Source organism: Microchirus variegatus (genome assembly GCF_963457635.1).
Source record: "Microchirus variegatus genome assembly, chromosome: 8".
NCBI classification, from domain to species: Eukaryota; Metazoa; Chordata; class Actinopteri; order Pleuronectiformes; family Soleidae; genus Microchirus; species Microchirus variegatus.
Genome location: NC_139809.1, coordinates 8624422 through 8768600, shown reverse-complemented (window position 1 = coordinate 8768600; position 144179 = coordinate 8624422). Strand labels below are relative to the sequence as shown.

General features: G+C 39.3%; 10 protein-coding genes across 15 annotated transcripts; 4 read left to right on the top strand and 6 right to left on the bottom strand.

The window, feature by feature from the left end:
• Positions 1 to 16075: 16075 nt before the first annotated feature.
• Positions 16076 to 20491, bottom strand: borcs5 (BLOC-1 related complex subunit 5). The gene is made up of 4 exons (XM_083894088.1): positions 20335 to 20491; positions 19066 to 19209; positions 18226 to 18383; positions 16076 to 17585 (listed from the first exon to the last, which is right to left on the bottom strand). Exons 1-4 carry the CDS (start codon positions 20390 to 20392, stop codon positions 17352 to 17354), a joined length of 594 nt encoding a protein of 197 aa, XP_083750214.1. The 5' UTR covers positions 20393 to 20491; the 3' UTR covers positions 16076 to 17351.
• Positions 20492 to 22299: 1808 nt separating this feature from the next.
• Positions 22300 to 26962, bottom strand: tube1 (tubulin, epsilon 1; the record flags this gene model as incomplete). Of its 2 annotated transcripts, XM_083893116.1 has the most annotated exons (12): positions 22300 to 22458; positions 22704 to 22878; positions 23134 to 23274; positions 23476 to 23616; positions 23895 to 24067; positions 24176 to 24363; positions 24490 to 24611; positions 25061 to 25176; positions 25547 to 25604; positions 25687 to 25739; positions 26711 to 26784; positions 26938 to 26962. In XM_083893116.1, the coding sequence occupies 12 exons, from the start codon at positions 26960 to 26962 to the stop codon at positions 22300 to 22302; spliced, it is 1425 nt and encodes a 474-aa protein (XP_083749242.1). The 2 variants fall into 2 exon arrangements, with proteins under 2 accessions (XP_083749242.1, XP_083749243.1); XM_083893117.1 differs by lacking the exon at positions 25547 to 25604 and having other exon boundaries at positions 25061 to 25225.
• A 1288-nt stretch (positions 26963 to 28250) lies between these two features.
• Positions 28251 to 31905, bottom strand: snx22 (sorting nexin 22; the record flags this gene model as incomplete). The annotated part of the gene is made up of 7 exons (XM_083893736.1): positions 28251 to 28381; positions 28559 to 28626; positions 29516 to 29548; positions 29919 to 30013; positions 30438 to 30542; positions 30866 to 30949; positions 31819 to 31905. The coding sequence occupies 7 exons, from the start codon at positions 31903 to 31905 to the stop codon at positions 28251 to 28253; spliced, it is 603 nt and encodes a 200-aa protein (XP_083749862.1).
• A 10625-nt stretch (positions 31906 to 42530) lies between these two features.
• On the top strand, positions 42531 to 72249 carry ap3b2 (adaptor related protein complex 3 subunit beta 2; the record flags this gene model as incomplete). Its single annotated transcript, XM_083893917.1, has 29 exons — positions 42531 to 42817; positions 48232 to 48307; positions 48748 to 48822; positions 49220 to 49315; positions 49956 to 50116; positions 50498 to 50564; positions 51524 to 51706; positions 52584 to 52778; positions 54320 to 54417; positions 56953 to 57007; positions 57721 to 57792; positions 58105 to 58167; positions 58259 to 58391; positions 58609 to 58718; positions 58848 to 59024; positions 59981 to 60167; positions 60581 to 60711; positions 63838 to 63876; positions 64562 to 64676; positions 65679 to 65868; positions 65975 to 66140; positions 66272 to 66359; positions 66486 to 66595; positions 67374 to 67602; positions 68711 to 68795; positions 68987 to 69084; positions 70021 to 70041; positions 71250 to 71388; positions 72057 to 72249. The coding sequence occupies 29 exons, from the start codon at positions 42531 to 42533 to the stop codon at positions 72247 to 72249; spliced, it is 3639 nt and encodes a 1212-aa protein (XP_083750043.1).
• A 4401-nt stretch (positions 72250 to 76650) lies between these two features.
• Positions 76651 to 84469, bottom strand: sv2 (synaptic vesicle glycoprotein 2; the record flags this gene model as incomplete). Its single annotated transcript, XM_083893735.1, has 12 exons — positions 76651 to 76834; positions 77767 to 77926; positions 78334 to 78429; positions 78530 to 78657; positions 78932 to 79020; positions 79873 to 79953; positions 80043 to 80206; positions 80891 to 81012; positions 81364 to 81526; positions 82090 to 82251; positions 82550 to 82648; positions 84373 to 84469. The coding sequence occupies 12 exons, from the start codon at positions 84467 to 84469 to the stop codon at positions 76651 to 76653; spliced, it is 1545 nt and encodes a 514-aa protein (XP_083749861.1).
• A 463-nt stretch (positions 84470 to 84932) lies between these two features.
• On the top strand, positions 84933 to 94450 carry snx1a (sorting nexin 1a). 2 transcript variants are annotated; one of them, XM_083894188.1, is made up of 15 exons: positions 84933 to 85066; positions 87359 to 88268; positions 90120 to 90259; positions 90453 to 90537; positions 90685 to 90728; positions 91093 to 91234; positions 91328 to 91406; positions 91481 to 91556; positions 91691 to 91804; positions 92317 to 92410; positions 92541 to 92746; positions 92850 to 92993; positions 93232 to 93312; positions 93396 to 93467; positions 93816 to 94450. In XM_083894188.1, exons 1-15 carry the CDS (start codon positions 84938 to 84940, stop codon positions 93864 to 93866), a joined length of 2367 nt encoding a protein of 788 aa, XP_083750314.1. In that variant the 5' UTR covers positions 84933 to 84937; the 3' UTR covers positions 93867 to 94450. The 2 variants fall into 2 exon arrangements, with proteins under 2 accessions (XP_083750314.1, XP_083750313.1); XM_083894187.1 differs by having other exon boundaries at positions 90117 to 90259.
• A 3308-nt stretch (positions 94451 to 97758) lies between these two features.
• On the bottom strand, positions 97759 to 109354 carry ireb2 (iron-responsive element binding protein 2). Of its 3 annotated transcripts, none has more exons than XM_083893135.1 (22): positions 109322 to 109354; positions 107062 to 107148; positions 106718 to 106883; positions 106439 to 106600; positions 106119 to 106361; positions 105674 to 105743; positions 105128 to 105311; positions 104516 to 104655; positions 104097 to 104268; positions 103849 to 103949; positions 103557 to 103673; positions 103292 to 103451; positions 103020 to 103155; positions 102739 to 102823; positions 102472 to 102628; positions 101347 to 101471; positions 101155 to 101259; positions 100874 to 101016; positions 100324 to 100471; positions 100016 to 100138; positions 99087 to 99272; positions 97759 to 98512 (listed from the first exon to the last, which is right to left on the bottom strand). In XM_083893135.1, exons 1-22 carry the CDS (start codon positions 109344 to 109346, stop codon positions 98402 to 98404), a joined length of 2946 nt encoding a protein of 981 aa, XP_083749261.1. In that variant the 5' UTR covers positions 109347 to 109354; the 3' UTR covers positions 97759 to 98401. The 3 variants fall into 3 exon arrangements, with proteins under 3 accessions (XP_083749261.1, XP_083749262.1, XP_083749263.1); XM_083893136.1 differs by having other exon boundaries at positions 102472 to 102625; XM_083893137.1 differs by having other exon boundaries at positions 106463 to 106600.
• Positions 109355 to 110246: 892 nt separating this feature from the next.
• slc25a44a (solute carrier family 25 member 44a) lies at positions 110247 to 114229 on the top strand. Its single transcript, XM_083893614.1, has 4 exons — positions 110247 to 110515; positions 111052 to 111760; positions 111886 to 112013; positions 112634 to 114229. Exons 2-4 carry the CDS (start codon positions 111127 to 111129, stop codon positions 112823 to 112825), a joined length of 954 nt encoding a protein of 317 aa, XP_083749740.1. The 5' UTR covers positions 110247 to 110515; positions 111052 to 111126; the 3' UTR covers positions 112826 to 114229.
• Positions 114230 to 115277: 1048 nt separating this feature from the next.
• On the bottom strand, positions 115278 to 120451 carry skic8 (SKI8 subunit of superkiller complex). Of its 2 annotated transcripts, XM_083893167.1 has the most exons (11): positions 120373 to 120451; positions 119989 to 120031; positions 119861 to 119888; positions 119437 to 119542; positions 118755 to 118927; positions 117609 to 117757; positions 117322 to 117415; positions 116889 to 116982; positions 116415 to 116507; positions 116147 to 116225; positions 115278 to 115414 (listed from the first exon to the last, which is right to left on the bottom strand). In XM_083893167.1, the coding sequence occupies exons 2-11, from the start codon at positions 119998 to 120000 to the stop codon at positions 115325 to 115327; spliced, it is 918 nt and encodes a 305-aa protein (XP_083749293.1). In that variant the 5' UTR covers positions 120001 to 120031; positions 120373 to 120451; the 3' UTR covers positions 115278 to 115324. The 2 variants fall into 2 exon arrangements, with proteins under 2 accessions (XP_083749293.1, XP_083749294.1); XM_083893168.1 differs by lacking the exon at positions 120373 to 120451 and having other exon boundaries at positions 119861 to 119883; positions 119989 to 120006.
• Positions 120452 to 124988: 4537 nt separating this feature from the next.
• crabp1a (cellular retinoic acid binding protein 1a) lies at positions 124989 to 137392 on the top strand (the record flags this gene model as incomplete). Its single annotated transcript, XM_083893622.1, has 4 exons — positions 124989 to 125058; positions 127672 to 127850; positions 133313 to 133426; positions 137119 to 137392. The coding sequence occupies 4 exons, from the start codon at positions 124989 to 124991 to the stop codon at positions 137167 to 137169; spliced, it is 414 nt and encodes a 137-aa protein (XP_083749748.1). The 3' UTR covers positions 137170 to 137392.
• Between the last annotated feature and the right edge of the window lie 6787 nt (positions 137393 to 144179).

Below are 144179 nucleotides of genomic sequence, written 5' to 3'. Positions count from 1 at the left end.
CTGTGGCACGTGTTTACATTATATAGGTATACATTCATAAACATAATATAGTCACAACATTGAAGCTAATAACTGGTTTCAGTGTTATTTTCATAAAAATCTTCCTCCAAAGCAGCTAAAATCTCCAGCTTCAATAGTCAGTAAACAAACAGTGAAAAAGCGTCATCAAACTCACAGTTAATGTGTTGACATATGCTTTTCATTGTCTCTGCTGTCACAGACCTAAGCGTAAATGTATAAAACTCAAAGAAGACGGCGAGATATTATGTCTTGTTGAAAAGCAGCTTTCAACATTCAACATTTTATAGATGTTCAGTGCGTGAACATGTGAGAGGCCGGCAGCATGACTCACAAGCAACGGAGAAAAAACTGAAATGCAATTCTGACAAGCTCGACTTCTTATATTCTTCACACCATTACATGTGAACGCTTGAATAAAACAGCGTGAAAGAGGCTGTCAGAAAGGCGTGTGCCCTTATCATTAGTCTGTACCCTCGAAATACTGGATGGCATTTCATTTCTTTTTTTATTTAATTTAACTGTGGCCAATGGAAAGAGTTAAAAAAAACTAAGCCTATACAAAGTATCTTTAAAGTGGCTATTTTTAGAAACACCAGTGACCTAAGATTGGTGTATTATAAAGCTTCCCCGCCGCAGAGCGAATGCTTAAATCTTGATATGCATTGATTTTGGGATGCCCCAAACAAAAGATCACCAATCATGTCAACGGCTTTGGTGGATTCCAATTAAATAACCTTTAACAAACAGGTTAAAAAGGTGGCCAATAACATTCAATTCAATCTGAACAACAACAGGGGCAACTAACCTCTTCGTGCACGCTATCTTTTCTCACATATACTATTTTACAAGATGGTCCCAAGCAAGCAAGACAACTCTAGATACCAATAGAAAGTATAAGCTAACCTTGTAGGTATTTTTTTCTCCACTGAGTGAGTTTGTGAACGAGAAAGACAGCAACAGAAGTAGGTCAACTCAGGCAGCAACAAGAGGAGACTGTGTTGCACAATACAGACGTACTAAGTTTGGGCAAACAGCCCTCTCAGTAAGATCCTCAAATTATTGTTGATATAAGAGAAAGAGCAAACTGTTCAGTTTTTAAAACTAAACTTAAAAGATGGATTAAAAAAGAACCAACCTACCATATCCTTGTGCTGCTTCTCAATAAGAACTAATCCTGATAGTACCATCATGAAATTAAGTGTTGATCACTACAGTCTACATTCTTGATGTTGTACTAGATGCATGTCACATAGTAGATTATTTTTCTACATATACATACAGTATATACACCGCTGTTCAAAAGTTTGGAATCACCTATACAATGTTTTTGTCACACTTTTATTCATAAAAGAGTTGCAAAACGGATAGGAAATATCATCATTGACAAGATTAGAAATAATTATTTTTATTAAAAATAATAATTTTGCCCTTTTGTCAAAGAACCAGTAAAACTGGAAATGGGCCTCTATACACCTATGTACATATTCCATTAAAAACCAGACGTTTGCAGCTAGAATAGTCGTTTACCATATTAACAATGTATAGAGTGTATTTCTGATTCATTTAATGTTATATTCATTGGGGAAAAAAACTGCTTTTCCTTCAAAAATAAGGACATTTCTAAGTGACCCCAAACTTTTGAACAGTAGTGTATATATACTGTAGCTGTTTCTTGCTTTATGATGTTGCAGCAGCCAACTCCAATCTCACACCTCAGATGCTTTGAACACGCTCACTGGGAGAGTTTTCGGGAGGTTTGAGATGCACACAAATTTTCCACACAATTACCATGCAACCGTGTCTTGATTGCATGGTCAATAAAGCTTAACAGAAGTTCACTGGGATGGAAAAATCTATCTACGGCACATTCAGGTTAGGCTGCGCGCTGATTTTCATACAGTTGTGAAATGAGCTGAAGTATTGGATGTTGTTGTGTTGACCTGCCAAGATGAACATCAGCTAACTATGGTACATTTACATGTTAGGGTTACATTGAAATGTTGATCAATGTACACTGTCCCTTTTAAATAAATAAACATAAAAAAATCACTCATACCAATACTCAAGCCATGACCAGGTCTCCACTATCCTCCTAAGACTGCCAGAGCATGATTCATCTTGTTTTGCTGTTTACCCGCAAGAGCATATTGATGAAATGTTTTCTTCTGCACTAACTTATATCACAGCCAATTCCATTCCAATTGCAAATTTACCATGGATGCCTGTCACACAGGGTGATTTGTGATTAACATGAACTTGAACTTCATAAACATCTCTCTCATATAAAATCAAATTAAATGTATATATATATATATATATATATATATATATTTGGAACTTTTCATGCTGGATTGCTGTCATGCAATCAAGATGTTAAATATGTTTTCCACAACCGCTCCTGTCACTATTATGCAAATGTTATATCAGACATATGCTGGCTGCACTACATAAGATGTGGAGATCAAAATAAAAACAGATCACCAAGCAGCCCTCGCCGAGAAGAATTCTGAGTGGACGTCACATTTAATGATGAATTTAAACTGGTTCTGTGCCTGAAAGAGGGCCAGGAGTCAAGTTGCAAATTTGCAATTATAATTAGCCTTCAAGCTGCTTTTAATGTAGATTACATATACTCTGCATGCCGCCATGTCCTTGTGTGATATTCACTTTAATTTGGCATGAAAAACAGATTAATGGCACAACCGGAGATGTTGGCGCTGAAGGAGCTGAGGGCGCCCAGTGTTGTCGTGTTTGGGTGTCTGAAACTGTGCTGCAGCTGCTTAAAATGTAAGAGCCTTAAATCATTCAGATCACACCGTGTAACACCATGAACCAACAGAGAGTCCCTGCTGTTACAATACTCCTGTAAGTATTAGCCTGATTCAAGTGCAGTGGCTTTGATGACGAGAGCACATTAGAGAGGAAAAGTGGAACATCTGTCCCGCTCTCACTGGAAACTGGAGTGTGTGTCATAACCGAGAGTCATGATGCTGTCCTTCGTGTTGGGTTTTTATTTGTGAGGTTTACTTTTTTTTTTACATTCTGTCTGCCGGTGTTTGTTTATTGGCCCCACGAGGACGCGATTAAAGTTGTTCAAAGTTGTTTTGGACAGAAATCTTTTGTGACGGAGCTGAGATTTGCACCATTTCGTCATCTGTACTGCTGCGTCCACAGATACGGACTGTTTGGGTGGTTTAACATGTAGAACGTCTTTTTCATGTTTGATTCTTTTTCTATTTCTATATATATATATATACATGAAATGCTGGGGAAACACAATGTACTATTTCTTGCTTTATGATGTTGCAGCAGCCAACTCTGACAACTCCAATCTCACACCTCAGATGGTTTGAACAGGTTTGAGCTCCACATCATACCACACAATTACCATGTCCTGATTGCATGGTCAATAAAGCTTAACAGAAGTTCACTGGGATGGGAAATCATTCTACGGAACATCTAGGTTGCTGCTAGCTGATTTTGATACTGCTGCGAAATGAGCTGAAGCAGTGTCTTGCTGTGAAATCAACGAGCAATGGTGTGATTTAGAGGAATTATCAGAATGTAAATGACTGTAATCTGTAGTTAATGATTGGAAACGTGCAAAACAATACTTTTATGACTCTGTGAAACAATATGAAGGTTTTTTTATATTAGCAAATTGCCTCAAAGAGATATTATTGCAGTGTTACTATGCTATAGGAATTCAAGAGTCACAGCTTCTCTTAACCCTTTAACACCTAAGCCTCAAAATGTCTGTTTTGCTTATTTTAATCATAAAAGAGCCAGAAAATAGCTTTTGCCCATTTTTCCAGAATATTCTTTGAATATATGGCATTTATTTAAAATCATACTGCATGTTAAAATGGTAAATTAACAATTTTATTATGAAAAAAACATGAACACCAGATTTTGCATGTTAAATTTGAAACGTGAACAGTATAAAACATATTTAAAATAACATTTGGTTGAGTTTTTGTCTCAATGTCCAAAAACAGGCCAAACTATGTAGAGGTGTTTTTGCAACTCTCTCCTCTCTGGTGACAAAGATTCACCGGTTTCCTGCAACAGCGCGAATGAAATTACCATAATAACCACATGTTGGCTTAGACTTTTCCGACAGCACAACCCGTAGCGTAATTTTGGTAATGCAAAGAGCGCTTGTGCAAAGCGTGTCTGCGATAGACTCTGTGTTAAAGGGTTAAACTTATTTAGCCGTCACGACCAGACGGCTCTATCGATGTCAGTTGATTCACCACTTTGGTTTGGAGTAAATATATCTCTTCAAATGTATTCCTGCAGATATTTATGATCTCCAGGAGTGGCCTCATAATAAATTTGGTGATTCATTGACGTTCTCTCTATTGTCACCATGATAACTTGATCATGATACCCAGTAATCACTTTCGATTTTTCATTTCTTTTGATTTCCCTAGTAGCAAAGCAACCTCCAGGTGAGCGCTGATAAAACTGACAAAACACGGGAATGCAATATTGCACATCAGATGTGTATTTCAGATATGCATGTGTGCTTTGGAGACAAGTAAAGCTAATTCATGAATCGTTGAATAAATCAATTAAAAATTGATTAGGTGGCTAATCTCCTGACAATGTGCTGGATGACCTTCTCTGAAATATGAATATGGACTGCCTGTAAAATTAGCTCGGCGAGCGTCAAACTGAGTCCTAATTAATTCCTTTAAAGATGCAGCTGCTCTGTGAGACTGTGAGATTGACAGATGACACTTTGCAATACTGCAAAAAGTAAGAGTTTAAGGGGAGGACGAAGAGATCGAACTTTTCTAAAGCAGTCTGAGACTCTGAGTCTCGACGCGTCTTGCTGAGTCCTCCATCTGGGACGCATTCGATAGATAGATGCTATTATATTTCGTTGCTAACAAAGTTAGAAGTAGGAGACACACACACTTAATCTAAAGCTGTTTGGTGGTGTCTCATGTCATTTTTTTTAACATGTCTTCCACAGATTGTGGTAGGATCTTGTAGGAACTAAAAACTGGAGGAAAAACATTTGAACTGGAAAATAAGTGCAACTAAAGGAACTGGAACAAAATTACCATTAAAAACTGGAAAAGTTTAAATTATTATGGCTTATTCTTGTTGAATGTATTGCTTTTTGGTGATTATTTACTTTATTAATACATTATTTAAACTGCATTTTGTGTTGTGTTGTGTTGTCTTGGTACTTTGCACATTGGGCTCCCATATGAATCGACACTGTCAAAGTCAGTCATTTGTTAACCTCATTAGTCATTCATGTTGAAATAAGACCAGTTTTCAAGTTTGCTTTTTACTTTCATTCATAAAAAAGTCAATGCATTTATTCAAGCATTATTTTTCTGAGTAACTTAATTATATGTGTTTAAAGGTCCCATATTATGCAAAATCAAAGTTTTAATCATTTAAATCCTTGTATTTGAGACTCTGAAGGCCCTACCAGTCACCAAAATGTGAAAAAAGAAGACTCACTCATGTTTTTGTGGTCCTTCTCAGTCTAAGTACAGGAAATAAAACACGTGATGTTGACTTCCGCGCTCACTGGGACGTCACAAGACGCTAAATTCCTGGAATTGTTGTCTCATGGAGCTCTGCTTTGTCTGTAAAACACGCGAGAGCGCTGGCGAGGGCAACACTATCCATAAACCGGAAGTCCGCGAGAAGTTCTATTCTTGGCTCCACAGTGCAGCACAGGTTTCTACACAAACTTCCAGCCTCAGAGGATTTATCTGTCCAGTGGATACATGTTATATATGACGGCAATGTGCCTGCTAGAGAAATGATCACTTTTCCAAATGCTGACTGCTGTTAGCTCCCAGCAGCCTCTGTGGCTGATGTCATTTCCTGTCCCTTAAGTTTTCGTTTATTTTTATTTATTTTTTTTAAGAGATATTACTAAATAGAGCGTTCTGAACAGGGCTGTTTTGGCAGGGTGATTGAACTGCTGTGGTGCTTTATCCTCGTGGTATTCTGACCAAAGCATGTCACAGACATGTTCATTAGGACACCAGGGAACTAGGTTAACTTGGAATAATAGGGTATAATATGGGACCTTTAATGTTACTTAGCACTTTTAGGAAGGAAAGGATCTTTTCTTGTCATTGTGCATTACCGAAAAATTACGATCAGATGGAGGGTTGATCAGAGCCTCCATGGACCAACCTGACTGAATGTGTCTAACATTGTTTTGATGGAAGGAGGAAAGCGAAGAGCAACAGCGCTAACCACTAAGCCACCACGCCTCCCACTCCACTACATTTCTCAGGGAAATATTATGCTCCACTATAACTGTACGTATCTGGCAGCTGGTGTTAGATTTACTTAGATTTGTACTTCTACACAATGTGGTGCTGTTAAGTGAAAGAGGCAACCTGACCCAACACTGAAAATCCAAATAATTAAACACCCAGAGCAATGACTGATTAATACTGGACCAGCAATGTTGATTGTAAAGGTAAGAAAAATAGAAAAAAGGTCAATACTTTACCTCATCTCCTCCATACATCATGAGATTTCCAATCTGAGAGAGAACATAGTGCATCATAGCAGCACTATTGAGATTTCCCTTCATCTCCTCAGGCTGGCAGCACTTTACATCACCACAACCCAACCTCAGCTCCATCCATTAGCTTGTCAGAAACGTTGCATTAGAATTGATTCTCCTTACAGTGATCATTCATATGTCTTGATTATTTATTGTCGTGACAATACTGTTTTTTCAATGCAGATTTTGAATTACCATCAGAGGTGAGCACAGTACCTGAAATACTGATGTGTCTACACAGAACAACAGCTATGGATTCTTGCATTTCCATAGTGAAGGACAATATAGAGACCTTAACATGGGTGACAGGTGTTGATTATGAAGAAAAGATCCAACCACAACAAGCAGCTTTATGATGGATTTAGTTTGATGTGGAAAATGTGAATACAACGGAGGATGGTGAGCACTTTTTGTTCTGCATGAATAGAGAAGTGAAAAACACTGTCTAAATGACTGGCGTGAAAGTAAACAAGGACACAGTGACATGAAGGTGAACCAGCCGACACAGTTCAGCAGCACTGCAGAGGAGGATGAGCGAATAATCAGGTGTCTGAGGACAAAGACACAGCAGGTATCCTGACTTATCTGTTCAAACAGACTGACTGACTGACTGACTGACTGACTGGATGGATGGGTGGATGGATGGATGAAAAAGAAAGTAAACAGTCTGTATTGACAGCTGAAGGCTGTTACAAAGGCTACACTTTCATATTCCCAGCAAAATTATACTGAAGTCCCAGGAGTGCATTGAGTACAAAAAACGTAATTAAAGATGATTACAGAAGTCTGGGCTAATTTTACAGAGGTAGTTCAGGAACAATATTTAGGCTGTTACCATCAAAGTAAACCAGTCTGGAAATGTCCTTCTTGCTTTCTTACTTTTAACATTTTTCACACTCGAAATATAACATATTTAACTGAAGTCATTGCTACAAGGCCAGATAGAGACTTACAATTTCAAACTCCCACAGTGTTTTTTTAATCACAGATAATCAGGAGTTGACTCTCCAAACTGACAATTAGGCATTTTCTAACTGCGCGCACCGTTATTACACGCTTGAAAGGCGTGAAGGGTAACCATTAATGTCAGCCTTGTCAGTGTAAGGTGAATGCATAATAAACCGTGAGCTAAAGGGGAAACTGTCCTCCAGTCAACTGTCAGCTGTCAGTTGCCGCACTACGACTCCCGTCCCCAATGACACGGAGCTTGAATATTTCCTAACCTATAATTTGAGTTTACACTGTGACCAAATATTCAGTGAAGTGCTACTCGCGTTTTAAACCCAGAGGAACAAGATGAAAGGCAGCGACAGACGCTCGCTCGTCTTCACCTACAGGAACGTCCAGAAGAGCCTCAGTCCTGAAACCTTGGGTCAGATTGTCTTGAAACTGCATACGTTATTCTGTGATGAATTTAATCCAAACCTAAACGTAAAGGTGGATTTATTCGTTTTCGGGCTGCAGTGATGAATCGATTGCTAAATGAATTGCCAACTTGATATTTTGATTGATATTGGTAATGAATTATTCATCGTTTGAGTATTTTTTTAATAATTAAAACGAGTAAAGATTTTTCAGCTTCTTAAATCTGGATATTTCTCAGTTTATTTGTGCCACATAACAAAGAAAAAGGGAAACACAGATCAGCATTTTTTTGACATTTCATGCTGCATCAATGCCAATATGGACTGATTATATACAGCAGGTGCCACCAGCATGGACATACATTAATTTGGTGGTAAATCATTAGCTTAATTTGAGGTTTAACGGTGAAAGGGAGTCATAGATAGATATAAAAATCATAAAGTGAATGATTAGAGCAACTTGAGTGTGTGATAAGTAATAATAATAATATGGTAAGAGTACAGCAATAACTTTGTTACAGGGAAGTTTGATGATGGTAATAGTATCTCATTTTTGTAGTACTCACAAAGTCATAGCTTGGCAATGGTAATGGAAAATGTGTGTGGGGGGGGGGGATAAAATTTCACTTAATAATATGGTCATTGTTGATTCTGAAGTAATTCTCATTACCAACCTGCTTTGGAAATAACATGATATTATTGTAATATTTCAACAGCATGACTTTTGTTATTACCAAGCTGGAAACTGCATTGTAAATAAGATGGTACGACCATAATATTACCACACTCTTAGAAATAAGGGTTCCAAAATGGTCCTTATACAAGGGCTGAGGTTCTACCTGGAACCATTTTCTTGGTAACACTAATGGTTCCAGTAAGAACCATTTTGATCCAGAGAAGCCTTAAAAGCTGTTTCCCCTGAAAGGGTTCTTGGTGGAACCCTCCAAAAGGGTTCTCCTATGAGAACAAGCTGAAGAACCTAATATGGTTCCTCTTAGCACTTTTATTTCTAAAAGTGCAATAATAAAAAGTAATAAAAAGTGTTACCAGGTGATAATTTTACCATTTATGCTAAATACATGCTAACCTCAGTCTACAATGTGAAAAGTTTGTCCCAAACAGCTGCTCAGTTCACCAACAGCAAACACAACATAGGCCTAATTTGTTGCCGAGGGACAAGTTGATAACAATTTTTCCTTTTAATCAATTTAGTATTTTGTTCAAGCTTGGAAAAGAGCCAAACTCAGAGGACATTTCACTTCATGCCAATGTGTTCTCAGAATTCTTCTGATCAAATGTTGAGGGTCATCCACCGGCTTTTCGCACGGACAGACAACAACTCATCTGCCCACAGAATTATTTCTGCAACAAAGCATTTGGGTCAGCCTCTTGTCTGCTAATCAATGTGAAGAGGCCACTCAACATCGCTAATAAAGGACGCGGCGATGCCCTTTCTTCCTCAGCTCCTCCACTCACAGATGCACAAAGCTGGAGCGCCCAGGTAAGTGGAGGGCATTGTTGGCGAGGATATGTTTGCATTTGCATATGAATAACAGAAAATACTAAATCCCCACTCCCACGTGTTATTGTTTGAAGTGAAGCAGGACACATGTCCCTCAGAAAGAAAATAACCAATATGAAGAGAGCAGTGCTCTCTGGCTTTGTTTGGAGCATCCAGGCATGCAGGTGCACATCTACAGTATTTATTGATAAGCACAAATGTTGATCATTTGGACCTATTGTATGATATCTGCCTCAAAGACACAAAAATATGCAGTGAGATTTCCACTTCACTGGCACTGACGGTGGTGAATATTTCATGCATGTTTAATTTAAGACACCGTTAAGCTGAGCGTAAGAGAAGAAATGTGTTGTTATGCACCGAGAGAGAGAAAGAGAAAATCTCCCAGTGGCTTATTTGACTGATCTGAATGAACGGAGTGGAACTGAGCAATGATCGACATGTCTCCTCTCTCTTCTATGAATAATGGATGACATATTTAGCCTTGACAAAATATGGATATTTGGAAAATACCACTAACACAGAATGCGCACAGGGAGGGAGAGAGGGACAGAAAGATAAAGAGGTTTGCACAGCTATTCTTCTTATTATATTGACTTCCATTCATCTTGACAGCCTAAACATAACCTAACTAATCCTAACCATTTAAAACCTAACCTTAACCTAACCACAATTCAAATCGTAGCCATAAATGAGGATCTACCTCATTAGGTCTTGGTCTCTGTGGGGACTACTGGTCCTGACTCCTGACAAGGTCATTTGAAGAATGACCTGTTGTGAATGCTGTATTATTTTGCTACAATAATGGAGGACAAAAGCAAGCTAAGCCAATGCTGAATCACAACACCACAGCATCTGGAAAGAGGCATGTGGAAGTCTTTTGGGATTCTAGATCATAGATGGCAAAGTAACGAACAAAACCTCTGACTAACCTGACTGAGGCAGTGAAGAAAGCATCACATACAATAGTAAGAGTAATAATAAATGTCACTGTCAATGTCAGTCAATGTGCAATATTACATGCAAAGTTTAAACGAGCAAAGGTCGTAGTCCAACTAAGACGACGAGTACGAGTAAACGCGGAGGAGAAAACCGATTTATTGGCCGTGTACGTCTGACTCCACCTCCGTAGATGGCGCTGTATCTCTCTGTAAGCTACTGCACATTGAATCCCAGTTTATACGTCCTCTCCTTCCACTTTAAGGTCAAAGACAGATACTAACTGTATACTGTACATGCAGGAGTGATCGGACTATGAATCGTATTATCCAGGTATGTTAGTCCGACTAAGACTAGTTCGATTTTAGTAGGACTAACGTGTTTACATGACAATAAGAAAAGCACATTATCGTCTTAGTCCAACTAAAATCAGAACATACATGTAAACGCACTGAATGTGTGTGTGCATGTGGGTGAGGGAGCATGTGGAAATCTTCAAAGGACAGCCTTAATGTGGATGTGAGTGCCATTTCAGAGATAATTATGAATGTGATCCATCATGCCTGACCTGTTTTGAACGGGAAGTGAATAGGAATGAAACAATATGGCTGGTAATGTGAAAGAACACCTCGGTGCTGTGAAGGTCTGACAGGTGGCTCAAATTTAAGGCTTGTGTAAAAGCCTTGTGATGTCTCCTGTTATTGTGGGCCATAACTAAACCTAATGCCTGAAAATGAGAGGAAATGCTCGAGGTTAAAAACAGTATTAAGTCAGAGGTGGAACAGTTGGCGTGATGTAATGGAAGCGTAAGGCTTAAAAGTTTTCTGAGGAGATGTAAAACTGAAAAAAGATTCAATCACTAGATGTGCGGGGAGCACATTTTTGTTTTGGTTTCACTGGCGTTCTTTAAATTGCATCACTTTGTTGTTGCACCTTTTACTGCTACAGTTTAACAGCACATAACTGGAGAATTAACACCAAGCTGTTTATCACAATGGTGCATTATTGAGATGTATTTTTGTTCAATACTTTTTAGAAACTTCACCTGAAATTACCTTAATCAGAACTCTGCTTGACAGTTTTTATGACTTCTTTAAAGGTGCATTATGTAATAAATCTAAAGCAACTGGCCATAAAATCCTCCTAATATGTCACAGAGACTCAGGAATAATGTTCATATAACAAACTGAACTGACCAACAAGAACAGTACAACCAAAATATTTGCATTAAAAATAATATTTTCATGTTTATGTTTTGAAATCATGTATTGGCATGTGGTGCCACCTACCGCCGTCTACCAATCATTGCAGTTAGCAGAGTCTCAGCTGCTGAGCAACCACGGGTTGCCAGTTACGTCAGAAAACGAAACCTAAAAGACCTCGGTATTTTGAATTTGAATGTAGTAACTGTTTTTGGCCACATTCTTACATATGGCACTTTTAAACAGAGAATAAGGTGAATGACGCTGACCCTTACACTTTGACCATACTGTGCGGATGTCATCATGTTAGATAGTGGAAAATAATAATTAAACATAATTTAATTCCACCCCTTGTGAAAATGTGAAGAAAAGAAAAAGTTCCCGAGATTGAATGAGAATACAACAATGAACGAATGGATGGACAACCTGCCAGCGGTCCTTGTGGTTAAAGGCATCCAGTGCATCTGGACCTTTTGTTTCTCTTCATTGTCATCGCTCAGACATTAAGTAACATTAAGCAATTTATGGCACCACATTGACCTCCTCCTCCCTCCAAACAATGAGACAATGTCACCTCTCCTGTGCAGCGCAGGCCATCCAAACTGCCGTTTGCGTGGCTACAGGCTGTCTCAGATGAGACATGATGCTGTCACCAGCATTTCATGGCAACAGCCCCAATGGCACTGAATCACCATCTGAGACACCATCCCACATTTAATCAAACGCAAGCTCTCCACCAATTTCAGTCTTTTATCTGGAGTAAAATGTCATTATATCATGGCTTTATTTGCTCTTTTTTTTATTACCGCTGTTACACTTTTATTTATCCAGACAAGTGGACAACATTTTCTTATTTACCACAACGACTTGAGAAAGTTAACTGCCGGGGAGAACGCGTTACCTTTTATTCCTTTGCCAATAGGCACAAGTGCAATGACTTTTGCACTTGTGGTTGCTATCCTGGAGTGCCATGTGCAAAGGTACATTAATAATAATAGACATCATCAGACACAGGCCTGCTGTGAGTATTCAACAAAGAAAAACTGCTTCCTGACTTAAGTGTTTGACTTGCAATTGTTCGTTCTGTATCATAATTCAATATTACTACAATTACATGCCAGTTAAACGCTTCATTTTATCGACAGCTTTTGATATAAACAAAAATAAAGTGATCTGATTAGTGTCAGACTTGTTAATTAAGCTACTGTTTCACACTATTTAGGTAGTTGATGCAGCTATCGCAGATCAGGTTTCATTGTTACAACTGTGGGACAAGGTGATAATGATTTATCACCTTGTCCCACAACTGTGGGCTGAGCTGGAGCTCCAGCTGTAAACCTGTAATCAATAGGTCACATGGTACATTCCCAATGCAAAGCCAAGCAGACAACTGACATATTGTTATCATGCTCCTGAACATGACTAGAGCAGTAGTATTTCAGTGAAGGTACATGTCACTCCTGCTCAGTGTCCTTGAAAACACAACTGTGCAATGAAGCAACAAAGTGTTTACTAAGAGATCTTAGGTCTAAGGTGGATCTCATGTCTCCAGGAAGAAGAATAATGTTTGGCTGCAGCTCAAGAGTGGGGGCCAACGGGATATCCATCACTGGAGACTGGGTGTCAAATAAAAAAAGCGATGATAGGTAATTTTACAAGATAAAAGTCAATACAGGCAATCATCTCAAACACGCCTCCCACTTTCCCCTGAGCTCCTCACGGGTTCAGCATTTACAGCCGTCCTGAGCCAACGGTTTTTAACCTTCTCAGAGGGGAAGAGGCTGAATGTGGCACGATGTAACAACACATAGTAATGTCTTTCTTTATGTTTTGAAAGGATGTGTGCCAAGAGTGATATTAATCAAGTGAAAACTACAAAAATGGATTTAGAACTAGGTACAAAGTGCTCACCTCACCCTTCCAAGTGAGTTAAAGAATGTATGTAAAAGATATTCAGTTTGTTCATTGTGGGCTATACTCCTCATTCTGGGAAAATGTAAAAACAACAATTAATAAAGTCAGGTATTTCTATAAGAAACGAAGTATGACTATTTTAGTATTTGAAATTTCTGCCAAAATGAAAATGCTGCATACCACTTTTTGTTTAGGTATTGTAATAAAAAAGAAGCTCGGAAAATATGGCTACATAACTTTAAAGAAACAAGCTTCAACGTTAATTATAATTACAAGCTGTAATATTTGTCCAGCTAACAGTACAAACTAAAGGCTTTCTGGCTGAAGGACAAAGAAAATTGGCAACGCTTCACTTTATATAAACCGCAAATCAATGATGACTTTTGTATTAACAGTTGAAATAGTGAATCGATACATCCATTAATCCATTCTTTATACCACTTATCCTCTGCAGAGGGAGCTGGAACCAATCCCAGCTGACACTGGGTGAGAGAGGCAGGGAACAAACGGACCAGTCAGCCAGTCCATCCAATGTGAGCCAACATACAGAGGTAACTCCAGGTAACCTAACTCTAAGTAATCTGTATGTGTGTGGACTTTGGGAGGAAGCCAGGAGAGAAACCACGCACAAAGAAATAACACACAAACACAGAAATGGTCTGTTTGAGCCAGGATAATAAATGATTGTTTCAGCTATCCAAGTAATTTCAGCCCATTTCTGACCAGGTACTAACGTCCGACTATTCAAATCTGGCCTTAAATATGCCCCGGATGAGTCTGCTGTGAATGAAAAAGCATGTGACTCATGGCATATTCAGATATACACTGACATCATGTCTGTTCACAAGAACAAAATGGTGGTTTTAGCAAATCTGATCGTACACGTCTGAGGTCTATGAGTTTGTGTGTCAGTGTTTGTAAGTATCTGTGTTTGCATGAGTGACTAAGAGAGTCAGAGAAAGTGAGAAAGTGTCAGGAGCAGCTTAATGAATCAAAGCTCTATTCATGCAGTGGTTATATGACATTAGATTTTAACGATTGAAAAATAAGACATCATGTGATTTAAACTGTTAATACTGAGGCAGTGGCTACAATGAAATCATTGTATAGGCCCTGATGAGTGTTGAAATTAGATTAAGACCACCTCTAAAGGTTTCAGTTTTCAGTTAAGTGTAAAGTCTAACTTCTTCAATGGTTGCAGGAAAACAACCCGGTTTCACCCTAAAAATGATGGGGTTAAGAAGTACGTACTTATTTTAAAAAATAGGAAGGAAAAATGGTGCAACACAGCCTTGATTTATATTCAGGTGAGAAGAAGTATAGAGGAGTAATTGGATTTCCTTTTTCATTTTAGAGAATAAATTACCCAGTGGCAGGTCCCATTGTATCATCTCATGACGTTAATATCCAGGTCTAAACATTAGGAGCTTTTCTTTATTACAAACAGTCCACGGAAGTCTTACACATCCTCATCACACAATGCAATGACAATTTCAATTTCTGCTGCAATGATCAAACAATAACCTTGAGGCAATTTCAGACATTTCTCACACATTTTAAAAGGCAATAACATATCAAAAGTGTTCTGCTTAATATTCAAAAGAAACTCGTCTCTGCTTAATGTCTCTTATGTCAACGTAGCAGGCTAATTCTGTACTTCAAAGAAAGTGAGTGGAGAGGACGCTCCTTTTGTAGGTGTAATTGAGTTCAGCGTGTTTATACACAAGTGGAAATTCTAACAAAGCACACAAAATCAGTCGGCAATGGCTTGTGCAATTCCATCCACAGCAAAAAAAAAAATGCTGTCCTTAAGGAGAACAAGCTCCTTCTTGGCAGAAATAAAAATTTATTTCTGATTTGGTCTTTTGGGGTTAGTTGTAGCCTAAAACCAAATTTCACAAGTGGAAACCTTTTAAAAAATTAAAGTAGGCACAGCACGAGGATGGAGCATTTTCCTTTTTCACTTTTGTACTTTGAAAGTGCTTTTTTTCCTCTATTTAAAGGTCCACTGTGTTACATCTAATGGAGAGACTACAGGTTTGAGGACTCATTCCTCCCTTTCCAAAGAACATCAGGGAACTACAGTGGACTTCAGAGAGACAGAGAGAATGTCGTTGTACATTTACGGTGTAAAATTAAAAACACAAAAAATGCCTGCTCTGGTTGGTTTGTCTGTTTGGAAGCTGTCAGAACGTTTTTAAACATATGCAAACCTCCTTGTGGGCACTGTATTTCATTTCTGCCAGAACACCCTCTTAAATGTTACACACTAGATGTGACCACTAGCTGCTAGGTTGTGTCTATTATTGTGCATTTTTAACAGCTTTTCACCAAATAAATAAATTATGAAAATATACATTTACTTCATTTATACCAAGTCACTTTTTTGCAGTCACACTGGAACTGGGTCTATTATTATTTTTGTTCTAATGAATGACAATGAATTTCTATAGACCAATATTTCAAGAACATGGAATATAAAATGAGAACTACGTCTCCTGACCACCAAGTGTAAGCAAGAGTTTGTTTTTAATTACTAGAGCTGCCACTGATGCTAAAAGAGCACAACTTATATGTAAACAAACAAACACACAAAGTACAAGAGTGAACGCTTTCGACAGAGAACCAAAATCGACAGTGAATCTTCGATATGAGTGTGATTGTTGTGAAAACCAAACAAAGTCCCTATTCAAAACTGATATTAACATCCATCATAAGAGATCTCACTTCACTTAAAATGTGTGCAAGATGCATGTTCTGTGATGAGTAATGATCACAGATCTCACTTCCCTGTTCTGTACGTTAATACATAGACTTGTCATTTCAGCTTACATATCCTAAATGATGTTGTTTTTAGTCAGTCTAACTTTCTCTAAATGTAGTTTGAGTTGAAATGTGTCCTCACTCTTAGCTGTGGTGGTGTGTTCACCTCTGTACGCTCCTACAAGTAAAATGGATGTAAATACCAAAAATACATAGTTAATTCTACAATGCGGTACCATGATCTAAAGGCGTGGTTGACATGGATATCGTGAAAAAGTAATGGTAACTTCATATAAAACGTTGTGCATCCATTTTTCGGTGCCATTCTACTGAGCATGCCACGGACATAACACAACCACTCGAGCAAAAATGTACAAATAAATTAAAGTTTCCCGCAAAAAAAGTTGAGCGCTCCCATTTTAATTCCAATGTACCGCACATCCATAGTCCAACCCAATGGCAGCAATCCTTTGTCCGAACTTTTGTTTTGTGAATTTGTTCCTCATCACATCGCAAAAATGATATGCCAATGGAGTTTTAAAAGCAGTCATATGTGAAGGGCATACATTTTTATCTACCGTCACTGGTCACAACATCAAAACTGAACATTTTCCGTGGACCTTCATAGTCTCCCGAAACATTTTGAGATACTTCCATGTTGCTAAGAAACCATACTGAGCTGTAAAAGCACATATGCAGGACATGTTTTTGGGCCATATGGAGTAAATCCCATCCCTTTTGCATGTGTTTGTTTTAGATTAACAAAGAAAGCCTGTGACTGGATGCAGCACTTATTATTTAACATCTGGTCCAGAAGAGCTGGTCTGCGGCTGGTAGCAGAAGGATGTGGTTGAATTCATGTGTAAACGTTTGATGGCGTTTTTGAATTGTTAAGTGCGGTGCTGCTTCTTGAGAGCATGTGTGTCGGGCAATAAGTGAAACAACAAGGAAAAAAGAGAGATAATGAGCTGGACAGCTGAGCATTCTCAGATAGAGCTGTACTTCCTACCACACAGAGGACTGCGTGGAGACTTGGGTGGGATGCTGCCGTGTCGGTTACCTGGAGGCTACTTAGTCGAAGAATCTCCATCAGGCCTCATGCTGAAGGGCTCCAGGCGTTCGCTCTCAGGCAACATGTTGTTAAGGCGCTCCATCAGAGGTACCGTCTGGTCGATTCCCATCTGGATGCGTCTCAGGATCATGGACATCTCGTTGACCTTCTGGATCTGTTCGGCGTACTTGGCGAAGCGTTTCTGGCGCTCTTGCATTATGCTGAACAAGGTTTCTACAGACAAGTCCATCTGGAAAGAAACAGATGAGAGAGTGAGACATCGACAACAACAACTGTTTCAGAGCAAAGCAGAAGAAATGAAAGTAGCTTATTTAAAAACCATCCCAATAACTCTGAGAGACAACAGTCTACAACCATGAAATTATTGAAACATGTAACCAAAAATAAGTCACCATATCGTACGAGGTCTTAAACCTTTGTCAGTTGTTGGAATATGACTTTTGAACATTCCTCACCCACTGAAACAATTTCTATTAATCATGTTCAGCTGGTTAATAGCTACACGAAACAGGCGAATCTGCAGATTTCAATCCAAAATACCTCCACATGCCACTTTTCAGATGCTTCGATGTTTAGCTTGCCTTGATTTTCACAGCATAACTTTAGGTTCAGAAGTTAATTCTAGTCTAATCACGGTCTCATTTTTCTGTATTCAAAGTGGGTGTAAGGCTAAGCTGCACTCACTACGCCCCCTGCTGGACCATATGGTTGTCAATTCAGAAGGTGTAATGGGCTTCAATGCTGTGTATTTATTTATAAGCTTCAAGTTTGGCATTAGTCCTGTTCTTTATATGGGGGAATACATTTTGGTATTGAATTAATCAAATACAATGCTTAATACTAACTCTGCATATCTGTGCTACTCTCACCTCTTTGATCCTCTTGACCAGGGCGTTCTGGTCAAAGGCCACGGCTTCAGCACACTGATGTAGATGGTCCTGGTAGCGGATGCAGAGCTGCAGAACTTGGGTGGCATCCAGTCTTTCCAGACACACAGTGCTGGGTGATGTCTGGCCACTCAGCACTCCTGCAGAGACAAGAGCCTGACATGGACATGTGGACTTGACAAAAACTTGGTGATTATTATAATTAGCTATGCACAGGATCTGACAGAACTACCGTCCTTGCTATTTCAGGAGCACACCTACACAGCAAACATGGCTCATTTTCTACTTTCTAACACAGTGTTAACGAGTTGCAGTGAGAATTAATTTCACAGTGTAGGATTTGAAAATGGCCCATTAGGGACTGGTGGAAGATGGGATGAAACTGCCAGCATGTTCATGTGAAAACAGAAATAGATTTTTGTCAGATACTGTCAAGTCTTACCAGAGAGAAACGCACATCAAAATGTTACATTTAAATCATTTGAAACTGTCAGTGCTTGTTTTTGTTTTCTGATTTCTTCCAGTTTGAGTTTCCTAAAAAGGCTTTTCAGGCATGTGCATTAATATGTGGGTCTGTCCAGTGGTACAGTCAATGTGGGTTTAATAGTAGGTTTAATACTTTACAAATTAACATTTCTAGGACTTCATATATATCTCATCTTTAAGAACAATATCTGCCAAATATTTTAACTTGAGATTTCTGTAGGTGGGTGTGAAACAGATTCACCATAAAGTAACGCAGATTCACAGCGTTACTTTACAACTCGTAAAGTAACGCTGTGAAAAATGGCAGTGAGCAAAGGGGTCATGCTTAAATAGTACCTTTCAAAAGGGGCTGGAAGGTTGGTATTTCCTGGAGCTTGATGACATCTGGGTCATTGTGGATGTTCCTCAGTGATTGAGTCCCCTGAGTCACAACCACAATATCATCCATCTTGGCCTTCTGTTTTGCTGGAGATGGCACCACTGCATAAAAAGTATTATCATTATTAAGAGACAGAGGAAATGTCAACACAAATCTGAGAATGTCTGATGTATGTCTGAAGAATTAAGAGCACAACGATTTACACAGATGTGTTTAGTGCATGGCAAGATAACGGAAAATAAAATCACAACCTTCACTATAGTAAAATCAAGAAGTCAGCTGAAACAAGTATAATCAATAAATAAAACAAATGAAATTATGGAAGTTTTGTTTTGTGTGTCTTTTATTTAATTGCCTCTGCCAAAGAGATTGTGTTTGAATTAGTTAAGTTTGTCTGTGTGTCACAGCACAGTAACAGCACAGTAAAGAATGTAAATGATGGTACAAGGAAGACACAAAAGATTTTGATGGTGATGCAGAAATGGCTTCTTTTTTTAAGATAAATGACTCTACAAGTGGAGTGGAGTGACAAATGGCCTTGGTGGAAGTTTTCTCAGAAAAGGTATCTCAAACATGAATATTTTCTGATTGCCAAGTTACTTTTCTTCATGGAAAGCTCAATACGTTACATGTATTTATTCGACATACCATAACATTTGAAGTCCACGTTACATCTGAGAAACCGTGGTGAAATTTAAACACAATATTTAACTTGGGCAGGAGTCAGCAGTCATTGAAATACAGCACTGCAGTCACTTCACTGAAATATTCACTGATAACTTTCTATGCAGTGGCTGCAAATGTGCAATGTCATTTAAAATGTATTCTACATTTCCAATACAACACTTGAAGAGATAAATTATGTACATCACTATTTGAACTCAAAACATTTAAAATTCTTACTATTAATACATGATATGAAGATAGAGTTATATTGAGTCTGGGGATAAATGTATTTTCTTGTTTTGATAAGGGTTTTTGTTTTATAAATCACATGCTGACATGTTACACAAGGCAGAATAAGCTTGAGCTTCAGCCTGCACCTTTTCGTTACATTTCTTTTGTGCAAAATGCTGCCATTTAATTTATATGAATGGGTGCTATGTGTCAACACAAATAAACCTTTATTTATCAGTGAATACCTGAGACCGGAATACAATTAAAACGAACATTTTAGACTATTTGTTTGTACCGGTCTGTAATTGCATTGCATTGGGTGGATTTACCTGAGGAGCTGTAATCGGAGTGTTTGTGTTCCGCTTCTCCGCTCTGTTCTGCTCCCATGTTTAACTCTGGCTAGCAAGCTAGCGGCAAGCTTTCGTAAGTAGTCCAGAAACAGCAGCGAAACACACGCGGATATTTGCCAACAGACTGCAAGCACTTCACATGACCCAGTACACACACACACTCAGGCGGACAACAAGCGAACCACGTTCGCAGTGGAGGAGCTGAAAGTCAAAGAAGTTAGCCGCTCTGCGATGTCAATGCTAGCAACGCTAGCTAATACCAGGGCATCATTCAACTAATTCGGCTACAGCTTATTAGCTAACAGTCGGAAATATGTGAAAATAAATAAGACATGGTCCCAGCGGTGAGCGATACCGTTGCAGTTCAATTATAAAACAACACAAATGTATTGTTATATTAATAGCGGCACGTAACAACCACAAAGGTTGGTTTCAGTTCACGACGCGGCAGCTGACAAGCTAGTATACTTCCGTAAATATTGGTCACGTGCTCTAAATATTGGTCACGCGCTATGTTCTGGAATCGGACCTCAGACAAAACCTCGAGCGCCCCCTGCTGCTGAAATCTCTCAGCTCTGAATTAGATAGACACCAAATCCTTCCCACTGTGGAACTGATATAAACTAGAATTGCCGTTTTAAAAGCACAAATGTGCTTGAATTTCACATTTCTTCCTCTTCTTTTGTGTTCCACAACAGTGTGAACCTTTCAACTTCCACTTTATAATGTTTTATCATGAGTTTTGTATGTCGAAGTAGTTGGAGCTGCCGGGCAGGAGGAAAAGAGGAAGGACCACAGAGAAAGATCATGGATGTTGTGAAGCAGGACACAAGGGCAAGATGGAGGCAGATGATCCGCTGTGGCGACCTCTAAAGGGAGAAGCCGAAAAAAGAAGTACTCAACGGTCTCACAACTGGAATTGAGGACTCCTTAATGCTGCTTGACACTAGTTTAGCCATTCACTTGTTTTTCTGTCACACATCTTATATATCCATTCACACACTGCCTGCACAGCCATTAGGAGTAATGTGGGTTTAAGTGTCTCTCCCTGGGACACATAGGCATGTAGACTAGGGGAGCCAGGAAACAAACCTTCAACCTTCCAGTCAAAAGACTACTCAGTCTACCACTGATCCACCGCCACCCAACAGACCACAAATATCAAAGTTCAAGTGGAGCACAATGGAATGAGTGTCTCACTTTATGACCAATTTCTGCCATCATAAAATAATATGACCTGACAGTTTGGGGAAATGAAAACAAATGGATTAATAAAATAAGAGAATAGCCTCCACTTTTACTTCCATCATTAACCACCATAAAGACCATTACAAAAGTTTTCAATGTGTTCGCAGCTTCGCACATGAGCGACCATTACTGATCTGTGCGCACCTCAGCCAACTCACGGTTGAGGCCTCAAACTCTCTACAATATTTCAAATATCAAGACCAAATGATAGTGTATGACTGTTGTTTCAGCTAAAAATGTATTAGATAAATAAACAGATAAATAAAATAATAAATAGATTATAAATGACAGGAAACCTAATACAAATCATATAGCACTCATGATATCCAAAATATTCCATGTCCTCTCTTAATTGTCATTAATTAATTGTGCCTCTAAAAAAAATTTGTTTTCCCAAGTTTAGCAATACCATGTGAAACAATGCTAAAGATGAAGATTACTGAGACATAAATTATTTTATTGTTCAAATAACGTGGAAAAAACCTGGAAAAAGAGATTCTCAATGGTCAGTGTATCACCAGTGTGCATAAAATGAGAAAATGGTTGTTTTTTCCACACAGAAAATATTTAATCAGGTTATAAATTAGACGATAAGAAATCATAACTATAAAAGATGCAATATATACAAAAGATGTTGTGTGTTTTGAAAAATAGACAGAAAAATAAAGTGCAATAGATTCACAACACAGAAAACCTTCATGTGGCGATGCTCAGCCTGGTTGCGTCGAGCACAAGTTTCCCCTTGGTGGCATCAAGATGCTCATACTCTTCGATGAGGGAGCTGAGAGAGGTGACCGCCTCTGAAAAGCAGCTCTGCTCCATCCCATCTACATGGAGATAGTGATGTAAATGAGCCTACAGAAAAGAAAAAAGACCACAGAGTTTGCTCACTAATAAATTTAGATTTACATTAATCCGCCACCTGGTTTGAATAAATTTGTAAATTCATATAGAAAACTATTAGCTTGAAGTTAACAGTGCAGAGTTTTAACTGTTAACACTTATACTCTGAAGGTAGCGTATGGTCTACTGGAGCCAAATGGCTGCACAATAACAAGGTCTGATTCTAACTGCGTCTGCCAATGACAATTGAAAGGCACCTTCTTCCTGTAGAGCTTGGTGAAACGCTCGCTCAGCTCCACAAATCTGGACTTGACACAGGTGTTGTTGGCCAAGGCTAACAGGGAGTGGGAGTGACCCACAGGAGGCACTGAACACAGGCCCGTCTTCCAGCCCTCCTGGTTCCACGAGACAAAGGGAAGCGATGGCCTGAGTCTAGAGCAGAAACATAAAAACAGGAGAGGGCATTGAGGCGATTTAATATTTCTGTGCTTTGCTTCTTCTCTTTTACACACGACATCACATTAAAATATGCGCTCTCACAGCAGAAGTTTACAGTTTCTCACGACAGTGTTCGGTGCAAATTGGGTCTGCAGAGAGAGCAAATGTGTGTACTTTATGAGTGAGTATGGAGGTTTTGGAGCTTTTTTTGGTGCAGAGGGTGTGTAAGGGGAAGGACGGTGCTCTGACCTCTCAATGTTCCTGCGGAGGTCAGACACCTGCACGTTTCCTCTGACCATGAGGGCACAAGCCAGGTAGAGGCTGTGCTTCGGGTCGGCTCGGATTAGCTGGTGGTCTTTACTGAAGGCATCGCTGAACATCTGATCCAGTCTAGAAGGCAGACAAATTTAACAAAACATGGAAATAAAAGTCCTGCTAGATGTTAATACTGCAGAAAATACTGGAGAAGTTCTAAAGGACTGTTTTAATATAATAGCTTTGTAAGGTAAGGTCACATGAGCAATAATAACATGAGGCACATGGTCGGCTCTGCTGCAGATCAAACAACTGTGAGTTCAAATCAAGGCTGACCTTCTGGTAGGGATATTCACATCTGCCAGCGTGTAGAGCGGAGTGAGGCTGGGCACCAGGTAGTGTAACCGAGGGAAAGGCACCAGGTTCATGGCGATCTCGTTCAGATCCATGTTGAGAGAACCCTCAAAACGGGCTGAGCTGAGACAGAGGATATAGGACACATTATAACGTAAATCTTGGTGTATGTTGTGGTTTTTGGAGATTTTGGACTCGCCATATAAAACTTTAACAATATATTATCTCCCATAACATGTGTTGGAAATGTGTTAGGCTTTATATATGTGTGGTTATGATATTTTGTGTTCAAGATAAAAAGTACACAAACTAGGAGACTGACAAAATCTATATAATACCAGGAGAGAAGCCTGTCTGGCAGCAAGAAAAGGAAAACAAAATAATAAAAGAAAAGGCCATACCTGGTAATATTGAGCAACAGGTTAGCAACAATGTTGTTCATAGCATCAAATGGCTTCTCTGCACCACTGAGCCCACCTCGGCCAGATATGATGGTGTTGTCTCTCTTGATCACCGGCCCTGGCTTCCCACCATCAGACATATATTTAATCTTATTCACAATGTCAACCAACGACTGGGGGAGGAAAAATTAAAGTAAGTGATCATACATACTGTACAGTACAGATATTAAAATTAAGAGAGGGGGGAATGAAACACACTCATACATCGCACGTGCCCATACCTGGTTTTCCACAGGAATGACACAGTCAGCATGCTCTGTGAGCTCCTTCATGGCAAGAACGCTGTTGTAAGGTGAGGTGATGACATCATCCTCCGCAGACGGATAGACTGAGGTGACGATTCGGCACACGTCAGGGAATTCCTCCTCCAGGAGGTTCAGCACTTTGGTCCCCAAGCCAGAACCAGTACCTGAGAATTATTGGGTACATTTTTAACAAATATTTGCACTTTAACCTCTGAATTATTCATTTACTGAAGCACAGTCTGTTTTTCAAGGATACATTTTGCATTTGGTCAAGCAGTTTATTCCCTTACCTCCTCCCATAGAGTGAATGAGAAAAAAGCACTGCAGACAGTCACAGTGCTCTGCTGCTTTCCGCAGCTTATCCACTATCTGCTCCCTGTAGGCTGAGCCGTACGTCATGTGTCCAACTGCCCTGGACAAGGAAACAGAGCATCACAGAATGTTGCCGGCTTATTTAAGCGATTTATTATCTGTTATGGGTTAGATCTATATAAATAAATAAATAAAGTAATAGATAAGAGAAGAACAACTACATCATTCCCAAAAAAACAAAAAAAACAATCTGTTCCCTTCACATTTTTATTAACTTCTGTATTAAAGGCTGAAGATGACCAGTGTTGAAGGACAAATCTGCAGCACAGCATTAATATAAGCCAGCCACAACAACACGTCTGCAATGAATTCATTTCAGTCAAGGAAAAATTATAATTTAGCACTCGTTTCTGGACAAACCAATGTCACTCCCTCAACACCATGTCATCACAACATTGAAGGAATGTGAAACACCTGTTGATAACTATGAATGTGAACGGTTGCTCCTGGTCATGTGACCCTGCAATCTTTGGTCAGTCCGTCTCTCACCAGTTGTTGCCTGAGCCCGACACGTCTGTGAGGAGCTGAGTGCTGTCGAACACTTCTCTTAACGGGCCCTGCAGGATCTCATTGACCACACCCTCCTCCATGTCGACCAGCACTGCCTGTGGATTCAGATACGTGAGTGTGGGGCCAACACACAGATTCCAATGTCTTTATATGGTCAACATCATTCTTTGAATTACTTATATAAACCACAACTACACATCCTTTACAACACTGAAACACAAAGCTGAAATCTCAGCATGAAATAATATGCTATTTTTGTCTTACTACTATTATTAATATTTAGATGAGAGCAATTTGTCTAGACGAGTCATAGCTCATTTTGGAATCGTGACAGTCAAGCCTCTCTTGTTAGTGCTCTTAGTTTAAAGACAGGGATTCAGAGATTCACTTTGCATCAATTACATTGTATCTGCACTCATTACATAAATGTATTTGTAGATGGATAAACTGGATGAATGAACTTACTCTGGCCTTGAGATGCTGAATTCTCCCACCGACACCACAGGCTCCACCATCAGATATCCTGGAAAAGCACACAGGGACTACATGTGAACCACAGTGGAAGAGACATCAAACAGTTAGTGTATGAAAGCAGTTGTGATTACCTTGAGTCCACATTCCTGAAAAAGCTACTGAGAGCCTCATCATAGACTCCTCTCTGAGTGGGAGACAAAGACACAATTTAAGAAAAACCCTTAGATATTGAGGTGAAGTGACTCCATGTCTGTATTTCAAGGATGAGATGAAGCTAAATAAGAATAGGCTTCTCACAAATCAGGTTTTCATGCCTCCACCAATGTTTTCAGACACATTTGTCTGTCTGTGAGCAGAATAACTCAAAAAGTAGGATAGATTTTGACTTAATATTCTGAGGATGTAGGTTATGGGCTAGGGAAGATAGAATTTGGTGATGCTCTGATGGTCCATTATTCATTATCCATCTTCTACCACTTTATCCTTCACATGAGGGCTGCAGAGGCTATTGGTGCCAATACCAGCTGACATAGGGTGAAAGGCTAGGCATCTAGCAGGACTTCAGGATATATCTCAATTAATTGTTAAAAAAATCTTGCATAAAAGGGGGTTTAAGGGGTAGTGTTCTGACTGATTTCTATAGTTTACTTACTTGTGATCCTACACATTGGTTAAATTTATTGGGAAGGTATGTTTTCAACTACTGTCAACACAAACATCTAATCAGCCAATCACATGACAGCAATTTAATATGTTTATACATGAAGACATGATCAAGATGATCTGCTGAAGGTGAAACCATCAGAATGAGGAAGAAAGGTGACTTAAGTGACTTTAAATTTTACATAGTTGTTGGTGCCAGATGGACAAAATGACCAGACTGGGTCAAAAACACAAAAGGGAACAGCACTGGCCAACAACATTAGGTCAAGTTACAACTCATTACAAACAGCAGTAAAGACCACACTGGGTACACTGCTGCCATTTCTCACATTTTTTCTCCGTTTTTCTGCTAGAATAGTTTGTGTAAAAGGTCTTTAGCTGTGACCTGAGAGTGAGAGCACTGTGTCCTGCTGTTCTGTTTAAATCAATGGACTAGTGTGAGTTGTTCATAGACACAATGCAGTTGCTGTTACTGTGTATATCTGCACTTACTTTGTTGACATGAGCGTGTTCACGCAAAGCAAGATCCCAAAACCTGCAGCCAACTTGGTTACCACACTGTCCCACTGAAGGAGAAGAAGAGCGTCAGCTTTAGTCAACCTTTATTTAGAGTTCGTAGAGCTGAGAGTTAATGTTATGAGCCCTGCGGACCGGGGGGTCAACAGAAGCTAACTAAGCTAAGCTAATTATTCATTTTCATTTCAACAGGTTTCACTCACCCTGGACAACAACAGACTGAGTCATGGCAGCAGCCGCACACACACTTCAGCTGCTGAGCCGATTCAAGTCAAAGTCAATGTTGACATTAGTCCTCACACACAACTGTTACTGCTAAACATGTTTGAAAGTTGTTAACTTTACTTGAGAAACGCGCCCCAGTTCTTCCTCGTTTTCTGGCCGTTAGCGTGAAGTACAGGTTGGTGCGTTGCTGTCTCCTACCGGCAGTATGGGGTCATTACAACGTCAAAAAAGAGTTTTTATTTATTAAAGTTATTAAATGATATTGATTTTTAAAAGTTGTTTTGCAAATTGTTACATACATGTGGGTGGATTGTTGTTGCAAACAATTTAAACTTTTACCTCAGTTAATATTATAACTTGTAATAGTAGAGAAAGTAAGGTCCCAACAATAACATGATTCTGTTGTATTCACTTGCCTCTGTAAGCCGTAATCGTTATTCATAATTGTAGAAATTAATTTTGTAAAGAATTTAAAGTGCATTGTGTACATCTCAATTAATGCTTCTTATATATATATAAATATATACATACACACACCTATACATATATATAAATATATATATACACATACATATACACACACACACATATACATATATATAAATATATATTTATATATATAATAGGAATACTCCAAATGGAAAAAGGCATAACATCCAGTACCACGGAGGGGAGACGTGTGCATTTACAACAACTTCCCTGTCTCACGTTTGTTCTTCATTCTATTTGTATCAAACAGGAGGCCAAGTATCAGTAACTATTTATTCCTGCCTTTTATTCAAGTTTAGGGGGCTCCATGTTTGAAAACTATTTCAAATAAAATATTTTTTTAAGACTGGTTTAGACTACTCCCGTCTTAAGTTTGTGTGTCCGTCCCAGGTTGTTGTAAAGAATTCACGCATGTTGAATTGTGTTTGAAGCTTTATTACAATTTAAATAATAAAAATGTTTGTTTTTTTTTAAATATACAGTAAATCCCAACTCCTAAAACATATTGTTTAAAGACTTAAAAAATGCTTTTCAGTAGTAAAAAGTAGTAGATTAGTAGAAAATATCACATTATGATAAAAACCAGTTTGTCGTCATTGCCATGACTGAACAACATTGATAATTGATAAACATACTGTACTGTGTGAGTACAGTATGTATGTCTTCAATTTCTTCGATTTTAAAACGGCGTTTGGTGGTTGGCTCGTGCTGCGTAAAAGCACATGGCTTATTCATTCCTCTTTGCTGCTCTTATTGTGTATTGTAGAATTTACCTCGACACTAACACACACACACACACACTTTACTGCAGTGTAACAGCAATCTCAGGAGAAGTGGGGTCAGGCTCAGGGAGAGCAGGGGCAGTGAAGGTGACACGGATATCCCGAGGATAAAAACCCTGCAGTACTCCATCGACCACAACATCTGGAAGATCTGCAAGACAGAGCTCTGTGTTTATACTGTGTCAACAAGGATGTCACGCTATTTTTTTTAACCAAACCACAAAATGGCCACACAGGTTTGCATTCAACAGCTGTCTGTGAGTGTCAACATGCCCGAGGAAGAATTCAGACACAAAATGGTTTCCAGAAGCGGTGGAGATGTAGCTACCTGAGATGTAGTCAGAGCGATAGGGATCCTGAAAATAACCCAAGACTCGCTGATGTGGTAATGAAAAACTGAGGACACAAAAACAGAATGTGTGTTGTTATTTTTTTACTACATTGCTCATGCATTAAAAACTGTGCTAAAAAAGTGCTTCGTGCAATATTTTGATTGATTGTGATTTATGTGGTTTAAGCATTACAAATGTTTATGTGATATAAACAGAAACAAGACATAGTAACGCCACAGGTGCTGTAATGTACTGAATGAAATATGATCAATCACATACAGTTATAATCCTTTTGAAGATTTTAAATTCAGGTTACTATGCATCATAATAGACGGCAGCTGAATTCGTTTGTCTAACCTTGTATGTTTTTTTATTCTGTATCATACAAGTATAATATGTGCATATCATTTTAACTAAACTGTAAATGGTGAGCTGATTTGGTCAGATCTCCCTCCTAAAAGACATATCATATTCTAATTTATATTTTCGTTTACGTTTCTTTATTTCGCAACTCTTGGAGATTTAAACCTGGAGAACTACAAATAAAGGGATCATTCTCAAAAGCTGAGATAATGCACATGTTCAATGAAGGTCTTGTTCAAGCCCAAGGAAACATTTATTTAAATGTACTTGTGACCCAGGACACAGCTAAATATCTTCTGATGCTGACCTCTCTTTACCAACAGCCACTAGATTTTAGAATGAACTATAAAGTTGTTGTTATAACGTGCTAAAACCACGGTTGTGTCCTTATGATGAACCAATGAAGACAAATAGGCATTTGCTGTATTTGTTTCCAAACTCTGGATAAAATCACCTCACTCTATGAGATCATCCAGCTCAGTCAGCAAAACTGTGGTGCATTTTCATGACCATTAACTGGGTTGTGCTGTGTTGTACTAAATGTTTTTGTTGAAGTTGTATGTGATGGTGAACATCAGTAAATATCTTACCTGCAATCCTGACTGTCCAGATCGTCAAGTGATCTAGACAAAAAAGAAAGAAAGAAAAAAAATCAGAGCATATTGACATTATCTGGAAAATGTAAACATTTAAAAATAGACTGGAGTATAACTGCACACTACTCTTCATAATTAGCTGTGCTAAGCTGTACATATTTAGTTCAGGACAGTGGAAACTCAGTCATTTTATACTGTGCTCTGCAATTTACCAAATTACCTTCTGTGTCCAACATGCAAACAATTGCTTATTTATATTTAGAGCCAGAGTAGCTGCTCCAACTGACTGTGAGAAACAGTTGCTACATCAATCCAAAAAGAAATGAGAGGATGTAAATATAGCAACATGTTTTAGCATCTCAGGGAGACGACAACAAGAGTCTGGACTGACACTTACTCCATGCTGCTTATCCTGTTCCCTGTGTGAAAGTGTCTGACATGGAGGAAGTCCAGCAGCAACTGTGGCACGTCTTCATTTTGATAGATGATATCCTTGAGGACAAAGACACACATTTTGAGCTACAGTAAGTAAAAGGCTCCAGACAAGTTCTGGGTTATAAGTGATTGGACTATTCTGCTGGTTTGGTTTCAGGTTCCAGTGTCAACATCGTTCATTCATTCCTCTTCTACCGCTTTATCCTCCACATGAGGGTCACGGAGGGCGCTGGTGCCAATACCAGCTGACATAGGGTGAAAGGCGGGGTACATTCTTGACAGTTTGCCAGTCTCACACTCACTCCTATGGTCAAATTAGTGTGTCCAATTTCTCAGTATTATCATCCCTTATAATAGTTTTTTGATTCCTATCGAAATTTCAATGCACCAAAAGTTACAAAATAAAGTTCATAAAGTACTTGCTCAGTAATTGTAACTGCTCTCATAAATGAGGTCATGGTCCTGTAGGAAGATGTTTTACCTGGATGTAATCTTCCAGCTCCTGCCTCCTCTGCCCCTCTGGTTTGGTCCTCAGATGAGGATTCCTTTTACTCGGTAAATCAGGAATGTGAATGATCTTCCTGAGCTGCACATGCCAAAACCAAAACATAGAAACAGGAGCAGTTCAAACTCAGATGGACAACACACCAGAGTACAACACACGTGACAGTTAAACTTCAAGTCAGTAATCGAGAAACAAAACGATGATTTGCCGATGATGTCCACAGATAACATAAAGAGTGACTTCAATGGACATTTGCTTTCATCAAAATCAAACTTTAATTATTTTATCCATGGCATCCATGCAAACGGTTGTCTTTTATGTGACAAAAATAATCATGCAGCCGACAGTATATGTTATGATAACTGTACAGAGTCATCAGTTGTGACTATTGTGAGTGTACATACTGTTTTGTGCAGAGTCTGGAATTCGCTGCTTCTTCTGAGCACATAATGTTTTCTCTCATTAAAGAAGACCTCGACTCGGAAGAGCTGCAAAAAAGAGAGAGAAACACAGGATTTAACGGTTTCGTACGTAAGGCTTAAATGTTTTAATGTCTGATGTGTTTTTGATTCTTGTAACCGTTACATTTGTAATTTATTCTCTCTTCTTTGTGTTGTGTCACAGTCGGATTCAGTAAAAATGTGAAAATAAAACAAAAACTGAATATGTTTATTAATCAGACACATCGGCTGTGTTATTCCCACCATTTCATACAAACAACTAATCAATAGACAAATAACTGAAGCGATGATCGAGTTGATAATCTAGCAGTTTCACTGTTTTTCATCATCTTAAATGTGGATTCTTTGCTCAGTTTACCAGAGAAGTAAGAAAAAAATAATGGGAAACATCGATTGTCAACCATTTACTGACATTTCATACCTAATATGTTAACCTAAGAAACATAATCCACAGGTTAATCAATTATGAAAACAATCAGTTACAGCAGTATTTGCAGGACTGGACCATGGAACATGAACGTGCACAGACAGAACCCAGGTGGTCCTTAAACACCTGCTAATTTGCACAGATAAAAAGATAAAAAACACCAGCATACAGCTCTCGTGCCCTTTTTTTCACTAGCCCCCCCTGCGCCTTGACATGTCTGTGCACGCCACTGCCCCGGCACAGAAATCAGTGTCGGGTTCGCCTGACTTTCACTCTTCCTGCAGGTAACAAGGATCACCTGGTGTCGCGGCTCACCTTTTTCCAACACATAACTAGGCCTGAACGTTTGAAACACAACAAGCGAAACCACACACGAGTCACTAAATCAAGAAAATAAATATAGGCGCTTCTGTATTTACAGAATGTTGCTAATAAAGTTGCTGGGTTTTTTTTTAGCAGCGTTCCTCACCTTTTTCGTCTTTCCCGATTCGTCCACTTCCCTCTCCATTGATGGTATCGTTACTTCAATCATAGGGAAATCTTCCTCCAACACCATCGGACTGTGTGAACAGTCGGACACGGATTTTCCACGACTCACACACGCTTTTCACCGCAAACTAAACACACACACACACTGACAGAGACACACACACACACACAGAGGGACGCTCGGTTTCCTCCTGTGCTTCTTCTGCTCCACCTACACACTAATTGGACAAGGCAGCAGATGCGTTCAGGGACACAGCGTGTAGTGGAAAAAAGAAACTTCCGGCTGCGGTTTAACAATAACAATAACACTACGTTCACATTATCAGGCTGGAGTGACTTATATTACAGTTTTAACACTTTCAGAGCTGTGTAGACACAGAAATCTACGGGAGAGTATTAGGGCCACATGTAAAAATGTTTTTGAAAGAAAGAAAGAAAAAAAACATGAATGCTGAGATTACAGTAAGAATTCTGAGGGAAAAGTCAGAATTTTGAAATTAAAGTTAGAATTATAAGGGGAAAAGACAGAATTCTGAGATTAAGATCAGAATTCTGAGATTAAAGTCAGAATTCTGAGATCAAAATTAGAAAAGTCAGAAAATGTTGAATGCATTATACAATACAAGTTGTTATTTCTTTCAAGTTATTGTTTACATGTGGCCCAAATAACTCCTCCATAGTAATCCCTTCATTTCTTCTGATTTACAAATTCAAATTGTGTGCATTTGTCTACGTTCACATTACCAGCTACAGCGCTCTAATCTTATACAATTCTGAATCTTCACAGATTAGATTTCACACTGATATAAGTGTTTGTGTGTAAAACGGCTGTGTTTACATACATAGATCCACTATGTTGAATTGTGTGTTGAAGGTATAAATTGTATAAATAAAGGTGTTAAGTATAAAAATTAGGTCACAATATCACAAACTACCAAATCTATTGTCCTCTGTGCTGGACTCTGGACGTGCCTGATATATGAGCACATCAGAGGTGGTGTAAACTGCATTTTAAAAGACACACAGTTGCGAGCCACTTTCAAATCCAGGTTCACTTCCCACTGTGCTGGAAACACAAAGTGAAACACTTCACACTTCATATATTTCACTGGATGTAAAACGGATGTAAACCCAGACACATAACACAGACCTGTACTCACTTCCTCTAAGATTCACACTGCTGAAAATCACCTCAATTGTTGTCTCACATGGACAACCATTCTTCTGTCTTTCACTCATCTCATCACATGCACACATACAACATTTTCCGCATTTGTCTGAACCAGAATCACATGTTCTGTCTGTGACCCTGCGGTCATGGGATTCATTTCTTCCCATTCTGCTGTTGTGGCTCAGTGTGTTTTCATTTGAGCTGACACAGGAGCTTACTCAAGCAGTCTCACACACACAAGGATGTGTGACCTGAAAGAGTCATAGATCACAGTTGGTTTAAAAATATACCAGTGATTTACTCCTCTGCTTGCTGAGTCATCGCCCATGTTTTTACTACAGCTCGTGCAACTCCCTGCAAATAATGACGATGTCAGCAAATATGTGCATTTCACGTTCACAGCAATGAAGTCAATCCTGGTTTTGTGGCTCTTTAACATCAGACTTGTTTGGCAACCCATGAGTCATGAATGTCTAACGTTTGAATGTGTCACAGAAACAAATTGTTGTTAACGTTGGGATTTAATAAAGTCGTCATAAATCTTCTCTTTCAGTTGAAGTTTAAATGGGATTTAAAAAAGGATTTTTATAAGGCACAAAAAAGACTATCATCACAACACCAGTTTCTACTGACAGTTACGTTCTTTGAAATGTGTGATTTAAGCCACTTAATTAACAAGAGGCTTGCCCACTAAGATCTACGTCATCTTAATAATAGGTTTGACCTCACCTTTAAGAAAGTGTTTCCTAACTGTAAAGTGAAGTTTCCATGGAGAAAATCATAACTTATAGCTTGTAGGGACACAGGAACCGCTGGTCAACAGTTGTCACATTCAAAAACTTTATGTCACTTTGTGTCACAAATTGTTTAAAGGTGCATGATGTAACGCACTGAACTCACCAACAACAACAGTACAGCCAAAATATTTGCATTTGTCTACCAATCATTGCAGTCAGTAGAGTCTCAGCGCCCGAGCAACCACGGGTTGCCAGTTACGTCAGAAAACGAGACCTAAAAGACCTCGGTATTTTGAATCTGAATGTAGTAACTGTTTTTGGCCACATTCTTACATATGGCACCTTTAAAACACAAAAGAACACATTTGAACAGTGGATAAGCAATGTATGCTTATAAACACTCAACTGTTTCATTTATCACAACACAAATGCCCAAATAAATAAAAATAAAAATAAAGAAATCAGGTGATTTGTATTAGTTGCTGTGATGTATGTATACTGGCATCTGCCTCTTCTGAAACTCTCTGAGTGGAACCAGGTCTCCAAAAAACATCCCGCAACTGAAGTGTGTCATTGACAGACATACCAGCTGGTCTGAGGAGCGTGATGCAATTTGTCCAAACCCATGAGGGAATGAAAGAAGGCTCTGTCGCCCAGAATAACCGTGTTAGCTGACACATTCTAGAGCTCAGTGCACACTTTCACCGAGCTGATGTCAATGGCTGCAACTCATCATCAGGACCTGCAAAATAACAGCATCACTGTATGAAATGATGAAAAAATCAATGCCTAAAGAGAACCTTTAACAAATTTACTAAACAATAAAAGTCACATTGTGTTTAAACCCAATTCGTTGTCACTTAGTTCATCTTATAAGTTTATCTCATATTATGGTTCTTAAGAAAATATTTCTAATTCTATTTCAATAAATAAAGTTTAGAATCAGTTTCTCTGTGTTGATTTAATTCTTAAATGTATGTATGAATCAGTGCTAATCATTAAGAGAACAACATTGTTGTGCAACTGTAAATGGTTTTGGCAAAAGGTAGACGCAAAATACAGATGAAGCACAAATACGCATTAGTACCAAAAATGGGCAAACGGGCAATACATTCAAAAACAGGACTAAAAACCAAAAGGCACAAGCGAGGACAAAACTGGCACTACGACTGTGCAGCACAGAGACTCCATATATGAGTGAGGCTGTGATAGTTGAACCCAGGTGAAACCATTCAAGGCTCACAATAACAAAAGACTGAAAGTAGACAAAGAGATTAAGATAAGCCAGATATGACACGCAATACGTGTGAAACAGATCTAGAACCTACAAAACAAGACATTCAAGGATGATCAACAGCAACTGGTTCAAACACAAAACTGAATATCAAAAAAATAAAAAAAAACTGAGGAAGCAAACATTTGAAAAATGTAAGTGTCCAAAAATCTATCTATCTATCTATCTATCTATCTATCTATCTATCTATCTATCTATCTATCTATCTATCTATCTATCTATCTATCTATCTATCTATCTATCTATCTATCTATCTATCTATCTATCTATGTTGCTTTTTGTTGCTTGTAAAAAACATTTTTTTTTGCCTGTAACTACTTATTAACACAGTATTTCTGTAATTCATGGCTGTAGACTATAGCAGGTATGTGTGGCTCCAATAAATGGCGATTTGGCGCCACCTGCTGTTTATCTCATTAAACTAACTTACAATATTTGCTTAAAGGTCCAGTGTGTAAAATATGTGACATCCAATGATAAGACTGCAGACTGTCATACATATATATAAACGTACTTATGGGTATCCTAAACTGCAAATATACACACATGAACACACACTTTCTTTGACCAAATTAGCTGAAAATGTGTTTACATTTTGTATACATTTTAATGAAAATTAAACGTTTTGTCAATTTACCATTGCATAATCATGATCTCAGTATGGAAATAATTGTGAAAATAATTGTTATTGTGAGTAAGAATCACATGAATGAACTGATTAGAGCTGTTATAAAAAATAAATAAAAAATTTTTTTTAACTTTAACTTAACTAAAGGTTATCCATTAATTGGTTAATTAAAGCAGCCATCCCCAAATCTGAAAATCCCAACCCAAAGCTTAATTTTCCATTGTCATAAATAAAACTTTATAAATGAAAATTCATAAATTAACATTGAGTGCAAACACTGAAATATTAGGCTTCTATGACAATGAATACAAGGTAAAAGAATAAATAAAAGATCATTTATAATTAGTATTGCTGAAAATATATCCTACACCAATTTAAAACTTTATTACAAAACTGAAAATAAATGTGCATTGTGTATTAAATCGAAAGCAAGTGGCCATAAAATCGTCCAAATGTGTCACATAGACTCAGGAATAATATTCATATAACATACTGAACTCACCAACAACAACAGTACAGCCAAAATATTTGCATTAAAAAAATTTTTTTGCAAACTGCAAATCATGTTTATGTTTTGAAATCATGTTTTGTCTACCAATCATTGCAGTCATTAGAGTCTCAGCTGCCGAGCAACCACGGGTTGCCAGTTACGGCTGAGCTACAATGGCGGAGAAAACGAAACATAAAAGACCTCGGTATTTTGAATTTGAGTGTAGTAACCGTTTTTGGCCACATTCTTACATATGGCGCCTTTAAAAACATATTTATTGACCTGTCAACCCCTCATATGCAGTACGGTCACAGCCCACTAGGGGAGCCACACTATGGGAATCACTGAATTAAAGATGTTTACTTTTTTTTTTCGCTTTTCGGATTAGAGATGGAGATTATCCTATGGCTACATACAGTCTTACACATTTACATGCAAGTGTTCCTTAATTTGTACTGTTCATACTTTAAAATAAAAATAAAATGAGGAACAAGGATATAATTGAATAATGTATCGTTTAAATGACAATAACAGACGTAGACATTATTAACATATTTGAATCTATTTTCCCCCAGAGCAAAGAATAATGCATGCATTCGAATTATATAGCCTTGTCTGGGACCCTCTTGCAATACCTCCAAAGACCACCAGTGGGCTGTAGAGCTCACTTTGGCAAGCACTGACTGGACTTCAGACTACGATCTGTAACAGTCACGTGACCGGGAGCGTCATCGCCTTCGCCCTCCCCGGCATCCTCCCTCCTCCCTCCCTCCTCCTCCTCCTCCTCCTCTTCGCCGTGTATCCTGCACTAAATCTCCATCTCTGTTCAGTGAAGCCGAGTCAAAGACAGAAAAGCACGGCCATGTCCGCCAGCTCCGCTTTCAACGACGAGAAGGGAGGCTCGTCCAGCGTCGGGGAGCCCGAGTATGGACACGACCCGGCGAGCGGAGGCATCTTCTCCTCCGACTACAAAAGGTACCGAGAGCCACCTGCCTCATCGCTGCTGCTGCTGCTGCTGTTTTTATGTCATAATGTGGGGGTTGTACCGGGGCAGCTTATGGCGGGGGAGGGTTTCCTGTGTGTTACATGTCCGGACTGGACACAAGGACACGTACAATACACACAAAACAAGGGTGAACTTTGTTTTTCTACTACACGCCCGTGATTTATAGCAGCGTCTGCTGTTTTTTGTTAAAAAAAATATATATTGTCGTGATTGTCTCACTGAGATTTAAGGTGGTAATTTGAGAAGAAACAAAGGCCCCGCGTGACGTGTGAATAATCTGTGTGTGTGTGTGTGTGTGTGTAGTCGTTGTTCGTGCTGCGGGTTGTTTGTATTTGGCAGCATTTTAAAGTCATGTTGTGTAGGTGAGATGTGTCAGGCCCAGCACTGTCACTGCACACACACAGGCCTCAGATCAGCTGCTGCTTTTCAGCACCACTCCTGCTGGACAGCGCACACTCACACTCACACACACACACACACACACGGCGGAACTGACACACTAACATTATTTATTTAATATTAACACCTTAAACATGATCGAACATTATCTATCAGTGACGAGCATCATCTAAAGTGATACGATTACACGTGTCACGTGAGAGTTAGCATATGTATCAGTGTTACATGCAAGTTAAATCATCAGTGGCCAATTTCATGTCACTTTCACATGGGAGTTTGCATTAAAACATGATGCATCGATGACGTGCAGTAGTGAAACATTGTCATTTTCATGTGAGTTAGTATTAGAGAGTGGAAAAAGTAGAACGTTTGCACCAGCTAGTTCTACTTAGCTGCAATGTTACTATCCCATGTTTGTATTTATATGGGGTGTTTTTGCACTGTATATCACGTGGAACCTATTTCTATATATATCTATATTCTTGTTATACTTTCGTTCATATAACTTAAATCACTATACCTCATACTATCCATCCATCCATCCATTATCTACCGCATTATCCTCTATACCTCATACTAGTATGTTGTAAAGCTGAGGTGACATTGTTAGTGAGTATGTGACAGAAGATTATCCTAAAACATTATTAACCAGTTATGTATTAATGTAACACGTGAGTTAAAACATTATTTATTGCTAAGATTACCATTAAAATATCAAGTCAAGTCACTGTTACTTCTAGAGCACATTTAAAAACAACCAGGGTTGACCAAAGTGCTTTGACAACAAAAAACATAGTAAAGTAAAACAGTGAAATCTAGGTAGAAGTGTCTGGGTCGACTATTATCATCCTGAAGTGAGGGCCGAGGAGAAGAGGTGGGTCTTTAAAAGTGATTTGAAATGTTCAATGGTGGTCATCATCCCCAGTTTTTAGTCTCTATGAGACCTCAGAGCTCGGGATGGGGTGTGACAGTGAAGGAGTTCAGACAGGTAAGAAGGTGCTAAACCATTAAGAGCTTTAAAAACAACAATAACATTTCAAAATCAGTCCTAAAATGAATAGGAATCCAGAGGAGGGAGAGTAAACATGGGTGTGATGTCGCCTGGAGTCGTCGTATAGATGACTGGTCTAAGCCCAACACAATAATCCAGCTGAGACGTTCTAAAAGCATCGATCAGTGTCTCTAAAACTTTGAGAGGGGAGATAGGCCTAAGAAGCTGTACTGAACAACTGCTGAGATTTGCTTATCAAATTTAAAAGCACTGTCAAAATGGAGGCTTCAGCTTTTTAATCGATGGGCGACAACAGGTGTAACCAAACAAAACCATGAGCAGTTATTAGATTAGTGAACAACTCATGTACCTGCTGTATTTATAAACGACTATAGAGATCATTGCTTTTATATAATATTAATGTATAGTTTAAGCCCGTGATTTTCCAAAACTGTGGAGCTTCCTCTGCGGGTATTTGGAGGAATAGCAGAAATAAGAGTCACATTATCTCTCACTCCAACTTATTATAATGTCACTATACCTCTGTGTGTAGTATATGTGAGGAAGAGGAGAGAGCAGATTGTCTTATTGGGAATAAATATGTAAAAACGTATTTACACCACTGTGTTTGAACGTTGGTTTACTTTACTGTATTTTCTCAGTTGGTTCTTGATGTAAAAAGTTTGAGAACCACTGGTTTAAACCATTAATTGATCAGAAGAATATTCTGCAACTCAGTCAATCATTTTTGTCTATTTTCATTCCAGCTTCTTAAATAAATAAATAAACAAATATCAGAGAGAGTCCACCGTTTTTTACTTCATCTCATGTAACAGTGAACTGACTATTTTGGTCTGTAAAAATAGTTCAGGATCAAGATGCACTCACCAGGGTTCCACACATATTTTTCACTCTGTTTTTAGTCTGTTTGCCTCCTCTCTCCCTGTGTGTGTGCATGTTATTTTGGTAGAACATGTAGTTCTCTTTTTTAACTCTTATTATTTTAAACTAGTAATGAAACTGTGCAGAATAATACAGAATAATAGTATGTTGCACCATCATTTTCCAGCAGGGGGAGCTCATTGTTTATATTTGGCAGGTTTGTGGCTTTTGACAACTTTGAAGCAGGAGGTTTTTAATCTTTGTGGACAAAGTCACTCACTCTACATTAGTTTTTGCAATGCAGGACTGTTCTCATAATCGTTGAATCTGTTGATCACTTTCTCGACTCATTGATTAGTTGATTGGACCATAAAATGTGTCGATCAGTGTTTCCCAAACATCAAAATGGTGATGGTCTCAAATGTCAAAGGATTTGACACATGCCAAAATGATTCAGTTTGAATTATTTCTTTGTCGGAGCAAAGAAGCTGAAAAATCTGAGACTTATCAGTTATCAAAATAGTTGCAGATAAGTAAACGATGAGTAATCGATGAATTGTTGCAGCCCTAGAACAACATTAGCAGGAGCTGAAGTCTCCTCCAGTGAAGGTGGTTAAACCAGTCTGTCTGCAAACAAAAAAGCACCTTGACTGACATCTCTGTGGAAACATGGCGTGAAGGTGTGAAGTGTTTGCTTTAACCTTTCACCACCACATCAGCATCACCACGTTATTAACCAGAGCTCAAATTCACAGGTCCTTCAGCATGAAATGACCATGATGATGATGATGATGATGATGATGATGATCTCTGTGACGCACAGACTGAAGTTTCAGTCAGAAAATCATGATATTTGGCTTTTTTCGCAGCCTTTTCTATGTTCGATGTTGACTGCTTCTCTTCTCATGCAAATGCTTCTGTGGGATCGTTATCGTTAGCTGTTTGCAGATGGCGTTGTGCCAAATCTTTCTTTGTTTTTTCAGAAGAAGCAAAAGCTTCGGATAACATTTTGTTGACTTTAAAAATTAGATGAGAAAGAATGGATACAAATATATAACTGTCTCTTTGTCAACACCTTGAAAGCAATGAATGTTAGACCTTTTTTTGTATATTTGGCATATAAGTGGAGGTACATTCTGCTGCCATTACATTATTACAGTATTAGAGTATTTTTACCACCCATAATATGAATAGAGTGTCTGATTTGCATAATCCTAGATTCTGACAAACCACACATGAAGATGCACATCACACATGTAATAATAATAATTTAATAATAAGTACTGAAGTAAAATCTTATCAAGATACTGGTACTTTTACTTCAATAGTATATTTCAGTACTCCTTCCACCTCTGGTTATTATTAGTTATTGCAGATTACATGTATTAATCCATTCATTTATCTCCCTGTTGAGATTGCAGCTTGTTTTATTCTGAGAATATAATATTACTCCACTGCACCCAAAATCAGACTCACAGGGTTTGACAAGAAAAGTCGAATATACTTACAAAAAGAAGAAGAAGAAGCTTTTAAGTGATGCTTGGCAGTCGCCGTCCTTTGCAGCCCGATTGATTAAAGATTTACAGAACTGAAGGGATATGTGATGTTTTTCAGTTTTGCTCTGTTGGATGCAGTAGGTTGTTTTTTTGGATGGAAAGCTCCTCTTAATATGAGAACTATAAAAGAAAATCAAGGAACCCAGTTTCTTTTAGAAGCAACTGCAGGAAGGCAGTCGTTTTTACAGCATTTCCTTTTCCACATATGCTTCACTGTGAATGCTGCAGCCATCAGGTGTGTGTCGGTGTGTGTGTGTGTGTGTGTGTGTGTGTGTGTGTGTGTGTGTGTGTGTGTGTGTGTGTGTGTGTGTGTGTGTGTGTGTGTGTGTGTGTGTGTGTGTGTGTGTGTGTGTGTGTGTGTGTGTGTGTGTGTGTGTGTCTGCAATGACATCATGGGCTTGACTGGTCAACAAAAGCGTTCAGTCATCACACACTGTTGTGCTACAGATTGGAGGAATAGCATATGTGGCTTCTGGTTCGTGGCAGTTATTTTGGTTTATGTCTAACAGGAATGAGTGGGAGACAGAGAGAGAGTGAGAGAGTGAGAGAGAGAGAGAGAGAGAGAGAGAGAGAGAGAGAGAGAGAGAGAGAAGTCCACATCACGACACATTGACAAGAACGCTGAGTCATGTAAGCGGAAGGAGAAAAAGGCACAGTATTAATTCTAACATTCATGAGAAAACCCGTTTAAAAAAAAAAAAACATAACGAGCAAGAAGAGACAGGAATATTTAACAGCATCTGTCGGACAAAGATGCTCCGTCATTCACTTTGCCTGAAACCGTATAAAGAAAGCTGTGACACACACACACACACACACACACACACACATACATGAATGAAGGGAGACAGATTTTCTACAGGTTAATGTGAAGAGGTGGAGGAAGGATGATGATGAATGTAACTGGAGGGTTGATAACGTGGCGAAAAGAGAGGTGTGTGTGTGTGTGTGTGCTACTGTCCTACACTCTGATACATATGCGAGGACAACACTGTAAACACACTGAGAGGCAGAGGGAGGGAGAGTGGTGCAGCGACAGAAGCCACATGAGCAGCGGGAGGAGTCACGAAAGGAGAATAAACTCCACACCCCTCTCTGCCAAGCATCCATTTACTGAGAGGCTGATGTCTGCCGCTTCACTGCATGTGTACAGACTCAGCAGTAACACAAGGAGGAGAAAAATCCTACAGTGCTGTGGCTGGATCTGGATTACTGAGCTCAGGAACTCTTTTTTCCCCATTGTGCAGTTGTCTTTGAGCAGTGATACTGGAGCATTTTTCTGAGGAGGTTGTTGCATCATTCTTGCCAGAAAATGTCCACACTGGATGAGTAAAAGCTCCGAGGGAAAACGAGTAGTTGAACAAAGAGAATCTAGCAGAGGTTGCTGTTTGTTCTGTGAACACTGTGTGTCAAGGATTTGGGAGAATTCCATGTGCTGATAAATCTCAAGGAGTTGCTTTTTTCCATATCTACCCCAGGACTCCACAGGTGGCTCTCAGGCTTTTTTTTTTTTTTCCGTGTAGACTTAAGTTCCAAACATGACTACTATGCAAAAACTGCTGCAGTTGCCGGTGAATGCGGTGAACATTGTGAAGACGGTGCAGAGTCAGGTCCAGGGCCAGGAGGAGGACAAGAGCCCAGTGCTGACTCCTGACGGTGGACAGCAGACCTGGTACAACGCTCTGCAGCCTGACGAGCTGCGCCACCTCCGATCTGGAGGTTCAGGTGGAGGTTTTGGAGGTGGTGGTAGTGGAGGAGGAGGAGACCAGGAGGAGCGGGCAGCACTGGAGGAAGGTGGTGGCATTTTCCAAAGTCAACCTTTGCGGTAGGATGATTCAGGAGAATCCAGACCTGTTCAACCCAGTTATATTAAGTGCATTAGGCCGCTTTGTTTTCAGCACAGATTACAATGGCCACGAATGGAATAATTAGAGAATAAGATCATATCTCTAACCCTGGGATTCTGTAACCAACAGAGTCAAAGTCCAGTGAAATACTGAATCTTTTTTCCAGGTTTCTAAAACTAATAGAATAAAATATTGCTTTTGTAATTGAACTGCTTATGTAACGATAATGTGATAGATCAGGCTTCATTATGAGGGACAGAGCTTAAGGGTTATTAAAATATACCATGCACACATCAAAAAGTGTACAGGATGAAAGTAAAGAGACTTTATGAAAGCCAAATAATGATTTGATTAATTGACTAAAAAATGCATTAAATATGATTTAAATCCAGAGCTTTAACCAGTTACGGTCACAATAAGACTTAAGAAGACGTCTTTGCTGGATCAGGAACAGACGCCACAGCACGTCAGTCATGCAAAGGCTGCAGCAAAAGAGCTGCAGTCGCCTTTAATTAATCACACTGCAAACCTTTACCGGCGGAGCTCCTCTCTTTCAGAATTAGAATTTGCTCCGAGAGACGCACACAGCAGTATTTTATTTTTGATATGTTACTGGGTCACATCTACAGAGTGCAGTCACGTCTTTTGATTTCACAGGACAGGAGGTCTGCTGTAAAAAACAAATTTTTTTAAATCTGTCACTGGAAAACTTTTAGGCCTGTGCTGAGCTCATGTAAAACAGCCTCAGCAGCTGCCCGTGGATGTCTGCTGTTACTCTGATTCATGCAAATAGGTTTTGCATCTACATTTTTCTTTGTTGATGTTGTTGCAGTGGTGCAGTGTTTTGATCTCGGGGAGGAAAACATCATTTTTAAGTTTCATCACTTGAACACTGGCCTGAGTCCATGCACAGTTTCCCAGCCAAGAGAGCGAGTCCTGCTGATCTCTTGGCTTTGGTGCCAGGTAACCCGATCGCCAGCAGAGACATTTGTACCATCGCGGGTTAAATAATTCAGAGCTGTTTGTAAATTCAGCCGCTGTTCAGCACGATGGGACACAATCCAACAGAAATAAGAGACTTGGTGTTGGTGTAGTGTTACCAGGAGCCCTTTGGGCATGAGCACAAAGGTATAAACCCAAGCAGAAGGTTGTATTTTTCCTCCAGGTGCTTCGGCTTCCTTTTTTTTTGTTGTTGAAGTAATTCACTGTGCTGGCACTCACAGTTTGCAATAATGTGTTATGGCCAAACAGATAAACTGTGAAGTGCCTGGGGCTGTCATCCTTCTCCTCCCGAAACTGCTTTGGAGAATTCTCTCTTCTGTGCCCATTCATAACCTTTGAGTCCTATCTCGTTATTGTGGGCTGTTGTGGCGTCTGCATTAACACATAAAACACTGCGTTTAGTTTTTATTATGTCGGAAAAGATATTGCCCTCGCCAGGCGAGGAGTTTATGCTTTTGCTTTTTGTGAGCAGCATAACTCAAAATGATAAGAATGGATTATGATTAAATCGTCTGGGGATGTGTGGGTTATGGCCAAAGGAAGAAATGATTAAGAGGTTTGCACTTTTTTGAGTACTTCGTCTAGATTTTCTGATATAATAATTTCCACACATTTTTTTTAAGACAGTTATTGCATAGGATCGATCTGTTATTCGTGTCAGAGTGGGCAAATATAATTCATGTTTTCATGTTTAGTTCTTGTTTATCTTCAAACAAAACCACACACGTCCCTGTACCTTGTTTAATTAATGAGGCTGATATGGGAAATTAATTAATGAACACCCACTGGGAAACATTTTTAACCCTGTAGTTTTCCTATTTCTCCACCATTATTTTGGCTTATAACCACATTACATGCCTGGGTTCAGTGAGTGTTTAATGCTGATTAGGTGACATGGTTACCTGTTAAATATATAAATATATAAGTCTGAGAGACTGTCAGCGTTTTTTCTGTTCCAAAGCGTCCTGATGGTGCCTGACAGAACTGATACATGTCTCAATTTCCTACAATCTACAGAGTGAACAGTACACACTATATACTGCAGTAAACAACAAGTTAGGTGAAGACATTCAGTGCTGCTTTCAGTTGTTTTTGTTTTGACGCTTTCATATATCTTTAAGCCTCTTTTTTGTTGTTGTTGCCTTGAAGACACAGAACAAAATAAGAGCTCAGCTTTAGAAGTTTAAAAGGACACGAGAGCTTTTCACAGAAAACATTGATTTCTCTGGAGTCACGGCCTGTGACCCATCATCAGAGATGCAGCAGTGGGATCTTAATGTTCTGCTTAAAATTAGAATTAGTGTCAGTCATCCTTATAGCTGGACCCTCACGTTATTTTAATGTTTTCTCTAGCTATTTTATTTTTTTCTTTGCTTTGGGGCCACATATTTGTCCTATTTGTGGAAACCAGCACAACCAAATCGCCAATCTTCTACAGAGAGCAATTTATAGATACAGACTTTGATGATGAGGTTTGAAATGTGTGACAGAGTGAATCGTGTTAGTCATGCAGTACAATTAAAGGTGACATATGTAAGAATGTGGCCAAAAACGGTTACTACATTCAAATTCAACCGAGGTTTCTTAGGTTTTGTTTTCTGACGTAACTGGCAACCCGTGGTTGCTCGGCACCTGAGACTCTACTGACTGCAATGATTGGTAGACGGCGGTAGGTGGCGCCACATGCCAAAACATGATTTCAAAACATAAACATGATTTGCAGTCTGCAAAAGATTTTTTTTAATGCAAATATTTTGTCTGTACTGTTGTTGTTGGTGAGTTCAGTTTGTTATATGAACATTATTCCTGAGTCTATGTGACATATTAGGAGGATTTTATGGCCAGTTGCTTTAGATTTATTACATAATGCACTTTTAACACTTGGATGGAGATGAAATCAGAGATCACACACAAACACAGGCGTGTGCGCACATACACACACATTTGTGCAGCTGTCCTTTGACAGACCCTACATTGACTTCCATGGTAACACTTTAGATTAGAGAACACATATTCACCATTAACTAGGTGCTTACTAACATGCATATAAGTAGCATACTAGCCCTTTATTAGTAAATATTAAGCACGTATTAACACCTTATGTAGGAAAAATCTGAAATAAGGTCACGTCTCATCAGGTTCAGGTTTAGCGCTCCATGAGGTCTCCTGGTCCTGATCTTATGCCAGAAAAATGTCCTAAAGAGGTAACAAACACACACTATTATTCTTATACACACTCATAGACACAATGCACTCCCGAGCCCTCTACCCTAACTTTAACTATCACAACTAAAATGCCTAACCTAGCCATAATTCTAACCCTAAAGCTGCTGTTGCATTAAGAAATACACACATACAGCCCATAATTCATACAGAGAAATTACGTAAAATTGGATTTAACTATAAGAAAATGTTTTCCTTTGTTCTTTTCAGTGTGTCCAGGATGATTAAGATGAATCATGCCACATTTCAGGGAAGTCTGACCCACACACTTATGGTCAATGATCAACGTCAATAATGAAATTGTAGTATGTCGGATCATGTTCACCACACTTTGGATGAAATCTGAAAGAGCCCGTGAGCAAACAGGTGAACATCACTTTGATAGACGATCAGACATTCTGCTAAATAATGTGCACATAAACAAACCAAGCAACATACACACTGTGAGGGATATGATGTGGTACAGATTATTAAACCTCCTCTGTTAATCTGAGCCTATATTCCCACAAGTGGAAGTGGCTGTGTTTCCACTGCTCCTCCAGTCCCTGATGGAAATGCTGTCAGATCCATAAAAGGCTCTGCTGGAAGGCAGGAAATCTCTGAAGTTCATTTTATTGCATCCTTTGTTGCCTTGGAAACTAGTCGTGGTAAATGCTCAGCTCTGTAGCTATTTAGCCACTACGCTACACCCACCACCAGCCAGGCCCCACCCTTCATTCTCACAACTACAAATAACAGCAAGTTATACCGACACTGACGCCATGGTCATCTGCTAGAATTTACACATTTAACATCAGCCTCATACACGTTGCATGATATTTTATGCATAAAGTACATAAAACGGCAAATGATGTGTCCGCTGTGTAAACTCAAAGGCTTTACCAACAAACAGGTGAAGACGTGATACCAGAGAGCAGACATGTCACAGATCAGTATTTCAGCAGACAGTCACAGTCTGCTGTGTTTATCTCAGGAGCTGCAGCTCTGATAACCTGACTGTCACCACTGCTTTAGATCTGTCTGGAGACAATGTTTCCACCGTCGCTGACAGAGGCAGTGGAGAGGCTTCACTGCGGCCCACGAGCGTATCAGTAAAATGGGGGAAAACAAGTTCATATGAATATCTAGATGAAAGGCTTTTGTTCTGAAGCACCAAAGAGGACAAACCTCTCAAATGTTAAAACTAAATAGAACTGATCAACCTATTTAAGGCTTTTTATAGGGGTTTATACATAATGTATTAACTGTACACTCTTAGAAATAAAAGTGCTAAGTATAACCATATAAGGTTTTTCAGCTTATCCTCATAGGAGAACCCTTTTGGCTCCAGATGGAACCTTTTTATAAAGGTTCCACCAAGATCCCTTTTTAAAACCCTTTATTCAGGAAAGGGGTTTTAAAGGGTTTTCTGGATCAAAATGGTTCTTACTGGAACCATTAGTGTTACCAAGAACGTGTGAATATTTTCTTTATTTCTTTGCTCCATATAGCAACAAAAGCATTAAAAGTGGACAAAACAAGACATTCCATGATAATGAAAATAATTGTTAGTTGCTGCTCTATCTATATCACAAACATAAAGGATACCTGGTGGTGATCACAGTTCAGTTTGGTTATTACCATCATTATTTGAGTTATTATTTCCATCATTATAATGTATGTATGCATTTTTTAGAATTTTCAGAAAAGAGTGAAACGTGTCCATCAGAATCGTCTTCAGATCAACGTGAAGTTTTCATGGATCTTGCTTTGATAATGACAATAAAAACCCTCACAATTTATCCATCGATTAAAGAGTAATAGTTGATTAGTTTTATGTAGATTGAGCATGTATGTTTACAACAACACGTGATACTCCTGGAATCACAATCCTATTTAGACACACATTTCTGACTGACTGTCATGTTTAAGGGATTATGTCACTTTTCCAATTACGCTGCTCTTGTGAGCCGCAGCATCAAAGTGTTCCATTTTTCTCCGGCTTGATTTTCCACATCAAAGAAAAATCATTTTTGGGTCACACTTTTTTTTATGACACTGATGGATTTTGTGCACTAAAAAACAGGCCTGTGTCTCGTAATAAGAGCCCCCCCCCCCCCTTTATTTATTTGTTTACGGTTGCTTCGCCAAGAATGCGAGTCAACTCTCCGCCCTTGTATTCCCACAGACACGACGACTTGAAGGAGATGCTGGACAGCAACAAAGACTCCTTGAAGCTGGAGGCAATGAAGCGGATCGTAGCTGTGAGTATAAATCATGTTTGCTTCGGGATTTCAGTGATCAGCAGTAACGGCTGAGCCAAGGCCAAAACGCAGGGAAGGTTTTTAAAGCAACACATTGTTCATTATTATTAAGCTTGTTCTCCTAAAACCAACATCGATTTCCGTAATAATCCCAATTCCACCAAAACTGTAGCACGGTAGTTTCAGATGATAGAACTACTGTACATGTATGGTGATGGTGAGAGCTGCACAGTCAGCTGTTAAATATTCATGGTCTGTGACAGATTTCCTGCTTCTGAAGCTGCACGACCATCTCCTCATTCATTATCTCTGCAGGACGGAGAGGATGAAAGAGAAGGAAATGAACTAAAGTAGAGATTTTTTTTTTTAAGGAAAGAGTTGCACCCTCTGCTACAAATGTAGGAAAATGGCACCTTGTGAATTCATTTATGTCTTTGCAGATGGTCGCTCGAGGTAAAAACGCATCCGATCTCTTCCCTGCAGTGGTGAAAAACGTGGCCTGTAAAAACATAGAGGTTTGTAGTACTGCTGTTTATATTGTTCCCTCAGTTTCCTATGATTGTGTGAGTGTATTCTGTTGTTTTATTCAATTTTATTATGTTTTCGTTTGTTTCTATTGTCGTATTACATTTGTTAACCCTTAGTTAACCACAATTTGCCATGGGAATAATACACAACTCCTTATATGGACATCCAATTTTAAACATTTTGAGTACTTTTTGCTCAGGTGTGTTTATATAGTTGGTGAAAATTACATATTTTTTTAAGTTTGCCTAGTTTGTGCTGAAAAAAAGGTATATAAGATACTTTTTATTGCAAATTCTTATAGCCTATGTATATACTGTATGTTTAAACACAGTAATGGGAAACATAGTAATGTGTTCTAAGGGTTAAACGTCCTTTTTTGTGCAGGTGAAGAAGCTGGTCTATGTTTATTTGGTGCGCTATGCCGAGGAGCAGCAGGATCTCGCTCTGCTCTCCATTTCCACGTTTCAGCGAGGCTTGAAGGTGCGGCACGTTCTCCGTCTTTGACGCGTTACATTTATCGAACTGTGCACGGCACGCACGCCGGCACGGTAACACGTGGTTGACACCGTTACTTTCACGAGTGACTCGCAACTCGTTACCTATTACTTTATCACGTAGGACACGGACAACTGAGTATCTATGTGCGGTATTAGAAAGATTTCAAATTAATAATCAAAAATTACTTCCATTGGCAATTGGTGAAATTTCTGTTTAGATTAGGGAACACATTCACCATTAACTAGGTGCTTACTACCATATATAAGTAGCATACTAGCCCTTTATTAGTAATCATTAAGCACGTATTAACACCTTATTCTACATAACCTTATTCTATTATAACATGAAGTAAGATTTTTCCTTAATAAGGTGTTAATATGTGCTTAATATTTACTAATAAAGGGCTATTATGCAACTTATACGCATGTTAGTCAGCACCTAATGCTGAATATGTGTTTCCTAATCTAAGGTGTTACCCATATTTTAAATATCCGGTTGTGAATTGCAAAAAAAACTTGAACATGTGATTAAAAAAGGTCATCAATTAAAATAGGAAATAAGAAATAATGTAACCTCACAATGAAACACACACATTATTCATAAAGTCTTTGTGCTTTTGCAGGATCCAAACCAGCTGATCAGAGCCAGTGCGCTGCGAGTTCTCTCCAGCATCCGAGTCACTATCATCGTCCCGATCATGATGCTGGCCATCAAAGAAGCTGCTTCAGATATGTCTCCATACGTCAGAAAGACTGCTGCTCATGCTATTCCTAAACTCTACAGGTGACCTGCAGTACTTAGTACTTATGTCCAATTCATGTGGGTTTATTTCAAAGGCTTAACGTGATTTTTTTTCTCCCCCATTTCAGTTTGTTGAAATGAAATAGTACTCGCCATATTAGTGATTAAATTGAGCAGAAGTTGTTTTTGAGAACTCACAGTTCTCTGTGGAGCTCTCCAATAATGAGGAGCTATAGTCTGATTACCACTGGACTATAACCAGTGTAAAATCGAAGTGCTTTAAAGCAGGAAATGGTACATCATTCAGAAATTCCATTACTGCTGTAATTGTAAAATCTATTTGATTTGATTTTCAAGCGCGTCTCATCACTTTCTCCGTCTCTAACACTCCACACTGTGCAGTAAATGACTCTTTCCTCTCAGTTTGGATCCAGAGCAGAAGGACCAGCTGATTGAAGTCATAGAGAAACTCCTCGCTGACAAAACCACGGTGGGTTTGTGTAATTTTCTTCGTTCGATACAAGTTTTCCACCAGATTTCTTTTTACCATGAAAATGGGATGTGTTGTTTTCATAAACAGAGAACCAGCAGGGAATAAATATGTCTGACTTTTACACATCAAGGTTCAGATATTGTTTCATGAGCAATTGAGAAATATTCTGTACCATGTGCAGCAGGGGTCTCACGCTCCCAAACGACCTGGGCGCAAACAAGTGTCCAGTCTGGTCACGAGGAGGCCGGTCATGTGAAGAAGAAAAAAGAAATTAGCTTAAAGTCATATCACAATATTCCATCATTCCATAACACATAGTATTCATGATCACAGAATTTCAAAGTAAAGTGTTGAGAAAAAAAACAAGAGAAAAAAAATAATAATAACATAAAAACACTAAACATGCTCAAATATATATATGTTTACGTTAAAGGGCTGTTTCACTCATTTTTTCCCACTTGATCAATTTAAACTTAAAACAAAGATGACGCTGCTGTGTTTTTTTAATTCATTCTGTTACAGAGTTGGATTTGATTTAACTGTGTTTTTTTTTTTTCTTAAATTTTACTCATAAAACTGACAGAAACACAGTGAAGAGAAGTGTAGGGCTTTTATTTTCTTTGAAGGCAGTCTTTGACGTCAACTGTTTGTCAGTTCTATTTATTTTTCTTCTCTGCTGCTGTGGGAATGAGACGTATATCTCAGATCCACATTTATCTCTGGAAATTATGGTTGAAGTTGCCCTTTAATTACATTTAAAAGTGTGATTAATTTAACCTTTTATTATTATAAACATATTGCTCACGGTTCAGGTCTATAATCTAGGTACAGGTGAAGGAGTTCCTGGGCCACTTCTCATTATATGCCTTTAATTGTGACTTATAAGAGTTAATAATTGTTCTTTTGTTGTCACTAATGAGTTGTTGTGTGGTTGTGCTGTACACTGTGTGCTGCAGTTGGTGGCAGGAAGTGTTGTCATGGCGTTTGAGGAGGTGTGTCCAGAGCGCATCGACCTGATCCACAAGAACTACAGGAAGCTGTGCAACCTCCTGATCGACGTGGAGGAGTGGGGTCAGGTGGTCATCATCAACATGCTGACCCGCTACGCCAGGACTCAGTTCCTCAACCCGAACGTCAATGTGAGTCAGAAGCAGGATGTTTCCTCTCTCTCCATATCCCATAATCTCATAATCCCACATGGATACAATTATTTTCTTTATTGATTTATCTGACACACTTGTTTGTTTTTTAATGAAAAGGTTAATCGTTAAAGTGTATAGAAACAACAGCCCACAAAAAACTGGGTGAGCCAAACTCATTTTAAAATATACATATTATTATTATAATATAATAATACATAAGTTACAGTGAAATGAAATGAAAATCCTTGCATGTGTGAAGCTGGAACAAGCTTTTGTTGCGTCTATTTTTCTGTCCATTGACTAATTATATTTGCATTTTTAAACAGTGAATAATTAACTGCGCATGACCCTGCTGATAGTTTAGTATAGCATATTATATAATTATAGTTAATTTGATAATAAAAAGCTCTCCTGTCTGTAAATGATGTTTTTGCTATCAGTAAGAACAAATTTGCAGAAGCATTTCTGTAGAATTCTCTCCACAAAAGCGTATGGTGATTTATTCATTATTTTTTGTGTGTCGGATTATTTTATTCTTTCAGTTCAGGCTTTTCAGACTGTGCTGAGGTACAAATTGAAATCATCTTCTCATTATTATTTTTTTTTGCTTTTCCGGCCAAACGGCAGAGTGATTTTCTGCATTTATCAGTTTCCCAGACCGACCTGTCGACTCATTCTCTCGTGAGCAACAACATCAAACAGAGACATTTTCATACCCTGATGAACAAAGCTGTTGTGGTCATTTCCAAATGCGTGCAGTGACAAATTGGTAGACGTGTTTTGAGCAAAACATTTCCTCCGTCTAATGATGCTTCTTTTACATAGTGTTGCTGGTACAATTTATTTATATTTATCCTCCGCACTGTCTCTGCAGGAGTCTCTGCTGGAGGAGGGAGGCTCGGATAAGACCTTCTACGGCTCAGAGGACGACGAGGATGAGGACGAGGACGACAATGACAAGAAAGCCGAGTTGGCCACCATGGCCAAGAGGAAACCGTATGTGATGGATCCAGATCATCGGCTGCTGCTGAGGAACACCAAGCCGCTGCTGCAGAGCCGCAACGCGGCTGTGAGACCACTGCGTTTTTTAACTTATACACACACACACACACACACACCTCACAGCATTATAACACAGCACAGCCCATTTTCTCTTTGATTTACGTATCATGGTGACACAGTTGTTTTCCAGGACATTCAGGTCCTCAAAATCACAGCCTTGGTTCTCTCACTAAGCTTCTTTTCAGCGTAAATGTCCTCCCCCTTCAAACAGGAGACGTTTCCTAATGGGGCAAATAAGAAGACCTCACACTACATTAGTGCTACTTAGTGCACCTTGGACGACCTGTTCCGCTCCATGTCAGAAATGTCCATGTTTTGCTTAATTCAAGCTCAAAACTGTACTCTGTTTGCTTATTATGTCTTATTATATTCTGTCTCATGATGAAGTTCATACATGGTTTTGCCTGAGGCCTGTGCGATTTAGGGGTGGGCGTTTGAAGCGAAATTGCCGTTTTGCATATTATAACATTATTTGTTGAATATTTGAGTGTTCTGACCTCCAGAGTAGGGCCGAACCATTTAAAACAAATACCTAATTATTTTGACCGGAATTGCAATTGCGATATGATTTGCGATATCACTGGGAATGGTAATTTCATTCGAAAAACGCATGTAGAAACTATTACTGTGTGATATTTGTGCAGATCTGTGAAACACAAAGATGTTCTCTTCAGTCTGTAGAATAAGACGTGTATAAATCAAGGCAGTAATTAATATAAAATAATATTTTGACACACAGTTTGCCTTTAAAATATTTCGATTCATCATTCAGCTCCACTCCAGAGCATGAGAGCTAGTGGAAGTGATGCAGGGCTCATGCGGCAGACCTGCAGAGAGTTTTAGGTTCAGTGCTGTGTTGTTCACTTTGATTGCACTCAGCAGAGACTTTAAAAAAACACCATGATGCTCGACCTGCTAATAGCCACACATAGCAGGCGGACAATGTTTGTGACCAGCTATTAAACACAGTGAAGCATTTAGCAGCTAAAGAGCCAGACATTTCCCTGTGGGGCTGTGCAGAAAAGAATAAAACTAAAAGGACAGCGTGTTTGCATGTTTTCCCTGTGTGTGCATGGGTTTTCTCCGGGTTCTGCGGTTTCCTTCCACAGTCCAAATACCTGCAGATTTGGCAATTAGGCAAATTGGACACTCTAACTTGAATGTGAGCTGGGATTGGCACCAGCGACCCTCACCCTCAAACATCACACAAGTAATGTTAACTCACACATTCACTACATCTTTACATGGTGAGGTGTTAATGTTGCTGCAGCCAAATAACTAAAACACACACACAGAAAAATAGTTAATGTCGTGAGTGCATTATAAAGATTGAGGCCTGAAAGGAGTGCGGAGTCTGTTCGAAAAGATCTGACCCGACTGCACTGCAGCATGAGGCAGAGAGAGGACATGATGGTAATCAGCTGTTACGTCTTTTGAAATGAATAGAGAGAGCCCTGAGGGACTTACAGCCCCCCCCGGTTATCTTATATGGTTAGATTTTATCGCTTACCGCTCGTCTCTCTGATTCTTTTCTCCCCCAATTTCAAGGTGGTGATGGCTGTGGCTCAGCTGTACTTTCATCTCGCTCCAAAAGCAGAGGTTGGTGTGATCGCCAAGGCCCTGGTCCGCCTCCTCAGGAGCCACAGGTGAGCCTTGTCACCCTCCTAAAAATGGAACAGTCAAATGCTGAGACACTGAGGCAGGAGCAAGTAAAAAAAAAAAAAAAAAAACACATAATAATTGTATTATATTTTGGCAATCTTCTTTTTTTTGTTGCTACGACACACAATTGGATGAACAATTAAAAAAGAGGATGGAGAGGGGAGGTGGATTTTATTTTCCCTCATAGAAATCACACAACCTTCATTAATGGACTAATGTGTAATCGGCTCAATCCGGAACACGTCTTTTTCATCTTTTATCTTTCCAATATGGAACAAATCCCTATTTTACTCAACGGTTATTGCACACAAATGGTGAATGACGGCATGCTGGGGAACAAAGTGCACAAACTCATGTGCAAGAGAATCATTAATCTCTCATTCAAACTGTGTCATTAAGCGGCTAAATGCAGACTCTCTTTGTTAGAATGAATTAGTTGTGCATTGTCGTGATACACAGAAGGTAACTGGCTTTTCATTTTGCATTTATTATGGTTGTTATTCTTGTTTTATTTGTTCTTATCTCACATATTTACTTGGTGCTGCTCTCTGCCTGTTTGTGCAGTAGCTACATATTCCTCTGACATTCAAAAGTGATGGATGATGTGTATGAAAGTGGTCACTGGACTGAATAATCTTAATTGCCCTTCAGGGATTAATAGAGTTTTCTGAATCTGTATTAAGTAAAACAACACACAATTACATTACATAAAAAGCCATGTCAGAGTCACTGAAAAACACAACCAACAAAAAAGCTGAATGCTTTAAAACCTTAATGTCCATGTCAGATTTCATGACAGAACTTTATTCTCTAGAATTGGATCAACTGTAGATATTTGTATTCCACTCATATCCAGGACAGCAGAATGAGCCAGCGTCGATGCACTGGAGTGTAGAGCTAAGCTAAGGGTGAAAACAATAATAATAATAATAATAATTATAATAATAATGAGAGCTGCGTTCACTTGAAAAAAAATCTTAAGACTGCCAAGAATTTACTGCACTGAATGTGACAAAAGAAAGCGATAAACTCAGCAATGTGGAAAACAATATGACAACAAGAAAATGATGAGTGAGTGTAGTAAAATAAATCTTTATCGCCCGGGTAGAGAGAGAGAGGGAAACAGAGGGGGGAATTAAACTGAGAGAGCGGTGAGGCTGAAGTGAAAATAAAGGCATAAAACATAAAGAGTAATGATGGCTCATCGGTGGCCTTTTGGCTGTAATTCCTGCTTTATTGAACAAGTGCTGCTGTGGATCTGTGATGTCGGGGAAATGGAGTCTATTCTAAACGAAATTTTTGTCACAATTTCATTCTACTGTATGATAAGAGTCATTAAGTGGTATAATCTATGAGTAAATGTGTCAATTACTTTGGTTTTTTACCTTGAAAAATAACACAAAGTTGTTCATTAAATATACATAAATGTACATATGCAGCTACTAACATGAAAAACAAAATATTATTTGGGAGGTTCATCTTACAGAAAGTCCTAATTAGCTTTGTATTTTGGACTGACTGCTGCCTTTTTTTATTTTATGCTAATTAAATGACCATTTTGTTATTACTTTGCAATATATTGTTGTCAGTTTTTTGGAAACCTCAGTATAAAGTAATATTGCAGTGCTGCTTTTTTTTTTTTTTTTGATTAACTGGGAGCTATTTTGGCAAACTGTTGTTTTCAGTGGAACATATTGACGCTCATACTCAAAATATAAAAGAAAAAACTAGACCAGTTACAACAGTTTGACCACTCCACACACAACCATTCATCACAACACAAATCCAAGAGTGCGTAAGGAAACACGCCGAGGCGTTTGGGAGAGAACGTACTATAAGCACTGCCATAAAAAAACACCATGCAAATGTAGAGACAAACTGGGCTAAAACCAAACAACTAAAAATACAGGGTATAAAAACTGACCAGGCTAAAAAGATAGTGATAAATACCTACAAATGCACAGCACACATACAACAACAATAAAGCCTATTTAAACAAATGTCCATTACTTTTAATCTATTGTCAAATGAGTTCACAAAGTGGTGTTCAGATCTCCTATGGCCCAGTAACATCCCAACCTCTCTACACTGGAAGTGATTTGTTTCAGTTCAAGACAGATGGAGGCAGAAGCAACATTGTGTTAGTAAAGCGAGCCAGCTGCAAACACACACACAAAAACACAAAGAAACAGCCACAGAAAGTTTTAGAAGTGAATTATACGACGCAAAATGATTATCCCTTGCTGGTGCATACACACAAACACTCCCTCAGTCAGGTCTGATAGTATTACCTGACAGAGCCCTTTGTTTGATGAACACAAACAATGTTGCATTGTCTTTGTTCAGGACCAAAAAGAGTTAGAATAATAGCATCAGCAACAACAAAAGGTCACCAAAGTTTTACACACTGAAACTTAAAGTTGACAATAAACCTGCAGCTCCTCAGGCTGAAAGAACAGGGAACTCAAAGTGACACTTTATTCTTCATTCATCTCTCGTGTTTGTGTCTCCTGCTCCAGTGAAGTCCAGTATGTGGTTCTTCAGAACGTGGCAACAATGACAATCAAGAGACGGGTGAGCTGCTGCACGTGGGCTTTTATACTGTGTGTTGTTCTGTGCTTGGAACATGAAATTGGGGATGCACGATATTTAACTTTTTGATGATATCCGATATGCCAATATATCGACAGTTCAGGGGTCAACATAATATTTTTTTTTGTGGATATAAAATACCAAAAAATAATAGCTGTAGAGGGTGGTAACATAGAAGTCAAGGAGGCAGGAGCTTTTTCAGCCTACTGTTTTTGTCGGTGGGTCTTGACTGAGTCTTATTAATCGATTATTAATCGATTACCAAATTAACCGTCAACTATTTTGATAATCGATTAATCGGTTTGAAGCTTTTTTCACAATTAAAACAAGATTTCCGATTCTTTCAGCTTCTTAAATGTGAACATGTTCATAATTTCTTTGCTCCACATTAACAAAGAAATCATTAAAACTGAATAATTTTGGTCTGTGGACAAAAACAAGACTTTCGAGAACATTGTAATTTCAAGGTTTGACAAGCACTGATCAAAGTTTTTTAACATTTTATGGACCAAACGATTAATCAAGTAATCGAGGAAATAATCGACAGATTAATCGATTATGATTGATTAGTTGCAGCTCTAGTTTGCCGATATCCGCTAATACATTTTAAAGGCAATATCTGACAATAATATCATGCATCCCTACTTGAATCAAAATGTTGAAGGAACTTCAGTTTCATACTTTTGTCTTTACAGGGGATGTTTGAGCCGTACTTGAAGAGTTTCTACATCCGCTCCACAGACCCGACTCAGATCAAAGTCCTCAAGGTTGTTTTCTTGTTTAAGTCATTCTTCTTTTCCACTTCAGCCTAAATTATTCTGCTGCTGGAATCCTTTTCTCTTTTATCTAAATCCTGAATCAATGGAGGACAAATTATTCTCTTCACTTTGTGTTATTTGCTCTGTTTCAATACAGAACTGTCTAAAAGTTTATGCAATCTTATTTGTATTCAGTTTGAGTGAACTTAACTGAAGGATATTGCTTCTTTGCCCGAGTAATTCACTCCTCTCGAGTCTGTTACTGTTTTACTGCAGTATTTTTAAAAAAAATGCTCGCTTTGTCTTTTCCTTTTTTTGCAGCTGGAGGTTCTCACCAATTTGGCCAATGAGACAAACATTTCCACCATCCTCAGAGAGTTTCAGGTACAGGCGCTTTGTTGTGACTGAATCACAACATTCTACAGATCTGTCCTTCACTGATCTATGTGAATGATTTTTTTTTTGGGATTGTTAGACTTACATTAAAAGCATGGATAAAGATTTTGTGGCCGCGACGATCCAAGCCATCGGCCGCTGCGCGACCAACATCGGCGAGGTGAGGGACACGTGTCTGAACGGCCTGGTGCAGCTGCTGTCCAACAGAGACGGTGAGTCCTCCGATGTTGTCTTCTACGGCTGTGTAATGAAAGGATGTAGATCAGCGTCAGATCCTCTGGTTAACAACTTAATGTAATAATTAGCATATCTTGCACAGTGAAAAACACACGCGCTTGCAGAATGAACCAAATTAATTTTTCAGTAACTCAATCAAAGATGAGGTGATAGTTACCTAATGTCATTTTCTGAATGCGTCCTCCCGTGCAGAGCTGGTCGTTGCCGAGTCTGTGGTTGTCATCAAGAAGTTGCTGCAGATGCAACCGGAGAAGCACAGTGACATCATCAAGCACATGGCCAAATTAATAGACAACATCCAGGTGAGAGTTACACTCTTACAATCTGGGGAAAAAAAGGGATTGCAGCATGAAAAGAACCTGGGGAGCATTTCTGTCTGAAACTGTAGACGTGTGCACACGACATCCACGTAATTGAGCCTGTGCCATTAGGTGCCGATGGCTCGGGCCAGTATCTTGTGGCTGATTGGTGAGTACTGCGAGCATGTGCCTAAGATTTCCCCGGATGTCCTGAGGAAGATGGCCAAGTCTTTCACCAACGAGGAAGACATCGTCAAGCTTCAAATCATCAATCTGGCCGCCAAGCTGTATCTCACCAACTCTAAACAGGTATGAACTCTCCATCGCTCTGCAGTCATCTCAGATTTATGGAAATGATTTCACACAGTTCTGCTATTTCACCGTATGAGGTCAGGATGGGAATATTTGGAATATACAATCCAAAAATCCTGTATATATATCATGCTTCACCATGCACACACTATAAAAATTTAAATAAAAATCAGGAAAAGCATTTTAGCTGAGTCATGTTTGGGCTGTTTATTTCTTCTTTTTGGGAGAACAATATTTGCTACACAATTGGAGAATTATGTCTTTGAAATGATTTAGCACAAATGTGTTGTTAACAGATTCATACGTTCATAAATGGTCTAAAATGACTGATATCGGACTAATATCGGTATCGTTATCAGTGTGTGATATCCATATCAGACACAAAAAAGTGGAATCGTCCCATCCCTAGTCAGGAGTGGCTGTGATTGCAATAATTGACAATGACGTCGACATGCAACACAGATACAAAATAACAGTGTAGAAACATTTGGTACCGAGACAATTACTCGATTAATCGATTACTAATCGTCAACTGTTTTGATGATCGATTATCAGTCGGTTATTAAACGTAGTAAAAGTAAAGTAAAGTAGACTTTCCCGCTTCTTAGATGTAAATATTTTCTGTTTTTGTGCTCCATATAACAAGGAAATCATTAAAACTTCCAGGTTTGAAAAACACTGATCAACATTTTACAAGATTCTCTGACATTTTATGGACGATTACTTGATAAATTGAGAGAAAAATCAACAGATTAATCGATTATGCATATAATCATTAGTTGTAACCCTAGAAATATTCTGTTATAACTAAATGTTTGGCCAAGTGAAAATGCTTGAGCATTAAAATATAATTTAACCACTTTATAGTGCTGAGTATCTTGTGAACATATATATATATATATATATATATATATATATATATATATATATATTCCTGATATGTCTCCTCGCAGACTAAGCTGTTGACGCAGTACGTTCTAAACTTGGCCAAGTACGACCAGAACTACGACATCCGCGACCGGGCGCGCTTCATTCGCCAACTCATCGTGCCCACGGAGAAGAGCGGTGCTCTGAGCAAGTACGCCAAGAAACTCTTCCTCGCACTGAAACCGGCACCAATCCTCGAGTCTCCATTTAAAGGTACAGACCAATGTTAAATGTTCTCCCCGTGATAAAGTATTTATGTGCATGTCCATGGCTGATAGTTTTAGCTAATTCAGCAATACATAAATGTTACCGGACTGCAAATAAAACAAGATATTACCGAAATAACACTGAGTTAGGGCTCAGGTTGCAACCTAGAGATTATTAAGTTACTTAATGACAAATATTCACTTCCTGTTAACATTTAAATGTAAAAGGAAAATCCAATTCTGACTTTTTTCGCAGAATTCTTTTTTATTTTTAAAATTTTGTTTCCAAAAAAAATCATATGTGACCCTAGTCCTCTTCGTACTTGCCTGAGGGTGCAACAGTCATCATATGTCTGTTATATCGCTCTTATTGCGTCCCTGCTGATTTTCTTTCCCTTTTTAATCCTCTTTGTTTTGCAGATAGAGACCACTTCCAGTTAGGCTCACTGTCCCACCTGCTGAATGCCAAGGCTGGGGGCTACCAGGAGTTGCCCGACTGGCCTGAAGCCGCCCCCGACCCCTCCGTGCGCAACGTGGAGGTGAAGGAGTCTGTGCGTGCAGTGGGAACAGTAACATACAGAGACACATTGGCCCTCTGGGGACACCAGGGGCCCCAAAAGCCGGAGGGGAGCGAGAGTTGCTCCTGCCCCAGTGCAGTGCCTCAGAGGGGTCGCACAGCATCACCAGAGCCTCACATCCAATATAACATTGACTCACATATAACATCAACACCTCTTTCATTAGCCATCTGTCATTCACTTACAGTTCATTAGCATTAACTGCTCATCAGTAACCCGCATCAGCTCCCTCTTCCATGGAGGAGAATGGGTCTGAGAGGAGAAAAGAGGATTATTTTAGACGGAACATATGTAATTAAAAAACATCTGTAATATGGAAATAGTCTGAACTCTCTCTGCTGCACTTGCATCTGTTTGGCAGCAGCTCACTCGCCCCCTCCTGTCCTGGTGATTTCTCCCCCTTTGTTTGAGCCAATAGCACATGTGACAGAGAAGGGAACAGATGTGAGAGCAACACTTTAACTGTAGTATATCAGCGTCCGCTGCACTAAACCTCATCTGCTGTCATCTTAAGTGTAAATTGGCCCGTGTGATGTTTTAAGAGTTTGGCACCTGCAGCAGCCAATGATTCACACGGAGGCAGTGTAGAATAAATATGTTTGACTTTGCTGTGTTTGCACTCTACTGGATTAGAAACTTTCATTTGCTGAGTGCTTTTTTTTTTTTTTTTTTTTTTTTTTTAAACAAAACAAAAAGAAAAGAGACATTGCTCATAGAGCGTTCCTCTTCTTCTCCATTCCATTCGCTCCATGTGCCATCGGTTCACTCCCCAACATGTTTTTTGAAATTAAGACATGAAATCAAGAAGCTGAGTCACTTCTTTATCACAATCAAGACTTAAAACCTCTTGATTTTAAATCACAGGAGTGACCTCCAGGCTTGATTTTGTTGTCACGTTTGTTGGTTCTTTTTTGGTCCATGTTTCATTCTCAGTGCTAACTTGCTATTTGTGATGCAGATTTCAAGATGAGGCCACAGGTGCATTTCTATTTTTGGCTTTGACTGGCGTAATAAAAGAGATAAGGTCGTCTCAGACCACAGCAGGAGACTCCAGTGTTGCAGCCTGCTGGATTAATACAGTGTTGATACTGTTGATCCTATTCCAAAGCATTTAATTCACTTGTAATTAGATTAGCGACTTTGCAGGCAGATATTTGTTTCCAGTGCAGTCACAGGAAACATTGAAACACCGTGATCGCGTTCCTGCTTTTTATTCTGTAATCTCCAGTTACGCGACGTGCCGAGCGTCTCGTTGGTGTTTCCTTACGATTCTTAAATTGGAAAAACCGCAGCTGCCGAATGAAATTCCCTCTAAATTACTCACCTAATGAAATGTGTTTTGTTTGTGCGAGTGCAGAGTCACATTTCAATTTGTAATGATAATGCTCGTATTAATAATATCCGTCTGTGCACCTGCACAGACCCTGCAGCAGCTAAGCTGAGAAATAGGCTCCGCACTTATCACTTTGATTTTCTAACAGCAAACGCAAACATTTCAGGGCAGTGTAGGGAAAAGAGCATCAATTATTTACGCGTAGGTTTGTGCTCATGCAGTCTTTTCAAAAACCTATAGCAGCTGATTTTCAAAATGTATAGAAACAAGTGGTTTGAAGTCCAAAAAAAAGAAATATGATGGAAAACTTTCACATAATATTCAGAATTTAAGTTACAAAGAAGAACGATCACCAGCAGCTCATTCCCTGAAAAACCTCCAATTACAAAGCCTCTCTGACAGACTCTCCCTCTGCTCACTGTACATCTCCACAGACAGAGGAAGTCATAAACACCGGCGAGGGGCGGATCGGCCTGTTAGGAGACTGGCGAGAGGTGGTCCTCTTCCCCCTGACCTGGTTTGAGAGTGTTGTTGCAGTGTTGTTTGCTGTGATGACTGAGCTCTCTTTCATCTTATTGTTTCTTTCCGGTCGTCATTTTCAATTTAATCTGGCGACTCCTGGCGGTGACGATGGCGAGATATGCTCAGTGGAATCAAGTTAGTCGGATTAACTGAGGATCAGTTACACTCTTTGGTCAAAAATTGAAGAGGATGAATTTAAAGTAACATTAGGTAACACTTTAGATTAGGTAACACATATTCACCATTAACTAGGTGCTTACTAACATGCATATAAGTCACATACTAGCCCTTTATTAGTAAATATTAAGCACGTATTAACACCTTATGTAGGAAAAATCTTAATTTGTGTCATAGTAGAGGTAGAATAAGGTGTTAATACGTGCTTAATGATTACTAATGCTACTTATATATGTTAGTAAGCACCTGGTTAATGATGTATAATATAGATGTATAATAGTATTACCTAAAATTAATGTTAGAGAGCTTCAGTTCGACCTAAAGCTCAAAGATCAAAACAGGCATAAACTCTTAAATTTAATTATTGACTATACTTTTCATCAGGAGCTGAAAGTTGCTCAGTTTTGCCGATGTCCCGTCATTTATTAGTTTATTAATTTATAATGAGGTTGAATGTTCATAAAGGGTACTGCTCTCTCTGCACGCCATTGACTGGTAAACTCTCCTGCTTTGTACCTACTGGGTCTCATGTGAAATTTGTGACACAAACGTTTGAATGTGTCACAAATTTTTGTCAAAAGTTTGTTTTGTGTGTGTGTGTGATTCTGAGTGATGCGACTCCTGCTCCACACCCCCCACTTCACTTCATTTTAACCCCATGCCAGTAGAGCACCACGCTTCATTGCTGATGAAGACATCCACATCAGTTAATGTTAATGTTTTTCTTTTTATTTCTATAGTATTTAAGCATATATGTTTACGTATGTGCATTATATACAGTATATAAAGTTATATTGGAGTGTGTTTTATCAGAAAAAAAAGCTACATAATTCACAGATATTGTTGTAAATACGAATGCTGTGATGAAATTTGGGCATTCATTTTTTGTCTCTTTAATCTCCACGACTGTTCTCACACCCCGTCCCCCCCTTTAGTCCTCAGAAATCCTCCTGTTCCTGTCTCTCTTTCTCTTTCCTGACTTTCTTCTAAACAGGCATATATATCTCCCCCTCCTTTCTCCTCATCTCACCTGCATCCCAATCTTTTTTCTTTTCTACGTCTGCCAGGTTTTTACGCTGCTTGAAAGAGTCACAACATTAACGAGTGTGAGTCAGTGAGCGACAAAGAGCCACATCTCCCTTTTGAGCCTCAAACCCATATAGCTGCTTCTCCGACGCCCCTCCCCTGCCTAATGTAGCTGCTGTCCTGTGCTTAGCTCAGCCAAAGCTCCCCTGAAACACACGCACCCTCCACCATTAAAGAAGTGATTCTTTGAGCTGGACGTGCGTTCCTCTGACATGTCGAGACACATTAGCGGTGTTGTGGGTTTTTAAGTGGAGTTTTCAGATGGCCATGCTCATTAACTGATGCCACTTATTAATGAGTATGGTCATAGAAAGACAGATGCCCTCTTTAAATGTGGGAGGATAGTCACCACTCCTTGAAGACATCACTTCTCCTAATGGAAACAGCTCCCTTTATTAATGAAAACCATTTCTGCTACTGGTCATGAAGGTATCACCTGGTGCTTACATCTAGCTGTTAAAAAAAGAAAGAAAAGATAAAGATATAGAAGTGTTTGTATTGAATTTGTTTTTTTCGGATCTGAAAGCAGATCTGCAGCAGGGATGACTGGCTTCCTTTGGCAGCATCATGCCCAGGCAGCAGCATTCATGGCCACGCTGCTCTATACTGCAATCTGCCCACACCTCTGCTTCTGTCTGAGGGGCTTTTTTCCACAGAGGCAGAACACACACAGCTCACACTCTGACCTCTGCTTCCACACACCAGGTTCCCGAATGGACCAAATGCAGCAGCCGGGAGAAGCGGAAGGAGAAGAAAGTGGAGAAGCCATTCTACTCGGACTCAGAGGGCGAGTCTGGGCCGACGGAGTCAGCTGACAGTGGTAACGTTAAAGCGGTCAACAGTGGTTCACTCGCTCTACTGAGCCCCACACTCATTTGTTACTTAAGAAGGGATTTACAACGTTATAGTGGACTCTGTTTTTAACATTATGGAACAATTTGTCCTCTCCAAATCGTAGCAAGGCACTTTAAAAATCGCAAAAACTTAAATTTTTGTTCTTTGATTTTTGCAAATGAAAACAAATACAAACGTTTCAACCTCACACTAGAGGGTACATTACACACTAAGAAGTCAATGTACAAGACTGTACCATTTGCTGTCGCTCCAGTTGTACCCTATCAGGGTACAAGCACTGTACCTCTCTCAGTGTGTACAGGAACATTTTTGTCACTTGGGGTGCAGAAATGTTTCTTTAGAGGTACACATTTGAAAGGTACAGTGCTTGTACCCTGATAGGATGCAAATCATTTGTACCTTTTTAGGTACAGTCTCGTACTTTGATTTCTTAGTGTGTAGTTCATACATTTATAATGGTTATGCTTCATTTCATGTCAAATCTATACTTTAAGTATTAAACTGAAGCTCAACTTTAAACATTGTTTTTACCTTTAAAGTTGCAGCAGATGTTTTCCACAAATCTTTTCGCCAAACATGACCAGATATTGTGTTTTCATTTAAATCATTACCAGCTTTATCGTAAGGATGTGACAAAATTCATTTTAATATACATGTAATAATTTAGTACTTGATGCTTTTGTGACGACCAAAAGTCACATTGTGCCGTACTGTTATAATTGTAAATGAGTGTTTACGTCATCAACATAATGCTGTTTTTTTTTTGTTTTTTAAATATTCAAATTGAAATTAGTTTAAATAATAATAATACATAAATAAAATAAATACATAAATAGAAAAGAAAATTTTAAAAAAGAATAATAATTTAGTTGAAAAATGAAAATGTAGTTGTTTTTTTTTAATGAGAGAATAGAAAGTAACAAATACAGTACATCACCTCCTGGCCTTGATTTTTCTCCATCTGCAGAGTCAGACTCTGCCAACGGCTCGGAGAGCGTCAGTGGCAGCGAGGCGAGCCGGTCGGGATCAGAGAGCGAAGAGAGCGAGGAAGGCTCTGAGTCTGAGGAGGAGGATGAAGAGGAGGAAGAAGAGGAGGAGAAAGACAAGAAAAAGAAAAAGAAGGAATTAAAGAAGAAGCCCGTTCAGGAGAGTGAAAGGTAGCAGCCGATTTCTGTTCACTGTGGCATTCTTTGATAATAATACATCATATTTGTATTCAAATCAGAAATATATTTTCCTTTCACCCCTGCTTTGCTTTTCCAGTGAGCAGAGCAGCGAAGAAGAAGAGAGGAAGCACGAGAGGAAGAGTAAACCGCGAAAGATCGATTCTGAGACGGAGTCTGATGATGAGGAGGAGAGCGAGTCTGAGAGCAGCCAATCAGAGTCCGACGAGTCGGAGTCGGAGGCCGAGGTCAAAAAGAAAAAAAAGGTGAAGTAAATTCATCTCATTGCATTTAATAATCATCACATATGGAATCGTTCTGATGTCAAATACAAGATCATTCTTGTGGCTCGTGTTTACAACATCATGTAAAGGTTTTTCATTTCATGTTCTTCCAGGCAGCTCAATCAAAACCTCCCGCCAAACCTGTCAAGACCGACGGCAAGAAAGACAAGAAGGAAATGTCTCTACTTGACCTCGATGACTGTGAGTTCATCCGTCATTATTATTATATTATTACCACAATATTACTCAAGAACCAGGAATAATAAACAGATGAATAGAGTCTACTCACATCCCTGCTGAATCTCACTGCTGCGTCTCTCTCATCAGTTGAACCTGCGCCGTCTCCTCAAGTCACACCCGTCAACTCCTTCCTGTCCAGCAGCCTCGTCACCGACCTGGAGGGATTGTCTCTGTCCGACAGCGTTCTCTCTCCCGCAGTAAGTGTCTCTGATGTCTCAGGTCTTTTCTGAAATTTAGATTTCATTCATTCATTCATTCAACATACGGAGAAGAACAACCATTCACTCGCTCATTCAGTGTCCAATTAACCTCTGGTCTGCACAGAAAGGCACATAGCACAGTAACCTTGTTGCTATAGCGCTTTTTTCGATTGACAGGTTGAAAGGATGGCGTTCTCTGCAGAGTAAAAAAAAAAAACATGACCAAGTTTTAACCTCTGTTCCAAATTATACACATTTTTGAAACATTTATTCATCATTTTCATGACGAGAAAGTACATCCAAACATTAAAAAGGGGAAAAGGAAGAAAGAAAAAGACAATCTAACACAATCTAACGTGTATACACACACACGACCTACACGGCACCATTAAAATGGAACTCGCACACAAACGAAGGATGCAAATAACTGAGAACAAAAAGGAGAAAGGTTAGTCTTAAAATAGTAATTAGTGCAGTTATGGCACATGAGAAAAAAATATAGACACTTAATGAGTCCAGCAACATATCTGTGGGTGAAATAATATCCTGATATAACTGTTGGTGACTTTGAAATAAGCATTTGACTCAAAACACAGTTATTTGAATTTGTGTAAGCAGTAAAATGTTTTCAGAATATTAATATCTACGTTTGAAAAGAACCCTGAGGGGAGTGCAGGACCTGGATTTCTGACTTTTCATTATTCATGCCGTCGAGTTGAGGTTAGTGGTTCCTCACCTCCTCCTCCTCCTCCTCCTCCTCCTCCTCCACCCACAGACCATCGCTCCCTCCAGTGCGCTGAAGAGCTACGAGCTGCTGCACCGGATCACGGGGGAGGGTCTGTCAGTGGAGTACTGCTTCAGCCGGCAGCCGTTCAGCCCCGACGCAAACATGGTGGCCGTGCAGATCCAGTGCACCAACAACGCCACGTCTGACACCAAGAACCTGCACATGGAGGACGTGAAGCTGCAGTCTGGGATGAGAGTCAAAGAGTTCTCTGAGATTGGTAAGTGACGAAGTGGCTCATTGTGAATGAAATGTGATCAGTATAAGGTCACAAAGACCTGAAATCAATTAATTTAGTAATCGAGTAATTTTTTCAGCTTCTTCTAGTTGATCATAAACACTGAAAATCAGAGCATGAAAAAACTGGAGAAACAAGACAATCAGAGATGGCAGACTTCACCTCATTCACGCACGCAACGAGCCTCTGGCGGCCTCTGTTGGTCATATTGGCAAGTGTGGAAGCACAAGCAGACAGAGCCACTAAAAACAATACTTCACTCGCACGAATCAAAGACAAACCAACAAAATAAACCAGAGCAAACCAAACACCCAAACGCACAAATACACAAACCAAAGGATCCAACACACACAGACGCACAGGAGCAGAGAGACTAAATACACTATGGAGGCGGAGACAGTCAAACACAGGTGTGACAAACAAGACACAGGTGAAACTCATTAGGGCGAAGCAGACAATCAGGGAGGACAGGAAGCAGAACTACACACAAGCTACACAGGAAGGAAACATTTCAAAATAAAACAGGGAGCAAAGGAAACAGGAAACCAGAAACTTAACTAAAAAGATACAGTATTTCATGACCACACGTATAAATAATAGTCTATTGCTGAAGCAGGAAAGGAACGTTAACGTCTCATACCTGATATCATACCAAAATAAAAGATTTTGATCTGATCTGCTTTACGAAAGATACAGTAGATGTTCAGTATATGCTTATAATCACAAATTGTATTGTGTATACTGCCTCTCAATTAAGATACTTAAGTAAATTGTTCAGTAATAACGGAAACAGAAATGTTTCCAGTGATTTTATATTTTTCTCCAGTTTACTGTGTCCGACTTCAGTGTTAATATTATTTGTAAACCTGATATTTTTCTGTCCCACAATAAGCACATACATACCTGCCAAAGAACAAGTATGTAGTCTGAATCTACGACGAGCTGCAGCTGTAGATCAGTGGAGTCTGTGCCGGAGGACACGTCCAGTCCTCATTGATCAAAGCTGCTGCCACAGAGCTTTGTGGGCTCGTATTATAATTTGTGCATGCGTCAATGTTGTTGTCTCGTCTGTTTCCCTCTGCGTCCACAGAGCTGCTGCCGGCAGGTGAGACGACCACAGCTGTGATGGGCATCGATTTCTGTGATTCAACACAAGCGGCAAACTTCCAGCTGTGGTGAGATAAATTCTGCGTTAATGTTGGGGGTTTCATCGGCCCCTCAGTCTGCCTGTGCTGCTGAGGGGAAAACAGAAAACAGACTGAATATGTAAAGCAGTGGGGGAGGACAAATATTGAGCTGTGAAGTTCAGATCATAAAAGTTCAGAATGTCTCCAGAAATAGGCATATTTTTTTATTTTTCATTTAGCACTCACACCAGGAAGTTCTTCGTGTCCATCCAGCCACCAGTTGGGGAGCTGATGAGGCCCATCTTTCTCACCGAGAACGAGTTTAAAAAGGAACAAGGTATGTGACATAAAGGAATGATATCATTTTTTATTTCAGTACAATCACAATAACACACCTTCACACTTTAAGATAGCTGCTAACATTTGCCATTTCTCTGTGACGCCTTTACTCAAGTGATATTTTCAGACAAAAAGCAGTTGAACTATTTTTAAGAGAAACGTCTATTCAAAAATATTCTCATTGTTTCTTCAGCAGCCGCACAATCACATCAGCAATAGTTGGAATGGTTTTAAGCTCACTCCCTGTGACATTATTGTGTCTGGTGTTCATTTTCCATCCTGATTTGTTACCACCTGACATGGAAAGCGTTCCAGCCTACATACGAGTTGAATTTTGTTATTTTGATCAGTATTTGACAGAGATCTACAAACCCTTTAGCTTAGTCCCAAGGGTCACTGGGGGTCCTCTGGCTGATGCAACATCCTGTTTACAGCTATTGTCTCTTGACTTCAAAATAAAAGTCCAATGTTTATGGTTGCACCACCCTGACATTTAGGAAATTGCTGGACAAAAGTTTTGCAGTTATTTTAACAGCTTTAAAACTATTGATATTAGGAAAAAATACATTATTCAAAAGACTTCAAATATAAAATATGGCCGAGTATTTTATTTTGAATTTATCATTAATAAAATAACATTTTTAATAGTAGTCTGCTCACTTGCTCAGACAGTTGCACCACCTGACATCTTAGGGGTTTGTGAAGCCAAAACTACTGAAACTTACTGGAAAATGTATGAAAATGAATAGGTTTTATAGAATAAAGTGATGATGTCATGAAAAGATTAAATTATTGTTGTTGTTTTTAAATAATGGACTCGGACACAAAAATATGCATGTCATGTCATTGACCCTTGTACTAACACTGAGTGAGTTTTAAACTCGATCAAACTCACAGTGACTCTTTGACCAATGTGTCCTGTCCCTCTTTGTAGAGAAGCTTTTACAGAGTCTGGGTAAGTTGAGCTTTGGTAGATTTGTGCCTCCCTGTCATCTGTGTGCCCACCTGCCTTTCAGCTGAACACCTCCCCCCCCCCGTCCCGCAAAAGAAAACCCCCTAAAACAAAAAAAAAAACTCCTGCCTTGTCGATTAACACTCAAATGCATCTCCAGGTGTGTGTAGCTGCGGACAGACTCACCTGTGCCAGCCTGCATCTTTCCAAAGTCTGCTCACACTCTGCTGCACGGAGAATGACTGGAAATGCTCATCCTCACTGACTCACCATCGCACCATCGATTGTCTGAGCTTTGCCCAATCTGAAATATTCACATGTAGCAACGAAAATATTTGTTTTTGTGGTTTATTGTATATTCAAACCACGAAAAGCACAGATTTCTTTTTTAGTGATTTGGTCAAAAGCCAAGGCTATCTTGTTAATATGCCGATGCTTTATGTGGCCACTGGGGGGCAGCAGAGACAACCCATGAGCATAAATTATTCTGTGGTTCTGATGGATTTCACTGTATAACCATCACAGTCAGAGAATAGTTCTGTTTTCTCTGCTCTGCCTCTGCTTGCACTCTCTCAGCAAGTGTAGAATAACTTTTCTAGAGGCTCAAAGATCAAACACAAACATCGAGGACAGGAAACGGCTCCTAAAAGTCTGAATTCCAATCTCAAAGGATCAAAATCCCCTCCCAGTTTTACCGTGTGTAGTCGTTCAGATGCAGTTGACATGCATGACAGAGTTATGGGACGAAAAAATGTGTTCTGTCTGGTTTCACCTGAGCATTGTGATCATTGTTTGACCTGAAAAACAAACCAAATGTTGACTTTTCAGTGACTTTTTATAGAGAAAAAATAGTAGAAGAAAACAGTGGAAACTCAGCAGGTGTTCGATGAGGCTGCTGTGCACACATTTTGCTTTTCTAGGTCAACACATTCACTGTGAAATCTGAGTCATTGAGTCGCTACTGCGCTCAGTGGGAATCATTCCAGTTTGTAATTATTGATGTATCGCAGTAATCCCACAGAGATGGTTGTGGTTCAAAGAAATGGTTGTAGTTTTAGGGCATAATATAGAGCATCTGGTTAGAATATTAGCTGGTAGATATTGTCACACATGATATTATTAAAATTTTATGTAAGATTTTGCCCATGAGAGAAAATGTACAGCAGCTAACCTTCCACATGATGATTTCCTCTCTGGTCATGTGACTACAGGTCAGCTGATGGGCATGAACGAGATCACGGAGAGGCTGACTTTGGACGTGAAGTGCCGGAACGAACACACCATCGTCCAGCGGGTGACCACTGCCGCCAACCTCAGCAGAGTCCCCTGTGGTTCAGATAAAGAGTGCAGGTGAGAGGGTTGGAAACAAGTTTATAGTTTATAGGCACAAAAAACTATTAAATATTGAAAAAAATGACATGGTCTACTTAGATACTTGAATATGTCAAAGAACATTGGGTTAAAGATGATTCCAAAAGCAAAATTGTCATTCACTCTCCCACATTGGATTTTACCATCACATTTAAAAAGACAAAAAATCATATGAAGTCCTTAAGGCCAAAGTTTTGCTGTTTTAGTTCATTGTTATAATAACCAGGGGACCTTTGTTCCAAAAACACAGAACCAAAAAAAATCACATTTTAGTGCAAGTCCTCAGAACTGTATTAAAAATGTATAATAGCAATTACTTTTTAAGATTTAAAAATATTAAAACTAAACAAAATACAAACTTAAGTGGAGAAAAAAGTGTTTAGTTAATTGTTACTCGGATTACTGAGGTTAAGACTTCCTGCCTACAAATGAAGATGCATCTGTCAAACTGAATCTGTGGTGAAACTTCATCAAGTTCATCTTGTGCTGATTTGAAATTTAAAAATGTTTAATAATGTTGAACAACACCGTGCAGCTGCAGTAAATGTTTGAATATCTCCGACGTCGAACCTCCCGACTGACACGTGTCCCTTCTCCACTCTGCGACTTTTGTCTTTATTTTCTGACCTTTGCTGCTTTGACCTCAGTCCTCCTGTCCCTCCTCCTCCTCCTGATCGTCCTGTCCACAGGTTCGCCGGCAGGACGGTGACCAGCAGCAGCCTGGTGTTGGTCACCGTGGCGACCAAAGAGGAAGGAGCCGCGCAGCTGACGGTCAACTGCGAGAAGATGGTGATCGGCACGATGCTGGTGAAAGACATCCTGCTCGCTTTGACGCAGTGACCCCCCCGTTTCTGCGATCGTCATCCGCCCGCCTGCTCCTCCTCCCACATAATGTGTAGCATCTCTCCTGTAAGCAGTGTCAATGACCACGTCTCCAGGTTGTTGTTTCAGAGCCTCCCTGCTACTTTCATTAAAGACTCCAACACGAGAGTTGATATTCCTGACAATCAGACATGACCTGATATAAAATCTCCACTAAATTTAAAATTTTCAGTTCATTTCAGTTCTATTTCTATAGCCCAAATTCGCAATTCGACAAGAAAACACATAGTTCACACCATTATAATAACAGTATCGATATATGATTACAGTTATACATGTACAATAAAAAACAGTGCTACCAGTTATTGTTATGGTTGTTAGTGACGGCAGCAGCAGTAGTTTCCCTTTGTTGAAAGCACAGTTGGATTTAGTGGCCTCTAAATTTAGGAAGGATAAAGAACATTAAGCAGATGTGCATCTTTATGAGGGGCCATGGAAAAAATGACTTTCATGGATATATATTTTTGTATATCTGCTTTATTGATAGCCAAGGCAGGGAATAGAGAGCGACTCAGGTGCTTCCTTTAAGAGTAATGATAAGTGACCCAAACTGCAGAACAATGACCTCAGACATGTTTAAGGAGATGTATTACTATTACTATTATTATTATTATTGTAAGATCAAACTGTAAAGTCCAGTGCAGGAGCGTGAGCAGGCAGGGTGGAGAGGGGGGAGATTTAACTGAGTGTTAGAATCTCACTAGACACTAAAAATACTTTACAGACAAAAGTAACAAACTGAAAAGCTGGCCTTTCCCCCCACAGTCTGAAAAAACATGCATATTTGAGAAATAGGCAAATTGGACGCTCTAAATTGACCATAGGTGTGAGTGTGAGTGAATTGTTGTCGCCTTTCACCCTATGTCAGCTGGGATTGGCACCAGCAACCCTCTGGTGGAGGATAAAGTGGTAGAAGACAAATTACAATGACAAATAATCTGGATTATGGGGATACTTAGACGACGTCTTGACTGTTATGTAGCAGCAGATCAAAGATAAATGTTCCTGTGGCTTTATCTGAGAATGTAAAGATGTAAAAAACTACTGCTGCGATATTGCATTTCAAGTCTGAGAAAGATCATTTTCATATAAAGTTTTTCCTGTAACACAGTTTTTCTTCACTACACATTTAGATCATTTCAAAAAAACAAGACGACTAATTACATCGTCACTCTCATCTCACACGTTTTATCATTAGTTTCCAGCAATCGGTAACACTTTATAATAATTACACACTATTAGCATTAGTTAAGCATTAATAAATACTGAATTCATCATTTATAACCCATGAATACTCATTAGTATGTAGTTTATAAACACAGTCATAAATGTTTTACTCATGTACTGAGTGACTGCTGAGACACACAGAGGTCAGAGAGCAGTCCTTTGTAAGTCGATCAAAGAGCTGGTTTGTTGGAGGTGGATGCTGATTGGCTGCTTGAGTTCAGAACCTATTTGGACATTTGAGTAAAACATTTATAACTGTGTTTATAAACTACATACGAATGAGTATTCATACATTATAAATGATGAATTCAATATTTATTAATGCTTAGATAATGCTAATAGTGTGTACTTATGTTACTGAGTGAAAAGTCAAAAATAGCATGAAGGCTCAACTGAGATTATAACAACACCAACAACAACAACCTATGACTGAAAAATATTTTTTGGCACAATAAATGTTTATCACCTGCCGACAAAGGGAAATACATGTCAAACGTTGCAGTTTTAAATTTGGCCAACAGGGGTCGCCAAGGTGTAATGTGTTCACAGCAGGAAATGGGACATTGAGGAGAACTGAAGCTGTATAAATGTGATTGTATGAGATACAGTACCACTATAAGGTGTGTGTGTGTGTGTGTGTGTGTGTGTGTGTGTGTGTGTGTGTGTGTGTGTGTGTGTGTGTGTGTGTGTGTGTGTGTGTGTGTGTGTGTGTGTGTGTGTGTGTGTGTGTGTGTGTGTGTGTGTGTGTGTGTGTTGATACTGAATAATGTCCTGACTAAACACTGCTTCCAAAAATATCTCGTAAAACTATGATCATTAGTCATTAAACATCCAAAAAGACTATTATTTTTTACTCATGACTGATGTAGACTTAATTGCAGTTTTGATCCAAGTATTGATGGATTATCAACAAAGTATTATTATTATTAAATTAGTTACAAAATGTCAGCTATAAATGCTATGGTAAACACACTTCTACTGTTTCTTAAATAAGCGTTTGAATTGCAAATTACAAATATACTAGTCCCATAACCTTTTGACAACAATAGACGAGTTAAATGAGTTTTATGATTGTGTCAGAGATGTTAAGGTTACTTTGAGGTCATCCTGAACTCACTTCTCATGCCTTTTAAGGACTTGCTACGGTGAGTCCGTCCAGTGGCTGCATGTTTTTTGCTTGCGTTTTTATTTATTTATCTATCGTTTAAGCGTTTTTGTCTCAAGACAATGAAAGACGAATCTTTATCAGAGAAAACTGAGGTGGATGGTTTTATTTTGGCCTTTTTTTGTACCTGATTTTTTTTAATTTAACCACTAGGACATTGATATTTCCTGTCATTGAACCACGCCCACTATAAAGAATGTAAAGACATTTAATGTCCAACGTAAACAAAGTGTGGAAGAAATCAATCCGACTACAAAAAACAGCTGTTACTCTGAAACACATTATCCTTTAACTGTCATTATGTCTCACATGTCACAAAAACCTGCCATATTTAACTCGAGTGTCTCAGTGAAACTCATTATTTCACAATTGAAGTTTACACTTTAGCTCTGCCGTTATCAGGAATTCTGAGTCAGGGTCATTCATTCTGACACGTTCTGTTTCCTTCAGCCACGTCACACTCCATCACCACTAACACATGAAAGAATCAAAATGCCATAAACCTTCATCACGCTCGACAAATAATAAATTACGACTGATAAAACGTGTTTTAGACTTTAGGAGAGTTTAAAAGTCTCCACGTCGGCTCTCCCAATATCCAAAGTATGACATCATACCCTGTGTGTGTGGTTGTGAAATGTGGTCCTGTAGTATTACAGGTTTATTTATTATACAAATAAAAAAAATATATATATTAATTCTAGTCTGTGTTGTTCTTTAGTCCTCGGGGAAAGAAAAACCCTGCACTGAAGTCAATTCTACACTTGTATAAATGAACAGTTCAGACTAAATAGAGAAATCAGCAGAGGGGCAGTTTGTATTATAATGGAAAAACAGACACTCTGCTGTATTCCACCTCTTTAGATTATATTCCTAATCTGTTAAGAGTTTGTGCAATTAACCAAGTGTGGTGAGTCTGGAAACTTACAGTTTCCAGGGTCTTTTCTGTTAAAACACAGGGAGAAACTCATTTTCAGGAACGTTGCGTTCACTCAAACAGCCATGTTTATTTATTTCCATTTTATGAAGGACGTCTAGTTTAATTTATCTCTCTCAAATGTCCTTTTGGTTGAAAAGCCCTTAAAATATGAAAAGAAAATCATGGAGGAATCAAGTGTTTGACAGATGAAGGGTTTATGAAGTCTTGTACCTTTAGTATCAGTAGTTTAAAAATCTAAAAAAAAAAAACTACAAAAAGAAAAAATAAATTAAAAAATGTTAGTAACCTGTTGCACCCAGGTAAAAAAAAAAAATTTAATATTTGAATTGCAGTGATAGAACCTGGCAGATGTTTTTAATCCTGTATTGTGTTTGTTTTTTTTTGGTTTGTACTTTTATCAAGTACAAACCAATTTTATGTAATCAACATAAAATCCGATCTTATTGTATATTTACAAAGTGAGATTTTTTATTTGTTCTTTTACAAAGTAATAGAACACAATCATCACCAATGTGACCATTCCAATGTCAAAAAAAACAACAAAAAACATTGGTCCTGGAATTATAAATCTATGATTTACCACTGAATGAGGCAGTAGTTTGGTCAAGTTTGAGCAGGAATTCATAAGATGTGGTGAAGCACCACACTTCAGCACAAACATTTCTCCCTTTTTTAAACTCTGAGGCCACATGGCTCTACCTTATCCTAGTGCCAAAAAAATTATACCCATTGAACACATTTGGGAAAAGGAAGGACCCTTTAAAACATCCAGAGACCACTTCCACCACAAGTTCGACTGGAATCTGTGGAACATGTTTCTGCATCTCTTTGAGCCACTTGACTTTCTACTGCTTTTTTTCCATGAAGCTCTATAAAAAGGCACAAAGAGGTGATGGAAGGCACGTCTGCCAAATCCAGAAGTAACACAATCAGAGGAGAACTCCAAAGGGCAGAAACCCTCTGCAGACCCTATCTTTGCAGACATAAAGCTTGTAAAAATAAATAATTCATGTGAAATGCAAGTGGCTCAGGTGAGCTCAGTCTGTTTGGTCTGAGGCAGCAGCAGAGCCACCAGACCTCCGGTCAGCAGCAGAGCAGAGACCAGCAGCACCGGCACGGCACAGTTAGTGTCCACCAACTTCCCAAACACTATGTTACCCATGATCGCTGCCACTCGACCCATGCCCGTGAAGAACCCGAGAGCAGTGGACCTGAAATTAACAAAGACATTTCAGAACGTGTGCTTTTATTTCACTATTTGGCAACATTTTTATATGATCATTTTGCTAAATTACATTAAATATAAGGGCATTTAACTTGTCAATGCCTACTTTGTGTTTGTACCATTGCTGCCTGCAATGTTTTGTCCAATTTTTAACACAATGCAAAATATTAAACGTGAAACAAAGAGGAAATTGGTGTTTGTTTTCTATATTCAGGCTCAAAAATGGACAATAAAGGAACATATTAGATTTCATTATCTCTAAAATGAAGTAGGACCAACTAGAAGTATCAGACATGTGCATAACTTGTATGAAAGAATGCGTCAGAGGCAGGTTTATTTGACTTCTAGATGCCTGAGGAGGTGAAAATGTGCAGCATTATACACAAGAATCTGCATCAATGTGAGACCTTTGATTCATATTGAGATCCTCCGACAGATCTCTCGATAACTAAACCCCAAAAACTTATCCTTGACTGTTATTTACCAAAATCCCCAGTATAATATTCAGGGGTCTAATAATAAAATGGTCAACACACAACTTTCTATGTACAAGTTGAAACTGATTTAAAAACTAAACAAAAAAGTATTTCATCATCCACCATCTTTAAAAAGTAAGACAGAGGACATTTATGCTGCTTTCATGAACCTTATTGCCTAAAATGCCTTTGGCCATAGGCTGAGTTACATCTGTAGTTGTTTATAAAAATGGGAGAAGCAGGATCAGGAAGTAAGGACCGAGCGTTTCAAGGTGATTCAGGGACCAAAATGTGAAGTGCTCGTGCTTAAGTGCTTATTTTGCTGCACCTAAATGTCTCATTGTCCTAGTTTTATTGCACCAAGATGTGTAAGGAAAAGAAGTAAACAGGACATTGCCTATTTCTTTATTTTTTCTTTTTTTAAATCAAGGTTCAGAATTACCGTAGTTGTGTCGGATACAGCTCTGTTCCCACCACGTCCAGGGCGTTCCAGGTGATCACAGACACGCAGCTGAAGACGCACGAGAGGATCAGGCTCTGGGTTTTGGTCTGGACCATGTAAATGAGGAAGACACTCAGACTGGACACCACGAGACTGCCAGCTGGAGAACAGGACAAGGAGGAAGGAAGGAGGGGAAGAGATTTTAGGATTCATGACGTGGTCGTGTGACTGCACAGTTTGTGCTCTGCACCGTTTCTGATGCAACTTCATTGACCCGATGGACTTTGACCATTGATCAGGGAAAAGTTTTTACTTTGATCTGATCTGAAATTGTCAGAGCTGATCTCTGTGGAGAAGTTTAAATCGATTCTGAGGTACATGCTGTTTTCTGACTGCAGATGTTTCCCCATACTTTTATTCAGCTACATTCTAAATGTGAATAGCCATATTAATTAAATATATAAACATCTGAGCACAGGAGGATTCTTAAGACGACGCTGATCAATGCAAAACTTTTCAAACTTTCATACACAGAGCTCCATGTAGAAGCACAGGTGTTGAACTCACACAGCAGCGACTTTCCTCCCAACCTGTCCATCATCAGGATGGTGAAGATGTTGCCCGGCAGGTTTGACACAGCAATGGCAAAGCCCTCTTTGTACACTGTCGCAACAGATACAGGAAGGAAATGAATGTTCATCGTCTAAACACACATTTCACATACTGACACTTTCACTCCTTTAAAAACTTTGTGGAAGCTTACCTGCCGTCTTGACAGGATAACAGCTATTGTTGTGAAGTGAATATGGCAGGGACACGTTGCCACAAGGCGAACCACCATTCTCAATTCTCGAAAACAGCTCAGGGAACCACATCCAGAGCCCATAGTAACTGCAAAAACATACATTAAAAGACAGTACTTGTTTTATTATCAAAATAAATCACTACACACACTGCTAAGTCCCCATGTAGGCAGATCTCTCAATCCTGCTCCTGTTCAGCCTGTCATCAAAGCTCCACAAAAGCCTGATAACAACACACTCATTTGAATCAGGTGTGTGGGAGCAGGGAAACATCGAAAACATGCACAGGACAGTGGACCATGAAGACCACGAGGTCCAGGATTAAGAAACACCGAGATACAGGATGATGAGGGATTTCTCACCCGAAGGAGATGCAGTAGAAGATGATGAGCAGTGCGATGCTCCTGGTTTTGAGGGAATCATGAAACATTTGTTTGATGGGAACCAAACCCTGAAAAAACAGAAACATTATTTAAAATGACAGAGAAATAAAAAGGATTACCGGTAATTGAAATGATTCATCATCCTAAATGAATGAAATACCAGTGTCATAAAAGATATAACCAATGATGTTTTTGGCCTCTCCTTGGACACTTTAAGTGCTTCTCAAATGACATGGAGGCAGAAACAGCTGGCTGTAGATGTTTTGCTTGATTACACTTACTTACTATATTGATTTTGTAAAAAAATTGGCTTTATATCATATTCTGTATGTTTTATATTGTTTTCTGTATGTTTTAATAAACCTGTTCAGACTTACAGTATATGGAGACTTTTGCACTTGAGATTGTTTTAATCAGAATTAGTTTTATTCCTGATTGAGTAAGAAAATACATAAATTAAATCATCACAAGCCAAAATGGAAAGAAGAGAGAAGTTGTATAAGAAAATGACACAGTATTCCATTTATGTTTGGAACTGTAAACCTGAGGTAACACAGAGGATCTATACACTCTGCTTAGGAAGTGTATATCTGCATAATATATTTGATAATAATCAAACGAGTAACATCAGCAGGGTAGAAAGTGAGGTTTTTATACCCTTGTGCGACTGTATCACATTACCTTTTTTAAAATACTGGCAAGTTGCTCTCTCCGTGAAGCCCAAACTTTGTCCTCCGTGTCCCTTTTTTGCTTGGAGTTTGTACACAAACCAAATTCCTGCAAAAGTAGAATTGGATTAGAGCCATACATACAGGGTCAGTAAACTTAAAGTGGAGGACACCTACATGCAAGGGAAGTTTGAGGTGAACTTTGTACAACAAATGATGACAACAAATCCATTCAGGCATTTAGTAACTTACCGGGAAGGATTTTCCTTTCCCCCTCATGTTCAGCTCAAACATCAGTCTGAAAACACGGATCGCTTCTTTCTCTCGATCTGCCTGAAAAAACACAAGGCAAAACATCAAAGACACATCAGGACAGAGATGATCCTTCAGACAAATACAGTGGACTGGCCTTTTCTGAGTACCTCCATGAGGAACTTGGGGCTTTCAGGCATGAGCAGCCTAAAGAGGAGTGCTGAGGTCAGACCAGGAAGAGAGCAGAGAGCCACAAACACTCTCCAGCTCTGGAAGTCCAGTGTTCCCAGAGAGAAATGGGCCCAGGTTCTGGGAATCACCAGCCACGCTAATCCTGCAGAGGAAAAACGCACAGTTATCCTCTTATTGTGATTGTGCCGAACAAGAAAGTTGTTGCTCTCATCCTAAATTCCCCCCAAAAAGAAAAAAATCAGTCCTTTACGATTAATTTCACTGTATGAGTTATAAGAATGAAGAATTATATTACACTACAAGAAAAACGGATATTATTGGATCTCCTTCTCTGCCGTTTCTATAAAATCAAATGGTTAACAGTAAAACTAATTCAAAGACAAAAATAGGGATGCTTTTTTATCTTAAATGCATAGTTTAGTGTATTTGAGTATTTGCTTGGAAGGAAAACAATCCATGATAAGAAGCTCAAACAGTGTTGGTGATAAAGATGATTAAAAGGTATTGATCCATTCAATCAGCCAATCAGATTTGTTAAACTCAGGTTAGAATGGTGCTAAATTGTGACTAGTCAGGACAGTAAACTAACATCAGAACATGATCTGCTGATGCACTGATGCTTCATAACTTTCTTCAGGTGCAAACTTCAACGTGTCAAACATTTAAACTCTAAACAGGATACCAGTAATACGAGTTGGACAGAACGTCTGTTTGTCTTCACACTCTAAACTAAATATTTAAACGTGTGAAAAGTTTCAGCAGCATCAAAGGAATAGAGCACTTGTGCATAGAACATGCACCTTGAATGAAATGAGCTTTTTCCCACCTGCAGCCAGGATGTTTCCTGCCATCCAGAAAGTGGCCAGAGCGCTGATCATTGTTCCTCTCCGCCGTCGGGGCATGAACTCTGAGAAGTATGAGAAGACAACAGGGATGGAACCACCAACCCTATAGTCGTGAAAATGGAAAAAAAAAACATTTTCCATTGATATCCAATCAGCTTTGATTCCCTAACACCATGAATAGGCCTTTAACAGCCCATCTGCTTATTTCACTGGATGTGTTTAGTACAAGTGCCCTTTAGCTACATCATTAAGTCACAGATAATTAATGAGCAACTCTTGTGATAATCTATTAATCATTGCAAACACAGCATTGTCCATTTTCAGCTTCTGAATTGTGACATTTTGCTGCCTGCTGAGCTTCATCATGTATGATCATAATAAGTGTATACATCAGCAAAATAGACTTTTAAAGAGTTGTTATTGTTTGAAAATACAATGCAAGACACGTCCTCACCCAATGCCACTGATGAACCGAAGCAGTAAGAGGAGCCAGAACCAAGGAGCCAGGCTGGACAAAACTCCAAAGACCCCGTTTACTGTTAGGGACACGACTAAGACTCTGCGACGCCCCCTCTGGTCGGCCAAGTATCCCCACACGTAGCCACCGACCATCATTCCTAGTAAAGGAGAATAAGGATTATTAAAGTGCGTCAAGGCCGTGCTGCTTTGTGTTTGAAATACAGTGGTTTGTTGTGTTTAAGTATTGTGATTAAATAGTAATATTTACTCAAATATTCATTGTTTTCTGACGCTCAAGTACTCAAGACACCAAAAATACACATTGCACAATACAACTAACAGAAGAGCTCAGAGCAGCTGAATTTGACTAACTACTTTATGTGAACTTTATCATGGACATAAAGTGTTTAAAAGTATTATCAATCAGTTGTTTGCCAAGTTCATATTGAAGCGCAAATTAACTTACTTGCCGAACCTGTTCTTTTAATTTTCTCTTTGTTTATTTTACAAGTAGTTTGAATTAAAATGCAGATTATGAAAAACACGTAGAACACCTAGTTATTATCTTGATGTTGCACTGGCCTTCTACCTCGTTTAAACACAACTTTGCCCGCATTTAGTTCAATGGAGACAAGATCTGAAGGGAGTTTTCTGGGTTTTCCGTTACTGTTTTCCTCAGCTCAAGTATAACGACAGGTTTAATAAATGACGTGTGACGCACCGAGGAAAATGCTAGCAGTCAGCAGGCCCATGTCTGAAGAGCTCAGCAGCAGATCGCAGCGCGCTGTTGGCAGGAGAAAAGACACGCAGAGGATCTCCACGGCATCGCTGGCGTTGGCCCAGCCACAAATTACCAGCAGCAGCCAATGAAACAATCCAAAACCTAAGAAGGGAAAAAACAGAAGAGCAAATATCCTCAAGGTTTGTGTAAAATCAACAGTGTACCTGTCTATAACCGACACGTCACATTTACCTGCAGTTAGATTGTTTAACAGCTGTACGTGTGAAAACACAAGCTTAAACGTAACGCAGTAAAAACTTGTCTTCTATGAATCTTTGTTTTCAAGTGTTGAATGCTCCCTCGACTCCAACAGTACAGCATGTACAATTTTGACATTTCATTTTGTTGAGCATTTTTAAAAGCACGAAACAACAAAAGACAGCATTATGTGTAACATTACCCGTTTCCGCCATGGCTTCCTCATACGATAATCTTCTCGGTGCACTCCCACCGGCTTCATGGTCGTTATTTGATGAGCTCCTGTCAAAAATGACTTCACCTATGCAGCAGCAGAACATACAGAGTCACAGGTCAGGTAAAATACAAATTATACACATAACAATTTAACCCTAGGACTGTAATCAACCAAAGAAACTCTTGGTCTACTGTTGCGGGCAGGTGCGCCTGCAGTTATAGAAGGAATCAACGATTATTAGACTAAAACATTGAAATATGCCAATTCTGATATGTTCATTTTTATCGGACAGAGCAACCTTAGCTTACAGTATTTAAATGATATGCCATGTTTGTAGTAGAGCTGTGAAAAGCCATTCCACTTTTCTTTTCTTTTTTTTACCGTCATCTACTTTTGAAAAATGCCGCCACACTGCTGATGTCTTTGACATGGATGCGACAGGAGGACTGACTGTAGCCTCAAATGAAAAGCTCAAAATTCACGTCAAATTAATGGCAACGATACTCTGTCTGTCTCTCGTAAGCCACGGAACGACACCAACCATGGATGGATTATGACAACAACACAGTGGGTTGGACTAAACCAAAATAGTGGAAAACAAGGGGTGTGTTCTCTGAAGACCTGTGAAACACAGGTGCTCTAAAACACCCCCATTAGCACTTGGTACTTTCCTCCTAAGAGATAGAACTTGTTAACTAATTAATCGACCAGTCGACTTGGACTTTACAGCCCTATATAACCCAAATCTGAATAAGTTAACAAATAGAAAACTGAGGCAGACTCCGCTTGGGGAAATACATTATTTTAGTGTGTGGACACTCAGAGCTGTATGACACTTTATCTCTTGTGGAAACGTCTGCAGAGAAGAAACCGTCATCTTGTGTGGTTTCACAACACCTGACAGACATGACAAATCGCAGTCGGTGTGAACACAGCATGTCACACATTGGAACTTTATTCATTTATAATATTGTATCCATGACTTTGCAGGCCATATGAAATGTGTTGTCCTTTTTTTTCGTCCAGTTTTATGTTTATTGTGTTGTGTTTTTTATGTCTAGTTTTTAATGTTTTTGTCTACATGTTTGCTGTGATGGAACCAAAGACGAATTTTCACTTTGTGGACAATAAAGTTTTCGTATTCGTGTTCGTAATCCTATGTCCAGTCTATTCAAATGGCGGCCTGTGGACCACATGCGGCACTTAGCCAACTTCACAGTGGCCCAGTCTGTGGTTCCACCAGAAACACTGAGAAAAGACTAGAGAAACACTTGTTACTGTCCCTCAAAGATCCCTACATACACTCCTAGCTTTGATAGTTTTTCTGTCTTCTAGTTTTTGTATTCTGTTAAAGGCACTGTGGGTCGTATGTGACATATGTTTAACTTATTTCAAAGAGAAACAAATGCTAATATCGTGCACCTGAGATGACAAAGGTGTTTAAAATAGTTACAGCTAATGCTGTGCACTTTATACGACGCACCTTGAATTGTAAATTTTAAATGCACTTCTTAAATGTATCCTCACCTGCTGCTTACTGGCTGCAGGAAATGTCTGCCCAGCTAAATTTCTTGGTTTGAAAATGCAGCCCAACTGAGTCCTCCCTTAACAACATATGGCTAAAATGTCAATTACAAAGTGACACATTTTTTTATTAAACATATTCTAATAGCTTTCAGCTGACAGTTTTACAAAAAGTTTTAATCCCTGTGTGAGGCCCATGTGCAGCACCTCCACGACCCATCAGCAGACCGTTGCCCTCACTTTGGAAAACACTGATATAAAGTCTATATTGGCACCGCTTTTACCTTCATCTGAGTCCAGCTCGTTCGGATCCAGGTGTTCTCCGGTGAGGAGAAGCGGCCGACGCAACTCCACATCTCCGCTACGCATGTGACGAGACATCCCCCCAAAAGTTTGTCTAATAACATGGACACTGCGCTGCTGCGTGTCGTTTAGCTAGCTTCATCAGAACCACAGTGACAGTCCTGGTCCTCCTTTCCGCTTCCACCACCTCGTCTGTCCCATGACTGTCCGCCGGCTAGCTAACACCGTGTGAGGCTAACCTGACAAAAAGAAGGAGGATCAGGAAGTAAGGAGACAGCGGTGGGCTGGTGTGTGTGTGTCTCTCTGTGTGTGTGTGTCTCTCTGTGTGTGTGTGTCTCTCAGTGTGTGTGTGTGTACGCCCCGGGCCTCTGGTTTACAGCCTGTATTCCTGATTTTCAGTCAACCTATCTTTGCGTGAACGGCTCATCCAGTCAGAGCAGCGGCAGTGATTCGGCCTCAGCGCTTCGCTCTGCCCGTCTGTGTGCGTGTGAGAGCGGCGAGCGCCTGACGTTACCTCCCCTTGTGTTATTGAAAAAAAGATTGAAGATGGCGTCCAGCTCGGAGCGCAGTCCTCCTCCGTTCCCCGACTCCGAGGACCAAGATGTGCTGGACTCGGAAGAAGTTGGAGGCCGAGAAAGTGATGAAGACGACGGGGTGGACCTCTTCATGAGCGCGGTATGTCTGGATGTTGACCTCATTTGGACTGTAACTGCTTATTCACACGGTAGTTACGTGCTAACGTCCAACCGTCAAAGCTAACGAGGCACTTTGAGCAAGTTTTGGGTTAAGTTCACGAAGGTTTTTCCCAAGAGCTGAAATGTCAGTGGTTCTGAAAAGCAAACGCTGCACTTTTATTGTTATATTTGCTATTGTTTTATACCAATTATAAAATGGAACGCATAATGTTTAGCGAGACGTGTTTTTGAGCTGTCATCGTTGGACCAGGGCTTTGATGTCAGTGGTAACCACAGTGAATACTTTAACTGAAGTTTGCCTTTAAACTAATTATATCGCATTATTTGTTAGAAAACAGCGCTGTTAGAGAGATCAGCTTGACTTGGTCAACATTTTCCTATTTTTACCACATAGAAAACGCCTTGTGAAATATTATTACACGCAACTATCGTTGTTGCTCTACATCACAACAGTATGAAAGCTAAAGTCTGACCAGTTTCTGGCATTTTGTTCTATGTGGTTATTCTATGAGATCATGAGGAAATCACATCAGGTGACAGGCAATATGTAATCTGACAGTTGTTTATTTTGACCAGATTAATCAGCAGACACGATTTTTTTTAAATAATCGGCATCGGATTTAATTCTTAAAGTAACAGCAGGACATCTGTGCAATTTTGGAGTCACCCGAAGCTCTGGGAACTCATGATGGTAATTTCAGAGTAATTCTGACATTAATGTAATATTGGTGACAGCTCCTCCATACAGCATCCACTTATGTATCTGTAAAACTGTGAGGATTTCCTGCCCTTTTCTTCTTGCTTTACATTGAAATGTTTCAGGAGTTTTGAGGATGACACCTTGGACTTAAGTGTTATAATGTCTGTTTTTTTTCACCATGCTCTAAAAAAATGATTTTCATCATGATTTATACTAAATTAATCCTTATATTCTGACCTACCAACGTAGTTTTCTGCAGAAAAATCTGCAGACCTCAGCATTTTGGTGTGCAGATCAGAGCATGCATATAATGGGGTAGATGAAGCAACAGGTTCGTCCTCAAAATCTGCAGTTCGATTGTGAAAGTCGATCACTGTTGTGTTTTTACTATTTTATGTTAATGACTTAAATTTATTTATGTTAATGAGTTAAAATGCTTTTTTTTTATTAGATTGAAAAATAAGTGGTTTAGGCAGCTATCCTCCGATCATGTGAGTCAGCTGTGGTCACATGGTCAGAACCCGGATGTTTTACCAGTCAAGGTTCACAGGAAAGATTGGAAAGTTGCTGCCTTTTGATTTTTTTTTTTCGGGAGAACTGGATTCACTGCAGGAAAACACGAGTCAGCATTTGTGGACTTTACATGAAACAGAGCCTGGAGCTGAAGTAATGGAAATTGACCAGATGTTTAAGTGCATTCGGAGTGGTCTCACATTTAAAGAGCCATGTTAATGATTTACCTTATTTTCATAGTGGTCTTAAATCATACTATAGTAGATCATTTGATAAAACTTGTTTTATTGCCTGTATGCAGGCAACAGCCATATCCTGAGGCATTATGTTTGTTTTTTGTTTTTTGTTTTAATGGAACACAATTTAAAAAGAGTACCTCTATACATCTGGTCAAAACAGAATGTTTTTCTGGTAACACTTGCACTACTGGCCAGTTTTTACTACTCTAACTTAGGAGCAGAGGAAGAGATTGAGATTATATTTCCTGCAACATGACTGGTTGATTGTTTTATAAAACCACGAAGAGAGAGTTCTGGTCTAGCGATGCCATATCTCAAATATCCGTTTACTTTGAATCATTTAACGTCATCTCTGGCAAGTGCATCCAAAGGTTCACCTAATCCAATGTTGTCTTCACTCAGGCTGCAGAAATAAAACGTTTTCAGTTTCTGAAATAGTTTTCAAAAAGTTTAACAGAAATTGAGCTGTGCAGAGATATTTTTTTTCATCTAGTTGGGAGATCAACCTGAGTACAAAGCCCTATTTGTCAGGCCTTTGGTGGTGATTTACCTGATTTACAGTAAAAACTGCTTTCCTCAGCCAATGACTAAAGCTGTTATGAAGAAACGTTACACATCAGTGGTTCCAGTTATTCAAACTTGATGATCCTGGTTTTTTTTTTTTTTCGTTTATTGTAATTGAAAAGTGAAATGTTTTGGTCTGTTAGACAAAACACTGAAAGGTGTCACTTTCAGGTTGGGGGAAATTGAGATGACCTTTTCATTTTTGCTTTGCCCAACAAACTTTAAGTTCACTGTCAATCTTTCCCCTTATCTCCAGAGCGAACCTCCAGTGACTGAAATGGACACTACCCTGCCATCGGCCACTCAACCAATCGACGTTTTAATGAGTCCTTCCCTTGACATCATGAGCGATCCATTAATCGAGCCGTTCAGCAGCCCGATGGAAAACAAGTCAGCTGGTGAAGTTGTCAGTGAACCCTCGGATGATTTTGTTGACCTAACAAACAACGTAACCGAGCCCGCCGCAGACGCAGTTACAACTGAAGCGAACGATTCAGCTGTAATCTCATCTGATGATTTCTTTGACATACTGGGAAGTGAAACTGAGGCGCTGCGGGAGGAAGTGGCAGTAGTGGATGACAATGCTGACGCAGCAGCAGCAGCGGGTAAAAGTGAAGTGACAGGAAGTGTCACAGATCCACCTGGCACTGGAAAACAGGAAGTAAAAGAAACGTCCACTGCGGCAGTTGTCAACATCAGTGGTGATTCATCAGCCAGTGACACACAGCAGCCATCTGGCATTGATAAAATTGTTGACCCTCTGGTTGACCTCCTTAGTGATGCTCCTCCCTCTGCTGATGCCAAAAAACCCAGCAGGGCAGCAATGGATTTGTTTGAGGATGAGGGGAGCGACTTGTTTGCAGAACCACGGCAGACCAAATCCGCCAAGCAGCTACAGAAAAGCCTCTTCGGTGAGCCAGACGAGGATCTGTTCGGCGAGCCGCTGGGCGCCACGACAAAGAAGAGCATCGTTAAAGAGCAGAAGGACAAATCTGTCACAATCAAAGCTGCTGCTGTCGTCAACAATGCAGGGCCACTGCAAGACCCTGCCGATCTCTTCAGTGAAGAAGCCACAGTCACCACAGCGCCCACCAAGAGCAACACCAGCACTGTCCAATCTAAGACCAACGGAGTGCACTCTGAAGAGGAGGCGGACATCTTTGCTGGTGGGTTCACTGCTTTTTTTTATTCTTTCGTTGCAAAGGCTTCTTTTTTTGTCTTCACATTTTTGACTTGAAGGAGCACAGGTGTGAATAATGAAAGTAATTACTTGGATGCAGAGCTATAATTAAAGGCATCAGTGACAGCTGGGTCATTCCTGCTGTAACAAGTCAAATGTCCTTTTATGAGAATCTCGTGTCCGAATGGGGCGTTCATGTAAAAAGTGTGATGGACACATTCAAAGGTAATAAGTCAGGTCAAGGTTTTGTGTGTCTTCCTTTCCATTTTTATCTCTTTGTTGTCTGTGGAGTCGTTTTTCACCTCTCTGGTTTCCCCATCTTGGTCTGAGTGTTGTCTCTATGGTGATCTAATGTCACTTAATAGTTTGTTTTTGTTTTGTTTTTTAGTTGCTTTGCGTCTCTGTAGTATATTTTGTGACCACTTTTGTGAGTATTGTGTGTCTATTTACACCACTAAAATTCAGCACAGGTGTGTCCAATTTGACTTGATTGTCTTTGATGCAGTGAGTCCATTGGAGTGCACGTGTATTAACTTCATTTAAACAGACGTGATTTAGAAAGTCTGCTTTAACATAGCATCAGCTGTGAATCCATATCCGCAAAGACTCAGGCCAAGAGGTCTAAGGAAATGCCTGCAGAGCTCTGAGACAGGAATGTGTTTTTCTGCTGCATCGAAGGTTCCTGATTCTGTTTAATACTGGGTTACAAAAAAAAAAAAAATATTAAGTTGTCTGTCTTTTCAACTGAATTAGGACCATTTTGCACCGCTGAATCAAAAAAATGACATTTTTCTCAATGGGGTCAGGTTTTTATGCAAATTAGATTTTGAAAAAGCAGATCGTCTGACTAAATTGATTAAATCTTTGTGACGTTATCAGTTGATTCTCGTTAATATTTCTCATCCAAAAAAGGTTTTATGAGAAAAAAAATGTTTTCTCACAGATTCCTGTTTGGAACATTGGTGAATTCAGCGCAGATGTAGCAGAATACGTCAGGCTTATTTTTGCAAGATCTTCTAGTCAAAGCCATATCATTCACTTGTAATATATAAAACAATTAGTCATAAGTTGGCACATGCAAAATCTTCAGAATGTGTTTATTGCAAGAACTATAAAAGAATTTTGCATCAAATGACGTGAAAAACCCATACATGTAAACAAAAACGTTAAAAAACAAATGTGTAGCTTCAGAAAGTTGACCTAATTGAGCAAAACCAATGTGATTTTTGGATTCAGCACATCAACATTTTCCTAAATCATCTAAAAAAAATAAACAACTTGAACAATAAATTTGGTGTTGACCAGTGTAATCTTTGAGATCTCCGGTATCCTTCGTCACTTTAAACAGTAGAAGTTTGGAACAGTCAGGACATGACCTAGAGCTCTTTAACTCACCCTAACATAGCAATAAAATGGAGACGAGCCTTGTTAATATACGACTCAAGAAGCTGAGCTCCAGACTTCCTGTGTTGAGATGGAGAAACTTCCTTCATTGTTGAGTTGCTCTTTAGGCAAAGTTTTAAGTTTACTGTCCTGGGGGTGGGGGAAAATGTCACCGTCAACTGTTTATATAAAGTACTAAGTTTTTCTCTTGACAGTGTGTAAGTGTCTCGCATGTTATTAAATGCAACTGCAATGAGATCAAGATGTGTAAGCTTTCTCTGAAGGTTGTTTTCTTGTCTTTTGTTGATTATTAAAGCTCACACAAAAAGATAGCTTTAAGACAATGCCAGGGCAGCGTGGGATGTTACCGTAACTGAGTCTTCACACTGTTTCCTGACAGCACTGAATGACCCACATCTGGTTACTTTCTTCACTTTCTTTTCCTCTCCAGCAGAAGCCACAGTGGAGCTTTCACTTGACAGTCCCCGCAACGAGAGGAAGAAGGAGGAGGCGGCTGCCAAAGCGTCTGCCTCTGCCCCCTCACTGTCTGTAGCTGCCAGCCTGGCCAAGACACAGACTGCTGCCCTTGAGGAGGTATTGACAAGATATCTAGTAACAGAGTGAGATTCCCAGTGTGACTGTAACAACTGTTGGTGCTCAAACAATTGGCTGCTCTCTCTATAGAACAACTGTTTTCCCTTTTTAAAGTTCTCTGAAATGCCAGTATTTTTTTTCACAGAACAAACAAATATCTCCCACTAAACCCTCTGTTCAATATTTGTTTCAGCTGGAAGAAGAAGAAGAGGAGGATGAAGAGGAACAGGAAGACAAATTTGACATTTTTGTCTCTGTCAAAGACCCTGAAAAAATAGGTGATCATTTAGTCACGCTTTAGAAAATAACTGGTTTATTTAATTAATTGCAATTAAGACACGGATAACAGGTTCACTATAGTCCTTGAGTTTGTTATTTCAAAACTGAGACGAGTGATTAATCATAATTGTCATCTTCTTTTTCAGGTGATGGGATGACTGCTTACATGGCCTACAAAGTATCCACACAGGTGAACACACTTTCACTTGATATACCTACTCGAAGCAAATGAGTACATTTACTGTATGTATTATGGATTACGTCAGAATTTCATAATGTTAATTTGCCGCACTTAAAGTGGAGATTTAGAGGGTTTTCAGTCTTTCTTAATTTGGTGACTCCTGTGGTCAGTGGTGGTAATGGCAAATGTAGTTTGATACTAAAAGCCAGTGAATTCTATTGGCAGCCAAACAAACTGTGCTTTTAATAAATAATGATGAATAATTTTACCTATATTTAAACACAATTCTTCAAGATTGCCACTTTTAAGACTGTTATATACAATATAATATGATAAAATAAAGCCTTTAAAGTGACTTGAACTTCTTTTTCAGACCACGCTCGCCACGTTCCGCAACAAAACGTTCACAGTGAGACGCCGCTTCAGCGACTTCCTCGGCCTCTATGAGAAACTGTGTGAAAAACATGGACCAAATGGATTCATCGTGCCTCCACCACCAGAGAAAAACCTCCTCGGTAAACTTACTTACTCATTTGAGAAGAAGATCTTTTGTCAGAGTAAACGTAATCCCCATCGTCACATGTGAAAATGGCTGCCGTCTTGCATAGGTATGACGAAGATGAAGGTGGGAAAAGAAGATTCCTCGTCCACAGACTTTGTTGAGAGAAGAAGAGGCGCTCTGGAGAGGTAAGAGAAAAACAAATCCTCAAACAAAGGTGGTGTTATCACGTTGCTAAAAATGAATTTTCCCATTTCAACAGGTATCTCCAGAGGATAGTCAATCATCCTTCACTTCTCCAAGATCCAGATGTCAGAGAGTTTTTGGAGAGAGAAGAAGTAAGCGCACATGAGATTACTCATTGAGAGCTGTATTATTCCTCTACTCTACAGTTTTTCGCAGTTCTTGTGTGTCGTACAGTTGCAGTCTTCACTTTATCACAGCTGTTTTTTGTGTCTCTTTGTGTCTGCAGCTGCCCAGAGCAGTGGGCACTCAGGCTCTGAGCGGTGCTGGCTTCCTTAAAATGATTAACAAAGCAACAGACGCTGTCAGTAAAATGACCATCAAGATGAATGAGTCAGATGTGGTGAGTTCACACACAAACACACAAACGCCTGCTATTTGCAATCATTTCTGTTCTTGAGAAACTCCTAAGCAACAGATTTGGTAATGACACACCTTTTTAAAGATGGTGTTTATTTTTAAAGCATTTAAACACATGTTTATGATCTGTTAAATTGGAGTGGATAAACTGGCAAACATTGTCTGGTTCACTGACTCATGCGCATGGTGAAAAACTCTTATTTGGTGCGTGAAGTAGTAGAGCTGTGAGTGTGAGCTCCACTTAATCTGAGTTTTAAGGGTCACGTGACACAGAATCACAGTGACTGGATCTGATGAAAAATCAGCATTCTTCTGAATAAGCTGATAATGCTATTCCTTTGACTTATTTGAATATTTCACCTGGTAGGAAATGTCTTAAAAGTTCAGTACCCGCAACTCTAAGGATAAGCAGTTTAAACAATGAATGGATGGATCTAAATGCGTAGCAGCCTCTTGGTGCTGTAGATGTGTTATCAGTTTGTTTGTTTTCTGCAGTGGTTTGAGGAGAAACTACAGGAGGTGGAGTCGTCTGACCAACAGTTCAGGAAGCTCCACGCTCTGGTGGAATCCCTGGTCGTCCACAGGAAAGGTTTGTTCCATCTAAATAGAAATCAGAAGTCCAGCCCTGATGTTTCATATTAAAGCAACTTTAAAATAAAGTGCTTGTTTTTATATAAATCAAAGCTGACTCATCACTAATCCCTCACTCGTCCCTCCAGAACTGTCTGTGAACACGGCCAGTTTCGCCAAGAGCACAGCTATGCTGGGCAGCGCGGAGGACAACACCGCTCTGTCCCGAGCTCTGTCCCAGCTGGCAGAGCTGGAGGACAAGATGGAGCAGCTACACCAGGATCAGGCTACAAATGACACCTTCAACTTTTCCGAGCTTATAGCAGACTACATCCGCCTGCTCGGCTCCGTGAGGGTACTGAGACACTTTTTCCAAAAAATAAAATGAAATCCTACCTGCAGCTGGAATCGGCGACAATCCCGATGTAAACGATCCTGTGTGTGTTTGTGACCTGCAGGGGTCGTTCGATCACCGCATGAAGGCGTGGCAGCGTTGGCAGGACGCTCAGACCATGCTGCAGAAGAAGAGGGAGACCGAGGCCAAACTCCTGTGGGCGAACAAGCCGGACAAGCTGCAGCTGGCTAAAGAGGAGATCGCTGAGGTAGTTACAATAAACAGGCCAGAACCAACATGTTGAAACGGATGAGATAATAGTTGAGAAGGGAAAGAGCTGTAACAACACATTCCTGTAAATAGTTATGATCTTAAATACAGTGCAGATCCTGAAGGAGTGATGCCGAGAGTCTTGTTTGTATAAATCCATTGAAATGAGAATAATGAATTGATATTGTGGCACAAAATGTCCTCCATACAAATAAAGCTCTCCTGTCTTTGAACAGTGGGAGGCCAAAGTGACACAGTATGAACGGGACTTTGAAAGAGTTTCTGCCACTGTGCGCAAGGAAGTCCTTCGCTTTGAGGTAAAACAAATGTCTGGATGACATTTAAAGTGGTTGTCATTAGTGATTAACTTTTTCCTTTTCTTTATTTAAACCTCTTACAGAAAGAGAAGGCCAAGAATTTCAAAAAACGAATAATCACATACTTGGAGTCTCAACTTCAGTCTCAACAACAGGTGAGTTTTTCTAAATCTGAGGCAAAGGGAATTTGATTAATCACATATTTATCATGTTTAAACTGTTTACTGTTAAGTCAATATTAACAATGTAACACCAAAGTGATTTTATGAACTCATCTTTTAGATTTATTTGATAATTTCAAGTCAAAAAAGTGAGATTTGTACCTGAAAATAACATGGCCTACTTCAGTAATGTTAATGCAATAGCATTTTAGTTTATTAAAAAGTGGGAAAAAACATTAAGGTCTTCCCTCAATTAGTTGTGAATAAAGCTCAGTGTTCTACTCATTTTCTGTCGATATAAAAATGGAACCTGACACTGTTCACTCTTTTGTTTTCCTCCAGCTGATAAAATACTGGGAGGCTTTCCTGCCAGAAGCAAAAGCGATCGCCTAATGGTCGAGCACCAGCCTTTTTTTTGGATGCCACAGCCGGCCGCCTTTTTCTTATACACTTTACCTCTTTTGCCTTTAAACCAAGGAAAACGTGTGCATTGTAAAGGGAGATACAATCAACCAGTTTTTTTTTTTTTCTTCAAATCACCTTTAACTTCATAGCTCTGTATTCTATTGTAGTAATAATTGTATATTTTCATTTAACCTTTCACAAATATTTTCTTATGAGATTAAAAGTTTGCATATACAAAGTTATGGGATGTATGAAAGAGGAGATAAATTCTAGATTAATTATTCCACCGATTTCTTTTCGCGAGAGAAGGGAAACAAAGCGAGTCGGTTGTTCTCAGGATTTTCTCCCTCATGTGATCCTGTGATCTCCTTCACATCAGCAGAGGTTAATCGTTTACAGCGCGGCTGCTCTATCATCACATATATCTGGGGACCCGAGATGACGGAAGTAGCCAAGAATCTTCAGTTTTTTTTCTCTTTCTTAATGGTTTAAAGGGATAAATTACAGATTTTAAAAAAAAAGATAATTATTAGCACTTCCACCAGGTGGATAAAGAACATTTCTTTGAAAAATAAAACACAGTTTATGTGGTGGGGACTGGGTGGAGGGTGAGGAAGCATTAGATTAGTAAGAGGTGGTTGAAGGGTTGCGTTGTACCATAGGTGAAGCTTTCAGGGTTCATGTTTTTCAATTTGATTCATAATAATTGTGCTGAATTTGCTCTTTAAACTACACGTGTGTGTGCCTTTTTCTAAAAAAAAAAAAAGCCTAAAAGGTGTTTTTGTCTGCAGATGCCAAATTAAATCTGCTTTGGGAGAAGTGGTACAGTTCTTTCCACAACAGCCATAAAGCATACTGGTGTTTTTCACAGTTAAGTCACTTTACTACAGATTAACATTTTTTTTTTTTTGCTTCACTACCTGCCAATTAATCTGCAGAGACTTGAAAACATGTAATCCCCCCACTAGCTGAAGCTGCTTCATGGGTGTGTGTGAATAATATACTCCAGGCAGTGACGAATAACTTGGTCTGAGAAGTTAATGATTCTAAGATAATGTCTGGACGGTAGGGTGTGAATTAGAAATGTGGTTTGTTGCCATCATGACCGAGGACAGCAGAGCAGGGCTGCTGAGCTCCTAAACTAAAGTAAGACGTGTCCAGTGTAGCTTGTGTTGGTTAGATTTTCAGTAAAAACAAGATCCTGATGGAGAATTCACAATCTCCTAGAGTGACAATGTTATCAGCTTTGGTCCAAAAAGGTACCCTGAAGCAGGCTGTTTTACAGACTACACTACACATCCAAACGGCTTTCTTGGAAAAAAGTTACTGCATTTGGTTGGAAACTCTGGCTGTACATACATTTGTTAACAAAAAGAATCCACAGGGTACCTTTTTAATTTCCAAGATGAAACCGAAAATAAAGAAGTGAATCTGCACTTGAGTAAGTGGCACCAGCAAAACGTCTTTTTTTTTATTGATTTATGATCAATATAGATTCATTATTTCACCAATTAAAAATACAATGGAAAAAAAAATCCTGTAAAATCCTCTGAACACAAATTACTTAGTTCACACTATGTCACAGTGGACCTAATAATGCTTCCCTGCTGGTTTACAAGTGGATTTACTGGATTTATGTCAAACTTGCATCAGTCGTGCGATTACAGCTTTAATTTCACATTTCCACACTTGCACTAAAGCCGTGCAGCCATGATGCCACACACACACACAACGTTTTAAGACACCAATAAACTTGCAGACATTTCTTTGCACCCGTTATTCATTGATTGTTAAATGGATTTTTGTTCTTACCTGTCGCCAAATTACACGTGGCTGTTCCTTTTTACTCTTTATGTCGTCACTTGTCAACGTGCAGAGCAATGTCCACGGCGTGTACTGTCATAGGAAAATCTTTTAAAAAACGAATCAATAAAAGTTGCACTATTTACACTTGGAGATTTCGTGAAGAAATTCAGAAGTCGGTGTCTTTAATTTTTTTCTATTTCTCCTCTTAAAGCAATAGGAAAAAAACATCTGGAGCAGCTGAACCTGTCATGTGACAAAGTTTAATAAATCTTGTCTCTAAAACCATTAATGTTACAGTAAAATACACCAGTGTGTCGCTGGTCTGATGTCAACCTCTGCACCAACAGAATCTGATTCTGCAGAGTAGTAGCCTTTGTAATGATGTGCAGTTTGTTCCACTGCACACCCTGTTCCATTATATATAAATAAATAAAAAAAACTATACATCCTGTAATACCAAGCAGTGGTAGACAAGAGACACGTGACAGTTGGAGCTTTATCTCTTGATGGCAGTCTGGGCAAAGCACAGGACAGCAACTAACAGTCTGTTCACTTTTAAATGACAAAAAAACAACATGGTTATGCAACAGTTTCAGTCAATGAACAGTTCAACGTGTGACAGAAATAGTGTATTAATGAAGACTTTATCACTAAACACAGAAAACGTGCTGTCATGCTCTTCTAAAACATAAATAACTGCGTTAATGATCCATTTCACATAGTAGATGCTATAAGATGCTGGAAGGACGACTGCCAAAATAAAAGTCCATTCAAGGTGGTTTCATGCACACATTAAATCATACAAGTGACTGATAGAAAGGTAAAGTATGTGAAAAAGTCTTCCATAGATTATCAAAGCAGTTCAATCCTAAATAAGGTTAATCATAATAATAATTTGGATGGGTCACTGACTTGTAATAAAGTAAATTAAGCTTATTTTCATTCCCATCAGTTTGGTGAGTGGGTAAAAACACTGTGAATAGTAAGTCAGCGCATCAAGCTGCATGTTGGTCAATGTGCCACTGACAGGACACAGTAAAAAAGACAGAATAAATAATCACATAAATGAGAGCTGAGTTCCACTTAGCTTGCTCTTCTTGGCTCACTGTCCCGACAGAGAGAGCCTTTCCTGCTAGAACATGGCAAAACGGCCACTGTGAGAATGATCAGTTAATGAGACAGTCAAACATCTGCTTTTTACTGTAGCCACAGCTGCGTCACGTCCAGCTGAACTTCCATAGTGTTGCTTTAACTCATAAAGGCCTGGACCTAAGGCAGAGTTTTAGTGTCGAGTCACTCAAATATCATTTCAGTCACTTGTGTTTCATCTTTGCTGTATAATAAAAGAGTTGCGGAACGTGAGACACTCGATAACGGACTGATATTGGTAATTTCAATAGATAGTCAAGTTTGCGATATCGGTATCAGACACAAAAATGTGCTATCGTCCCATCCCTAATTCAAATATATCCGTTTGAACTTCTGAAAAATAGTAAATCATGTCAAATTTGTTGATTTAATTGTTTTAACTGATTAACAAAAGTTTGAATGTTCAAAAACAGCAGAAAAAATTATTACCTTTTGTATTCCATATGTTCATCTTCCTTGTCAAAACCTAGTACTCATATATATATTACCCACAGAGCTAACGAATCTCATGTCACATGTAGTTTTCAGAGGCAACCAACGCATAAATAAGTGACGTCACCTAAGGCTTTTGTCAGTAACAAACTATATATTCTCACATATTCTCCAAGACCTGTAAATAAACTTAATGTATGACATTGTTTAAATAAATATCTATGATATTGAACAGTGCTGTAGGTTGTGGGGCTCAGGCTAAACAATCTCCGTCAGTGGAGCTACTTCAAGTTAAAACCATTAAGGCCATAAAGCTGTGAGATCTCAACATCTGCTGTTTTCAATCCCACCTTAAATAAAAAAATCACATTAAACTGACATGCATCAGTGCTCCTCACATCAGCACCAGCAAAATGTTACACTTTGATGAGCTTTCATCGTTTACCTTTAATGATGCAGAAAGCTGTCGGTTATTGTAGCAGTCAGTTTAGTTGATTCAGGGAGTTCGGTGATATAACATATACATATGTTTTCCACATTAGAAAACGTTAGGTGATAAGAGACAAATGGACTGACTGAATGCACTGGTTTTACCAAACATTTGATTAAACAAACAAAAAAAAATATTGTGATTGCTTGGCCCCCAATTTTAAAAATGAGTAAGTGAGATCAATTCTAAAACATCTTAGCCTTTTTCTCAGCAGGTTGGTTTCTTTAATGAACAGCATCTGAAGAGGACACCATTCATGTCCTCTTGGCTGTGATGTTGACACAAATGTCTCCTTCAATACTTTAAGGTTTTAGTCTCCGGCAACAAAAGAAAGAGCTTAAGTTCACAGGTCATCTAGGGTACTATCTCTTTATTGAGTGCATGTCAGCAGTTCTTCCCGCCTTTGTTGTGATGGTCATGTGATGAGAAACCAGGCTAGGTTTTTTTTTTTCCAAGTTGAAACAGTCGTGTGTAGTGATAGAGAAGCAGCTACAACTGTCATCTCATGGCTCCAACGGGTTTGGAGACATATGTCCAGTTTAAACAAACACACCATCCATCAATGCTGAAGACAATCTGGTGAGAGCATGAATGCAGTTCATGAGCCTGTTGCACACCGGGCGTACAGCCAGGCTGCAAGGCTGTTTCAGAGTAAAGTCCGGGCAACATATCTGAGAAGCCCTCCGTTCTGGAAAAGGATAACATCCATCTCTGTGTCAAACTGTGCGGTGACCACAAACGACTTCCCCTGACTGGTCTGCAGGAAAACAGACACAAGGCGTGTGATACAACTCATAAAGAACCTGCAGAATTAAGCTGCTGTCCTAACATGAACACTGGAGAATGTCTGGAGAATTGGGTCTAGAGCTGGAGTTTTCTAATTTGCTAGTTTTCAAATAAGTTGATATTAAAGGTTATGTTTTTCTCTTGAGTGAATGTTGAAGTTAATTGTGGTTTTAAATTTTTTTTAAACAGAGCACTTGTATCTGTAGCACAGACGAGGCAAATCAAAATATAGCACTATGTCTTTGCAACATAATATTGATATATATTCAAACATTGTAATATGAATATTGATGAAAAGTATATTGCCAACATTGTAGCCACAACATCTGTGTGAAGTCAATAATACGCCATTGCTGTATGTACAATTCAAATACATCAGCTTTAATTTAGCTTAATATTCATAAAAATTTGAACAGTACTTTGAAATAGTTGATTTAAAAAATACATCTGTGGCTATCATTCTATTTCAGCTCCTGGGTACACGTTATATACATTAAAAAAAGTGTTTCTGGCTGTTTTGTGTGTCTTGGCCGTCTGTTGCTTACCTTGACAGTGAGCTGCTGCCTCAGACTCAGGCTCTCTGGCAGGGTGATAGTGAACCTCTCCTTCCCACTGAGCTCCAGCGAGTCTGCGTTCTCACCAGGCAGGAACTCGAGTGGCATGATGCCCATTCCCACCAGCTGGTTCTTGTGCAACTTCTCAAAGCTCTCAGCGATGACTGCACGTACCCCCTGTGGTCCACAGAGAAGCAGGTCACAAATGAGGATGTGAAGTAACCGAGAGCTCACAATATGTCTATGTGCCAGCCAGGATTGTATAAACAGTTAGGAAAAGTTAAAGGTCTACCCCCTCTGGCCATCAGAGAACATCTCTTTTGATTTAGGGCATGTTAACCAATGAGAGCATCCACACAAGTGAGCCACGCAGCTCAGACGGAGACAGTAAAAATTATCTTTCACCACACAGGAACACAACACACCCTGTTTCTGTTAGCATTTCAGTTCCTTAAATCCATGCAAGCTCAACTGACATTTGTGCAGGACCAACAGATTTATGGCTTCATACGGAAGAGTGCTGGTATTTAGTCAAGCACAGAAGGGAATTTAGTGTGGAGTACTGGTGCAGTAATCGCACCCTGTTCTTTTACATTCCTAATCCAAACATGGCCAAAGTTGGCAACTTACACAGTTCTATATGTTTTGTATGTTTTGAATTGTGGACGGCAGAAACAGTAGCAGTGCTTTAGGGCAGAGCTAATAGGATCCTAATAAATAAATAAGCTGTTCCTGTGTGAACTGCAGAGCTGTGCGGACCAGAGCACTGCACACACATCCAGTGTGAGTTCAAAAGAAAATGTATTCATTTCATATATTAAAAATACATTATACAAATACAGAAATTGTCTCAGGGCTTACATTCAGTCAGGTTTTTATGGTTTATTACTGTCTTCTGTCTGGTGTCTATTGTAGCTTACCAGCAGGTATGGTCCTTTAGCGACCCAGTCCCTGGAGTTTCCAGAGCCGTAGTCTTTGCCTGCCAGGATGATGAGGGGAATACCGTCTCTCTGATAGCGTTCAGATGCCTCGAAAACATCCAGCTGAACAGGTGACAGGAAGGTGACGGGTTAACAGCAGCAGGTCTTAGTAAACATTTCGTTGACTTGTCCTAAACCATTCAACAGTGTTGGATACACATGCTGCTCAAAGGTCAAATTCCATCGCTGCAACAGCCACCACAGCAGCAGAGTCTCTGACAAATGCACTTCTAGTTTTATATACTTACTGTCTGGTTTGAAGGAATGTGCAAAGTCTTGGGGCCTGATTTGCCGATGAATCGATTTTGGAGTTTAATGCTGGCGAACGTGCCTCTGGTCATCACTGCGTCATTCCCTCTACGTGCACCGTAGGAGTTAAACTCCCGTGGTGTCAGACTGAGGGGAAATATTCAAAGAGAAACACAAAAGTATTTAAATGTGGCCTCTGATAAACAAAAGCAACAGTGAGAGAGTGAGACTGACAGGTTAAATAAAGAACATTTAACTAGGGCTGAAAGATTTTGAATAAATATCTAATTTGCGATTATTTTGACAGGAATTGCGAATGGCAATATTTCCATCATTATTCTCATTTTCATTTGAAAAAACATATCTCAAATGATTACCGTGTGCAGATACAGACTGAAGACCCTCTCTTAAGACGTTTACAGTTCAAGACAATAATTAATCTAAACTCTGACACACAATTTTATAATTGCAGTAGGCCGTATTTCGATTTTGATAACATTTTGATGAAGTGTTAAATGAAGTTAGTAAATGTCTGTGTCTAAAACTGACCGTTTGCTGAGCAGGTACTTAGCAGCTGCGCTGGCCCTGGCGATGCTGCCTGCTGGTGAGATGTGGTCTGTGGTCACTTTGTCCCCAAGGAAGAGTAAGGCATGAGCGCCCTCTATTGAGTGAGGGGGAGGAACCTCTTTAGTCTGAGATGAAAGACAAGTAGACAGTTAGTGTTAGTGACTAAATCAGTGATGGTTTTATTCTAATGCACAGCTGACAAAGGCAATGTTACTACAACACTGGAAACCAGCAAACACCCTCTGTGACCTACAAAGACTTACCAACTTGCTAAAAAAACACGGTGAGCGGATATACGTGGATTTGTGATCCCATGGGAAAAGTACAGACTCCGGACAATCAATGTTGTTCCAAAATGTGTTCCCTTTCTGTAAGAAAGCACAACAACAACAACAGTCAACATTTGACCTGAATGAAACCACAAACCAAAAGCAAAGTTAAGACCGACTCCTAACCTCCATCCTGCCTCGAAGATCCTTAAAGATGGCAGAGATGACCATGTCCTCCTCAGTCTGTTGGACCTCCTCCCTGGATGGCCAAACATCTCGAAGATACACCTCCTTTCCCTCTGATGTTACCCCTGTATGAGCAAAAGGTAGTCCAATGTTAGCAAAAATCAACATCAAAACTCAACTTTTTTTCAATGCCGATGCTTTGAAGGAAGAATATGCTGCATTTTACTGAAACAAAGCACAGATTCCAAAAATATTCCCTGTAAATCATCCTTAATGAGCTACTAGAAGTGTGTGGTGGTGTTTTTCCATTTGCAGATTCACTGCCCTCTGTTGCCATTTACTGTTTTTCTTTGTTGGATGGTACGTTTCTGGGCGGCAATGTTTGGCCAGTAGTTCACATCCTCAAACCAATAAAATCAAGGACAGGACATAGCATCAAAGAAAAGCTAGTTTAGTGAGGATAACACTGAGTAGACAAAAGCTGTTAAAAGCCAGAGAGAGCCTGTAGTTGGTGTTCATGCACTGGACAACTACGCAGCTTGAAAGCAGTTTCGGCATTTCTAAAAAAAAATATGTAACATTCCAATAGTATACTATAGGTATATAAAGTTAACCGTGAGAAATCCTAAATCCAGAACAGATACTACTAATAACTGTTTTGACAAACTAACCCTAGAGGTCGGTGGAGCTGAGTTTGAACCATACAAGCCACCACTTGACCGACCTGTTTACATGGCCACCCATGAAAAGGCTTTACATAGTTTCACAGTGTGCACACAGCCAGTGTGGCCCAGGTATTAGTGTGTTTATTGTTGAAGACTGTGCTTGTGGTAATTAGTGAAGGGGGAGGAAGATCCAACTTTACCTTTGCTCTGTTTACAAACATCAGTCCACAATTCCTGCATACTCAGTCTTTAAGAATGTGTAATATACTTGAAGAACTGGGTAACACATTTGTTCATACCATAAACGAGTTGTTCTTGGTTCTTGTTGTTGACCTTTTCTATGGCTGAACAACACGTCTGAACGCGTCTCTAAATCATTACACACTCATAGTAATCAGCCAAATCCCCAAATAAACCTCAGCTTTAGAGCAGTAGCTTGACACATCTTCTGTTTCTTTACCTAAAGGCTCTTTCTCAAAGTCAGCGTCCACGGTGCCAGCAATAGCATAAGCCACCACCAGGGGAGGGGAGGCCAGGTAGTTGGCACGCACGCAGTCACATAGGCGACCTTCAAAGTGCCTGTTGCCAGATAACACCCCGCAGGCCACAAGGTCCTCCTGAAACAAAGCGTGTTTGTCAGGATTACATTTGTTGTCAAACAAATACAATAATTTGATGTAGAAAGAAGAAGAATAGAAAGCAGAATTAAGGATTATGAAAATCTTACCTGTTTGATTGCATCCATGACGGCATCTGGTAACGGGGCTGTGTTTCCTACACAAGTGGCACAACCATAGCCTATGACCTCAAACCTGTGAAGCCAAGGAAAAACACAATGACGTGTAAAGAAATCAGGTAATTTAGACGTCATTTTTGTGACAACGTTTTCACAAACTGAACTATAATTACAAAAATGAAGGTAATTAGCATGTGATCACATGTTAATAGCAGAGCTCAGCTATTTTAGTCCTATGATTGAGTGATTAGTCACTGTGTGCACGCACTTACCCCAGCTGACTTAAGTAAGGCAGGACTCCACTTATACTGAGGTAGTGTGTGACCATGCCACTTCCAGGAGCCAGGCTGGTCCGGATGTAAGGTTTGACTACAAGCCCAGCCTCCACTGCCTTTTTGGCCAGTAGACCTGAAGAGGATCGCAAATACTGGTGTTACACAAATGTGCGAAAGTGGAAGACAGAAATTATAAATATTAAGTAGATATTTGACATCTAAACATATAAAAGTATGTTTGGTGTAAATGAGAAGCTAACGCCTGTCACCTGCAGTCAGCATGACAGATGGGTTGCAGTTGTTGGTGCAGCTGATGACAGCAGCGATGACCACTGAGCCATGGCCCAGCTGATACTCCTGACCAGAGTGCAAGAAAGGCACACGAGCTGCCTGCTTCTCCTTAGAGATGTGAAAGCCTTTAAAACCCACCTACAAGGACACCAAAAAGAGTAAATATATTCCAGTCTCAACAACGCATCCTTAATCTGTGTGGTAAAGTAAAAAGTAAACATTTATATAAAGATTTTTTTTTACCTTCTCATTGAGGCAACTCTGAAAGTCTTCTTTCATGCTGCTGACTGCCACTCTGTCCTGAGGCCTTTTTGGCCCACTCACATTGGGCACCATGGCACTCAGGTTGATTTCAATCACCTGTACAGAAAATGCTTTTAATTTTTGATTTATAACACAAAACTTTATGTCTTTTCTGTCATCAACAGAAAATGTATCTAACAAAACCTGCCTATTAAGACATGTAGCTGCAAATAAATATCAGAAATATTATTACATCAATTGTCAGGCATCACAACTCTCATGTTAAACTCACCTCAGAATACTGGGGGTCTTCTGAGGGGTCTTCAAAGCTTCTGAAAAGTTTTACAGCCTTCATGTATTTCTCCAGCAATTCAACATTTTCCTGGGTAAAATCTGAAAAAAAATAAATAAATAATAACCAACTTTTCAGGTTAAATCTAGAATACAGTGATGGTATCGCCATAACATGGTTAATATTCATAAAACGAATGCAGTGTTTTGTTACAGTGAAGAATAAACTTATCAAAAAACAAATCTTACTTGTCTTTTTAAAGTGCTTAAGTGTGACGTGGTCTACAGGAAAAAAGCTGATGGTGGCGTTGTACTCTGGGCACATGTTGGCGATGGTGGTTCGGTCAGGGGCTGAAAGCTGAGAGACCCCAGGTCCAAAAAACTCTACAAACTTTCCAGCGATCCCAGCTTGCCGCAAGTGCTGGAAAATTAGGGCACGGTGTTACAGGGTACAAATTACTACTCGCACAGGCAGGAATACATGTTTTGCCAGTAATAATGCTGATACATTTTAGATTTTTGTTAAAGTTCACTTCTCTTTCAGTTCTTGCAATTTGCAACCTTGTATTTTGCCTCAGAGCAAAGGTGCTTCTTTTGTGCATTTAAAAAATACTGGGAGTTTTAGAGGTTTATTCCTTGTAACACACAGGGCAGCAGCACAGTGTTACCTTTGTGATGCCAAGTACAATGTCTATGGATGTGGTTAGGGGGTTGATGGAGCCCACTAGTTTACAGCCAACCACCTGAGGGAGAGTCAGAGACACTGGCTGGCCCAACATCACAGCTTCTGACTCAATTCCCCCAACACCTGAAGGAGCAAAGCAGAAATGTAACTGTAGAGTAAATCAACAGAGTAGTGCTTACATAGCAAGCTCTTCCATCATTGTATTACATAGATTTCTCTATGAAGAGAAATCCTGTTTACTTAAAAATAATTGCTTCAGAAACAAGAGTGGATATTGCGTTGGAGTTGAAGCGTTGAGTTGAATTACTTTCACTAAAATTAGTGAAATGCATTTTATCCACGTTTGATGAACTTTATTTGAAAATGGCACCAAATACAAAAAGGCAGTTGGATGTGCATATGAGGAAACCAATCACAAATGTGGGTAGTCTGCATCATTGTGATGCATATATTGTACATTTCTGAGGAGGTGCATATCAACAACCAGGGTCTGTACCTACTCGAAGAGCAGGCCATAGGATTGATGTATAACCATAAATCAGACTTATAAACAAAACAAACACAACAATTTAAAAAATGGTTATTAATGTTTTACCCCAGCCAAGGATGCCCAAGCCATTGATCATGGTGGTGTGAGAGTCAGTTCCCACCACACTGTCAGGGTAGATGAAACCATCTCTGAGCTGAACCACTCTGGACAGATACTCCAGGTTCACCTGGTGGACTGCTCCGACATCTGGCGGAACCACATTCACATTCTTGAATGCTTTAGAGCACCACTGTTCAGCAGACAGAGAGGGAGATGCAACAGAAAAACATTGAACTTTGAACTTTGTGCCTCATTCAAGGTAGAAATGCAGTGACAATCACATGGAAAGTGCTTTCAGGTCCTTTCTTCTTTATGTTTTTATTTCCTTTTTATGGGATTGTTTTTATTCCACTGGTTTTATAATATGCCATTTTCCTCCTTTCACGTTTGCACCTTATATGAATGATGGTGTATGCTAATGGGTCAAGAAGCCTTGTTGGCTTCAAGACAAATTTCCCAATGAAGACAAAAAAGCCTGTATTTATCTATCTAGAAATGCAGTTTTTGTAAAAGAACACATCACCAACAATTCATTAAAACTCTTTATGTTACCTTAAAGAACTGAAGCCTCTCTTTATTTCTGACCAGCTCCATTTCCTGATTCTTCAGAGCAGTTTCGGGTCTACAGAAAATAAAAAACAAATCAACAGTGAAAACACTGATGGGAAACACCATGTAATTCACTGGCTCCACGTCAAGTGATATAAACAGTACATGCCTCAATCTGAATGTGCTAAACCAGAACCTGATTATCAAGTGATCAATCTAACTTTTAGGGACACGGAATGCAAAACAAGGGAACACAAGTTGCATAGTTTCTTCTCCTAATCACACAAACACTTTCAAACAATGAAGAAAACAAAAAGAAAAATAAATGGCACAGCTCACATCTTACACACCTGTACAGACATTGAACAGTTTGAACTTTTCAATGTATTTAACTTTCAGCTACCATTTATACTGCACATTCAAAGCCCCTCCATACTCCAGAACTTACTCAGACACAGGCTTCAGGTGGAAAGGGCAAAGCAGTGGTGTGTTCTCTATCTGCTGGACGGAAGCTGGAGTTCGACCTGTGGCGGATGGAAGGTCGCTGCAGGCAGGTTTACTACATGTGCCCCGCTGGGCTCCACATTGCGAGCCTCCTCTGGACGGGAGCCTTGAAGGAGTAGAACGAGAAGGACCATGACTCTGGTTTGGACCGTCCCCTCCACCAGGGTGTGGCGCATTCTGTATGGCACTATGGACAAAAACATTAAAGAGAAAGATTAATCAAGCAAATGAATGTTCTTAGTTAGATCAAACACTTTAACTCACTTCATGCTTGAACTGCAAACACACCATTTGCTATAATCAATCTGTAATGAGTGATCTACTATGAGGTCTGTGGGGCACTTAGGGTTGACCAGGCTAGGGTCCATGCCATGTTTGGCAACAGCATCCCTCATGGCTGCCAGATCCACCATGGCAGGAATACCACTGTCAAAGAAATGATAGGGGCAGACAGATTAAATCTTAGTCATGTAATTTCGTGACACAAATCACATATCACACTGACTGCCTGAATCCTGTAACTCTGCCTTTCTTTAAACTCACGTGAAGTCCTGGAGAAGGACTCTGGCTGGAGAGAATGGCACCTCAGCTTTATTCTGTTGCTGCTGCCAGTCCAAGATGTTCTCCACATCTTCTGTTTTTGTGTAAAAGCCGTCACAGTTACGAATTGCTGCCTCAAGTAAGACACGGATCGACAGAGGCAGATTGTCTGCTCAGAGAAAAGAAAACAGAGGCAGTGATGGTTAAAAAGAAAGTGCCTTTGTGTATACACAGACATGATTCTACTGTATAGTGTCCCAAAAAGTACAATAAATACAACATATTAACCATCTAGGAAGGAGAAACAACTCTGTGGCCTTTCTTTAAGTCAGATGGTCTAAACTCACCATATCGTGGATCATTTAACTTTTGTGGATTGAAGAACTTGATCGTGCCATCTTGCAGTGTGTCAATTAGATGGTTATATGGGTGCTCTGCGGGGGGGGGGGGGGGGGGGGGGACAAACATTTACCAAAAAATCAAAAAAAATATCTAAACAAGACTAATATAAATGAGCATGTTTGTGATTAGGACCATCAGACACATGTGGCAGCTCAGGCAAGTATACAGAAGACCCCATGAAGAAACTGAGGGACAGCATAAAGCTTTCAAACACATCATCCATGCAACTAGCATATTACATGATTTGAGGACATAATTGTTTCAGCTCAATGAAAAAGCATATGCTCCATTTATGAGGATAGTCAGAACAATAGATTGGTAAGTCATGGCAGTGCTGACTCAACTGAAGTTTTGAATTAAAAGCTGAATGTTGATATGTTGATAAATTCTGGTTGTGGCTGTTTCATGTTGGTGCATTTCTCCTTTAGGCCTTGATCTAAAAACGAATCTGAACAAATGCAGAGACTGTCATCTTTCCTTTGCTTGCTAGTCTCTAAACTGGACCTCATGACGCAACTCAGGCTCTCAAGTTACTGGCTTTTGTGGTTATTACAAGTCATAGAAAGTGAGGCAGAGAAAACACTGGACTAGGCCTTAAGTGACATATTTTTTAAAACAATGTCACTGCGGGTGGGTCATTGCACCAGGAGCATTCTTTATCTAGGCTGAGGAACACAAAGGCAATTAACGTAATGCTGTACAGAGCAAAAACAAACAAAAAAAACATTTTAGCATTTGTTGAATACCTTCATGGGAACACTGTGTGGTGCTTTGTCAAATACCGATGGGGTAGTAATGAGTGCTGCCTATGGCAGATTGGGCTATTTAATGTAGAGCTGAACAATTAATCGAAATTCACAGGAGGTGCAATATTTTTTAAAGGCAAAATGTGTGTGATAATATAATTTGAGATCTATGCACATCTTGTTCTACAGATTGAATAAATAATTTTAAATATGTTTTTCAAATGAAAATGGGAATAATCTCAATTAGATATTTATTCACAATTGTTCAGCCCTAATGTATTGCAATAGTCCTCATCAATTATAGCTCTGATATTATCTGTGCAATTTGGCATCTTTATTGTCAGATGGTTCACAAGCAACTTGCAGGTGTAGTTTACATACATCACATTTCCCTGTAACAGATGGGGAGTTTGAGTCCTTTAAATATCTAAAATAGCAGGTTAATACAAATCAGGCAGAATAGCAACCAAAACACAGTGTGGATCTCTATATCCTGTGCAGATAAATTGTATGCGAGTCTCGTTTCTCGTTTTCACTCTCGTTTCACTGATAAAACAGCAGGGTTTATTATTTCTAAATTTTCCATTTCTAAAAAAAAAAATAAAAAAAATAGACAGGGGAGGGTGAATCAAAGCCATGCTGTAATTTCGTGGTCCTGCATGTTTCTCGTGTTACAGCAGCACATAAACTATTACAATATGAAATGTAGAAAAGTATGATATACATGTATAAGACATGGTATTGTAAAACAGTTGCCATAAATACATGCATATAGTAGAATATGAAATGCGACAAGCGGTAAATGATATTAATCAAAAAACACACTCGGCCGCTTGACATCAAAGAGGAATAAAATATTGGAATAAGATGATAAATCTTCACACTAGCAATAGCTATAAAGAGCAACATAAGTAACATAATCGTGTATGATCTAATGTTAACAATGAATACACACGTTGTAATGTTAAACTCACTTGATGTAATTGCAGATGACAATAATAACAGAATAGGAACACCCACATACATGAGTCCTGCTAAAAAGGTACTGAGGACCGAGCCTGCTAATGCTGCTAACGCTGCTCTTATCGCGGAACACACTCTCGCCTCTTATCGTCCTCTTAGCCGGCCGCATTGAGCAGATAAAGAAGAAACGCGAGGTACTAAACACGTATTTTCAGCGTAGCTGTAATGTAATGATATAAATATTCGAGTAAATGTATCTGCAGTCTAAATTCAAGTTATTGGCTGGCTGTAGAGTGACGCTAACGAAGCTATCAACCGTTAGCTTTTATGTCTGCTTGTTTAATGTCAGCTTAGCTAATGTAACGTCAGGTTAAAGCAAACGACAACCCTCCCCTGACACCGAGCGTCTCCTACATTTGATTTCTGACTGTATGTGGTACGATACAGGTGGGAGAACAGCTTAGACAGGTGAGTTTAACAGAAGAACACTCTTTACCTTCGACTGGAGAAGTGAGCGCCATGATGACTACTGAAATCAACACGAACCGTCCTCGCGACAGCACGGTGAAACCCCGAACCGACCAATCACATTGCAGGGACTCGAAACCACGCCCACTCGCCAATTACTATCAAAATGAAAATCAGAATTTTGCTTTGTTGGTAAAGTATGTTGACTTTGGTCAGCGTGTACTTATACACACACACCCAAAACATGTATAAATAACAAATAATGGCACAGAAAGGTGCAAGAATACTGAAATGAGTGACGCACAGGTGGCTGAAATACTATAATTTATCATACAACACCCTTAAACAGTGTATTTACATACATACAAAGTGTGAATAAAATATATAAACATTCAACAAAACCTCAGATCATGACAATGGCTCTCATGTTCCATAAAACACAGTTCTAGTTTTTAATGCAGCTTTTTTTGTAGATGGAAATAAATCAATAGCCAAATGGTGCATTTTTGTTTTGTTTACATACACAGTATACGTCACATTAATGTCGGACCATTGTTAAAGTTTGCATTGATGTGTTCCCTTTTTTCCCCTGAGTACTTCCACTTAACCGATTTCACAAAAAACGCTGTTCGTTCAATGGTTCCAATGTGGTCCTGGACCCGCCATCACCATCCACATACACCATACACAGTAAACGCCTCCGGTTAAATAACAATGACGATTACTACAGTGGAAAAACTATTTCACGCCATTGTATTTCGTCTGTTTGAAGTTTGTACTTGTAGGTATTACCTGACAGTTGATGAGTACTGCGTGACCCCTAACCTTTTGACGATATACTTGTTCATTGGTCATGGTCATGCGCTTTCCTTTTCCGATTCCTACGTTTTGCGTCTGGTCGTGAACGCACCATTGTGGTCAAACCACTTCCCAGGTAAACATTACAACAAAGCTCGAGGCCAAGAGAAAACAATGGTTATGTAACGTTATTTTCCATCCGATAAAAGATTGTGTTCTCAAAAAGTGATACCGCGCAGCTACTGAGGACCACCCCGTCCTAAGCTTTAACGTTCGACGGTGTCTGTTCTTCGCAACAGTAATGTACGGAAGTTGTGACCCTCCTTGTAGCAGCAGAGCTGACCGTTTGAGTTCCACAGATCAGCCCATCAGCGTAATAGCAGCTTCTGAGGGTGGAGAACCAGAGCCACATGTCTCCTAAATGGTACGTTTAAGCTCGGTTTTCACGTTAATTATGCAGATGTATGCCCCCACACTGTAAATATGCTAGCTAGCTTACTCAAGCAATGTTACCACACGCTGAGGCCACACGTGTTTTCTCTCTGTCCTCTGTGACACACGGGTTACAACTGTGGATGAACTGACGATACACTATTATGAAATACTCTGTATAGCAAGGACACTTAAGGGGTTTGTGTTGCTGTAGAACATTCTGACCTCTACTCTACTGTGGTCACGTTAGCCTACATCAGAGCTAGCCTAAGTTAAGAAAGCGCTCGCTTATACAAGGTATTACGGTACGGGTGCTCGCGGCAGACAAAAGGGACTGATCAGGAAATGGTACCAAAACTCACTTCTTATAGGCAAACTTTTCTCAGACAGTTAATCTATTGATATAATCGTTTTAGCCCTCTTCTTTTACTTTGATGGCATCTTAGGACCAAGCCGTAGCAATGAATAAACAAATATGTATTTTGTTCACCTCTTTAGCTTTTATCAGCTGAATGTTCTTGGTTACAGGTATGGTGGCTGTTGGATGGTTGATGACTGTGGACTCGTGGCTCTAGGGGCACAGCACTGTGTTGGCCGGGCACCATGCAGCAGAAAGGTCAGATCCAAATTATAGAATGGGAGGACCTGGACAAGAAGAAGTTCTACTCCCTGGGTGTTTTCATGACTTTGACCACCCGGGCCACGGTCTACCCGGCAAGCCTCATCCGCACTCGACTCCAGGTGCAGAAGGGGAAGGCCCTCTACTCTGGCACCTTTGATGCTTTGTGCAAGATCCTGCGGTCAGAGGGTGTGTGGGGCTTGTACCGTGGATTCATGATCAATACCTTCACTCTAATCTCAGGGCAGGCTTATATCACGACTTATGAACTGGTGCGAAGGTATGTGTCCCAGTACACGCCGAGCAACACAGTGAAGTCAGTGGTGGCTGGAGGAGCAGCATCCTTAGTGGCGCAGACCATCACTGTGCCTATAGACGTGGTGTCTCAGCAGCTGATGATGCAAGGACAAGGGGAACATCTAACTCGCTTCAAGGTCAAACCCAAGATGATGCTCGCTACAACCAAGCGCAAACCCACTTTCGGCCAAACGCGAGAAATTACTGTGCAAATATTTGCGGCTGATGGATTCAGGGGATTTTACAGGGGCTATGTTGCGTCACTGCTTACATATATTCCCAACAGTGCACTGTGGTGGCCTTTTTATCATTTTTATGCAGGTAAATCAAAGCGTTCAAAGATGAGTCTATTTTTTATGTGCATAGATAGCACTTTTTCTGGCATATTATAAAATAAAAATGTATAAAAACTTTTGGCCTTACCCTTTTAAATTCTTCTTTCCCAGGACAGCTGTCTTTGCTGGCACCGAGTGCGTGCCCCCATCTGATTCTGCAGGCATTGGCAGGACCAATGGCAGCAGCAACTGCCTCAACCATCACCAACCCCATGGATGTTGTCCGAGCAAGAGTACAGGTAATACATGCACTAACTGGTTCGATTTGGCCAGTCAAATATAGGTTCGGATGTCACTTGCTGGCACTGGATACTTGACCATGGGCGACCTGGTCCTGTTACTGTTGGACTAGCAAGTGTAAATGGTTTGCTTACCATCTGTATCTAGTGCATTTCAATGAATCAATTAAACTTTATTTATAGAGCACTTTTATATATAAATAAAGAAGTAATAATAATAAGGCTTATACAGCTGGGAAGAACCAGAGAGGGAACACTATCATAGGAAGCCGTTTGCATCGGGCGGTGGCTGCCACCCCCAGGGCTCAGCAGGGAGCCACAACCCAACCCCGGGTGGGGCAAACAGCCAAACACCACCACACCAGTTTAAATCTAAAACGAGACAAAAGGGGGACACAAATCGAAAGCCAAATTTCAATAGGTGGGTCTTGAACCTGCTTTTAAAAATGTCAACATTCTATGCGGTTCTCTTGTGTCCTGTGTCAGGGTGTGCTCGTATCATTAGCTTGTCAACAAATGCTCTGTTTTTAAGCTGAATAGGAGCCAATAAAACCTCTTTCTTCTTTAACTTTTTTTTGCAAATATTTATAATTTTTAACACCTCCTGTGATTTACTGAAGGTGGAGGGACGATCGTCTGTTATTGCGACGTTTAAGCAGCTGCTGGCAGAGGAGGGCGCCTGGGGGATGACCAAGGGGCTGTCGGCCCGCATCATTTCTTCCACGCCCACGTCAGTGCTCATCGTAGTGGGATATGAGACTCTGAAGAGACTGAGCCTACGAGATGATCTGATCGAGTCACGACACTGGTGAAAGGCCACATGGGATCAGATCAAGCTTGCACCAGGCTTCACCTCAGGGGATAAAGACCCAGATCTGATTTAATTCCCATGGTAAATGGTCTACTATGCAGATGCAGCCACAGGCCTTTAATTTCACTGTAATATTATAATGTGCATATATATAGATATATATGAGGTGATGTTTGTCTTCAAGTGCTTATGAGAGTTAAAGGTGTTCCAATCATTTAGTTTTCCATTTGTATAACCTGGTGGTCTGGAATATTTTTTTCCCCAAAACTATTAATGTGAAATCTTGACTGTGACTCTTTACAATTTAAAACAAAAAAAACACTTTCTCACAATTTGAACCTCTGAAAAGTTTGTTAGATGCCTCTTAAATGGGAGTAGATAATCGGTGCTCCTTTATTCCATATTTTAAAAGCAAGCGTTATTTTAGATCCATCAAGAGGTTAGTCTCTTTTCACTGTGCACCCAGGCAGCCTCTGCTGCTTGTAACTTTTTGTAAAATGAAGCCACAGGTACATGGACGTGTATTTTTAGAGCATTAGCGGTAAAGTTTGTCTAATGAGATTACAATGTGCCAAAATACAGATGCACAGATGCCTTGTTTTTACCTTAATGAGCACAAGAAAGCAGAAGGCAGTGTGACGTGCAAGCTTTAACAAATCACTGCTTTGTTTAGGCCTAAACGATGAGATGTTTAATTACAACAACGCCGTTATATTACACGAAAGAGGTTCACGTTTCACAGTAAAACTCGATCTAGATTTCCCAAAGTATCTTTTAAGTATGCTTTTGTTTATTTACAGGAGAAATGTTGCCATTTATTGATGTCGATCTTTGTGAAACCAGGCCACAGTGTTGTGTACTTTGACGTTAAGTCTGTGTTTGATGTCACTATTGCAGTTTGTGAAGTCAGTGGTAGGGGTTTAGCAAAAAGCAGCTTGATGACAAAAAAAGATGATGCTGCGGAAGACATGGTCATAAATGTTACAGGCTTTAAGACATCGGCAGAAAAGTGGGAATTAAATATTTTCCACATCATGCCCGCTAATGTGGGTGTGAATTATTTATCTGCTACTATTTGGTTACAGGATGAAAAGTTTTAACTTAAGTGAACTTTAAAATAAAAAGATTGAAATCATTCAGGACAATGCAAACCTCAGATGTTGCCTTCACATTTCACTCTATTATTGAATGCGAGTCAGTGTGGACGTCATGTTAGGAAAGTCTAATTACTGCTGCCATTCACCCGTTACTGCCAGAAAACTTCAGGTATGACTTTAACTACACTGTAAATGGTTTGGTTTCCAAAGGTTATAACATGTACAAAAGTGTTTAAATTAATTATCATTCAAAAGTTTTGAACAGGAAATCACATGGACCATTTTTTTTGTGGAGGAAATGCAACAAGTTGGGGATTTGTGATTTTTTGATATAAGAGTAATAAAGAATTCTGAATCAAAGTAGTTGTCAACAAGTATCTATGCATCATGTGTGCACACTTCAGTAGCACCAAGATATTGAGGCTACAGTACACCTGGTTGGCCACTGGGTGGAGCAGAAGATCATACTTTATCTGCATAAGACACAAGTCTGTCCTTTCAGGCCTTCACACACTCTTCTCATAGCAATTAAATTAAGTCTGTTCTAATTATCAAAAAGTGAGATTAGTCTACCAAAACCCAAAGTAATATTTCCAAATCATATTAATAGATGGTAGATCCACTGAAACAGGATCCTTAACTAGAAAAGCACTCGGAGAGCTCAGACCTCCGCCAAAGCAGGTCGAGCCCACAACCCCCCCTTTTTGACATTGAAAATCTATTCTTAGCATTGATATTTTGGCAACATATAAAATGAATATTTTAACCTAATCATTAAGCGTTAAAATGCTGTGAAAATGTTGTAGGCACAGTGAATACAAAATACACCCTGCCGGCGCGCCTGGGTCAGACAACCAGTGTCGTAACCAGTGATGGCGTCTACGGATCTACGGTATCTTAAGAACACGTTCACATCTTTATCTTCACTGTCAGACAGACTTTTCCAACAGAAAATTGGAGTTTGTAAATTAAAAATAAAGATTGACATTTACTCACTCTTTGTTGCTGTTATTGCATGAAAGTAGAAGATATTAAATTAATTCACATAATAATAAAAAGAGCGCAGACCTCCGCCTTTACATTGCATCGTAGTGATTTATCAACCTCAGTTGAAACCTTCATTCATTTTATAATCAGATACCAAGTCACGTTTTAAAATCTAAAACCTAAAAATATTACATTTATAAAGATTTACTTTAGTTTGCTGACTCAATTTTCAAGCACTAAATCCAAAACACAACAGAAACCCTAGTACAAAAAACCCTTTTATTTGACCATACCTGGCCAGTGCAAAATAATCCATGACATGTACAGTTTGTTCCCTCCCGTCCTCCCCCCGCCCCTAAATTACCAACTTCCTCTCCATGAATGGAGCAAACAGCTCCCAGGATCCACATCCTTCATCACATGGGACAGTCGTAGATGTGGATGGCTCGGTCGTCTCCAGCTGAGATGATCTTAGACCCGGTGCTGTTGTACTTTACACTCCACACCTGAAGATGGCAGGAGAAGGCAGACGAGATTTACAAAAAGTGTGCACTGGTGAACAATGCAAAGTTCTTTGTTTTTCCAAACTGGATATTATGTTGTATCAGTCTCTGACTCGCCAAACTGTTTACAATTCTTCACATTTTCAAAGTTTTCTCATCGAACATAGGAGGTAAAATCTGACATGTATTTACTACAGTCCTCAAATAGTCTTGAATGTTTTGGGCTTGATTGAACAGTTAAAGCTGCTGATTTTGTTTAAGTTAAACTGTAAGACTCATCAAAGTAGGACACATACATGCTATCCTAAAAAACGCCTTTCATTGGCTCAGACTGGGCAGTGCAGAGAACTAGGAACACAGACGTGGGTATTAAAAGAAAAATAAGAACAAAGCAAAGCTGGAATTGTCTCAGCAGATTTTCTGGCTTTGGAGTCACAATGATTTGATAAACAATATGAAAGACTCCACTGCCTCCGACCTGATCTCCAAGGAGCTGTACCATTTCTGCCAGAGTTTTTGATGAAACACCCCACAGGTGTCTACAGCCACAGACCTACTGACAAACTGGGATTACTGGGTTTAACCTGAGCTGAAACATTAAAGAAGGGTTATCTATGACATTAACCATAGTGACTCCACTGTGGTGTCAGTGTCTCCAGCTGATACAATTTTTCATGTTAAAATTTGAATGTAACACGGTCAGTAAAGAGCAGAAGGGTCGCTGGTTATCGTCACCTGATCTTGATGGTCGAAGAAAGTGTTGATACATGCTCTGGAGCTGGCGTCCCAGATCTTTACACTCTTATCAGATGAGCTGAAGACAGCGGAACAAAAACAAGTTGTTTTTTTTAATTAATCTAACCATCAAACTTTGTTTTAACTTGTTTGGTTTATCCACACACAAATTCCATTGAATGTACAGTAAATGACAAAATGTATATTCTTTTTGCAGCACTTCTGAAATTGTGTTCAGCTGTGCACTCAGCTAGAAATGTCGTTTTACCTTGAGACAAAGTGTGTGTCATCTGGAGAGAATGCAACATTAAGAACCCATGACCCGTGTCCACTCAGTGTACCAGCCAGTTTGGCGTGCTGCCTGCAAAACACAATCAACAAATTTGTTAGCGCAAACAACATGTTTCCTTTCATACCGTATTTATGCCCTTGATTTTAATGACTTGGTACATAGACGAATGCACCCTTGCCTCGTTCTGTAGACTTTTAAATCATAATAATAATCTCTGTATGATAAATAAAGTAGAACGATGAATAAAATTTTGAATACTTTCTCATACTATTAATTGTACTACTTTATATATTCCGAATTTGCATTTGTCACATACTTACACCTGACCTTTTTTTTGCTGCTGTAACGAGTGAATTTACCTTGCATGGGATCAATAAAAATCAATTATCTAAGAAATTTCTGAATCCAACCTGATGTCAGGAGTAAAAATGAGCCGCCAGCTCAACTCACACATCATATATCTTAATGTATCCGTCGTCTGAGGCTGTGACAAGCAGCTGGGAGTCTGGGGAGAAAGTGAGGGATCTGATGGGCATGGCATGACCTGGGAGAGAGAAAACAAGACAATTATTAAGATTCCTTACAGCCGTCACATGAGTCTGATCTCTACCTCTGCTGTTTTGAAAGATATAACATGATTTTGAATCATTTTGATTTTGACTTTTCCATGAGAGTACGTGTTTCAGGCTAATGTCCTTAAAGGACCAGTGTGTATGATACAGGGAGCGCAGATCCAAAGTCTGCTATGTTTCTACAATTGTCCAGGATGGACAAAACAAACTCTATAGAGAGATTAAAAACACCAGAAATTAAAATAATCAAAAGCAGTGGCACCTTTTCATCTTTTATTGCCTAATTAATAAATAATAATGACTAACTCTACCTTCCAGTGTGTGGAGTAGCTTTCCAGTGGCAATGTCAAAGATGTTGATGATTCCATCGATAGCTCCGCTGGCCAAATATTTTCCATCAGGGCTCTGAAGACCAAATCAGAATAATTCCATTAAATTACTAAGTAGAATTTAATTTGCCAATAAAAAGATTAACTGGACATGAAAAGGAAAGCGTTAAAACAAATGAGAACATTGGTGCAGACGAGGAGAAACACAAATCAAGATGAATTACTGTGAATCAATGACCAGAGCAAAAGGACAGTTTACGGTTCCTTACGTAAGCTATACTCAGGATGAATTTTCCTCGAGTGTCCAAGGAATATTCCTTCTTGCCACTTTCCACACCAAATATGTTGACCTTGCCAAGATGGCTTCCTGTGGCAATGTGTTTGGAGTCTGGGGAGAAGGCAACTGTCCACGCATCAACTAAAGAGGAAAGCAGAAGGATGAAAGGAGGATTTAACTCACAACAATTTGCTCGACAGTAAAAAACAAAACAAAATGGCTTTAATATTAATAGATCTCATGTCTGAAAAATCCAAACATTCCAGAGTACACCATGTACAAAAGGAGCAATAACATATCTGCAATCCACTGAACTTAACTGGGTGATATGGAGTATCACTAATAAAAGGTGACACGGCAATCTGAGGAATAAGAACTCATGCTGCTCACGATGCACAGCGACACACACAATGGGGTTCATTAAAGGTGAGAGTAAAAATGAATCTTGCATGTTGAGCTACACACAGCAGAATAAAAAAAGGTTTGTTTTATTACAAAACTGGAAGATAATTCAAATGATGCACAGTCAAAAAGTATTTAATATATATATTATATATATATATATATATATATATATATATATATATATATATATATTATATATATATATATATATATATTATATATATATATATATATATATATATATATATATATATATTATATATATATATATATATATATATATTATATATTATATATATATATATATATATATATTATATATTATATATATATATATATATATATATATATATATAGAATGAAAACAACACAGAGGCACAAAAATAAGGCAAATTAGGTAAGAATTATGAGCCGAGTAAATCAGAAAATACTTAAAGCAGACATTCTGACAATAGATGGGAATATTAAAGTCAGCCATCAGGCTAGAATAACCAATGAATCATTTAAATTATGGATATGAGAAAGTAAATAAAAGTAAATATAGTAAAGAAAAACAGAAGTGACAGATGTTTGAATGACACAGATTAAGATTCTAAATCAAGAATATTGATCTCAGGTCAGACATCCGTCAGATAAGCTATCCTAACATTCAATGATAAATTGTATTATACATATTCTTTTTAATAAACAATAATACTAAACATATCAATAATCCTCTGAAGCCAAGTCTTACCTGGTCCTGCGTCCATAGATTTGATCTGTTTTCCAGAATCCAGGTCCCACAGACGGATATGAGCGTCCAGGGAGCTGGAGGCAGCGATGGCTCCGTTGTGACTGATGTCCACTGACACCACACCCAGCTGGTGTCCCTCCAGAGTCCACTGCAGCTCCAGCTTCTCATCTGACCTGCATTTACAATGTGATACAGAGTTTATTCAGATTTAATTCAAATCAATTTAGGTTCTACAGTACATTTAATAAGGATGTTTTTTGTTGTTTTTTTAAGCTGGGATCCATATCAAGAAACTTCCAAGATGCAGCAGGAGATAAATTCCTCTTATTCTACAATTCACTTTTGAAAATAATTGTAAAACTCCACCTGCTTATTGCGTATGAGCACTGCATAATCCCTAACCCTTTCATTACTGATTTACAGCCCATTGTAAATGTATACGTTTAAAAAAAAAAAATTTTGAATAATATAAATTACAACTGTAGGAGAAATTATAATACTGACAAATGTGGTACAATGATGAATGAATTTCCTAACAGTTGCTTTAAAATCTTAATGCACTGATTATAAACCATTTATTGTTCATTTAAAAATACTAAATGGGCCACATTTTAAAATAAAGTAATATATACAGAATATAAGCAACTGTTAATGAGAAGCAGCATTAAAAAGATGAACGCACCATTTCCAGACTTTCACCATGTCGTCTAGTGAGCCGGTGACGATAGTTTCCGACCCATCTGCCTCACTTTTACCCCACGCTGCCGTCCAGATGGCATCATCGTGTGCTGAGACAAAAAACAAACCCGGGTTAAAATGGAACAAACTGCATAAGAGCAAGAGGTGGTTGATGGGTTGATAAGAAAAGGATCTAAAGCATTTATTATCTGGTATCATTCCCAGGAAATGCAAAAAGTATTTCTACAACTGAAGTTCATTATTCGTGTATATCTATGCAAATGGTTAAAATGATAAAAAGAACTGGAAAATAATTTCACAAGTTACATACAATAATTATAAGTTTATGAATAAAAATAATAGTATGTATAAAAAAATGTTCTGAGTCAGAACAACGGGCCTGAAATATGTTCTCTAATGTTACTTACCATGCTCTTGCTTGAAAAGGATACTGTACTGAAAACACAAACACAAATCCAAAGTTAATCTCTGAATACAGGCAATCACACGGGAAACAAAATCAAGGTGGGCACAGGATAGAGAATATGAAACTTACTTGAGTGCTCATTGTTTTTGGTCCAAGAGTAAGTTGGTTTAACCTAAAATAAACGGTTAGAGTTTGATTATTATTATTAGAGGGAACACACGTACAGACTGAAAACGAGTTTGGCGTCCATCACAACAAGACGCGTTTAAACGTAATGATGCAACATGGGCTAGAGAAGCTGTTGTTAAATTGTCTGTTAATTAAATGTTCATCCAAACTACTGAGAGACGAGTTGAATCACACCGGCTAACGGCGGCTAGCTGCGGTTAGCTCCGACTAGCAGCGCTGCAACCGGTTCCAGCTTTAACGCCAGACTCTGGTTTTCGTAAACCAACCGTCCTATGTTAACTGATACGAACGTTACGTTTTATGACATAACTCGCTTGCACGTACCTCCAATCCTTTTAAAAGTAAGTTTTAAATTTCAAGAGCTCGGCGATTTTACATGTGAAACGCCATGACAACATTCAACGTAACTTCCGCTGTTCTTCTTCGCTAGTTTAAAGTGATTCGGATGTAATTTACGAGGTGCACTACCGCCACCAGCGGAAAATGGAGGGATAACAACAATAATATTATATATTATATAAGTATGATTATTATTTACTTCTTATTTATGCCTAACCCTTATATATATATATGTATATATATACATATATATATATATATATATATATATATATATATGTATATACACACATGTATATATACATACACACACACACATACATATATAAATATATACATACATACATATACGTATGAGCTTCCTGTCTGTTATAATGACAATGGCAGTAAATCACAATTGAAGTTCTACTGTATATGGTGCACAGGGGAAGTCAAACTTGAGTGAGGAAGATAAGCAGAAAAATTATTTTGACATTTTGACATTTAAAATAACTCCTGAAGTGAAGTTGCAGTTGACTTTTTCTGCAGAGAGAAAGTATGTCATCATGCATTTCTTGACAGCTCAGGAGCTGAGTGAAAAAGATCTGTTACATCTTTGTGTCTGGGTGTGTGAGGGAGAGTTTATTAAGTTTCCAAAATTATTTGTATATTAGCCAAAGTTACCCAGTAGCTCATATTTTTGTTCCAAAATCTCAAAATCTCAGCCAGAGGTTTAACCTTGTTAGGACAGAAAAGTCCTCAAAAACAGTAAAACCATCAGAAAACCACTCTCCACAACAGCTCATGAAATCATATTTCAGGGTATTCAGAACTGGCAGATCTTTGACATTTTTCAACACTCAGCAAAATCCAAGTGTCCACATTTAAAAACATATTTTTCTTCAATTTAATGTAAAAATAGTTGAGAAGACTCAACGCAACAAACGATGGATAGAGCCTTGAAATACAGCTCTCTTCTACCGAATAATGATGCAACTGGCAGAAATTTTTAACCACTGGAACAAACTGAAACGCAGCTGTAGACAGCTGGAAGGACATTTTAAGAGTGTTTCTTTTGATGTACTGTATTTCTTAAAATGCTTCATATGAAGCATCTGATGTAACAGATCAAACATTACCAGGCAAGTATCTCCTTATTTTGGAGGAAATTCTATATAGCAAATATGTCATCAGATGCTTTTCATTCAAATTACACTGTCATTATTCTGAATGAATTTATTAGTGAAGTTGCATGTTGCAGCTGAATCATCATCATTCCCTGACCTTCAAAGAATGCCCAAGAACCAGCAACCATGCAGCCTTCAGTGAGCATCAAAACTCAAAAGATGTATAGTTCATCCATTGTGGGCTATTGAAAAAATAAAAGGGTAGCTCTGTAAAGCTGACCCGACTCCGAATATTAAAGGCTCATTCTGAGGTAATAAAAAACAACAATTCATTCAATCAGGTGGTTGTACACATACAAAACACTTTTTACACACTGCACCTTTACATGTACCTATGTATCACCAATAAGCATAAGAACATTTCAAAATTATACACCTGTTTAATGTCTAAAATCCTTTTAAACATTCCCTGTCAGTGCTGCAGGCAACAGTTACACTAACAGTGATAATGATGCTGCTATTGTTAAGCCAAGTGATTCATTCATGTTTTCATGGAAATATTATGAACCTAATGGCATTTCATTAGCAGCAGCATGGAAGAAATGTGCGGTTAATGTTGTCATTATCTTTAACTGACATTAAAAAAAAATCTGTATCTTTGCCTCAAGACCTATGTCTTTACAATATCTGAGAAAGTACTGTATTACTTTAAGGAAATTAGACTTAGAGTTTCTCTGTTTCTAATGTTCAGATGTGTAATGTCAACTCTTCAGCTACTCAGTGCTTCTGTATTATATCTTTATATTAAAAAAAGGAAAACATGGAAACTGAATGCAGATGTCTTTAAAAGCATCAGCTCCTTAGGGATTTTTAAATGACCAGGCTTGCTTGATTGTGACATTTACTCTTGGCTCATGTCAGTGGAAATGAAACTGACTAATCTAAAAAGCAGACTTTCACTTGAAGCCGAGGTGTTCGTTTCTAAGAAGTTCTGAGTCATTTAAACCGCTTAAGTTGGAAAGTATTTTTGATCAAACAGCCTCACTTAGAATTGAGAAGAGTAAAAGCGCAACACACATTAAGAGTGGCAGAGGAGTATGTGAGGGTGGTGCAGGAGATGTATGAGAACAGTGAGACAGTGGTGAGGTGTGCAGTTGGAGTGACAGATGGGTTCAAGGTGGAGATGGGTTTACTTTACATGAGGGATCAGCTCTGACACCCTTCTTGTTTGCAGTGATGAGGGACAGATTGACAGATGAGGTCGGGAAGAGAGCCCGGAGAGGCGGAGGTCTGCACTGGAGAGGAGAAGAATGAAGATTAGTCGGTGCAAGACTAAGTGGTGTCTAATGTAAAGTTACTTAAAAGGATACTTGAGTAAAAGTACAAGCATCTTACCAGAAAATGACTTAGAAGTTGAAGTTACTTTTGATTACTTCAGTAAAAGTCTTAATGTATATGATATTTACGCTATCAATACTCAAAGGCAATTATTCTGATCTTAAATGCACTAAAAGTTTTAGAAGTAAAAGTATTAGTGAGGAGACAGGATTGAGCCACGGTAGCGCAAGACTGGAAAAGCTCTATATAAATACAGACCATGACCAACTCTTCTTCTTCTGATTTTATTTGGTAGTAACAAAGATAGTTAGAGGAAATGCCGTGGAGTAAAAGTGAAAGTTGCTAGAAAAATTAATAACAAAGTAAAGTACAAATATATGAATTTTATACTTAAGTACAATAACAAGGTATTTGTTGTAACACTGAAGACAACACAGTATGCATAAGAACATGTCATTTTAGCTGCTTTAGTTCACTGTATTTATATAATATAATGTTTTTAGATAGGGAGGGAGGGACGAGAGGTTCCAAAGAAAAGATGAATAATGTCTTTTCTTTTCTCCTTTTTAAAAAAACCAAAAAACATTTTAAATATACAATCTAACCTCCCCGTTCACCCCAGTCATTTTCACACAGTCCCCAAAAGGCTGCTTTTTAAGCTTCCCTTTGTCACACTCACTTGGTCATTTATAATCTCCATTCATTATTCATTCTTTCATTTACTGTCAAGCAGCTCACTTGTGGCAGTTTGGGGTTAACAAAACACTTCACTGCTAAATATGCAAAGACTATTCCAAAGCTTTGCAGAGTAAAAAAAAAAGTTCAGTTGATTACACCATTACATAATCATTCAAACTCGTACATAATTAATACAATTTGCTGGATGCGTAACATGTAAACAACTTTTTAAAGCCCAGAGGAAAATGAAAATGATTCACTATAGGTGCAAAAAAACTAAACATTACTTTGAAGTTCAGTTTTGGTTTGAGGCAAATGTTTAAAGTTTAACTGTAATATATTTTTAAGTTAGCAGTGTAGATCAAAGTCAGACAAACTACAGAAATATGACCAACATTTAGCTGCTTTTTGTTCAATGTGTGGCTCTAGTTTTAATAGCTTGCCTGTATATACAACACTCTTTGTAATAAAAGTGCTAAGTAGAACCATATACGGTTCTTCGGCTTGTCCTCATAGGAGAACCCTTTTTGGCTCCAGGTAGAACCTCTTTATAAATGTTCCACCTGGAACCCTTTTGGAGGGTTCCACCAAAAACCCATTTAAAACCCTTTATTCAGGAAAGGGGATTAAAAGGATTCTCTGAAAAAAAAATATTTTCTTACTGGAAACATTAGTGTTACCAAGAACCCTTTTGAAATCCTTTCTTCGGGAAATGGTTTTTCAGAAGCAAATAGTTCCAGGTAGAACCTCAGCCCTTGTAGAAGGACCCTTTTGAAACCCTTATTTCTAAGAGTGAAGTTGGACGATCAGTTTTTAGTTTGATGACAGTAACTTCACAGGAATGATGTGTGAAAGTACAACGACGACAAAAAACTTTTACAAACTTTCACAAACTTTTTCCGCCCCTCAAGCTCTTTTTGAACAAAGTGGCACGGGTTTTTGCAGAAAAAAAAAAAGATGTCAATGATGACGAAAAGCAACCTTCACAGCTATGAATGAACTCTTAAAAGAATGAATTCAGCCGTTTTTGATTCCCATTGAAAGCACTTACGTCACACTCTTGCTCTACTGTATTAATGGGACATAGCTTTCAGGGGGGAGGGACCTCCTTTGACTCCCATTAAACACAGTAGCTATAAAGGAGCTTAAGACAAGACTGCAGCCTGCACAGTGACACACACGGACGAAAAGGCGGTAGAGTGTGTGTGTGAATGTGTTTGTGTGTGTAAGCCTCGTCTCTCTGTGTGTGTGTGTGTCTGTGTGTGTATGTGTGAATAAATGCAAGAATTGGGCAGAAGCACTTTGGTGTAACTGTGTGAACGAGAGGCTGAGCTCAGAGCAGAGGAGACAGGAGCACGGGGAAGGAAGAGGAGGAGGTTGAGAAAGAGTCAAGTCAAAGAGAGACAGGAGAGAGAGAGAGAGACGTGAGAGCGTGGAACAGGTTCTTTCTGCAGCCCTCACACTCAGCCCTCAGCAGATATGCCTAACTTTACTGGCACCTGGAAGATGAAGAAGAGTGAGAAATTTGATGAACTTCTCAAAGCGCTGGGTAAGACCCCTCTCTCCTCTCCTCCCTCCCCTCCATATCACAGACTACCTCTCTGCGTGAGGTTGACTATCCATCATGACCACATAGAAAAAAGGCTTTTCTTGTTCTCTGGGAATGCTGTCCTGACTCCCGACAACATCTTATTGTCCGGAGATGCTGCCCCGGGAAAATCTGCCAGGGATTCACAGGGAGATGCTGCTTTACAGGAGATATGAAACAGTGGATGTTGAGAACCAGCCTAAACAGACGTGTATTGTTATATGTAGAGAGGAGAGCGAGGGGGGGGCACAAAATTATTCATGTTAAGCATTTAAGTAGGGCATGCTTCAGCCCAATGTTGTTCTCTTTTGTGCTGTGTTTGTCATTCTTTCTCAGCCTCCTTGGTCTCAACTGGTGTTTGCAAAGGTTTAGACTGAGACCAGTTTACAGTTTTAACTGGGTCGTTTGTTTGTGTTGACGTGTGTTGACGTCAACTGAGAGTGCAGCCTCAACTGTCCAGTTAGAAAAAATTAACATTCTCATCCGGAGAAACCCTCGATTGTGTATCTCTACACAAAATGGACTACAAAAGCGTTACCTAGCATATACACACAGTTTAATAGTTAATAAGGTCAGTGAAATTCAAAAATATTCTCCAATTCAAAGCTCAAAAGCAACAAGTAAAGGATCCTCTATCCACAGATTTCCGATAAAATAAGAAAGGAGAATCGGTTTTGCGATTTCCAAGCAAACAGGCAGCAATTGTAAAAAAAAAATAATCTGATATACGAAGCCATGGGAGGGGAAAAAAAACTATAATTTAATATAATAATAATAAGTGTAACCTATTCATTTGTGGCCACACATTGACATATCATGGCCACAATTTAGTATTTCATGTTTAGTATTTCATTTACCTATTTCATGTCACAAATGAGAGTTTTTTTCTCCCCATTGGGCTCTGTATTTATCGTACTATATGAGCAGTGGTTTCAAATCTCAGGAGGTGAGAGCAGACCAACTGTGAAAGTAAAAAGTATTCAGTGATATTGACCAGCATCATTGGTGTCTTTAATCCAAACTCTAAATCTGAGCTCTGAGTTGTGTCAGTTTTAACATTCAGCTCCTCTTCACCACTTTACTCCCCTGCATGTTTCTAAGGCAGCTGCTCTCCTGGTTTTAAAAGACTCACACTCACTCACTCACTCACTCACTCACTCGCTCACTCGCTCACACTTCATCCATCCATTCACAAACACATGAACCACATCTGCTGGGGCAGATCACTCGTCCTCGCTCTCACACGAGGGGTTTGGTCGATGGAGATGCACAACTTGCGTGGATAATTGTCTGTTGACTGGTGTGTTTCCCAACTGTTGAGGAGGATTTTTATATTCAAGGAGAACAGAGCTGTAGCAGCCATGTGTGCCTCTTAATAAAGGCTTTAATGCAAACATAATGTAAACCAGGGGTCTCAAACTCAAATGACCTGGGGGCCACTGAGTATCTAGTTTGGTCAGTCGGAAGTCAGTGAAGTAAAAAAAAAAGGCAAACTTTTTGAGAAAAAGACATGGAAATAATAATATTTATGATGATATTTCACATAAATTCACACTAAAAGTGTTTGTTTTGATATGGAACGAAAAAAATCGACAATATAACCGGAATCCAAGCACTGTTTACCAGTTAGCTCCGACAAAACATGTTTTTTTCTGGGTGTGACCTCATAAGACCACATTGGTTTGGGTGATGGAAGAATCTCTGAAATGTGATTAAAGCAGTCAAAAATACAAAGTTATGGTTGTTTTCTGTGGCAGAAGAGGCCACGGAAAAGAAAACTCCCAATAGACCTTTGGCAGGACAAACAGCCGGATGCCCTTCCAAAGTCAAACAGGGCAAACCAAAGTGCTTTGGCTGTGCCACGTAGAAAATCACCAGCGCTGAACTGCCCCGACATCCTCATCCTTTTCTTCCAGACACGGCTGAATAAATCCTTCACACACAGAAACTTTAGTCCACAGACATTTCCCACTTTTAAGAATTTGCTGAGGTTTCTGTCAGAGCATATCTGTCTTTGCAAACACACGCGCTGTTCATTAGCACAGAGAGACAGTTTAGTGAATCAGGATGGAGTAAATGGAGATACACAAAAACATGCATGTGGCTGACGATGTGAAAAGAGGCATTATCTCTTTCTTTTTTGTCCTATACACTCATCAGTGTTTCAATACGTCACAATGTGGTTTTTTTTGTATAATCTGACCATAAATTGTTTCATTTACTACTACTTTTTTACTCCAAAAGCATTTTGTAAAAAAACAAAAATATAGATGGCAACTTTAAGGGATGAATCACTGATGCCCTTACAGTACAGCATGGACCCCCAAGAGTCCCCGGACCCCAATTTGAGAACCAGTCTCTGACACGACTAGATTTAACACATAAACACCTGGTTTAATCAGTGTGAATTAAGATGATACAATAATCATTTACATTCAAAATGTTATGCTCCACAGTATAAAGATACAGTATAATATGGATTCTTTCTCACCAATTTGACTTCTTCTACAGTTCTCAGATCTGTGTTTTCCTTTCTTCCTGTCTCATGTCTTGACCTGCTTTGTGCTTGCTCAGGGGTGAACGCCATGCTGAGGAAGGTGGCTGGAGCAGCAGCCTCTAACCCTCAGGTGGAGATCCGTCAGGACGGCGAGCAGTTCTACATCAAGACGTCCACCAGTGTGCGAACCACCGAGATCAACTTCCACATCGGGAAAGAGTTTGACGAGGAGACGGTGGACGGACGCAAGTGCAAGGTAGGGTTTATAGAAGATGAAATCAGATATTTGAGATATGCAGATTTGACGGGTTATATGAATCCTACTGTAGCCTGAAACTATACACCCACAGCTTTGACGAAGTTCTAGATTTTAAAGATAAAATCTTTAAAATTACCGATTTACTTTTTTATCAGTGATAGAAACACAACACTATTTGTGTTTATAATGGTGAACTATACAAGTTATTCTCTTTGCAACCAAGATAAATAAGAAATCATGTTTACTTTAACCCAATACATCGTGTAAAATGTTGACTTAATCACACAAAAGTGGTTTTAATGTTCATCAAAGCTTATACACAGCTTGAATCTGTTCTAATTTTGTGTTATTTAAAAAAAATCCCACAAACACCATTAATCTTCAAAATAATGTGCCATTATAGTTGCACTGTAATACTGTTTAACATAAGAGCTGATTTATTTACAGTGTAAATAAGTTATACGAGCGTTAATAAGAGTTGCTTCACAACAACATAAGTTATCTTTGGACATTTAAGTCTTTCTTTGAAAGTGATCTAATCTAATCTTTTAGCATCTTTTATTATATTCCCCACTTGTGTTCAACTCCTGAGAATTCCGACTCCTCTGCTGCTGTTGAGATTCCCAATGAAAAATTCACACCTCCACACCCGCTCGTCTATTGGTACCGTGCTCACGCCTGTGCCGCTGGATTAAGGGCAAGCTTGAGTTGGGATGACACGAGATTTCCCTTTGAACCTCTTCAGTCCCTTTGGGGGGAATTTCACACACACAGACATACACAGCCAGGTGCATAGATTAAATTATTTTTGATTTAAAATGAAAAGGAAGGATAGGAAATCATCGTTGCTGTCATCATACAAGTGGAATTTCAAGGTCAGATTTTAAGGTTGTTTGAAATTTGTATAAATTGCACTACAATTTAGAGTTCTATAATCTAAGACGAGGTCACATTTGTTGTGTAAGCCGTACAGATAATAGATGGACGGACCAGATGAGAGAGGTTTGGTTTCAAAAACTGGGTCAAGACTGAGTTTTAAAACTTTGACACGTGATTTATGTTCCGTTGATATAGTCCATTGGAATAAATACTCCATTGTTGTAGCGTTATTATACCAAAACAGCGCGGGAAGAGTGAAGTTGATGACATGATGTCATGGCAACAATCTGCTGCCGGTGATTCACTTTGGGTAATGAGAGTCTTTCATTAATGGTCCAGAGGCAGACGTTGGTTGTTTGTCATCCTGGATGAGTGGAGTCAGTCCGGACTTAACAAGATACAATCAAGTATTATCCTCCGCTCTCCTCTTCTCTCAGTACGCTTACGCAAGTTAACTGAAAGTACAATTTTCCAGGACAACTTAGATACTCTATGTGTTACACATAATAATAGAGTGACTGCAGTATATACTTACATCTATCAGTATACGAACACACTGTTCATACAGAGCAGGCTGCAGTGGCTGCTGCAGGGAAGCAAAGGAGTGTTTCATAACAGACGCGGGATCCTTCCCATCAGTGTTGACAGTCGCTTGACGAGTCTCATTAACCAGGTGATAAATGTCAGGTTTCATGGATAGAATTAATCTATATATATATATACATAGCACTTAAATAATGCAACTTGAACTGGAAACCCTCGTATTTTCACATTTGCATTAATGTTCTTCGATTACAGGGATTTAACAACTACTACTGAAGGCTTAAAACTATCCTTTTCCAGCTCAGTGTGATTCGATAGTGACAAGTCTCAGCTTTTAAAATAGAGATAATAGATTTTGTCGCACATAGTTTGTGTTGACAAACAAATCATATTTAACAAATCAAAAGTTTGTTTGCTTTATTTTGCCCACTTATCAGTCACATTAGTAGTAATCAGTGGGCAGGTCAATCGGCTGATAGCATCTTTTGTTTTGGATTGTAGTGACAAGCATTAGAAATTACACAATTTGCCTTTAATGTCTGGAACTGAGGACAATTAAAGCTACCCTGAAATAATAAAGTTAAACTGTGGTTGTTGATGAATTCAAAGAGGATAAATCACAGTGCCAAAATGCACAGAAAATGATCACCTATCTCTTCACTTTCCCTCATCTCTACAAAGCTTTTTAATGTGGTTTCACAGGAAACTGTTGTGAAACTGTTGTTTTTCAGCAGCTGTTTTCAGTGGAAAATTTGAGATAAAAAATCACCATAAACTATTTCCCTTGATACAAATGGCAGAGAAGTGTGGACATATGGAGGATTTGGCCACTGGAGAGACAGATATTCCCCACAGGAGAAGCTTAAGCCAAAGCAGAGCTGTAAAACAATTCATTAGATTTTCCAGACACCAAATAAATGATAAAATACGATATATTAGTCTCTGTCTGGATGTGTAAAATGGTCTGTTTTTAAAAATGATAAAATGTCAATGTTATGGTTGCATATTAATCAAGTTAGTGACTATTTGACATTTACAACAGGTTCTTTTAGCTATTTCCAGGCTTGATTTACTTTCAGCAGTGAAACATGATTGCTATCCAAAGTTGATAAATTGGTGAAAACTGTAGCTCAAAGTCAAGTCATCAGCCATTTTCACACCACAACTGACAATTGCTGAAACCCACTTCAATCTCACAACCATAATTTTCCCCCAATTTTAAACACATTGTGATGCCACGTCCTCAAAACTCTTGACCACATTCTACTATAAACCAAACCAGGTCAACGCTGTGACGCCGAAGCTTGAAATCAAATAAATATTTGTGGCAAATGAGTGGTGACAAGCCGTCTTTGTCAGCAATGTGGCAAAAATGTCACAGAGGGAGCCGGCTCAGTGCCCTGCTCAGTGCCCAGTCCTCAGCAGACCTCAGGGCACAGACAGAAGGAGCCACACAGTCTACTGGCTTTCAAAATAGGTCATTGTGTCTTCTTCGCCCTATGACTGCGACACAACAAGTGCGCTACACAAGTGCACGAGTACAACACAATTAAAAACATGTCATTATCTTAATAGTTCTCGACTGTGCACCATTGTGCATTTTCTGTAGCGAGCATAATCTGCAGGAAACAGCGACCAGTGACACTGGATCAGGTGCTGGAGGGTTGAGGAGGAGGCCGTGGGGTGTTTGCTGGACTCTGAGGTGGAGCACTGGGCAGGAGAGGCCTGAGTGGGATTTGGCAGAGGCCGAGTGCCGCCATAGTTCCAGGGATTACATGCTGATCTCTGTCTGGCAAAGAGCAGAGGGGCTGATTAACGCTGCCACCAGGTTAAAAAGCTCCAGTTAATCTGTTTGAGTGCTGTGGGATCCCTTCTCACTTCCAGGAGAAGAGAGCGATAAGGTGTTTCCTTCCAGTCGCAAGGATGACAGAGAAACACACACCAGACAGGCTTATGCAGACCATGGAAGTCATAATGAGGTGATTATGTAACTGCTTTGATGGAAAGATCAAACACCAGCAAAAGAGGTTGTTAAACCTTGCTGAAAAATAAAAGTAACCGACGTGAGGCTGCAATATTTTCACACGGATCCATCATTTTTCTCAGCTCCATCATTTCTGAGCCAAACAACCTGGAGTCATGATGGCACAGGGGGGAATAACTGTCATGAGCACAGCTTTCCACCACCACCACTGTCACAACACCATATAAATTATTTATTTTTTTACTTTTGAAGATTCTCCAGTTGAGAAGTAATAAGAATTCACCAAAGTGAACTGAATCTGCTCTGCACGACCTGGTGGTCCAACACTTTGCCTTTTCCTTAACGCCTTCACACTTCTGTCAGTGATCCAAACATCGGAAAGCCAAAAATACAACTCTGTCTCTTAATGGATATGACATTTTGGGGAAAAGTTAAAGTTTGATTTATGGAACAAAAGAAACAGCGTAAGTTCTGACGGCATCTCGACTTAAGTGGTGGAAATAATGTGATCCCAGTTTTCAGTTGTCATTATTTCCACTAAATCAAAGCCAGGTTATTAGCCACGTTACAAATTCAAAGTGCAATTTTAAACATTTAATCATAAAGTAAAGTAAAAGTGATCCGGCATTTGCCAAGATGCTGGATACACATGTACGTGTTGCTTTAACACTTGACTTTTCTGACTAAGAGTTTTGAAGCTAATTTGATTGGCTAACACGTGCTGAAATATTTGCATAATGTGATTTAACTGATTTTTTTGGTTCCAGTACATGCGGAGTGGTTATTAAAGAGAATGTGGCATAAGGCTCTGTGTGATCTTTACCATTCTGATTTAAATTAGTTTCTTGCTAAAAAAAAAAAAAAAATGATATGATTTGACAAAGAACTGCAAAGTGATGCAAATTTTACAAGGCTAAAGTTAAGCTGCTGAGATCAGGAAATGTGATGAACAAACACATACAACAGAGAGATAATGCAGTCAAACTGTGGGAAGAGATGAGTCCAAAGACCTCTAAAATAACTGTATAGTGAACATCCAACATCAAATCCTTAAATCAAGCAGGAAATTAAATGTTCTCCCGCCTTCTCTGAAGCAATGTTTGTTTCTGATAAGCAGTGAAAATTGTCTCAAAAGAGACACCAAAGCCAAAGGGATCAGATGTTTTGATAAGTAAAACTCCACAGAAAACAGGAAAGAGTAAACTAATAATCTTGGACTAGCTGCATGGATTTGTCTTGGGCCCAAATCTGTGTGCACGAGCAAGAAAAAAGCAAGAAAAAAAACACCATGTGTGAGTTTGTATGCGAAGAGAAAATCCATCCAAGTCAGACGCTGACTTATGTTAGCACTTAAATGGAGCCGTAGCTAATTGAATCTCGGGGTTCTGGCTTTTTTAGGGGGGAAAATCAGGGTAGAGTTGTAGAAAGTCGTCGAGAGAAAAGCCCTGCTGTTGCTACTCTTGGCAAAGTCTTAGGCCGACAGGCTGCAGGGAGCCATGGTGGCTTTTATTACCTTTGATATGGTGATTAACATTTGCCTCCAACGAACCGAGGCTGCCGCTCCGTCCAAATCTGAGGAGCAAAAAAACAAACAAGAGCAAATGATCAAACAAATTGTCCGGGAGAAGCATCACAACTACAAAACCGTGTGAGGAAAAAAGACTCATGTTGACTTGACTGTAACAAGAGAGTGCAGACTGGGACGGATGATTTGTTATTGCTGGTCATTGTCCAAGGCAAAGAAAGATAGGACAGGAGGCAACATCAGCAGTGGTGTGGACGCAAGTCTGCGAACCTTAGCTGCTCATTGAGGAGACCATCATGAGGTCAATGTTGCACCTGATACGGATGAGTTCTGTCATCTCATTCCTACTTGTTACGTCACTGCTGGTCAAGCGTGTTTGCTCACAGCAGACCAAACAACCTTCAGACCACTGGGAGACCTCCTGAGGCTCCCTATGGGCCATGACCTGCCACTGCATCTGACCACACCACACCCACAGAGTTTGTTTTTGCCATGGCTGACACCATCATGTTACACCTCCCCCTGCAGAGTCTCGCCACCTGGGAGTCAGAGAACAAGATCCGCTGTCAGCAGACTCTGGTGGACGGTCCGGGCCCCAAGACATTCTGGACCCGAGAACTGAATGGAGATGAGCTCACACTGGTGAGTACACAACTTCCTGTTACTGGGTTTGTTCTGCACCACAAGACCAACGTGAAGTTATTGTATGTTAATACTTAATTGACAATAAAACAGATTAGTAAGTAAATAAGTTTATATTGCAGAGTGTGGGTCAGGTATGGAGAGAGCATGATCTTGAGCTGTTGGGCAGCTAATTTGTATGGTTTGTCTGTTATGTGGCATGTTCTCATGGGGACTCAGAAGTCATCAGATGCATTAAAATGGGATTTTCAGGAGGCTAGTGTACTCTGTTTGAGCAATGGTTCATGAAACAAGGCAGAGAGTGAATGAAGTCACCCTGGAGATTCATCCATAAAGGAAATGAGAGCAGCCGTTTCCCAAGGAGCCGCAGCTTTCATCCACCCTGCGGAGAGATGTGAAAGGAGAGCGAGAGGAGCTGCTCTGCTGACATTGCAGTAATACCCCCTGTATTTAGCTAGATTAATATGGGCAGGAGTCAATGGGTCCAAAGCCCCTCCAACGATGTGCAGGGGGAGAAGTCCAAGACCAACGGATCAAGACGAGCAGTTCTCAGGGATTCAACAGTTTTCCTCTCTCAGAGTTCAATGGTCCCACGCTCTGCTTTGTTGTTTCTTGAGTACTTTTAAGATGAGTAACCAAGAGGCAACGACTGAAAACAACAACGTAAAATGGTTTTAATGCTGAAAATGAATCTCAGGATGTTGGCAGACTTTTAGATTTTAAGCCAGAAGCGGTGGCTTAGACCAGGCTTTAAGTAAGTATGTGTAATCTTTTCCTGTGTTGGGTTCAAAACAAAAGCAGAATGTGTTATACATGATCTCAAGACACTTTACATGGTAATAATTACAGAGGAACCCAACAGGGACTCAATGAGAAAGCACTGGGCAACAGTGTAGAGAAAAAAACTCCCGTTTAACAAGAAGAAATCTCTGACAGAACTGGACTCAGAGTGTACGAACATCTGCCTGGACAGGTTGGGGTAGAAGAGAGGAGAGATGCTGAGGCAACACTTGGGCCAGAAGCATTCATGCACTTAAGGCCTGTACATACTCCACAAGAACAAAGAACAACAACAGTTAGTACTGGTGGAGACATTTCATACTTCACGAGAAGCTCAAGAGCAGAACTGCTGTGAAGTCCTATAGGAAAAAAAGGTTCTGCCCAGATAATGTGTAAAGAACAAGCTGCAAGAACTCCCAACGAGGGCTAAGAAGGGTAAGGGTAAGAAAATAATGACGTCGTTCTTTTCGCCCTGCGAGAGAGAGCACTTTTCGGCACTTAATGGAGAGAGATTTCACAGAGCTGTGACAGCAGCAGTCTTGATGTGTATCTCTGCTTTTCTCACCTCAGCCCTCCCTGCTGTCGCACGTTATCGTCCTCTGACCCTCAGATAGACTGCATTTAAACTGCAGCTTTAAAAACAAAACAAACAAAAAGCATTAACATTAATCAGCAGAAAGCTGATGAAGGTTTAAGGAATCAAATTGTCCTCTCAGTACATGCAACTTGTATTTGTTGCCATGACAACACCAACAAGTCATCCTCCACCTGAGACAACTGCCCTAGTTTTGGGTCCACAGCAGCTTTGACAGTGTCACTGACAAAAATGAAGGGATGGGTTTGACTGCTGAAGACTGCTCAACTATCCATGAGGAGGAAATACATTTTAAAGCAAGAGGAAGAAATGTAGATTTAGAAAAATATGGGGGTTTTTTTCTTGTTTTTTTCTGCTGAAAATCCTTCCTCGTTTCCATTTTTGCCTATAAAACAATAACTTTCCAAAATGACGACAGTGAAAAAGACGAGATACAAGTCTTTGAACTCAACTACGTGGCAAGAAATGAAGACTGAATTTCAATTGTATGCACCTGATGATTGTACCTAGTATTCCACACACAAAGCACCAAAACTTGACACTGATTAAATATATGCGTAACCAATCCTGGACATTTTTAGAGCCAGTCTGGAAAAGGAGACATGAGTCATCTGGAGCCAGAAAACCCTTTTCCTTTGGGATGATGTCTGGGGGAAAAAAAACCAAATCATGATTCATATCTATGCAAACAGACAACTCCACCATCGCAGCAGTTGAGTTTAATATTCAAAGGACTATCAATCATAAAGTAATGGTCTGATTGACTGTGGCAGTTCACACTGTAAGTGGGACACATTTCCATATGATTTGCATGAGCCGTTTAATTGGCTTAGACTAAAAAAAAATAAAAAAAAGTGTAGAAACAGAGTTGTATGGATTTTTGCAGCCACATCAACGCACAAAGAAATGATTCAATTGATGGAACATCAGAGGACGGGACTCATTACAAGTCTGTGTATATAAAGGCTGCAGAAATCAAACATTAAGCAGTTTGTTTTTTTATTGTTTTTATCGTCTACTGTTGACCCAGCTTAATGGCCAACAGATATCTTGACTGTGAACTCTGACCAAAAACTTACTATATTATTATTATTATTTAAGTGCATTTATTCTTCAGGTGAGATTATGCATGTTTCAAAACAGTTCTTACATGTCAGAGACATTTAAGAAAAATTAGTTTTTGTGGCCATTACCTAATGTACTCTAGTTTTTCTCCCACCCGTTTTCAGGAATATAATGAATAATAAGCCGACTCTAATCAGAGATTATATATTGAGATTACATATTAATTGTGCATTTAGTTAATAATGTCACAAATAAATATCTCAAGTAGTGGCCAAATACTGTGAAACTGTAACTGTGTTACCCACATAAGTGGAAGTACTAAAGTATTCAACATTTTTTGTACTTAAGTATTCCAAGTAGTTTATTTTTAAGTATTGTAAGTGAAGTATTGTGTTATGTATAAAAGACTACACTATTATAAATACAGGCATGAGGTTAGGCAGCACAAAAAGTAAGCGATATGTGTCATAAAATAAAAGATAGTTGACATTAGTGATGGGTCAAAAACACTGATAGCCAGCTAGCTAACGTTAGCTTAGCTGCTAAGTGTACACCGCAGCATGTCAGGAACCGCGGGTTAGCTATAGCTACTTAGCTAGTGCTTACGGTGTTGAAGGTGGCGTTTCTGGTTCTTCTTTCATCTTGAAACAAAAAACTAAAGTGCAACTGAAGCATTCTCCATGCCGGCAGGCAGGGAGCAGAGTGAACGGCGGAACGGAAACGACGCTGAAGTTATTAGCCTCCGATTGGACAGCCTCCGATTAGGCACTTAAGGGGGAAGTTAAGGGGAAATTAACTCGATGCGCAATGCGACTGCTTGTACACTGATTGTCTGTTTTTTGTGACACTTCTTGATGTGAACACATTTTAGACATGTTAGGTAAGACATTAAGTTTGCATGACACCCACTGTTTTATTTGTGAAACTTTGATTTTATTTGTGAAAATGCTAAAGGGGAAGCAGATCTCTGGCAGTGATATAATTGTAATTGATTGTAATTGTAACGAGTAACGATGCAGCAAATTTTAAAATGAAAAATATATCGTATGTAAAAGTATCAAACTCAGCGAAAATTTGTAGTCACGTACAAGTGGAAGTAGGAGGGGGGAAATACTCCAGTAAAGTACAGATACAGCATTTTAGTACTTAAGTACACTAGTGAAGTAGTTCTACTTGGTTATTAAAGATCTTTGGAAACTGTCCCAGCTGAAACGTTGACTAAAGTGCACACATGTCTATATGTTTCCTACAGATATTTGGGGCCGATGATGTCGTGTGCACACGGATTTACATGCGGGAATGACACGTGACCTGGACCAGGACAAAGCAGAAAACCCAGTTGGACCACAACCAACCACACTCATGTCATGCTAACACATTTGCCAAGTATCCCGTGTAATCTGTAGGTATCAGTCTGCATAGCCTCCACACGCAACATCGTGCAGTGTTTTTCAGTCATCTGGTTCGTCGTAGTAGATTATTGTGTCTGCAGTGCAGTAGCTGGACATCTCGAGTGTCCACATCAGCAACTCTTGTGTCAACAGACGTACCATTTACCATTTAGTCGAGTTATTTCATGTTCGATCAAAGGAAACAATAAAAAATGAGACAAACAATCAATATCAGAACTTCTTTCCTGTTCATAGTTACATCACATATTTATGATTACGCTGTGCTGTGATGGTGGGTAGAAGACGATGACACCTTGGCCATAAAATCCTCCTAATATGTCACAGAGACTCAGGAATAATGTTCATATAACAAACTGAACTCACCAACAACAACAGTACAGCCAAAATATTTGCATTAAAAAAATATTTGGCAGACAAATCATGCAAATCATGTTTACGTTTTGAAATCATGTTTTGGCATGTGGCGCCACCTACCGCTGTCTACCAATCATTGCAGTCAGTAGAGTCTCAGCTGCCAAGCAACCACGGGTTGCCAGTTACATCAGAAAACGATTTTGAATTTTAATGTAGTGAAAAAGAAGAAGAAAGATCCTACATCATATTAGCTCAGGTTATCACAGGTTTCTGACTTTAAGTGCTGTTAGTGTTAATGGTCTCAGTGGTACAGCAGATCAGGCTTTTAACTCATAAATTATGGACAATTATCCAGTTAAATTTTGCAATCTTACCTGTACAGTAAGCTTTATTTCATAAATTAATTCTAACAAAAAGACTTACCCTATGAAGTCAAGATTCTGAAAGGTCAAAAATAAAACAACAGGTGTAGGAATATCTAAAATACTACACATATACATCAAATCCTTGAATGTTGACTTCAGCACAGCCTTTGGCTAAAACCTCAACATAACCATGTTTCAGCTTATCACTCCCTGTTGCTGTTTATCACTTTCTCTGCTCCATCCCAGACGTTCCTGACAGAGAGAGAGAGACATGTTTGTGTGTGCCTCAAGATTAAGACCGTAACGTAAAGTAACAGTAACATGTATAGACTTTTGTCATTGTTTACATACCATAGTCTTTTGGGGAATTCAAAGGGAAGTAGAGATGTGTGGCCCTGTGATGTGGAACAAACGGACACAGCGGCGTTTGACGTGGTCAGTTTGTCAATCTCTGACCTCTTTTGCTTCACTGGCTTCATTTCTCTAATCTGATTGTCCAGTCATTCATGCTGCTTCTCGTGTCGGGGTCACAGACGGGGAGACGATGACGTTCTACAGAGAATCCAATGAAAAGCTAATCAGACACAGTCAAACATAATGGGGCCCAATGACGCAATACCTGCTCCATTATTAGGAATAACATACTGTAGAGTGGCCCGGAAACTTAAGGTCATTTGAAGGTTTGATGGAATTTCTTTTTATGGCCATCCATCATGCAATCTGCATGCATTATCCTTTGATGCTATAAAATCAATGAAGAGACCTTACAGTAAGTGTAAGGGATTCCTTCAGTAAAAGCTGAATAAAGTTACTAGGTGAATGGCTGCATGGATGGACCATGAAGAATGAGTTAATATACTTTAAATTGCATTATGAATAAAGATAATCCATCTTACTGATGTCCTAGAGCATATGTTCTGCTTGGGTGCATGAACCATGCAGTGCACGACTACAATACAAAATGTTTTTGTTGGAAAATTATTCAAGACACTCCCTCAGAGCAGGTGCACAACAGATTAGGACATATTCTGGGCTAATACCGCCTTAATCTAAAGGAATGCGTGGCCGTCTAATGAGTAGTCACGGGCCTTGGCATGGACTTCTGTGGCGCAGATATGACGAGAAAAGTGGCACGCCATCAAAAACAAAAAGCCAATCTGTCTCTGTCTGTCACAGCTGCCAGGGATTAAAAGGTTGTCCATTCAACACAGCGTTTACACAGTGGATCCACGACCGTTTCCATTAGTCAACACCGAGGCTGCTGGGACGAGTCCACCCCTGCTTTTTGACTTGGTATCCGCTGAAAGAATGAGTTTCCTTCTCAGTGCACCACAATGCTCTGGGAAGCAAGGGCTGTGGCGGACGCCCGCTGTGATGTTAATTTAATGACGAGCTGCTGTTGGGATGGCAGGTCCAAACAGCCAAATAAAGGGATTGTTGTGTCTTTGCTCCGTTTTGTGCCGAAGAGGCCCCTCCGCCTGTCTTAGCGCTCTGCTCTGGGCACCAAACAGTGGAGCCTCTGTGAGTGCAGTGGAGTGCTCCTCAAAGACAAGAAAAACAACACAAATCCGTCCCTCCTCTTTCCACTCGGTGGCCCACTTTAACTCCTCCTCGAGTCTAAATGGTTTTGGAGTGACATGCGACTGAAAAAGGCACAGATTTGCATGCAATTATATTACATTATACTCTCTAGTGCTTCCTTCAAGAGAAAGTACATTTTGTTCCAGCATTCCAAACACAAGCATTCATGATGATTAGGCTAAAACAGAGGGTCTCAAACTCGAATGACCTGGGGGCCACGGAGAGGGAACAATAAATAGTTCACAATATAAATGTATTTATGATGCAAAATGAATCTGTTGATGAAAGAAACTTTAAGAAATAACCCATTATAAGTTGTGGGACGAATGAAACTGATCAGGTTGGCATCAGGTTTGCAAAAGTTCCACCACATAACTTTGTCCACTTTAGACAAAAGGTACCGTGATGGACACATCATTTGAGGAACTTAACTCAAACATTAATCAGACGTCTGTTGGTGTGTGTATGTAGTGACGTCAGCATGTTTCAACGCTTAATGAGTTCAGTGGAATGCAATAAAAAAGTGTGATTTGTTATATAGTGACATTAGCAGAAGGATAATGAGTTCAAGTGACCGGTAATGCACTGACCCCATACATCAAATAAATAACAATGAAAGAAATTAAACTCTTTAAATAAATGCATTTAAATCCAAGTGGGATTTTTCACACCCTGCCAACTCAAAGGTTTGCTTTTATGGCTTATAAGTAACCTATGTAAGCATTACTATATGATTTATTATCACTTCATAAATCTGTTAGTTCCCATGCGGTATTAACAAGTGACGCCCAAAGCGTTAGACCTGCTTCGACGCTGCTTCCTACAAAACGTCAGCACATGAAAATCATCGCTCTGGTCTTTAGCTCGGTCAGGTGGTGCAGACTAACCCTCCGCATTGCTGCTGGAAGACGTGCAGCACACGAGCACATCACACGGAGGAGAACACCGATGGGAGGATGGAAAAGGTCAGGTTCGGCCAATTGTGTGTTTAGAGGGTGATGGTGGTGGTGGTGGTGGTGGTGGTGGGGGGGGGGGGGGTGTGCTGTCACATTAAATTACCCAGCTTGCTTTGTGCCTCTGACGTCCCCCAACGACTTTCATCTTGTGATATATTTAGTCACCCTTAGGTCTGAAGAAATTGCCTTTTTTTTCAGGAGGACACACACACACACACACACACATTCTTGTACTTGCTGCATACTGAGGACTGGGTCGCTGACAAAGTGAGGACCAGCATTTCCACTTTATAAATCAACACAATTACAAATATCTACTTCATGAATGACATCTACAAAGAACTACTGGTTGGTTGCAGTACCATAAAATGTCGGCAGGTGGAGCCCCAGAGCAAAAAGGGCAGGAAAACTTTTATTTATTTATCGTCGTCCAAAATGTGAAAAAAAAATGTGACCCAAAATTTTTGGTCCAAAATTTGACAAAAACGTCATACTATACTATGTCGTCCAAAATTTGAAAAAAAATATTTGACCCAAAATGTTTGGTCCAAAATTTGACCCAAAATTTTTGGTCCAAAATTTGACCCAAAATTTTTGGTCCAAAATTTGACCCAAAATTTTTGGTCCAAAATTTGACCCAAAATTTTTGGTTCGAAATTTGACAAAAACGTCATACTATACTATGTCGTCCAAAATTTGAAAAAAAATATTTGACCCAAAATGTTTGGTCCAAAATTTGACCCAAAATGTTTGGTCCAAAATTTGACCCAAAATGTTTGGTCCAAAATTTGACCCAAAATTTTTGGTCCAAAATTTGACCCAAAATTGTTGGTCCAAAATTTGACCCAAAATTGTTGGTCCAAAATTTGACAAAAATGTCATACTATCCTGTCGTCCAAAATTTGAAAAAAGTCTGACCAAAAATTTTGGTCCAAAATTTCACCCAAAATTTTTGGTTCGAAATTTGACAAAAACGTCATACTATACTATGTCGTCCAAAATTTGAAAAAAAATATTTGACCCAAAATGTTTGGTCCAAAATTTGACCCAAAATGTTTGGTCCAAAATTTGACCCAAAATTTTTGGTCCAAAATTTGACCCAAAATTGTTGGTCCAAAATTTGACAAAAATGTCATACTATCCTGTCGTCCAAAATTTGAAAAAAATCTGACCAAAAATTTTGGTCCAAAATTTCACCCAAAATTTTTGGTTCGGAATTTGACAAAAACGTCATACTATACTATGTCGTCCAAAATTTGAAAAAAAATATCTGACCCAAAATTTGACCCAAAATTTTTGGTCCAAAATTTGACCCAAAATTTTTGGTCCAAAATTTGACCCAAAATTGTTGGTCCAAAATTTGACAAAAATGTCATACTATCCTGTCGTCCAAAATTTGAAAAAAATCTGACCAAAAATTTTGGTCCAAAATTTCACCCAAAATTTTTGGTTCGAAATTTGACAAAAACGTCATACTATACTATGTCGTCCAAAATTTGAAAAAAAATATTTGACCCAAAATGTTTGGTCCAAAATTTGACCCAAAATGTTTGGTCCAAAATTTGACCCAAAATTTTTGGTCCAAAATTTGACCCAAAATTGTTGGTCCAAAATTTGACAAAAATGTCATACTATCCTGTCGTCCAAAATTTGAAAAAAATCTGACCAAAAATTTTGGTCCAAAATTTCACCCAAAATTTTTGGTTCGGAATTTGACAAAAACGTCATACTATACTATGTCGTCCAAAATTTGAAAAAAAATATCTGACCCAAAATTTGACCCAAAATTTTTGGTCCAAAATTTGACCCAAAATTGTTGGTCCAAAATTTGACCCAACATTTTTGGTCCAAAATTTGACAAAAAAGTCATACTTGTCGTTAAAAAGTTGAAAAAAAATTGACCCAAAATTTTTGATCCAAAATTTGACAAAAACGTCATACTATACTATATCGTCCAAAAAGTGAGTTGTTGTTTTTTTACAAATTGAGTATAGCATGTTATAGCAACCTAAGGAAGTGATTTCAATGAAAACAAAGTGAGGACCGGCCAAAATGTCCTCACTCCGTAAAAATGACCTCACTTTGTTGGTTAAAAACCCTCACTGGTCCTCAGTATGCCGCAAGTACAACACACACACACACACACACACACACACACACACACACACACACACACACACACACACACACACACACACACACACACACACACACACACAGCACTCAAGCTGTCATAGCTCTGTACGAATGTCTGCTGAGAGAGAAGAAGACGATAAGAGTGTGGGACAAAAATGATGATGTCACACAGCTGAGCATTGTTGCCCAAATCGAAACAGACAGATCCTATAGTTTTGTGTTAAAATTAAATGTGTTTGTCTATATAAACATTATTTGTTATCTACTTTAGGACATTAGCTTCAAGCTATTTTAGATCGGTCATTCACATTGGGAGATTGGGTCATGGGAGATCTTTTGGGGATTGTAACATGTAACATATTTGAAGAATTGTGATGGACTGAATCTTTCACCCTATGTCAGCTGGGATTGACACCAGCGACCCCCATGACCTTCAAGTGGAGGACCAAGCGGTAGAAGATGGATGGATGGATGGATGTTTAAAATGGTACGCATAAAATGAAGTTGATTCGTTCATCAAAGTTTCATCATCTTAAAAAAAAACCAAAAAAAAAAACCACCCAGTCGGGTTTCTTTTTTTCTTTTTTTTTTAATCCAGCAAGGAATAACAAAGGGGAAGGAGATTATTCCCACAGGTGCTGTGTTATTTGGTAACCACACTTCTTCACCTCTTCACTACACTTGTCTCGCACAAAAGACAAAAGACTTTCATGACTATCCATCCATCTTCTACCACTTGATCCTCCACATGAGGGTCACGGGGGGCGCTGGTGCCAATCCCAGCTGACATAGGGGGCGAAAGGCGGGGAACACCCTGGACAGGTCACCAGTCCACCACAGGGCCACATAGAGACAAACAACCATCCAATCTCACATCTACAGTCAATTTAGAGTGTCAAGTTTCCCTGAATCTCCAGAAAAACCAGAGAACCTGGAGAACCCGGAGAAAGGAAATCATAGTAGATCAGTGCATTCTTGAGGAAGATTCCAGTCGTCCACAAAGTCACTGATCCTCTACCAAATGGATTTATTAAAAACTATGGTACTCCCTTCAGTGTGGATCACAGTGGCGGAGCAAGCCACCAACACTTGCCATGTCAAGATGCCATGCTGTCATTATTCCACGTGTGAGAGCTACATCTTATTAAAGACATAAAAGTCAATCCCATCCATTTCGAATATGAAAGGTTAAGAAGTGGCTTTTTCAAAGGTTCAACCTGTTTGGTGGAGATGTTTGTTCTTGAAGTTGTTGAAGCTGAGCTCATAAAAATCAAATATGCAACACAGAAAGTTGCAGGGATTATGTAAGAGTACCAGACTTCACTAATCCTGTTATAGATGAGAGAGAGAGGAGCCTACAGTAGGAATTTCTCATCATCAAGACAAATCAGCTGATAAAGACCTGGACCATGCACATCCGCTGGAAAAGACAAAAACCACCAGTGGGTGCAATGGGTGGAAATCACCCACACTGAATGAATTATTAAAAGCTCCTCTGCCTCATGCCAC

Coding starts and splice junctions, on each gene's coding strand:
- ireb2 (XM_083893135.1), bottom strand. CDS start 109,346: ATGGCGCTCACTTCTCCAGTCGAAG. Junction 103,452..103,556: donor AGAGTTGCCTCAATGAGAAG/GTAAAAAAAAAT, acceptor GTGTCCTTGTAG/GTGGGTTTTAAAGGCTTTCA. Junction 101,472..102,471: donor CTTTGAGAAAGAGCCTTTAG/GTAAAGAAACAG, acceptor TTGCTCATACAG/GGGTAACATCAGAGGGAAAG.
- borcs5 (XM_083894088.1), bottom strand. CDS start 20,392: ATGGGAGCAGAACAGAGCGGAGAAGCGGAACACAAACACTCCGATTAC. Junction 18,384..19,065: donor CTTCCAGCCCCTTTTGAAAG/GTACTATTTAAG, acceptor TTGTCTCTGCAG/GAGTGCTGAGTGGCCAGACA. Junction 17,586..18,225: donor TGGTCAAGAGGATCAAAGAG/GTGAGAGTAGCA, acceptor GTTTCTTTCCAG/ATGGACTTGTCTGTAGAAAC.
- snx1a (XM_083894187.1), top strand. CDS start 84,938: ATGGCGTCCAGCTCGGAGCGCAGTCCTCCTCCGTTCCCCGACTCCGAG. Junction 92,994..93,231: donor CTAAAGAGGAGATCGCTGAG/GTAGTTACAATA, acceptor GTCTTTGAACAG/TGGGAGGCCAAAGTGACACA. Junction 93,313..93,395: donor AGGAAGTCCTTCGCTTTGAG/GTAAAACAAATG, acceptor AACCTCTTACAG/AAAGAGAAGGCCAAGAATTT.
- skic8 (XM_083893167.1), bottom strand. Junction 116,226..116,414: donor GACACACACTTTGTCTCAAG/GTAAAACGACAT, acceptor CGCTGTCTTCAG/CTCATCTGATAAGAGTGTAA. Junction 115,415..116,146: donor TCTTCGACCATCAAGATCAG/GTGACGATAACC, acceptor TGCCATCTTCAG/GTGTGGAGTGTAAAGTACAA.
- slc25a44a (XM_083893614.1), top strand. CDS start 111,127: ATGCAGCAGAAAGGTCAGATCCAAATTATAGAATGGGAGGACCTGGAC. Junction 111,761..111,885: donor TTTTTATCATTTTTATGCAG/GTAAATCAAAGC, acceptor CTTCTTTCCCAG/GACAGCTGTCTTTGCTGGCA. Junction 112,014..112,633: donor TTGTCCGAGCAAGAGTACAG/GTAATACATGCA, acceptor GATTTACTGAAG/GTGGAGGGACGATCGTCTGT.